At 51.0% G+C, this 141792-nt stretch overlaps 2 protein-coding genes and 1 long non-coding RNA gene across 5 annotated transcripts in view; 2 read left to right on the forward strand and 1 right to left on the reverse strand.

The window, feature by feature from the left end:
• Positions 1-33290: 33290 nt before the first annotated feature.
• Positions 33291-35765, reverse strand: LOC131382223 (uncharacterized). The gene is made up of 2 exons (XR_009211512.1): positions 35456-35765; positions 33291-33508 (listed from the first exon to the last, which is right to left on the reverse strand). It is a non-coding gene; the product is annotated as an uncharacterized LOC131382223 (long non-coding RNA).
• PMEPA1 (prostate transmembrane protein, androgen induced 1) lies at positions 35538-96177 on the forward strand. Its single transcript, XM_032142337.2, has 4 exons — positions 35538-35610; positions 84792-84946; positions 91482-91535; positions 91969-96177. Exons 1-4 carry the CDS (start codon positions 35607-35609, stop codon positions 92512-92514), a joined length of 759 nt encoding a protein of 252 aa, XP_031998228.1. The 5' UTR covers positions 35538-35606; the 3' UTR covers positions 92515-96177.
• A 29231-nt stretch (positions 96178-125408) lies between these two features.
• Positions 125409-141792, forward strand: part of ZBP1 (Z-DNA binding protein 1) — a 16576-nt gene continuing 192 nt past the window's right edge. The window contains exons 1-8 of one of the 3 annotated variants that reach the window (XM_032142305.2): positions 125409-125588; positions 129380-129604; positions 130260-130328; positions 130780-130953; positions 132502-132669; positions 133911-134114; positions 135476-135694; positions 141071-141792. The exon at positions 141071-141792 is cut by the window's right edge and continues 192 nt beyond it. In XM_032142305.2, the coding sequence (XP_031998196.1) occupies positions 125555-125588; positions 129380-129604; positions 130260-130328; positions 130780-130953; positions 132502-132669; positions 133911-134114; positions 135476-135694; positions 141071-141267 (1290 nt within the window). In that variant the 5' untranslated portion in view covers positions 125409-125554 and the 3' untranslated portion in view covers positions 141268-141792. The remainder of the gene's footprint in view (positions 125589-129379; positions 129605-130259; positions 130329-130779; positions 130954-132501; positions 132670-133910; positions 134115-135475; positions 135695-141070) is intronic. The other 2 variants (XM_032142306.1, XM_032142308.2) reach the window with 2 other exon arrangements.

Below are 141792 nucleotides of genomic sequence, written 5' to 3' on the forward strand. Positions count from 1 at the left end.
TGAGCACCCAGAATCCAGCTATTCCAAAATGACCTGTGCTGTCGTTATAAAATATGTGCTGGGTTTCACAAGTTTGGTATTTTTTTAAAAAAAGTAAAAATATTTCATTGATAATTTCCTATTTGATTACATGTTGGAATTACAATATTTTGGATAATATTATGTTAAACATAATTTTAAATTTTAAGTATATTATTAAGATGAATTTCACCTGTCACTTTTTACTTTTTTTTTTTGAGACAGGCTGGAGTGCAGTGGTGCAATCTAAGCTCACTGTGCAGCCTCTGCCTCCCAGGCTCAAGCCATCCTCCTACCTCAGCCTCCTGCGTAACTGGGACTACAAGCACACACCTCTATGCTTGGCTAATTTTTTAATTTTTTGTAGAGACGAGGTCTCACTATATTGCCCAGACTGATCTCGAACCCTTGGGCTCAAGTGATGCTCCCACTTTAGCCTCCCAAAATGCTGAGATTATAGGCATAAGCCACCATGCCTCGTCTCTTTTTACTTTTTTTAATGTGACTACTAAAAAATTTTAAGTTATATATGTGTCTAACTCCATTTTATAGAAGGGGAAACAGGACACAGAGAGGGATCAGCTTTGTGGGTGCCGTCCATACAGTCATGCAGGGCCCCAGGCTCAGAAGGGCTCCACAATTGGTTGAAGGCTCTACTGTTGTCACCTTGAAATTTTTAGTAACTTTTCAACAAAGGGCTGCACAGTTGCATTTTGCACTGGTGCAGTGCACAGAGGGAGGCAAACTGACCACACAGACTAGGCGAGAGCGGGGTAGAGTGAGGTCTACACACAGCAGCCAAGACGCTAAGCCTCGGTTCCATCACTGCAGTCTGGGTTTTGCCACGGAGAGCAGTCACAGGTGAAGCTGTCGGGCACCAGAGCCCCTGCCCCCACCCCCTTCACCACATTCTTGGTGCCTGGATGACCACGGTCCTCTTCCTGGAAAGCCTGAAATGAGCTGTTCTTCAGAGTGCCCCTGAACATTTCCTGACCTTTCTATTTGACTTTCCCAAACTGGGCACAGCTCCTCCTCTGTTCCAGAAGGCTCCATCCAGCCTTCCAGTGGATTCCTGACTCATTCCTGGGGCAAAGAAAAGTAAAGAGGCCTAATTGGGAGCAGTTTATGATAGGTGGGGATATTATTAAGGTACTTAAGAGGTTATTAACACCTTTTATGAACCTCATTGTTTAAAAGCCTGCCATGCTTAATCATTTTAGCACCATTAAATCAGTATTAACAACAACTCCAAGACTTGCGCTCCGAAATGTCACCATTTGATAACACTCATAAAATGCAATGTCTTGGAAAATCTGGGCAGAATAGGTGAGCTCTCAGCTCCCATGCGAATGTGTGTCCTGAGTTTGGCAGGCCTCAAATTAAAAGAGGGTGCCCATCCTACCCCAGGGCTCAGAATCTGTCCCCACCCAGCCTCTCACCTATTATCTAGAGCAGTTCTTGCCCTGTGACCTCTCTGGCAAATCACAATGAGCCCCAACTTGGAAGAATGCCCCTAAGAGATAGGAGAGGGGTGTTGAGAGGGCTTTTGATCCGAATTATGCTAATCAAGTCACGTTTGATCTTTTTCATGCTTATCAAACAATAAAGACAAAAACAAATACACATTTGCCTTTCTCCCTCATAGTCTGGAATCAAAGAGGTCTGGGTTCAAATCCCAGCTTTGCTACTCAAAAGCTGTGTGACCTTGGGCAAGTGACTTCGCCTCTCTGTGCCTTCATTTTCTCACTTGTGAAAAGGGCATCAGTCTTGTAAAATTGAGAGAATCTGTGCCTTCAGCATAGTGTCTGGAATCTAGTTCATGCTCAATAAGGTATATTACCTATTAAATTCCAGAGGTAGCATGATTAGCAGATTGGGGTGTATCCTTCCAGATGTTTGTTCACCTACAAGATACATCTGTGTGCATGTTTCTATGATTTTGTTGCCTTCCATTGTTGTTTACAAAACTGAAGCCATCCTATTGGCATTCCTGTCCCTCCCCTCTCCCCTTCTGGTCTTTTCCCACATAGCAGTCAGTCAAGGGGAACCTTCCACCTTGGTGTTAATTGATGCTGTGCAAGAGTCAGCAAAACTTTTCTGAAAAGGGTCAAAAGTAAATATTTTCGGCTTTGTGGGCCATATGGTCTCTATCGCAGCTATTCATCGCTGTTATTGTAGCTTGAAAGCAGACCTAGACAATGTGTAAACAAATGGGTGTGACTGGGTGCCAATAAAACTTTATGTACGAACACAGGCTGTGGGCTGGACTTGGCCTGAGGACTGTCATTAGTCAGCTCTGCTCTAGCCTCACCCTCATGGATAGCTCCTAGGTATCCGCTGTGACTTGTGCTGTCAACTACTCAGTCCCCACTAAGTGGGCATTTAGGTTTTTTCCAAAGTTTGACTTTTCAAACAATGGTTGTCAATCTCTGATATGGTTTGGCTGTGTCCCCACCCAAATCTCATCTTGAACTGTAGCTCTTACAATTCCCATGTGTTGTGGGAGGAACCTGGTGGGAGGTAATTGAATCATGGGGGCAGGTCTTTCCCATGCTATTCTCGTGATAGTGAATAAGTCTCATGAGATCTGATGGTTTTATAAAGGGGAGTTTCCCTGCACAATCTCTCTTGTCTTGTCTACCACCATGTGAGACCTGCCTTTCACCTTCCACCATGATTGTGAGGCCTCCCCAGCCACGTGGAACTGGGAGTCCATTTAACCTCTTTCTTTCGTAAATTTCCCAGTCTCCGGTATGTCTTTGTCAGCAGTGTGAAAACGGACTAATACTATCTCTTACTCAGATCTCTGGGCATTTGTGCCAGGGAGACATATTTCTCCCACGAGGCTTGCTAGGTAATGGAGGAGGTGCCCCTGAGAGTTTTCTAGTCGGGTTTTAAATGTACAAATCAAAAGCTTCTGCAAAGCAGCGGCTGGGAGGGACATCAAGGGATCAATTGCTGCTACTCTGTCATTTTTGGGACAAAGGCAGAAGCCATTCTAGAAACATGACCTCACCTAGGCTATTGCCAGAGATAGTGGGGAGTGAGGAAATAGGAACCATGTTTCATGAGTGGAACCTCAGCCTTGGGCTGACAGACACAGGCCCCCTCCTGGAGCTCTTGCTCACATAACTCTTAACAGGCTCTGGCAATCCTACGAGGTAGGGACTGGCATCGTGTGCATTCTTAGATAAAGGCACAGAGGTTGTTAGATAAAGGGAGAGAGAGGTGACATCAAAACACACTAGGTCATGGCCCTTGGGTCATATCTCCATAGGATTTATTTTACTTTATGTTTTAAGTGGTTACCAAAATTTAAACATAAGGACATTTCACACAAAAATCAGCATTTCAGCTTCTCTTGAATATTCAGAAGGCCAGTGAGCATGACTCACATGCCTCATGAAGGGCCCAGGCTCAGGCGTCTGACCACCTGCGTCAAAAGCACTGCTCTGCACTTGCCAGCCCCGTGGACTTGGCAAGCCACTTATCTCTCTGTGCCTCAATTTCCCCTGCAATCAAGTGGGTTGCCAAGAGAACAACCTTACTCCTTCCTCCAGTGGCCCCAGAACGGGTCTCCTTCCAGTTTCTCAAACTCACCAAGATCTCACCCACCCCAGGGCCCTTGCACATGCCAGAATGTTCCCCACACCCAGCTCCTCTCCAGAGGGAACTCCTCATTTTGTCTTCCTCATCTTAGCTCAGGGGTCAGGTTCTCAGGCAGGATCGTGCAGACCTGCCAATCCCTCCTTTTGCTCTCTTGTCCATATCCTTCCCAGTAGCACCGAGGTCTGCAGTTATCACACACGTGTTTGCTGTTTATTGCCTATCTCCTCCCCCACCTCCCCTTTCCCTCACAGAATGCTCACTCGGCCACTCAACATCTCATCCTTCTGTGAGGAGGCAGAGCCGGGATTTGAATCCAGTCTCTCCGACCCCACCAGTCCTTTCCTCTCCACCCTTGTCCCCCAGCATCATGGTAGGGATGAAGGCTCTAGAGCTTCACCGTCAGGCTTGGGTCCCAGCTCCACCTCCTCCAAGCCATGACACTGACCTCTCTGTGTTTCATCTTCTTCGTCTGTAAATGAGATGACAGTGCCTAACTCAGGGGCTTACATAAGGATGAGGTGAGTTAGCAAAGGGTTCCGAACAGTGCCTTGTGCAGGAAAAACACACAATTAGCCAGCATTACATTATCCATATTCTCTGCTTTCCAGCAGGTAGCAAGGTCCCCAAGGCACCTTCCCAACTGACCCTCTGGCTTCACCCAGGAGCCGGCTGGCGCCAGTCCTGAGCCCTAAACACTTTTCATCTCATTGGCTCCTCCCAGCAGCTCCAGGAGCGACATCCAATTGTTATTCCCATTTTAGAGAGGAAGAGACTGAGGCACCAGGAGGTTAAGGAACGTGCCCCAGATAAAAAACAGTTGTAGAAACAGAGGGGCAGGGCCCAGACTCACCCCCAAACCCTTGGCTCCAGAACCCACCCTTAGAATCGTTATGAAGACAGCCACCTGTGCACAACCTTTGAAGCAGCGATTCCACACTCAGGAATTGATCCCAAGGCGAGGATCAGGCAAGTACCCAGCGGGTAAGGTACAGTGGAGCATTGTCCTCAGTAGCACTGTTTACACAGTCATGAACATCCAGAAACAGCCTAAATGTCCATCCACAGGGGATTGCTCAAATAACGTAGGCTGTATTCAAACTCAAATGCTCTGTTGCCATGAAAGATGATGATAAATCTATATTCATTAGCATGGAAAGCTGTGATAGTTAAGTGGAAAAAAAGCAATCTACTAAACAGCATTCGTAGTGTGATTCTATTTTTGCTTCAATATAAATTTAAATATATATATATATATATACTTATACATATATATATATACACACCCATGTGTGCAAATATGCATAGAAATGAGACTGGAAGAAAATGCATCAAAACGTTAAAAGTAGTGTTTCTGGGCAGTAAGATTCTGGATCCTTTCCACTTTCTTTCTCCTTATACTTTTCTGTTTTCTCTATTTTTTGCCATGAGCATGTATTGCTTTTATAATTGGGGGCGGGTGGAGATGTAAAAAACAATTTAGCTATTTTCATTTTGAAAAATGTGCAACTTGCTTTCTGTACTTCAAGATAAATCATGGGTGCCTCTCTAGATCCACAGATAGAAACCAAACCCTTTTTTATTACTGCTGCACAATATTCTGGAGCTTGGCCGTATTGCTATTTACTCAACCATCTCCCTAGTAATGGAGCATCAAGTTGGCCAAAGTTAGATCAGAAAGGTTTCGGGGATGGTTCCCCCATTTATTGAGACAAAGGGGTGCTTTAGAGGCGAGTGGGGAGTGAGCAGGGAGAGAGAAGATGGGTGGGCAGTAAACCTGGCCCAGTAGGAAGCTACTTATTCAGCGGCAGTCCTCACCCCAGGAATCTGGTGGGTTTTTGTTGTTCTTGTTTGAGACGGAGTCTCTCTCTGTCGCCCAGGCTGGAGTGCAGTGGCGCAATCTCGGCTCACTGCAACCTCCACCTCCAAGGTTCAAGTGATTCTCCTGCCTCAGCCTCCCGAGTAGCTGGGGCTACAGGCGCACGCCACCACACCCAGCTAATTTTTTATATTTTTAGTAGAGACGGGGTTCCACCATATTGGCCAGGCTGGTCTTGAACTCCTGACCTCGTGATCCACCCGCCTCGGCCTCCCAAAATGCTGGGATTACAGGCGTGAGCCACCAAGCCCAGTCGGAATCTGTGTTTTAACAAGCCCTCCAGCTGATTCCGAGGCACACTCAGGCTTAAGAGCCACTGACTTCAATAACTGCTTGACTACTGTCTGTCTCTTCCATTACAACAGTTCTCTTACCCAGCTGCACATTCAGATCACTTGGCATATTAGTCATACCCAAGACTTAGCAGCTTAAACCAACGAGCATTTGTTATCTCACAGCATCTGTGGGTCAGGAAATCAAGAGTGGCTCAGTTTGATAGAGCTGGCTCAGAGTCTCCCCTGACATTGCAGTCAAAATGGCAGCCAAGGCTGTGGCCATTGAAGACTTGACCACATGGAGGATCTGCTTCCAAGAGGACCCACTGTGTGGCTGTTGGCTGAAGGCCTCAGCTCCTCACTGGATGTTGGCAGCAGGCCTTAGGTCCTGCCATGGGCACATTCCCAGCCTTCATTCCTTGCCTCTCTGTAGGCTACCTGAGCGCCCTTGCAAGGTGTCATCTGGTTCCCCCAGAGCAAGTGATCCAAGAGAGAGCAAGATAGAAGCCCCAGTGCCTTTTATGACTTAAGTCTCAGAAGAGACACACCGTCACTTCCACCATATTCTACTCTTCAGAAGTGAGCATGAAGTCCACCTCACACTCCAAGGGGTGGCAGTTGGGGGAGTCAACTTTACCTCTTAAAGAGAGGAGTATCAAAGAACCTATGGATTTATTTCAAGACCATCACTGTTGGGGTAGCCTAATAAATATCAACACCTCCAATTCCACTGTAACTCCCATGGACCAGCAGCATCAGGGAGTTGTTCAGAAATGCAGAACCTCAGGCCCCACCCTAGACCTGCTGAATCCGCATCTGATTTTGAGAAAGATGCCCCCGGTGGTTCACAAGCTCACCAAAGTTGGAAAATGGCTTCTCCAGACCAATGAAGGGCATCTATGAGGCAGGGCCTGGACCTTAGAACATCTCAGAGTTCCACAGGCCAATTCCATGGATCAGCCACGCCAGACTTAGCCCTCGACACCCAGTGTTTACTGCTGTGTCCTTGTGCCGAGGGAGGGCCTGGCACACAGGAAGCTCTTGGCAGGAAGTTACTTTGACTGCCCACCTTCACTGACACCAAAAATAAAACCAAGTTTGAAATGTGTTTATTTCTGTTGTTAAGAAAAATCACCCAGCACATCATCCACCAGTGTTTCCACTTTGCATTGGCTTTGCCTGCTGCTGGGGTCTAATGACAGCCATGAAACTCACTAATGGCGTGACCCTGGGCAGTTCCTGGGCACTGCCTGGGGCAGAGCTCGTGGGGCTCTTGTGTCTACTGAGTGCTCCCTGTCCCTGAGCTGAGCATTCTTCCTGAATTGTCACAACCAACAAACCGTCTTAGGAGATGGGCACTGTTACTCTCCAGCTTCCAGATGGGACAACACAGATGCAGAGAGGCAAAACCTGCCCAAGTGATGCAAAGAAGTCTGGCTCAGAAGCCCAAGCTCTTAAGGGGCCCTTGAAGGATAACATCTGGTGTCCACTCAGAAAAGGAAATTATATCCCTGGCATGAGTAACTGTGTGGGCAAAAGTGAAGTGGTGGGAAACAAAACTGTGTAGGACCGACTTTGAGGTGTCCCTAGGATCCCTAGCTCCCGGTGGCCATACTCATATAATCCCCACCCCTGGATTGTGGGTGGGATTTGAGGCTTGCTGCAAACCTCCAGAACACAGCAAAGCTGATGGGTGTCACTCCCATGATGACGTCATGTCATAAGACCCTCCCCCCCATCCACCAGCACTCACTCTGGAATCTTACTCTCTTTATTATCTTTGAAAAAGCAAACTACCATGAGTCCTCCAGCCATAAAGGAATAAATTCTGGCAACAGCCTGCAAGAGCTTAGAAGCTGATTCCTTTCCAATCCCACACCTTGATTTCAGATAAGACCACAGCCCCAGTCAATACCTTGATTTCAACCTGGGGAAGGCCTGAAGCAGAGAGCTCAGCCACGCTGTGCCCAGACTCCTGGCCCACAGAGGCTGCAGAATAATCCACGTGTGTTGTTTTAAGCTGCTGAGTTTACGGTAATCTGTTACAGGGCAGTAGATAACTAATACAGACTCATTAGTTTGTTCATCCAACTCAGCTCTACCTTCTAGAAATGCACCAGATTTAGCAAATAAAAATACAGGATGCCCAGTTAAGTTTGTTTGTTAGTTAAGCAGTGAATCATCAATCAACAGTATAAGTACGTCCCATGCAATATTTGGCACATATTTATGCTACTAAATTATTCATTGTTTATTAGAAATTCAAATTTAACTTGGTGTCCTGTATTTTATCTGGCCACCGTACATTAGACCTTATGGAAAAAATGTTCTCTGAGGTCAGAAGGCTGAGCATATCCCAACTTTCTGCTGAAAAGATCTTGGGCAGCAAACCCAGGGGGCTCCCTGGAAACAACTTTCCAGGGTCAAGTTGGTAAAGACAAAGCCAATTTCCAAGTACTTCTTTTGCAACCCCTAAGGTTCAGCACCATATCCCTGTCTCTAAATCGAAGCTTTCCAACATCTCAGGTATCCTGGGCCAGAACGTACCCCAAATCCTCCAGGACTCCCAGCAGAGAACAGTGGAGGGCTGGACCCACTTCTTGATGCTCTCCCATCTAATGGGAATAAGCCCACTCCTTTGGAAGAGCTTAGTCGAGGGCCTATGACTCTGCAGTTCTTGGCAACCCATTATAAAGGTAAGTAAGATACAGTCTTATCCCTTAAGGGGATTATGGCCCAGTAGGGGACAAGGAGGCAGAACATAGGCAAAAAGGAAGGAAAAGAAGGAAGGAAGAAAGCATGGAGGGAGGAAAGGAAGGAAGAAGGGAAGGAAGAAGAAAAGGGATTAGACAGAAATGATGCCATCTGCTCAGCACCATGTTAAGGTGAAGTACGAGGGTTTATGGGAGGAGCACACTCACCTAGCCTGGAAGATGAGCAGAAGCTTCCTGGAAGAAGCGATGGGTAAACTGAGGCCTGCAGGATGAGAAGGACTTAGCTAAGTTAGTTATGAGGCAATATTCCATGCAGCAGGGCAACACTCATAAAAGCTTAGAGAAGAGAAAGGGAGAACCAAGAGACAAAGGGACATTCCAGATGTCATTCAGACATCTGTGCCAGACACCTGTTAAGTGCTGCTCTCGTGGGTCAGTGTGGCCAGAGGGCTGACAGCAAGCGCGTTTCGGCTGGATCCGAAATCACCCGGATGCCAGGGCTCAGAACCCATAGCCTGTGTGAAATTTTCTGGACAGGGCTTTGTTCCAAGAGCAGCAGGAAAACATTTTGTTGCATGCTTTGGCGCAGGTGGGACCTGACCTGTGGTTTTGAACAGTTTAAGAAGTAGAACGAATGGGAATGGACAACTAAAAATATTCCCTGGGAGGAGGGTAGAGGGGATCGGCGCAGGCGATCAGGTTTCTGCCGCGAGCAGGAAGACACTGCGTTCGAGGTGCCCATAGGACTTTCAAACAAATGTGGCCAGGAGGGAGTTGGAACTGTGGGTCCGGGGCTCAAGGGTGGGTTTGGGCTGCAGAACAGTTTGGAGGAGTCATCAACCCATAGACATGCCAAGGCTACTGGACCTCTTGCCTACCAGCATCCCTGTCCCTTCCAGTAAGAGCACCTCGATTTTCTTGGGACCTCACCCCACCCCCATCAGCATGCTCAGTCCGTGTGGTCCAGGTGGGTTTGACGGTTTATCCTGCTTCAGGGGCGGAGTGTGACCTAAGCTTGGCTCCAACCCCACAGCCACAGTGATTGGTTCAGGGATGAGCATGTGACACAAGCCCTGCCAATGAGCACCAGCCGTGGTATTTTTGCTGCAATTATTACAAAGAAAGAGGCTTTGTGTGTGTGTCCCTAAGGAGAGGATGTAGTGTGTGTGTGCGTGTGTGTGTCCCTAAGGAGAGGGTGTAGTGGGTGTGTGTGTGTCCCTAAGGAGAGGGTGTAGTGGGGGTGTGTGTGTGTCCCTAAGGAGAGGGTGTAGTGGGTGTGTGTGTGTGTCAATAAGATGGGCTTATTTGTTTACTGCAGGAGGACAGAGCCTCACATGGCCTTGGCTAACACAGCTCTCCCACCTCCTCCCTTGGTGTTCTCAGAACCTGACCTGCGGGTTCCGAATAGTTTAAGAAGTAGAATGAATGAGAATGGACAACCAAAAATATTCCCTGGGAGGAGGGGAGAGGGGATCAGTGCTGGTGCCCGGGTTCACTGTAGAATATGCCACAAATCCAATGTCCTGAGATTAGAAGGAGCGGTCCAGAACAGACTGGGCTGTATATATCCTCATTCCTCCTAGATCAGGGTGTCCCTCGATGCTGGAACTCAGCACAGTGTCACCCAGGGTGTGAAACCTGAGGCAGGGTGCTTTCAGGGTCCCTAGGCTGTAGCCCAAGGTGGGACATGCACAGATGAAACGCCTTCCGCCTTGGGCAGCTTTCCTGAGCCGTGAGCAGCTGGCTTGCTAGGTCCTAGGTTTCTGCCTGTTCTTGCTGCCTATCTGTGAGTGATGTCTGCTCTGCCTGACTTCTTGTGTGAGTGTTCCGTCTTACCAGGCTTCACCCTGTGGTAAAGAACCTTTGCATTTATTTTCTGCTGCTCAAGAATGCCAGCTCTTTGAAGAAAAGGACTTTGGTTGTTTCATTCCATGCTCTATCTCCAGCTTCCAAAACACTGCTCAGCACACGGTAGGTGCTCACTATTTGCTGGATAAATAAATAAACAATGAGATCAGGCTGTGAAGTCAGGGGAATCTAGGCTGGGATTGTGCCCCCCACCCTCCTTCCAGCCACGTGACCTTGGATGACCAAGTGATATGGTTTAGCTGTGTCCCCCACCCAAATCTCATCTAGAATTGTAGCTCTCATAATTCCCACATGTTGTGGGAAGGACACGGCAGGAGATAATTGGATCATGTGGACGGTTTCCCCCATACTGTTCTCGTGCTAGTGAAGAAGTCTTATGAGATGTGATGGTTTTATAAGGGGAAACCCCTTTCGCTTGCTCATTTTCTCTCTTGACACCGCCATGTAAGGAGTGCCTTTTGCCTTCCACCATGATTGTGAGGCCTCCCCAGACACCTGGCCCCGTGAGTCCATTAAATCTTTTTTTCTTTATAAATTACCCAGTCTTGGGAATGTCTTTATTGGCAGTGTGAAAATGGACTCATCCACCAAGTTAATGGCACTTCGACTTTGTGTTTGCATCTGACTTTGGGGCAATATGGAGACCCACCCACAGGCTATTCAGGTAACACAGGAGCCTGAGAGGGAGGGGAGGAGACCTGGTGTTCAGCTGAGTGGGAGGGGGTTGGAGGATGTAGGAGGGAGTTGAGTGGGCTGGGGAGGGGGCCCCCAGCCCAGAGCAGGCCTCCTTGTCTGATGAAAAGCTACCTTCCTGCAGGACTGCCGGGGAGGAGGAGAAGCACACGGGGCTTTAGCTGAGACCTTGAAAAGTCCATTTTAGGAGTGTCAGGTGGCTCCTTAAGAGGCCCGGGCTCACCATAGGGCAGACCCAGGGGGACTTCCCTCAGAGGAGCTTTCATTATGCGTAAGTCAAGCACAGACCCTGTTCTGGAGTGGACACATCCCAAAGGGCATGACTGTCTGGGCTCAAAGGGATGAGGTTGCCTTTGCTGTGAACAGAAGAACAGCTACAAGGAGACAAAGCCCTGCCCGCAAGGCGGCCCAAGACCCTCGAGCCCTCTGGAGCCCACCTGCCTGGGCATGAATCCTGGTTTTGCCACTTAAAAGCTGTGTGACCTCAGACAAGTCACTTCACCTGTTTATGCTGTGGTTTCTTCACCTGCAAATTCATGCCTGTTACTGGCACTTACAGCAGAGGGTTGCTGTTAAGAGTTGACCCAGGAAGCATGAGTAGAGTGCTCGGCACTGTGAGAGGACCTAGGCAGGCAACGCATGTGGACCTTCCATGAGTCACGAAATGCCTAGGAGCCAGAGCTACAGCGGGGAATCAGCCAAGGCCCCTGCTTCAGGGACCGATGGGGGTAGGGAGGGAGTAGGATGGGGATGCAGAAATGTTCGAACAGGTAAGTGAACAAGGTCATGCTGGACAATGCAGTGGCAGACAAGTGACGATGCACTGGCAGACAAGTGGAAAACATGAACAGAGGGAGACCAGGTGTGCAAAAGCCAGGGCCATCTGCCAAAGCTGAAGGGGAAGAAGGCTTGTTCCTTGAGATGGGGCAGCAGGGAGGCCAGTGTATCCAGAGAAGGATGAGAGGGCCGTGGGCAGAGAGGCAGTGGCTCCCCCATGTCCACGTCCTAATCTGCAGAACCTGTGAATATGCAACTTTACAAGGCAAAAGGACCAGGCAGATGTAATGAAGTGAAGGACCTGGAGGTAGGAAATTATCCTGGACTAGCTAGGGCCCCAGTGCAAGCACAGGGGTCCTTATAAGAGAGCTGAAGGAGAGCCACTGTGAGAGAGGAGATTGGAGGATGGAAGCCACAGAGGAAGGGGCCTGCAGCTGAGGAATGCAGGTGACCTCTAGAGCCTGAAAAAGGGCAAGGACACAGATTATCCCCTAGAGCCCCTCAAAGGGATGGGTCCTGCTGCCTGTTATAGGCGTCTGAGCTCCTGAACTTAGGATAATGTGTGCTGCTTTAAACCATGGAGTTCATGGCAATCTGTCACAGCAGCCAGAAGAAACTCATGCAGGCAGTCAGGGGTGGAATGAGGCAGGGCCTCATGGGCTTCAGGCCCATGAGAAGACAGGGCAACAACATAACCCAAATTGCCATTTCGAACGCTCACTCTGACTTCCGTGTGGAGAGTGGATTGGGGAGGGGTAAACAGGGACCTGTTCAAAGGCTGTTGAAGTCACCCGGGTGCAAATGGCAGCATCTGGGGCTAGGATGGTGGTGGACAGCTGGAGAGTGAATGGTCTTACGAGGAATTTAAGAGGAAGACTATCTAGTGAAGCTGACCCTATGCACACCCTAGGACCCGGCACCTCCACTCCTGGGCACAGCCTAACAGAAATGAAAACACAGGCACAAAAGCTATGGCAGCAATGTCCACAGGCGCATTATCTGAAATGGCCAACTACTGGAAACAGCCCAGATGTCCCACAGCAGAGGACTGGAGAAACAAACTGTGGTGTATTCACACGGTGGAATATTACTCGGCTATAAAAAGGAACACACTACCGGTATACATAACACCAAGAATGAATCTCACAGTCATAACGTAAAGTGGAGGAAGCCAGGCACCAAAGAATAACGTATTGTGTGATCCATTCAGATGAAGTTCAAGAACCTTCAGTGTGATCTATGTGTCAGAACACAGAGGGGAATGGAATGCAGGGACAGGGAGGGGCTCAGCGGGGATTCTGGGGTCTAGCCATGTCTTGTTTCTTAATCTGGGTGCTATAGTTACATCGATGAGGGTGTGCACTTCATGAAAATTCACTCATCTGGTCACATATCATTTTTTTCAGTACATATAATTTAATACATTCGTATCATTAGTCAAGATTAAATCAGTCTGCTTACAATATCTGTCACCTTAAATATTTGTCTTTTCTTTATGCTAGAAACATTCAAATTATTCTCTTCTAGCTGTTTTGAAATACACAATAGAGTATTGTGAACTCCAGTCCCCTTCTGATCCATCAAACACTAGATCTTATTTTTCTATCAAACTATCATGAATGTTTTATGCACTTTGCTGTATGCATGTTATACTTCAATGCATAATTGCATCGTAAAAAAGAGGTAGATTTATCAACAAGTGAATGGATAAACAAACCGGGGTATATCCATGCCACAGACTACTACTCAGAAATAAAAAGCTATGAACTGCTGATACACACAACAACGTGCACACATCTCAAAATAATTATGTGAAGGAAAGAAGCCAGACCCAAAAAAGTACATACTGTATGATTCCATTTATATATAAAACTCGAGGAAATACAAAGTCATTTATAGTGACTGAGAAGATCAGTGGTTGCTTGGGGGAGAGGGGGCGGGAGAGAGAGCTCACCGGGAGCGACAGAGATATTCAGCATGTGGACGGTGTTGAGGGTTCACGGTGCGTACATAGATCAAAAGTTACCAAATGGTACAGTTGATTATATGCCAAAGATGCCTCAATAGAGCTATTTTTAAAACAGAGGTAGAGCTCCAGGATTTGCCAATGGATGAGATGTGAGGGGTGTGGGGAAGGAGGGAGGCATCAGAGGGACCCAGGAACCAGGGAGCTCGTGGAAGGCAGGGCCTGGATCTGTGTTTTAACAGCACTGTTCCCAGTTCTTAGCACAGAACTAGGCACAAGGAATTCTGTACAGTAGATGCTGGTTCCCTGATATGGTTTGGCTCTGTGTCCCCACCCAAATCCCATGTTGAATTGTGATCCGAGTGTTGGAAGCGGGACCTGGTGGGAGGTGACTGGATCATGGGGATGCCTTTCCCCTTTGCTGTTCTCATGATAGTGAGTTCTCACAAGATCTGGTTGTTTGAAAGTGTGTGGCACTGCCCCCTTCACACCTGTGCTCTCTCTCCTGCTGCCATGTGAAAAAGGTGCTTGCTTCCCCTTCGCCCTCCCACCACGACTGTGTTTCCTGAGACCTCTCCAGCTATGCATCCTGTACAGCCTGCAGAACTGTGAGCCAATTAAATCTCTTTTCTTCATAAATTACCCAGTCTCAGGTAGTTCTTTATAGCAATGCGAGAAAGGGCTAATACACTCCCTGTGAGAAAGGGTTTCTTTCTAAACTTGTACTTGGATTGCAGGGCCTGTCCTCTGCTGCCCATTCTTAGGGTGGTGTCTGTGTTTCCTTGGTCAAGTCACCCACGGAAGATCCAGGACAAAGAGCAGAAGAAAGTAGAGAGAAGAACAGGGAGGCGGAAAGAGGCCCAGGTACATCACTGAGGCCCCCACAGCATGTCCTGGCCTTCACTGAGCATGCCACATGCCTCCCCTCCCGTCTCGGCTGTGTTAGAGCCTGGACATGCTGACAAGTTCGGAACTAATACCATACCCATTGTACAGGTGAGGAAACTGAGGCATTGTGGTGAAGAACCCAGGCTCTAGCGCAGTGCTTCCCAACTGGGAACAATGTCGCCCCCTAGTTAGGATTGGCAGATTTAGCAAATAAAATACAGCACATCCAGTTAAACTTAAATTTCAATAAACGATCAATATTTTTTAGTACAAGTATGTCCCAAATATTGCATAGGACATTCTTATGCTATACTTATGTGTATGTTTGGGACATACTTATACTAAAAAATAATTCCCTGTTTATCTGCAGTTCAGATTTAACTGGGTGTCCTGTATTTTATCAGGCAACTCAAACCCCAGCAGACACGTGGTGATGCCTGGAGACATTTTTGATTGTCGCAACAGGGGGTGAGGGGTAAGGTATGGGGGATGGGGGGGACTGCCACTAGGACCCAGGAGGTAGAGGTCAGAGACACTGCTGCAGGTCTGATTTCGGACAGCCCCACAGGACAGTGTTCCCTGGCTCCAAATGCCAATAGGGCCAACATTGAGAAGCCATGACCCAGAGCTAGACCTCAGGGCTTGACATTTGGGATGTGCCACTGAAGGGTGAGAAAGAGGCAGGAGGGGGAGGCCTGGGCAGATCCTGCCTCACCCGCAAGCCCCGGGAGGCTCACCAGTGAGAGGAACGGTGAGCGCGTGCACACAGGAACAGGCACATGGTCCAATGCCCTGCGTGCGTGTGCCTGACGCTTGCATTTGTCAAGAAAGTGTGTAAAATGATACACAGGCATCTAAAAATAATTAAATAAATAACTAGAGAGGCCCAAATTAGCCATCTGATGGTTTTAGCATGGAGATTTGGTACAGCTTGCTCCAAGCATCCTGGTTTCCTAGGATACGTTGGCCACGCATTAGCTGTCTCAGGCCAAAAATAAAAGATTTGTGAGAAAGAAGCCACAGGACGGTGCCGCCGCCACTGCTGCAGTGCTCGTCACTTAAGAAACCAGATGCCCCAGCCTCCCAGGAGAGAGACGGCTTAGCTCTCTCTTCCTCCTGTTGGCAGGAGCGCACGGGGACTCAGAGAGTAGCCTCTGGAGCCCGATGGGTCTGACTTCAAACCCTGGCCTGGCAGTAACTAGGCAGCTGTGGGAATGTGATTTACCCTCCTCAAGCCCCAGAAAAGTTCCTCAGCAAAAGGAAAGACACTCCTCCCATCATAGGGTGGCACAGAGTTGTTGGGCGCAGAGGAAGCATTCAATCAATACGTGGGAGCAGCTTCTACCACCACCAACATAGATGGGCATGATGGCCAGTGCTCAGCACATGGTACCAGGCGCCACGAAGCATGCAGAGATGCTGCTGGCCCGTAGAGGAGATGCAGCCCTGCATCTACCCCCTCCTGAACCCACCTGCTGGGAGCAGAGGGAGACAGAGAACCTGAGACGGGCCACGCTCAGTTACCTGCCCGCTCCCCCATGTTTGTTCCTGCCTGGCCCCACAGGCCTGAGAGTCTGCAAGTTTGGGCTAGGGATCCCTGGAAGGAGCCTGGTGCTGCTCTCGCCATGGTGCTCTGATGCCCTGTTCATGCTTGGGAGGTACTGAAAACCAAAAAGAGGAGTCCTAATTAACAGCCAGCACTTAGGGAGTGTTCTCAGCCCGGGCTGCCCATTAGAATGTTCTGTCCCAGCTGCACTCTTGACCAGTTAAGTCGGAATCTCTGAGGCTGAGGCCTGTGCATCGGGAATTTTAAAGCTCTCAGGTGATTCCAACACGTTGACAAGGTTGAGACAAATTGGTCTAGATCAGGGGTTGGCAAACCTTTTCCTTTTTTTTTCGAGACAGGGACTTGCTCTGTTGCCCAGGCTGGAGTGCCGTGGTATAACCATAGCTCATTGCAGCCTCAAACTCCTGAACTTAAGCAGTCCTCCCACCTCAGCCTCCCAAGTAGTTGAGACTACAGGTGTGTACCACCACACCTGGCTAATTTATTTTATTTTATTTTTTTGTAAAGATGGACTCTGGCTTTGTTGCCCAGGCTGGTCTTGAACTTCTGGCTTCAAGCGATCCTCCCATCTCGGCTTGCCAAAGCATTGAGATGACAGGTGTGAGCCACTGTTCCCAGCCGCAAATTTTTTCTTAAAGGGCTAGAGAGTAAATATCTTAGGCTGGGTGGGCTGAAAGGTCTCTGTCACAACTAGTCACCTTTACCCTTGTAGCTCAAAAGCCACTATAGACAATATGTGAACAAATGAGCCTGTTTGCATTCCCCAAAATAATTTATTTATGGGCACAGAACTTTGAATTGCATAATAGTTTTCATGTACCACAGAATATTATTCTTTTGCCTTTTTCCAACCATTTAAAAATGTAAAGGCCACTTGTAGCTGGCAGGTAGTACAAAGACAGGCACCAGGCTGGATGTGGCCCACAGGCTGTACTTTGCCACCCTTGAGAACCATATTCAATTTTTGACTCAAGTTATGTTAATTAAGCATCTGCTATGCACCAGGCACAGTGCATAGTGCTGTGTATCCTGGGGATACAGCCAGAAGCATATCAAAATCTCTTGACTCACAAAGCATGTGCGTGCACTGTTGGGACTGTATTATTTCATCTCTCAACACCAGCAATTCTGTTATTTGCCTTTCCCGGAAGTGCCTGGCAGCTGCCAACCCAAGACTGAACCCAGAGGAGAACTCAGATTTTAGAAATTGCTGTCTGAAGTTCCCCTCACCTTCCAGGATGGTCCCGTCTCTCCCCACTGACTGCCCAACCCTGTGCGCAGGTGCTGGGGAGGGACTCACAGGGACTGGGGTTTTGCCTCCTTCCTACAAGGGACAGCAGGCAGAGCTGAGTGGCTGCCTGGTGCCTTGCACTGCTCCGAGGGCTTTACTCCATGACAGCATTTGTATGTTTCCACCCACTTTACAGAGGAGCCAACTGAGCCCAGAGAGGTGAAGCGATTTGCCCAATTACCTCTGCTAAGTGGTCCTGGCTTTCAGGAAACCAGACCTACTGAGGCAGCTGAGATCAAGTTTCAAGAGTGAAGCTGTGGTCAGACCCAAGGATCCTCCAAGCAACCTCCCCCACCTCCCGACCTTGGCTGGACTTGCCTCTTCCACCTTTGCAAGCCACTGGATCACTTTCCCCAGCCTGGAGGTATTTTCCCCGGTGCCAATCCCAGTGTTCCCTTACATTCCTACTTACTTTCAGCATTGGTACATTCCACTGACAAACTGTGCGTGTACATCAACATTTTCTTTAGTTTTTGTTGTTGTTACCAGAAATCAAAGTCCTCTGCTTCTTCATTTATCACCGTAGTCTTCCACCCCGCAGGCATTTTTTTTCCCCCACAAACATGCTTGCCTCTCCCTCTTCATTTCTCTTCTCTGGGTTGATTTATGACATTTCTAAGCCTGCCCTCAGGCATGGGGGATCCTGGGGTTGCATTAGGGCAAAACCTGCATCTACCGTGTGCCAGGAAATGGGATTGAAATCCTCACTTCATCCTGGTTTCTCAGTAATGTGCCAGGGCGGGTTCTTGTAATGCCTTGCTTTCCTGATAAGGCTAAGAAAGGTGAAACCCCCCACCTTTAGTTTATGGAGCTGAGCAGGTGGCATAGCTGTGCGATCACCCAGACCTGGGCTCAAGTTCCAGGTACCTGGATGCTGTGACCTTGAGAAGTGGCTCCCACATGTCCAGAATTCACCAACTGGCATGACTTTTCAGAAGGGGATGGCAAGAGACCACCATAGGTTAGTAATAACATTTTAAAGTTACTTTCTGCAATCAAAATAATTTCATAGGAGAATCTTTAACATCAACATAACAGAAATAATACTTCTTTTTGCAAACGGTTCACAACATCTTCCGCTTGGCCTAATTTCACAGCTGCCTGATGGAAACATCATTCCCAGACCAGAAGTGGTCCTCAGCGCTGAGCGGGGCAGTCACCAGGCAAATTGGCTCCTTTGAATCTCAGTGCTCTCCTCTGCAAAATGCGATAAAATTAACGGCCGCCTAGAGTTGTTCAGTGATTGAGTCAACAAATATGCAAGTAACACTTCCCAAGCACCCGTGACGTGCTGGCTGTGGGAAGTTGCTGGGAGCGTGGAATGAAGTACATGAAGCTCTTTATCCAGGGCCCGGCTCCGGGCCAGGCTCATAAGCAGCTGCTCCCACGGCCAGGCTATTAGCGTCCCTGAGGTTGTTACTGTGGGCATTGCTGGTGTTGCTCCAGTCAATTCTCCTCCCACCCCAGGTCGGTCTTCCGGGAAACTCCCAAATCTGGGTTCTTCCATTAATGGAGAGGAGCTTCAGTTTCAAACTCCAACAGCCTGAATTAGAATCCTGACTTCACCAAGTGAGCAACTGACAGCTGGCTGAGGTGGCTCACGCCTGTAATCCCAGCACTTTGGGAGGCCGAGGCGGGCGGATCACTTGAGGTCAGGAATTCGCGACCAGCCTGGCCAACACGGCAAAACCCTGTCTCTACTAAAAATACAGAAATTAGCCGGGCATGGTGGTGCACACCTATAGTCCCAGCTACTCGGCAGGCTGAGGCACGAGAATCGCTTGAACCTGGGAGGCAGAGGCTACAGTGAGCAGAGATCATGCCACTGCACTCCAGCCTGGGCAACAGAGCCAGACTCTGTCTCAAAAAAAATAAGAAAAAAGAAAAAAAAAAAGGGAGCAAATGACCCTCTCTGGGCATCCACTTCCGTGTCTGTAAAAAGGGACAGTAATGAGACCTACCTCATAGGGTTCTCATGAGAACTGTGTGAAGTAATTTAGGTGAATGCCTGAGCAGTGCTCAGCGTGTAGGAGGAACACAAGATGAACTCAGTATTTAGAATTATTTTGAGACAGGGTCTCACGTTGTCTCCCAGGCCGGAGTGTGGTAGTACAAACATGGCTCACTGCAGCCTCCACCTCCTGGGCTCAAGCAATCCTCCTGTCTCAGCCTCCCAAGTAGCTGGGATTACAGGCACATGCCAACATGCCAGCTAATTTTTGTATTTTGTGTAGGGACGGAGTTTCACCATGTTGCCCAGGCTGGTCTCAAACTCCTGGGCTCAAGCGATCTGCCCATCTCAGTCTCCCAAAGTTCTAGGATTACAGGCAGGAACCACCGGGCCTGCCCTGAATTCCGTATTATTGTGTTGTTGCTGCTGCTGAGATATGCCAGCCCATCAGACTGCAGATCCCATTCTCTTTCCATTCTCTGTGACAGTCTCCATGGATGCTGTCTGCCCTTCTCTCTCTCTCCTTCCCAAGTCCACTTGACCAAATGACTTCAAGACCCGCAGAACAAAGTAACAGCCTGTCCTTGGCCATGAGCACAGGGATGTCAGCTGGCCACGTGGGCTGACTCAGTGCTGTTTCTCCACTGGCCAACTGAGAACTTCCCCAAAAGGAACCAGACCCTCCAGGAAGCAAAGGCAGCCCTGTCCACCTGCCCTTATGGTACCAAAAAAAGCCCTCATATATAAAACCAAGAAAGCAATTTGGCTGTTGGCTGCATCCTAAATGCTGAAACCTGGCTTCTGATGGCCGAGGCTGTTCCCTGCCGGAGAGGCACATACAGACCCCCTGACCTCGGACAGCTGTGTCCTATCTCCCCACACTAGCTGCCTGGTCACTTTGAACCCTGGGATGCCACCAAAAGGGGCCAAAGCAAATGGCGCTATAAACCAACGGCGTAATGACCCACCCTGGCCAGAGACCACTGCACCGTGGGATGCGCCTCCTTGGAGGCCAGCTTCCCTCCTCCTTGTGGGGAGGTCTGCAGTCATCTGACAGTCAGTGTCTCCACGGAGCCTTCTCTGTGCTAGGCTGGAAGCTGGGGTTACACGTCAAACAAACCAGACAGATCCCTATTGTCAAAGGGTTTACAGTTTAGTGAGGCAAAGACAATGAGATGGCTGCACACGCTCAACCCAGGTTCTTACTGGTTGAGCTTCTTACTGGAAAGAAATAGGGTGATGGGGTAGGACATAACGAGATGAGGGGAAGGCTTCCAGGAGGAGGTGACATTCAGGCTGAGCCCTGAATGACGAGACCGTGCCAGGCAGGGGAACAGCAAAGGTAAAGGCCCTGGCGTGGGAAGCAGTGGCCAGGTGCAAGACTGCTACTAGGGGCACGAAGCAAGAGAACAGGAGGAAATGAGGCTGGCCAGGGGGCAGGGCCGGTCAGCCAGCCTGAGTGCCCTGGGCCAGGGGTGTGGACTCAGTGGGGAGGCCTCCAAGGGTTGCAGCTGTCTCTGGAGGGCCGATACTTGGCCTGGTTCCCCTGGAGGCACGATGTTGAAAGGAGGCCTTGTCTGTCTCCCAGACTTGGCCTGAGCCTACGCTGATCTGCTTCTCAGTGGGAGAAAGGTGATCTTGTCCAGTGGCCACAGGTTTGGAATTTCAAATTGCTTCGTTGGGCTTTGGGTGAGGAGAAAGGGATAAGATTTATAATTCAGTCCAGAGTTGGCATTTTTTGTTTCTGTCTGTTTTCCTGACAACTTCTGCTGTCAGAAGGATAAGCAAAGAGTCAGGGGGACCTCAGGGTCAGTTCTTGCACCACAGCACATGCTCCCTGAGGTCAGCGATTGTGTCTGCTTTGGTTATAACCAAATCATCAGCGACTGAACACTGAATGAATGAATGAATGAATGAGTGAATGAATAGGATTCTAGGGGGCACTGTGGCCATACTAGCATTGTTTGAAGAAAACTTACAGAGTATTTCCTAGATTGCTGAAGCAATCAATGTGCATTGATTCAACAACTTTTCCAAGACAGGGAGCCCCAAGTGCTCGTTTCCATTGTAACATGTGTCCCCATTTCAGAAACCAAAGAGGGTGACTCCTGCAAAAAGGGATGGTGCTGGGCCAGGCACGGTGGCTCACGCCTGTAATCCCAGCACTTTGGGAGGCCAAGGAGGGTGGATCACGAGGTCAGGAGATCGAGACAATCCTGGCTAACATGGTGAAACCCCGTCTCTACTAAAAATACAAAAAATTAGCCAGGCGCAGTGGCGGGCGCCTGTAGTCCCAGCTACTCGGGAGGCCGAGGCAGGAGAATGGCATGAACCCGGGAGGCGGAGGTTGCAGTGAGCCAAAATCGCGCCGCTGCACTCCAGCCTGGGTGACAGAGCGAGACTCTGTCTCAAAAAAAAAAAAAAGGGATGGTACTGGGTTGCACAGTGTCCCCCAAATTTCATATCCACCTGGGACCTCAGATGTGACCATATTTGGAAAAAGGGTCTTTTCAAATGTCGTAAGTTCGGATGGGTCATACTGGATTTGAGTGCATCCTAAATCCAGTGACTGGTGTCCCTGTGAGAAGCCCAAGTGAAGACACAGAGAGTCACACACGGAGAGGAAGACCATGCACAGACAGAGGCAGAGATCTGCCTGCCGATCTCTGTGACGCATCCACATGCCACACATTGCCAAAGGAGCCAGCGGCCACCAGGCCAGGAGAGAAACACTGAAGATTTTCCCTGGAGCCCCTAGAGGGGCCGGCCCTACTGGCATCATGATTCTGGACTTCTGGCCTCTTGGACTGTGACAGAATGAGCTGCTGTTGTTTTAAGTCCCCCCAAAGACAGGGACCATGTATTTTTGGCTCACCTTCACATTTCCCTCACCATTGCCCAAGTCATTGTGGCCCAAATGTGCCACTGAGGGCAGAGAGTGTTGAAATGGGCATCATGCACCCTGGACATCGGAAAGACCTATCTCCAAACCTTCCTCATGTGTTTCCTGGGCTGCTGTGACAAATTCCCAGAAACTGATGGCTTCAAGCAGCGCTGATCCTCCCACAGTTCTAGAGGACGAAAGTTCACAATCAGTTATTGCAGGACCAAAATTAAAGTGTCAGCAGGGCCAGGCTCCCTCCAGAGCCCCACCGGGGTCCTACCTGCCTCTGCCAGCTCCTGATGGCTGCCTGTGTGCCCGTGTCCCTTGGCTCATGGCTGTATCACTCCAGTCTCTGCCTCCTCTGGGTCTCTGCCTCTAGTCTCTGCCTCCTCCCAGGTTTCTTTCTCCCCCTGCCTGGTCTCTGCTTCCAGTCTCTGCCTCCAGTTTCTGCCTCCCCTCTACCCTGGTCTCTCCCTCTCCCTCTCCATCCTGGTTTCTGTCTCTGCCTCCCTCTGCCTGCTCTCTGCCTCTACCCCGTCTCTGCTTCTGTCTTCCCATGGCCTTCTCCTCTGTGTATGTTTAATCTCTCTGCACATGTTGAATCTCCCTCTGCCTCCCTCTCATTTTACAGATAAGGAAACTGAGGCTTGGAGGTCGTAGCTTATCTGTAAAATGGTGTGATAACACCAACCTCCAAGGGTTGCTGAGGAGTTGACATGGAGCCGCTCCAGCTCCAAAGCCCCCAGCACAGCGCCTCCCTGTAGTGAGTGCACCACAGGGGCTGGGGTTGTTATTGTTGTGTTTCTGAGATGCATTTTTTTCATATTTTAATCTTTCAGGCAGGAGGCTGCAACCTACAATCACTGTGTAAATTTAACATGGCCAAACATCTGTTCTGCTCCCTCCTCTCCTCCCAAAAGTTGTTTTTAAATAGAGCATGTGACGCTGTGAAGAGCAGATACTTTCCTGTTCCACGCTTTTGTTGAGAGAGGACGTGAGTGAAAGACGCGATGACTGGGAGGGGCTTGTCTAAGAGGAAGCCCCGGCTTTCTCTGCAGTGGGTCTGTCCTCTTCTGGGAGCTCATCAGTCACTCAGATGAAGTCACAGAACCCATGCTTGTCAGATTTGCAAGTATCTCCAAGGGTAAGGGGCACCCAGGGGCTGAGGGTGAAGGCCACAGGCTGAGAAGCTCTTGCCGGTGGTCAGTGAGGAGCAGCAAATTCGGGTCATGGCACTCAGCCTCCTTAGGTCAGCTGCAAAATCCAAGGGTGATGCTGATCAGAATGGCTACATTAATAAGAGCGGCAAACCAAGTGCTGGGGAGGATGTGGAACACCAGGAATTCTCTGTCCACTGCGGGGGACAATGAATGGGCGTCGGTACGGCCACCTTGGAAGACTGATCAGGAATATCTACTAAAGCTAAACACAAGCCCACCCTCTGCCAGCGTTACCACTCCCGGCAAAGGACCCAAGAGAAAGGAGAACAAGTGCGCAGGGAGCAAGCCAAGAGACAATGGTAAGAGTGTCCACAGCGGCCCCACCTGCAAGAGCCAACAGCTGGGAACAACCCACGACCATGACAAGAGAAGGGACAAATCACGGTGTCTGCACACAAAGGAAAGCTGCAAAGCCATGAAAAAGAACAAAGCAGCAAGGGTGAACCTAGCACGCCTGTGAGTGAAGAAGTCAGACCCAAAAGAACACATACCGCAGGATTCTGTTTACAGAATGTCAAGCCCGGGTGCCTTGATTCATGCCTATAATCCCAGCACTTGGAAGGACATGGTGGGAGCTTGAACCCAGGAGTTCAAGACCAGCCTGGGCAACATAGCAAGACCTCGTCTCTACAAAAAATTAAAACATTAGTTGGGCATGGTGGCACGCACCTGTAGTCCCAGCTACTTGAGAGGCTGGGGTGGGAGGATCACTTGAGCCTAGGGGAGATGGAGGCTGAAGTAAGCCATGATCACACCACTGCATTCCAGCCTGGGTGACAAAGTGAGACCCTGTCTCTAAAAATACAAAAACAAAAATAAAACAATAGAAAGTCAAGAATGAACTAAAGAAATCTACCGTCAAAGAAGTCAGAATCATGGTTATCTCTTTAACAGGGACACGGGTGGGCAGTAACTAGAAACGAGGTGGGCAGTAACTAGAAATGAGGTGGGCAGTAACTAGAAACGAGGTGGGCAGTAACTAGAAATGAGGTGGGCAGTAACTGGAAAAAAGGTGGGCAGTAACTGGAAACTTTCTGGAGTGATGGGAATGCTCTCGATCTTGATCCAGGAGGTGGTGACCCAGGTGTATTCAACGCGAAAAGTCATCAAACAATCGACTTTGGATTTGTGTGCTTTGCTCTCAATATATGTGCTGTCAGCAACAACAACAAAGCGCTACTCTGCCCAAGCATTCAACCTACATCAACGCACTTACCCCTCACCATAGCCGGATGAAGAGGGAGCTGTTATCCCCATTTCGCAGAGGAGAAATCCCGCAATCTCCACGCCTCCCTGGAGGGTGGCAGGCTGGGTCCTGTGAGCCAGATTCCCACGGGGAGCTGCAGAGATAGAGTCCACACCTGCAGGTGGCCTTCCCTGGGTCCAGCTAGAACCTGTCCTTGCCCTGCTCAGCTCCAGAAAGACCCCGTCTTGTGGTACTGGAGGATGCTGCCAGACCATGGACCCCCAGTGAGAACAGAGCCAGCTTCAAGGGATGTAACGTGCAGCCACATGGGGCTCTGCCCTCAGAAGGGGCTCTGAGTTCTGCTGTCACCATCCTGAAGTTCTTGCTGATTTTTTGAACATGGAGCCTGGCATTTTTAGTTTGCACTGGGCTCCACAAATGATGTAGGAGAGCTTGAATAGAAGACTGTGATGTTTAGCATGGCCCTCAGTTACTGAAGGGCCGTTCTGTGGAAAGAGAAGCACGTTTATGCTGCTAGGAAAATGAATTACGGAAGTTACAAAGCAGGCAGACCTCAGCCTGATGTATGGAAGGACTTTCTGCCAGTGACAATGGCTCTAAATGAGCTGCCTCCAAAGAAAGAGTGTTACTCTGTGCCAGGTGTTCAGCCTGCATCAACACACTTACCCTTCACCATGACCGGACGAAGAGGGAGCTATTATCCCCATTTTGCAGAGGAGAAAAACTGAGACTCCACAGATTTTATTAGCTTGCCCCGTGTCACTCATCTGGTTAGCAGTGATGCTGGGACTTGAAACCAAGTCTGACTTACTTGGAGTTGGCATCCACCACCAGAGTCCTCAGAGATTCCAGCTGCATGCCGCACATCTGGGGCCGGTGGAGAGGCTTGCAGCCTCAGAGCCGCAGGGCTTCAGAGCGCAAGGTGCTGATTCTGGGATTTCAAACACAGACAGGAGGCAAAGCAAAGAAAGCCAGGGCAATCACTGTGTGCCAGCCACAGAGGGCCCCCTTGCGGGCTGCTGGCCTGGGGAGACCAGGGAACAAAGCTGCTCAGGGCATTCAGGAGCTGGTGGGACACGTGAGTAAAGCTGACATGTGTGACACTAGGGAGGGGTGGGGACCGAGGCAATTCATGTTTAAAAAATGTTTAAATATCATGCAGGCAAAACCAAAACCCCTCCTGCAGGCTGCACTCAGGTCACCATTAGTGGTAGCTGGTTTAGACTGACAGCCCCATGAGGGCAGGGAGGGTGTGTCATGCCCAGCACTGCCCCCCACCAGCCCAGCACAGGGCCTGGCAAGCAGGTAGCCTGTTTACAGGACATGTGGCCCCAGTGGCTGTCTGTCTCACTGTCCCTCTTCCTGCCCAATGCCACCCCATAGGGCTGGGCCATGCCATAGGGGGCAGGACCCCAGCTCGCCTGGCTCTGCCTCACCCACCTGATTCCTATGCCCTCCTCTCCCACTTCCCACTAGCACAGGCCTAACTTAGAACATTCTTGGGAAAAAAAGGCTGAGTACTAGACAAGTACTGGGATAGCGCAGCGGTTAAGAACAAGGGCCCCAGGAGTAGACAGACCTGGATTTGAATCAAGCCCCACCACCTCCTAGCCACGCGACCTTAGAAAAGTTACCTCGCCTCTCTCTGCCTTGATTTCCACATCTGCAAAATAGGAATAATAATGTGCCTAATTTAGTTTTATTTTGGGGAATATTGTTATATAAGACTTGTAATTTTGTTAATATTAAATTGCATGTAATACATGTGAAATGCCCAGAACACCACATTACACATAATAGGCATTTCATCAGTGCTATCTGTTCTTCTTTGCTGTTGTTGCTGTTGGAGACAGGGTCTCGTTCTGTTGCCCAGGCTGGAGTGCAGTGGCACAATCATAGCTCACTGCAGCCTCAAACTCCTGGGCTCAAGCCATCCTCCTGCCTCAGCCTCCCAATTAACTGGGACTACTGGCATGCACCAAGACACCTGCCTAATATATTTCTGTCTTTCTTTCTTTTTCTTTTATTTTTTTCTTTTTCTTTTTAAGAGATGAGGTCCCACTACCGTTGCCCAGGGGTCTCAAACTCCTGGGCTCAAGCAATAATCCTGCCTCAGACTCCCAAAGTGCTAAGATTACAGGTGTGAGCCACCGCACCTCGCCTGCTATTGTTCTTTATTGCATGAACAATTGCCATTTATCAAACACCTCCTATGTGTTAAGCTCTGTGCTGAGAACTAGTCTTTGCAATAATTATTCAAAAAGTACCTATTGACTATAAACTGGGGCAGACCTTCCTCAAGGCACAGAGGTACGTCCCCGTGGAACTCACACCCTTTTAGAGGAGATACAATAAAAGCTAGGATGACGCAGAGCAGTGGGGAAGAAGGGGAGGTAATGTTGGGCCACCTACCCGTGGTTACAGAGGCAGCAGGCCTGGGACTCCCGACGCTTCCCTCCTGCCTTACACCTGATCTAAGAAGGCCCTGCCGGGCACACAGTAGATGCTCAGCAAATGTCTGCTGAAGGGCTGCAGCCTCACAAAACCCTACTGATGCAAACAGGCTCAGCGAGGCTGAGTGACTGGCCCGAGATCCTAAAAGGTGGTGGAGGAATCGCCTTTCACAGAAAAGAACAAGCGCTTCGGGGCCGCAGCTGCAGCCCCGGCAGACCCAAAGCCTTTAAACACCGAGGCCCCGCGCCCCGCCCCGCAGCCACCACGTGGATTTAAAACCCACGCAGCCGCCGGGCTCCAGCACCTCTCCCACCATTGGCCGAGGCCGCCAGCACTTGTATCCAATAGATCGTGCCTCTCCCGGAATCCAAACTTGGGATTGGCCCGTTCGCTGTGTCATTTCGGGCTGCCCATGATGTCAGCCTGTCTGGCACCCCCGCCTCTTCGGTGTCTTGACTGCTGTTAAAGGAGCCGCAGGAGGTAGGACTTGAGAGTTGCTTCAGAGGCACTGTTAAGTACAAATTTTTTTAAATTTTTCTAAATGAATGCTCATCGTAGAAAATATAGCAAATAGTAGGAGAAATATATTGCATTTAATCCATTACACAAAGCTGCCCACTGTTAATATTTTGGCAAATATCATTTTAATCCTTTTTCTAATAATATTTTTGTACAAAGTTGAGATCGGTTCTGCAGCCTATTTTTAAACTTAGTTTATACGGGACTTTATATCATCAGATAATTTTTGAAAACATGGTTTTGAACAGTTTTATGATCACTGGCTTTTATTACGCATCTTCTATTTGTTTTTAATTTCATTGCACTTTTGCTTTTACAAATGAACATAGGATCAACGTTCTTCTCCTTAAAACTCTGTTCACTTCTCTGATTATTTCCTTGAGATATGTGGTAGAAATGGACCTACCGGTTGCAGATACACATACTTTAAGGGACTAGTTGCAAATTGTTTTGCGTTCATTCATTCAGCAAATATTTATTGGGCATGACCACATGCCAGTCACTGCTAGGGGCTGTCGACACGGAGAATAAGACAGATGTAGCCTGTGCTGCCTTCAAAGATGCAATGCCAGTTTCATTGCCTTCGAAGCCAGCTCTTGGACACCGATTCCCAAGCCCCAAACTGACAACAGATTTACCCGGCCTGAGGGCTCCCTGTGCAGATGGGACAGGACCCTGTCTCCAACCCTGGCACAGAGATGTAGGCGAAGGGCACAGAGTGTTTTCCTGGGGACTGTTGGGCACCGTCGTGCCCTGTTCCTCTGGGTTCCCACAGTGCCTGCCTGGCATTCTGGATGCCTTGCAGACATCTCAGCATTTGTCCCTAGACCAGACACTGGGGACACACAGGACACCGTCTAGCTGGGGAGAGACTGAACGAAGCCACTCACAAATTCACGCACACAAAATTATAATTTGGGATAAGTTCTCCAAGGGGAAGAAGAGGGATTTAGTAGGGTCTGTTTGTATTTTGTCCAGGATGGGGAGCCGTGGAATGCACAGCACGCAGTGTTAATCAGTCTCCCCTCCTATCCATGGGGGTATGTTCTGACACTCCCAGTGGAGTCTCACGTAGCACCGAACCCTGTATACTCTATTTTTTCATACACATGGATACTACAATAAGGTTTAATTTATAAATTAGGCCTAGTAACAGATTGACAACAACAGTTAACAATAAAATAGAACAATTATAACAATATAGTGTAATAAAAATTGTGTGGATGTGGTCCCTCCCTCTCTCTCTCTCACACTCTCAAAATATCTTACTGTACTGTACCCACTATTTTTGGACCTCGGCTGACCATGGGTAACTGAAACCTTGGAAAGGGAAGCCATGCATGGGGTGGGTGGGGCGGGGGGGACTACTGTAATTAACTTTTTCAAGAGCTTGCTCCAAGCCAGGCCCTGTGCTGAGTGCCCTGCATGAGTTCCCCATGTAATCTTCCAGTGGCCCTATGAGTGGATACCTGTCAGATCTCCACTTTTACGATGAAGAAACTAAGGCCAGAGTAGTTCAGTCACTGTCTCCAGCAGGGTCACACAGAAGTGGTAACATATACTTGCCTGACCCCACAGTTTTCAGCATGCAGAATTCAGGTTTTGGGGAAATGGGCAGATGAGTGGGTAAGCCCATCAGAGGGGATACCGTGGAGGCAGAGCTGGCCTGCGCTAGTCACTGTGCAGCCCCACAGCTTGTTGCAGCGCCTGGCACGAGGTATGGAACTGTTTCTGTGCCAGGTGAGGTGTCCGGCATTAGCACTGCACAGAGCCTGGCAGATGCCGTCATATCCGAGTCCTCTGCGATCAGCATGGCCTTTGCTGTCACACCCAGACCACTCTACCTGCTTCCCCTCAAACCCAGCAGCAGAACACCAAGGGCCAGCCTCCCCTAAATCGCCCTGGTGTCATTGAGAAGCACAGTTTTATATTATTAATTACTCCTAACAACAGTACAATGTGTCATTCATGACAAGAGAGACTCAGAACACTTTTGGTTGGGTATTTCTGGCCCATGAAATCAGCTCGAATGACTAATAGTTCTTTCTGAAAGTGTTTCAGACATGAGTTAAACATCTGGAATCTTCCATTCCCCTCTCAAGCTCAACCTGTGGTAGAAAAGTCTGTGTATTAAGCTATTTAAGGTAACCAAAGATCCTGCGGGGCCTGGGCCGCTGTCAGGCACTGGATGGATCCTAGCTCAGCTCTGCCTTTCACTGGCACCTTGAATCTTCTCCAAGTCATGGCCCTCTCTGGGCCTCAGTTTACCCATCTGTCAGAAGACAAAATTGGCTCTAATGTTCCCTTCTGTCCTCTCCTTCTGCTCACCCTTGTCTCCCTGCCTGGCTTCCAAAGCCCTCTCTTCTCGGGGAAGAATCCAGTTCCCTGCTGGAATTGAAAAATTGGACAGCAGAGAATGGGATGGCACCCCGGGGTGGAGGTGGGGGTGTTATCTGCGGCCAATTTAGCTAAGCATCTTTGGATTGCTGTTGGAGAACTCAACCATCTGACATTTGTCCAGCAGCGAAGCTCCTGTATCAGCGCCTAAACACACACAACGCAACCAAGAAAATGCGCACACACGCGCGTAGACGCACGCACAACGCACACATACCCTCATAGCACAAATACCCCACACATATGTACAATACAACATGCACCCTCAAACCCTCAACACAGACGACACACACCACACACACACACCCCACAGCCTGAATATGCACATGTACGTCCCGCATATACATGCGACACACACCCACAAGCTCACAGTGGAGACCGTACATGCACAACACGTCTTTCTGGCTGAGACTTCTGGTTCTGGTCGATACCATGCAAACACTCCTTGCTCTTCTCGGTAGGTGCTAGCCCAGGTGACTGGCTTCTGGATACTCAGCTGCAAGAGGATACTTGGAGGTGGAGAGGGTGAGTGAGCGGGGAGACTTGTTAGCCAGTCATGAAGGCAGCCAAAAATGGGATTTGGATGTGTTTGTGCGTAGGTGTCCCTCCCGCATTTAATCCACAGAGGTTTGCCAAGAACCCACTGCAGGCCAGACCCCAATCAAGGCACTGGATGCCAGACTGGCCTGCCCCCTGGAGCAGTGGAGGGGATGGTGAACTCACAGACACCGAGTCCAGGGGCCGCTGGGCCCTGTGCTGAGGCCTCCCCACACTGCCTCTCCCTCACTGTGAAATCCCGCTCCTCTCCGTTCAGTGGTGGAGGGAACGCAGGTTCAGTGAGCTGAAGCAGCCTGCCAAGGCTGCCCACGCCAGACCCAGAGCAGGTGCTAGAGTGGCCTCTGTCACCAACCCAGCCGCTCCAGCCTCACTCCGCTGCAGAGTCAGCTGCCCCTCATGGTTGGAGTTGAGGTTTTATGAACAAACACCACCAGCGGTGAGGCAAATGGTGGATCCCTGGGGGCCTCCATGGAGCCAAGGGGGACAGTGCCAACCGAGTCCAGAGGGACGGCCAGGGAGGACCCAGTCAGAGGCAGTGAGGAGGGAGACGGGGTGCAGAAGGCATCATTTGCTGAGGCCAGCCCATGGGCTTTGGGGCCCAAGTACCTGATTCACATCCCAGCTCCACCTCATCCTTGGGTCCCTGAGCCTCAGTGTCCCCATCTGTCCAATGGGAATAATATTAGCTTGGACCTCAGAGGGTTGTTGTGGGGATCCAGTGAGCTCATTCCTGGCTCACCTTAGGATCCCAATGCATATTTGTTGAATGACTAAGTGGAAGAATGTGAAGTGGTTAGAACAGGGCCTGGCACGGCACATGGGCAGTGCCCAGTAAACATTGGCTCTTACTAGTGTTTAAAAGTAAAACAAGACAAAAAAAAATGAAATCCAAAGTTGCTAACCTGTGAAAGTTGCCCCAATTAACCCCAACCTGAGGAACAAAATGACCCTGCTGGACGGGGTTTCCAAAGGTGCTAAGTTGGGAGGGGAGGTCATTAAGCTACTTAAGGTTTCCCAAGACTAATTCTGCAGAGGCAGCTCCATCCAGGCAGGCCAGGGGGTGGCAGGCAGACAGAGGCACAGCTGGCCCTGAGGAGGGGCTCTGCCTCGTCCCCTCAACCGGCTCCCCAAGCAGGACTTTTGTTGGCACAGCCAGGCACTTTCCACAGTGGCCAGCCACCCTTGGCCAGCGGGCACAGTCAGAACACTGCCAGCCACTCTCGGCTGTGGCCAAAACCCACACTGACTTCCACAGGGTCCCAACTGGCTGCCAGTGTGGGCCTGGCATCTGAGCAGGACTGGTTACAGATTTGCAGGCCCCCATGTTCATAAACTGTTAACTATCAGGAATTTCAAGATGTCAACAGTAGATAATTAAACTAAACCAAAAAATAAAATAAAATAATACAATAAACCCCCGACCCTTCAGAGCATGGGGCCCTGGCAAGTGCAGGGGGGTCGCACTCCCACAAAGCTGGCTCTGCACACAAGCCTGGCATAGCACAGATGCGCAGCGCCGCTGGGAGCAAAGCCCCTTAACCTGCTGAAACAGGATGTTTCCTCTGGAAAATCCCCCCTGCCGCGGATTCAACCCACGGGCAGGGCAGATGGTGGCACACGCTGTCTGGAGTCCCAGAAAGGCCTGTGTCTGCAGTCACCTCTTTCACAATCCATTTGCTTCACACACCCATTTCATAACCCCATGGCCACAGCCAGGCTGGGAAATGTGTCCCAAACTCCAAACCTGCTGGGACCTTGAGAGTCTCCCAGTTCCTGATGCCCCCACTGGCCTGGTACCCCCTCTCCACTGTCCCCTATATGCCCAGCCCACATCTCCCCATAGAGAAGGCCCAACCCTTTGGGCTCAAGTCGCCTCCAAACCCTCTCCCTTTATATTCTTCCCAGGTCTCGTCCCTCTCTGAAATTATCACCTGGACTCATCTTTTTACACATGTGATGTCAGCCTCACCTGTGAGCCTCAGTATGGCTGGGGCTGCACCTGTGGGTGGTTGGTAACTACAGGTGGAATGAGATGCCACCTCCTCAGGGAGGGTTTCCTTGATCTCACCCCAACTCTGGCCTTTGGCCTGTCATCACCATGTCTGAAATGACCTCCTGACCTCGTTGAGCTATGAGTTTGCATGTGTGTCTTTAGTCCCTTTGTCCCCCACAATGTCACACGAGGTCAGGGAGTTTGTTTTCTTCCCAGCCCTGTGCCCAATACCCAGCACAGAGCTTCACACTGAATAGGAGCAGAATGTTTGTTGAATGAGTGAACAAAACCTTTTTTTTTTTTTGCCTCTGACTTGTGGCCTTCTTCCCAGGGACTCAGGCCTGCCCAATCATGGTGCCCCCTCGCCACTCCCACTCCCAGCAGTGAGCCCTCCCTCCTCAGCCCATTAACACCTTGGTTCTGCCCGTTTCTCCTGGGTAGAATCAGGGAGTTGTGACCTTCTCTGCCTGTGCCTGACAGTGGGCTCTGCCCTTCATGCCCAAATTGCCAACATCACAGTCCCTGGCACATCTAGGGTTATCACACAAAGAAAAATACAAGCTATCCAGTTAAATTGAGATATACTTATACTAAACATTATTCATAGTTTATCTGAAATTCAAACTGAACTGGGTGTTTTGTATTTAATTTTCACAGTCCTGGGCACACATGAAGCCTCCTATGAGTGCTGGCAGTCCAGCCTATGCTCCTTCCAAAGCAATTCTCCTTTCCTACTGCCCCGTCACGGGCCCTGTCTGTGTTAGAATCATCATTCTCCTCATCTGTAAAATGGAAAATAAAATGATAGTGGTTCCTCCCTCCCAGGGTTGCCAAGATGATTAAATAACATGACAACTAAGATGTATCCGGCCCCTTCTCCTCTACTTGCATCCCTTCATTCCTCACAATCACACCACGTGAAGGTGCCATGAAGCCACCCCATTTTGCAGAAAAGGAAACTGAGGTTGGAGAGGTGAAAGCACTCAGCTGAGGTCACACAGCTATGTCCCACTCATCTTTGAGTGACCCTCAGGTTTGGACCCTAAGGTCTGAACACTGCATTAAGCTCTCCAGACAGAATCAACTTTGGAACTAGTGCCAGAGACCACTAAGTCAATCCCAGGTGACACCATCAGCAATCAATAAATGGTAGCCACTGCCGGTGTCGCAGACGGATCAATGGGAGGTCAAGCGTTGTGGGTAGGTTTGGTTTCTTTAAGCCACTGAGTTAACTGGTTATTTTTGCCTGCTGGCAGTGCAGCCTCCATTGTGTAAATGCCATCTCACTTCCAAGACAATCAACGTGTGACTTCTCCCAGCCAGACTAGCCAGGTCTCCCGAGACTTCCCGGAGGGCAGGGGCTGTGTCTGGCGTGGCTGAATTCCCCGGCTCAGGGTTGCAGCTCAGCCAGAGTTTGTTGATTGAATGAATGAAGAAATAGCTGAAAGCAGGGGTGGTAATGATGACCTCCTTCACCCTAGGAAGTGAGTGGGACCCAGGGCATCTCCAGGCCCAGCCAGTATTTGCAGTGGTACCCCAAGGGACGCTTGGGGACCCCTCAGCTTTTCTCTTAAGTTGCAGGGGCCAAACTGCAGCAATATCTTCCCTGAGAAAAGACACGCTGGTGGTATTGCCCCTTCCTCAAGGCAGGGGCTGAGGGCGCCCAGTTCACAGCAGGGTGCCATCTGGGGTAGACCCTGGGCATTGCCCCACTCCTGGGCCGGGGCCTGGGTCCTGACCTAGTGCTGGCTGTGGCTCCAAGAGTGAGCTTCTCCTCCCAAACAGAAGACAGTCAGTGCCTCTGAACCGCCCTCTGGGCTGGGCACTCTTGGACTCCTCCAAAGAGCCTGGACCAGCCTGAGCCACATCCCTGGGCTTGACTTCTCCAGAACAAGCCTCCTGGACTTTCTGGGGGAGCTCTGGCGGCACCACTGTGCCTGTGCAGGGAGAGCAGGAACCCACTTCCCGCACCGGCTTTCTCTGAGTTCTTCAGGATGAATTCGCTCTGGTCTAGGTAAGTTCTCCCCCGAGGCCACCTTCACTTCCCAAATGCCAGCTTTTCCTTCTCTATCCAAACTGTTACAAACATAGTAACAATAATTTTTAAAAGCTTTTTTTTTCTCTGAACACACACTAAGTCCCTCCTAATTACTAAAACTCCAGGCATTACAGGAATATGTGGATATTTAAAGAATCAGGACTATGTGGGAGAGGGGGAGGCAGCTACCCCGGAGTCCTGGGTTGGAACACAGGCTCCACCACCACTGTGTGACTTTCAACAAGCGACTTCCTTGACCAGCTTCCCGCTCTGTAAAATGGGGACAATAATATTCGGCCACACTGAGTCGGTGTCAGGTTGAGTTAATATTTGGAGAGTTTCTGGCACAGGTAGGTGCTCCTTAAGTGCTTGTTAAATAAGTGAAGCTTTGAGAAAGTGTCTAAAAGGCGACACACTAAATTCTTAAGAGGCTGGAGGTGGGCCAGGGAGGGGAGGTCTCTTACGTAATATTTTAATATCTTTTTAAACCAGAAGAATGTGTTCTTGTAGCACTCCTGTAATTAAAACTTAATGAAATAAAAGTACACCCCTCCCGCTCATACCCCTTTTGAACTCCGGAGCCGCGCCCCCCAGCCGGTGGCCCCTCGGGCAGCAGACAATGGGTGTGGATTCGCCCCAGGTCCCGCCGGCTGGGGCGGCGACAATACACCAGTCCCCGACAGCTATTTACATGACAAGGGCTTCCGGGCGTGTCTACGCGAGTTCCCGTCTTTCCTGGTCGTCCTCCTTGGGTTCGGGTGAAAGCGCTTGGGGGTTCAGTGGGCCATGATCCCCGAGCTGCTGGAGAACTGAAGGCGAACAGTCTCCTGCGAAATCAGGCAATGGGTGATCCATCTTGGGGGCTTCCTTCCCCTTTCTCCAATTCCTCTTCCCTGAGCCCCCAGGGACCTTGTGCTCCTCAGAAGATAGGCTAGCCCCAAGAGCCTGGGTCAAGGACCCCAGGGACGGGGGCGAGGGGAGGGCGCACCAGCAACCCGCCCGGGTGCGGCTGGCACCGATTTCGGCTCCCTGGCCCCGGGCGTGCGCCGGGCAGGCGTTCCAAGCTGACCGCCGTTGGGGAGAGGGCACAGCGCCCCTCCTCCGTTGAGCGGGTGCCGGGTCTACGTGGGCCGCCTAGCTCTGGCCCTTTAAGAGCCCGCCCCGTTTCCCGTCACCCCGCCCCCCGGCTCGGGGAGGGGGTGCGGGGGAACCTCGGCGGGGATTGGCGCAGCGCGCGCCCCCTCCCCGGCCCCCGCGCGGTGGGAACCGGCAGCCCCGTCTAGCGCTGACGTCAGACCGTCTGCCTGCCTCCGACCGCGGTCTCGGAGCGAAACCCGATCTCCTTGGACTTGAATGAGGAGGAGGCGGCGGCGGCGGCGGCGGCGGAGGCGCTCGGCTGGGGAAAGCTAGCGGCAGAGGCTCAGCCCCGGCGGCAGCGCGCGCCCCGCTGCCAGCCCATTTTGCGGACGCCACCCGCGGGCACTGCCGACGCCCCCGGGGCTGCCGAGGGGCGGCCGGGGGGGCGCAGAGGAGCGCGGTCCCGCGCACTGAGCCCCGCGGCGCCCCGGGAACTTGGCGGCGACCCGAGCCCGGCGAGCCGGGGCGCGCCTCCCCCGCCGCGCGCCTCCTGCATGCGGGGCCCCAGCCCCCGGCCCCCCCCCCCCCCCCCCCCCCCCCCCCCCCTCCATCACCCTTGATGGGGTCAAAACCCCACCCCCCCCGGGCACCCAATGTCTCTGCACTCAATGCAAACCTCTTTGTTCAGACATGGAGATCATGGTGACCCCACCCCCCCCGAGACTCGGGCTCGGACCCTATGTCGGGGCACACTGCGGCGGCCCGGCCCTCCCCCCTGGACCGAACCCCGCCCCCGGCACCCCCCCCCGGCCCCTTCCGGCTCCGGCACTGGCGGCCGGCCGGCTTTTCCCCCGGCGTGCCCCGCGCCCCGCCCGCCCGGACTCGGACCCGGGGCTCAGCGGCGGCGCACGGCGCGGGAGGGCTGGGGCGGGCGGATCCGTGAAGTTTCCATTTTATTTCCCTAAGGGCAGTCGCGATGGAGCAATTAGGCCGGCTCTTTATCAACTTTGGGCGGGGGTGGAGGGGCGTGTGAGACACTGTCTGGTCTGCGAGGTGTCTGGGGCTCGGGGCGTGTGTCTGGAGTGTTCGCGGCGCTGTGTCTCGGGCTCTGAGTGGATGTCCGTGCGTCTGTGGAGTGTGCGTGGCTGCGTGGCTCTGTCTGGGTCTTCGGCGTCTCTCGGGGTGTCTGGGGATCTGAGTCGCGGTCTTGCCCGAGAGTGCGTGTCACCGAGTCTTCCTGCCTCTCTCCGTGTGTCTTTCCCGTGTCCGGGCGGGGGTGCCTTTCTTGAGCGTGTGCGTCTTTCTGGGGGTCTGGTCTGGTTGGGCCGGATCTGGGGACCATGTGTGTCCAGGTGTCTGAATCCAGGGCTCAGCGCTGGCGCGTCTGGCCCAGCGTGGATCTCGAATGTGTGTGTGTCATTGTGCCAGTGTCTGTGTCCCCGACGCACCTATAAATAGCCTCTGTCTGGACAGCTTGGTTCAGTCTGGCTGAGACCATGGTTACAAAGGAGTCAAAGTTTGGGGCTGTTTGTGTTTGGGACTGCCTGGCCCTAAAAGGGGTCAGTGGACCAACGGTGGGGAGTGGGGTTTTGAACCTTGTGGCTAACGCAGCCGCCTGGGCACGCAAAAGTTCAGATAAGTAAGTCTCTACCTTCTGCACACACAGCCCACCTAGGCGGACATTTGGTTGAGTGGAGAATTGAACCACTACCTCCCGGGTTCTGGCTTCTAGCTTCTAGCCTACACCTTGTCCCCCAGCCCACCTTTTCGGGGACCTTTTGCTTCCCTGAGCTTTAGTTTCCCATCCCCACCCTGAAGAAGCACCCCAGGTGAAGGGGCACACAGCCCTTCCCTGCCGGGGCCAGGCTGCCCCTAGCTGGGGCCCGGAGCTGAGAAGCAGCCGCCGTGGAATGAAGGCAGTGTCTGGGCGGTTCATAAGCAAGTGTCCGCAGGCGGCTGCCAGTTTGTGGCCCCTGAGCCTATACAGTGAGCTTCAAGTGGTAAAAATAACCAGGCTGTCCGGGCTTTGGTGGTGGGTCCTTCCATCCATCCACCTCTCCACACTCCCTCCCAGCCTGGAATGGAAAGCTCTCCCCCTACCCCACCCTAGCTGGCCTGCGCCAGACCAGCGAGGTGCCAGGAGGACCTGCCCAGAGCCAGCGTTTGCGGAACCGACTTGCCTTCCCAGAGGCCCTTTGTGAACTCAGGAGGCTAATGAAATGCACGAGGATGTTATTAAAATACGTTCGCACACGTTTGGAGAGTCTTGCCTTAGATGGATTGCTGCTTCAGTGCCCTCGTTGCCTCACTTTTTGCCTTTCGCTCTGTAAAGCTGCCTTGAGGACCTCCTGCTCGAGGGGCACACATCCTTGTGTCACCCTTATTCCAAGGGCTGGGCACAGTGCAGCATTTTGCTCTTGTCTCTCTTTATGGTTCAGGACTTTAAAAAAAAAAAGGCATTGTTCTTATTTCTGTCCTTTCTTAGGCTCATCAGTCCATGATGTTTTTGACCTGACATCAAGGCCTCTTGTTAAATGCCTTGCCGCCGCCCTCTGCACTTTGCCCCGCCGCCCCCAGCAGCCTTTGAGTGATTGGGACCCTTGGGGTTAATACCTGGAACCTAGCCTGTTCCAGCTGGCCCCTGGGTGCCCCAGTTAGTCCTGTGTTCTGTGTATACACAGCCCCCTACTTATTGGAAGAAAGCTGCAAGGCACGGAGGGAACCAACCAGTCTTTAAAATGCAGGTATACTGTAACACTTTGTTTTCATCAGATTTCCCCGAGAGACTAGGGTGAGGAGGGGGTAAGGCCTGGTGTCTCCTGGAGTTTCTTTACACCAAAAGATAGGAAGGAAGGAGGGAAGGAAAAAAGAAAGGAAAGAAGCTAGTACTTGGTTTTTCTTTTAACTAGTAGTGGCTGCTGTTTTTCATCTAGTACATGCTGGGAGTTGTTTGCAACTAGAACTTGATGGATGGTTTGGAGTTGGGCTTTGAGGCCCACGTGGGCTCCTATCCTGTAAGATACCTTCTGGTAGAAGGAAATGGACCTTGCTAGGTCCTTAAGCCACGATGGGCCTCACTGTCTTCATCTGAAGAATGAGACCGTGACGGATGAAATCTAGAATTCTATAGTCTTTCAAGATAGGGTCTCTCCCCTGCTGAGCCTGGCTGGAGGTCTCCAGGCTAGACCGGGCTTCCCACCCACTGCCAGTTCCCCTGGGTGGTCTTCAGCTACCCCAAATTTCAGACCTGAGAGGAGCCTACGCAGGCTCGGTGTTCACATCCTTGGCTTATAGATGAGGAGAGTCCACTGTGGAAAGTTTTGCCCGAGGTCCAAAACCCACACCAGCCCCAGGCCGGGGTGGTTTCTCTTGGACTGCACCCCCCCACGCCACTTGAATTTGGAACTTGGGCCCCAGAGCAGGTCCTCCTTGAAATTGGGGGCTGGAGGAAATTATCAGAGCCCCTTTGTACCCCGGGAGCCGTGTCTGCTCTCAGGATGCTGAATGGAGTGGGCTTGACTGTAACAGGACACTCCTGGGGCTCCATTTTTTCTGAGAGTCGAGGGATGAGGCTGCTGTCTGGTGGGAGGGAATTCAGTGTTCCCAAAACATACCCGTGGGAAAACTCTTTCTTTTAAAAAGCCAAGGGTCCTGGGATTAAAAGCAGGCAGCACGAGTGACAGCCTCGCAGATGACAGCCTAGAGCTTGACGCGGCTACTTTTGAGGAAAGGACTCCTGGCACCTGGTTTTCCTGGCAACCTCATCTGCCTCATTTCAGTTCTGCTGCGTCTGAGAGATTACCCCCGGTCTTTCTTATCTGGCTATTGCCTCAAACTTCCGGGGCCCAGATGGATGCTAAGTTCGCACTCGGGAAAGACTGAACCCGGGGCCATCCAGTGTCGGCTCACACGGGAGGCGTTTCCCGAGGGTCCTGGGAGGTGCCCCTGCCCTGGGCCCATCTCTGGTGGTATCTACGGTGGCAGCTGTCTTTTTAACATCACCCGCTGGCCAGAGTCACCGAGCATCTGATTCTTCTTCTCCAACCTGTTCCAAACAAATATGAGAAAATATCAGAAACTCACAGGACACCCAGGTTTCCCTGGGCTTGCCTGGCACGTGCTGTTTGACACTTGCTTGAATCAAGTGAGGGTGTAGAGACAGTGCCTTGGCACTGTGACATTCTGAGCCCGGTAATTCTTTGTTGGGAGGCAGGAAAGGCCGTCCTGTGCTGTGTAAGGTGTTAGCAGCACCGCTGGCCTACACCCACTAGATACCTGCACCCCTCTCCTAGGTTTGACAGCCAGAAATGTCTCCAGACATGGTCAAATGTCCCTTACTGAGACCACTGTTTAATCAGTTAGTGGTTTCTCCTAAGGGGCTTGAGGGCCAGAGGGCAGCATCTGCGTTGCCAGGAGACCCTTAATTCCCATCAGACGTCCGTCCCTGTGAAGGCCTGTGGCCACTCCGCAGCCACTCATCCACTCAGCTTTTACTGAGGGCCTGTTGTGTGCCATGAAGGAAAGATAGGGGCTTCCTCTTGAGATGAAGTTTTCCCGTTTTCATCTTGGATTTGCATTTCTAAGGAGAGACCCTGGCATTAGTGAAAGCTGATGTTTTGGATTGGGGTTAAAATATAGATGTCTAACGCCAGCTGTTCTCCCCTGTGGGCCCGCTAAACCCTGGGACTTTTCACCCACAGGTTTTCTGACTGTCTGGGTTTTAGGTTGTGGTGCAATAAGGGAGTTATTAAGGGAGTTGAGTTCTGTGACCCGAATCTTAGGTCAGACAGTTGGCCACAGCTTCCCAGGAGGTCTGGGTTAAGCCCGCTGCACTGCCCAGTGTGACCCAGGATTGACGTGAGTTTAGCATTTGTCAAAGCCAAAATAACTAATTGTTCCTGTACAAACACACACGCGCCTGTGAGTGGGTGCTTGCGTGCGCACACGTGCAGACACACACACGTGCGCACACACATTCATACACAGGCACACACAGCTTCTACCCCATCTGTCTTTCCTGCCCTCTTCTCTTTGGGTTGGGAATGGTTAAAACTTCTGGGCATGTAAGAAGAAAAGGAGGAAGAGCGCACGTTCTCCCCTGTAAGAGGTGCGATGGTATGCACTCTCTCCATAAAAGAAGGAAGGTGGACCCACGTGTGCCGCTGCCCAGGAGAAGGGAGGCCGTCGGGAGGTCTGTGGAGGCTGGAAGGGTCTACAGCAGAGTTGCCTCCCTCAGGAGCCCCAAGGCAGCCTCCATGCTGCAAGATTCACCTGCCACCAAATTGCCCCAGAGCCCCGGGGTCAGATGTGCCCACGTGCCTGCCGCCACCATCTCCACTCCCATCTTGGCCCAGGGCCAGGGGGTTTAAACGTTTATAGTCTGGTCAATAGTTTAAAAGCCAGAAAATGTTCGGAGGAGGGTGCTGGTGGCAGGGTCCAAACCTGAGGATCAGCGTGGCCTTCTCTCAGGCAGTGACCAAGTTTGCAGGCACCCTGGTGTCTGGGACCCTGCCGAAAGAGAAGGAACTCTTAGACGGTGAATTGCGGAGGCTGTGCTGCTGCCAGCCTCGGGCTCTGTACGGTGCACATGCTGAGAGAAGGAGATGGAAGCCGAGGGCCCATTTTTTGCTTTTTGCAAAGTGTTGCGTAACGCACGCATGGTTGGGGCACGTGCGGGAGCTGTGCGGGAGGCGGACCTGCTCTTCATGCACCCTCTGGAGTGACAAGGATGGTACCATGCTGTGCCAGGGGCTCCCCGAGGCTGGGGGAGCATGGTTGAGGGGAGCAAACTCAGTTGTCTTTGGGGTGGGCTCCAGGGAACTAGGGGCAAGAGTCCAGTTTAAAGGCACTGTGGCCGCTGCTCAGCCCACCATTGCCACATGGGCCCTGAGTGGCCAGATCTTTCCATTCCAGGGCAGCCAAGTGGTTAGATTTTGACATAAAACTCCTGGGTTTTAAGTGCTGGCAGTTCCTTTTGTCTCCCCTGTCACCAAGAAGCCCCACAGAACGTGCTGGCAGACCCTATCTGTCCCATCAAGTGACCTGCCCTGCTGTGGGTGGGTTAGGAGTGAGACCGAGGGCCAGAGGGATGGAGGCGTCAAAACTTGCTGGCCGCATCCCCTTTGTGTCCCCCTTCACTGTCACCTGATGGGTCTGTAAAGTGGGGTGATAATAGCCCCTGTGCTGAGGGTGCTGAGAGATTCTGGCTGTGTGTGGCCTGGTGTCTAGAGCAGCTGTGTGTTCGTAGAGGTGAGCGATGATGGTGGGGCAGATTGGACTCGATGGTCCATTCTGCCTGGTTCCCTGGCGGTCACTGTCTAACAGAGTGCCTAGTGATGAGAAGGCCTTCACCAGAAAAAGGTTGCCCATCCTCGGACTGGCTGGGAAGGTTGGAATCAACAGGCCCATCTGGGGCCCATGGCCTTGAACATGGAGGTAATTGACTATCTGTGTAATACTCCTTGTCCTTGCCAGGCCCACTGCAGACCTGCCTGGCAATGACGCCAGCATGCCCGTTGCTGGCCCAGGAGGCCCCAGACGGTCTCTTCGGGTCTGCCAGCAGGGTTCCCTTAATCCACTGCCAGGCTTGGTGGACAGAGGCTGGAAGACGGGGTACAAGGCAAAGCACAAAAATGGGGCCGTGAGGTCAACACCGCCCTGATGTCCAGATGCCCCACTGGCTCCAATTCCTAAGACAGCCTAACCCGGGAGCAGAAAGCCCAGAAGCTTCTGATGGTTTGGGGCTCCCCTTTTTGAGAATCAATTGAAATTTTTAACAGGTGAGCATATATGGGGGCAAACCATTAAAATAAAGGCCCTGATGTCCCCCACCCCCATCAACGGGTGCAGCGGGGGGAGGGCTGGGGAGGGGCCGGTCTTCAGTTTCACTTCTGCTCCAAGCACTCCTTCCTGCCTTCTCCCCAGGGTGGGCTGCACACCTCTGTGAAGCTGTGACAGTGCCAAGTACTGACAGTCAACCTCATTTTCCCATTGGATGACACTACAAAGCCAAACCTTGACACCTCAGGGGTCTCGCCAGGGTCTTGTCAGGTGGGCACTGGCAGAACTGTTTGTCACCGAACCAGGAAAAATCCCAGAATGACTTACGAGCCAGGGCAGGGGCTTCAGTACCCTGGGGTGGGCCTGAAAGAGCTTGGGGCATCCCCAGACTATCCGAGAGCCACAGAATGGCTTCTCTTTTCTGTTCCTGGGTGACTGATGGATTTTTTTGCTTCTGCTCTTTTTCCTAGTTGAATATGAAAAGATTATTATGTGCCAGGTATTAGTGACGCATTTTTCTCAGTGTTCAAAACAACCCTGAGAGAGCTATTGCACCAATTTGCGGATACAAAAATGGGATCAGAGAGTGTAAGATACTTGCTCAAGGTCACACAGCCAGGAACTGATGCTCCATTGGGATTCAAACCCAAGCTCCCTGACCTTGCAGTCCACACTCCCAGGCTTTCTTTTCCACCACACTGACCTCCTGAGCTCCAGGGCTTTCTTTGCAAGATTGGCCATTGCAGTGGTATTTTAGGCTCCCAAGACTGCAAGCCCATATTGGACCATTTGTTAAGGAAGAACACATACGAACTGGCCACCTCTCAGAGCAATTGGGTCCATTCTACTCTGGCAAGACACTGGCTGACATTCATTGGAAATGTCTCCCCAAAACACACGTGCCTTGTCAGGCTGCGTGAGGAGCTGGTGTCTCTGTCTCCAGCTCTCTGTGCATCTCTGACATACCAGCACCAACAGATGTCATGGCAGGGGTTTGGGGAGTAGCTGGGGAATGTTCCCAGGGAATCAAATGTAGACTTGTTAGGGGAACATCAGTGGACACAGGCTCCGCAGGGGCTCAGTGTTCAGCACCATTTGCCACGCACCTCTGACCTGTGCTGTTCCCAGGGCCGCAGAACGTCAGGGAACGACACAGACAAATTCCTGCCCTCTGCGAGCTGCCGCTCTTGTAGGGAGACAGGTGAAAGAACACGAGTCACTTCAGAAGGGAAGCTGAGAGGCCACACTCAGAGGCACCTTCAGGGCCTTGCCTAGGAAGACCCCCAGCCTGGTGTCCTGTTTGGGGCCCAGGAGCACCCCGGCCTTCCTCCTGTCGCACCTTTCATGGCAGTAATTGAATCTTTGTGTCATTAGCTGTGCCATGTCCGCTTTCCCTCCAGGCACCAAGCACCGAGGGGTTGTTGTTGGTTGTGTCCCCGAACCTGGTAGGAGTCTCATGTGCGTTGGATGAAGGGAGGAAGTGGGCAGGTGAGCTTTCAAGAGATTCCAGATTCTTGTGATCAAGATACAGGCTTTGAAGACCTTCATTCTGGGGATGAGCGTGGTATCCTCCCGAGTCTCCCGTTGACCCTCTGTGAAGTGGAAGGAAGAATGACATCTGTTCTGTGGGGTTGTCAAGACCGTAACCATTGCTGGCTTTGGGAGCATGAAAGTGACAAATCCAGCCATGAATTTGCCTGAGTGTCAGTGGTTAAGAATATAAAAAGGTGTGTTTTTATATTCAGAGCCACGTATCTTCAAGTATATACAATATACATTTGCATTTTATGTATGATATATGTAAAACATGGACTGTCGAAACATGTGAGTTCCAACCGCCGAGGCCGGGAGGCTTCTCTGAGGGCCCTTGTTGGGGTCCACCATGGGCGTCCCACCTCCCACAGGTGTGTCACAGGGTGAGCTCAGACGAGCCTGACCTTCTCTCAGCTTTGCCCTGGGTTCCCCCAGGCAGGTGAAATCAGATTTTCCAGGCTGTGTCCTCAGCAGCAAGAGAAGTGGGAAGCTGAATCAGTTTTTCAGAAATTTTGAGCAATGCAAACTACTCTTTCCCCCAGGAGGTTTTCAGCACCAGTGGTCTCAGTTGCCTAGTTACCCCTCTGCTCATCTAGACGAAACCCCGAGACACTGCCCTGCACCCCATATGCCTTGCTTGGCCTGTGGGGCAGTGCTGGCACCTGGTAGTTGCGCAGGGAGAGAGACTGTGGAGGGGTCCTGGGGCTCTTTAACATAGCTCAGCCTCTTTCTAGATGTGGCTCCTTACTCTCCCTGATCTTGGCTGCCTCGTTTATAAACTAGGATTTATAATTACTGCACGGAGGTGATTAAATACATTGTCTTTTAAGCACCTATCACAGAGCTAATTCCTAGTAGATGCTCAATAAATGGCCACGAGGGTGTTGGTGCCGATGGTAAGTAGGGATTGGTGGTAAGCGGGACGGCTGCCTGAGAGTGTGAGCTGGGCGGAGCTCAGGTTGGCTCCCTCTTGCATCAAGCTGCCCACTAGGCTTGCACATCCTTGATGTGGGCAACACCCACAGACTGCACAAGCTGTCCCATAAGATTCAGATGCCCAGACAACAAGATTCAGTTCAAGCCCTGTGGGGTGATTCATCACAGAGACCACACTTCCCTTAGGGAGGCTCAGCATTTGCATGGGGCCACAGCAAACGCCTTTCTTCATTCCCCTGAGTTATACAGCAGGTAACAGAGCTTCGATCTGAAAGACCTCATGGATGTCAGTTGAGAGATGGCATGAGAGTTTGGTCGTGGTCAGTGATGTGCTTCAGACTCCCAGAGAAGGGAGAATCTCGATGTCCTCTTATGGCTGCTACACTTAAGGAATAAAAAATAAAAGTTAGTGCAGAGTCTTGCCAAGACTGTGTGTGTGTGTATCTATATGTACGTGCTGACTTCTTAGGATTTCTGGAAGGTCTGGAACAGCTTTCCAGAAGAAGGTGGAAAGTGAAGCTGGGGAGCTTTGCACAGGTCTGGGAACCCTGCATGAACTTGGTGCCCACCCCGCCAATTCCGCAGATTCCCCTCACCGGGCTGAGCTGATGTCTGTAGCTGGCCAGGACTCTAATTGCCTTCCTAAAAACAATTTAGTCGGTAATAATTCTATAAACCTCTGAATCAACTTTGCGCAAACACCCTGAGTAATTTCTTTGTTCTTTTCTTTCTACTTTGTAATTGGTGTCTGTAAAAGCCAAAGGTTTGGTCTTGCGGAATGCGTGATTCATTTATTGGTGTCTGTGCCTCCTCGTTATTGAGTCATTTCAGATGCCATCGCAGTGAGCCAGGGCTGATTCATATGAGGCTGAGCTTGGAAGCCAATAGGGTCACAGCCATAGGAGGAAACTGGTTTTCTAATCTATTTATGATATGGGAGAAAGAGGTGGGTGTATTGAGATGATGGAGAGGGTGTCAATTACATGGGTGAATATAACCAATGAAATAACACCAACCAGCCTTTAAACACCACTCCATTTGCTGCTGTTGATGGTTAGGCTGGATTGCAGCTCAATGCACTCCTGTCTCGGGTGTATCTCTCCCTGTGTTTATGGATCTTGCTCTCTGAGCAGGCTGACACGGGAGGGATGCCCCCACCCCAGGCCTGGAGGGACATTTCAAGTCGTAAGCCACAGATGCAGAGAATGTTGCCTTTTTAAAAAATGTATCAGCTGGACCTACCATGAAACAAATGTTTAAATGTTTAGGCTCACGTGTAAGGGAGCCTCTGCCCCATTCCCCACTCATTTCTCTAACAATGACAATTATTAGATGTTTGCAGTTATTAGTTCCTTGCATTATTCTCCAAACTGTGTGAACTTACACACGGTGCCACTTATTTTGCCTAATTTTATTAGTTGCTTTGGCCCTAAATTGTCACTGTCCTCCTGTCTAGAGGGTAATCAGAGTTGCTTGCCACGTGGCCCGGAGGTGTAATTATGAGTCCAAATTCCAACTGTCCGTATAAATCTAGGCTCTGCCTGCAAGGGGAATATTTCTTCCTGCAGTGCTTTCCTCTGGTTGGTTCCCCAACTGCATAGTTGCACTGCATCCTCCACTCTGCATCGGGGAACAAGGGTCTGTCTCAGGTAGTTTTGAATCTCCAGCTCCTAGCTTAGGGCCAAGTGCAAAGCATGTCATTGGTGTCTGTCTGGCTGCTGGTTGGATGGCTATGAGAAAAATCACTGGAGGAGAAATTTGCCAGTAACCCTGTAGAATCTAGTCAGTATTTATTGAGCTGCCTAGTGACTTTCAAAGTATAGATGAGGGATGTTGAATGCATGGCATTCGATCCAGCATCCCCCACTTGCTGCCCATAACAGACATTGCTAATCAATTGCACCCTCCATCCTTGCTGGGCTCAGATCCTCACCGAGGTAGTACTCCAAGTGTCTGCTCCCAGTCGGGATTCAGAGAGGGCTTGAGTGATGACACCTGTTGGTCATTGGTTGTGGATGATCCTTATGGGGAAAACTGGAAGTTGTGCAGACAAATGGCTGACTGAAAGACTAGTGGGGCTGCAGAAATCCTGGTGCATGCAGCCAGGCACCAGGACCAACTCCCATCTGCTCCTCCTTGTCACCCTGTGTGAGTCCCAAGGAGTTCATTCCATGAGTTCCAAGGATGTTCCCCATCTGTGGATGGCCCAGCCCCACACTGCAGCTACCATGTAGCGGGACCTCCCACACTTCAGTGAAGCAGCATCCAAGGGTGACTCCAAGAGCGAGGGTCCCCGAAGAGCATGACTCCCTGGAGTAAGCATTACTCCTTGGTTCCTTGACAATATGTCATTTTTCTTTTTTAAAAATCAGGGGTGTAAACGGAAATGTGCACAGAGGCCTCCATTTTCTCTTGCCAGCCTCTCTCCACGAAAGTCTTGAGCTCTGCTCACAGCACTTCACAGCATTCCCCTTCACTCTAGTGAGAATGAGCTCTGGATCCTTTTCCCAGAATAGACTCTGAGCAGAGTGGAGGGTGGGGTTCAGGAACAAAGACAAGAAAGGGGAGAATCTGGGAGGCAGTCAGTATTTAGGGAATGAACCCAACACCCAACAGCTTTGTCTCCTTGATTGTTTTTCTGGGTTCTTGCCTGTGACATCGTGGCTTTTTGAACCCTAGCGATTCCTACTGACAGTGGCAGGTGCTCACTGAGCACTTTGCACACCCTGTCTCATTAATCTTCATGGCAACCCCATCGTGTGGAGGAGGCAGAGCTAAGTCACCTGCCAGGGATTGCCCAGCACACCGCAGAGCAGCATTTGAACTTGGGCTGCAGTGTCTTGGCACAGGGTGGAAGGGAGAGTCACAGAGAAGCGGGACCCTTGGCCACCACATGGTCGAAGGGGAAAGTTCTATACACAAGGTTTTCCTGGCATTCCTGGAGCCCCAGGGGCGCCCAGGCTCATACCTCTTTCTTCCTGAAGCCTGTGCCTCTCGTCTAGGCAGGGACGAGCCCACCTTCCCCTGAGCCTAGAACAGCCTGTCACTTGGTTTAAGGGATGGGCTGATTGGGGGCCTCTGCCCCTTCCTCCTCTCCTCCCATCCTCCACACACTTCCCTCCTTGGAAGGGTGCCAGCAGCGATCCCTGGGGCTCAGAGCAGGAGGGAGCAGAAACCGTCGGTAACAGGTTGCAGCTGAAGGGAGAAAGTGGTCCCTGTGACCAGTAGCGTGCTTGCTCAGGATCTGAGCTCCCCAGGAAGGGTGAGGGGAGAGTCCAGAGAACATCTGGACTGGAGGGACCCTCTCTAGCCTTCTTCAAAATGCAGTGGTTCTCAGTCCTGGCCACACATTAACACCACCTGAGGGGCTGTGGCGGCACCCCAGACCCACTACCTCTGGGATGGGGCCGGGCCATCTGGGTTTCCTAAAACTCCCCAGGTAATTCCAGGGTGTGGCAGAGTTAAGCCTGCTAAGCTGCCCTCAGCCCCAAGCTTGCAGATGGGTAAGTTGAGGTCTGGTGAGGGGGAGGAGGAAACTCAAGCCACTTTTCAGCCACAAAATCCTTCTGGTGCTAATGAGAGGAGTATTGCTAGGCCAGGCACAGTGGCTCACGCCTGTAATTCTAGTACTTTGGGAGATGGGTTTTCACCATGTTGGCCAGGCTGGTCTCGAACTTCTGACCTCAAGTGATCTTCCCGCTTCAGCCTCCCAAAGATTACAGGCGTGAGCCACTGCGCCCGGCCAGGCCTGCAGTTTTAAGCAGGGCAGACGGATTGTGAAAGGGCCAACCTGGGCTGGAGGTCCGATTCTCTAGCGGTGAAATGCCAGGTGCCTCAGTGGGGAAAACATTTTGTAACCTGAATCTGGGCCCATAACGGGTACCAGAGACCTGGGCGTCTGTCCCAACCCCAGCCAGGGGGCCCAGGGTGGTGGCAGAGCCTTGGAGACTGGACAGACTCCAGCAGCTCTGGGGCTGGGTCGGCCCATCAGCCGCTGATGCCAGCCCCGCTGGGCTCCAGCCCAGAGCCACCGCCTGCCCGCCTCACCTGGCCTGCATTCCTTTGCAGGGAACGAGGATGTGGGTGACCCCAGACAGGTATGAATCATGTCTTGGGGAGGTGGTTACTCAGAGGCGGCGAACGCCGAGGCTGCCTTCCTCCCAGACAGCATGGACCTCAGTGTGGAGCTTCATGTCCTGGGCTTGGGGCATGGCTGCTGAGGTGGGTGTTTGAAGGGCCTCATTGGAGTGAGATGGGCTGACAGGCAGTGATCCCTCTACCCGTGACTCTAGCATGCTGTGAAGAAGAAGAAGAAAAGAGCAGTGTGGCTGTGGCACCGGGATGCCAGGTCACAGTCACGGCAGCCTCACTTACCAGCTTTGTGGCTCTCAGGCCTGTTTTTCATCTAGAGATAGAAGTGCTGGGAAGCAGTCCTGACTTCCTCCTGTTGTGAAGGCAACATGGACCCCCCTACCCTTATTTCCTGAGTGCCTACCATGTGCCAGGCACAGCGCCACATGCAACCCTGCGAGAGCACTAGACCTGTCTTACACGGAGCTACATGCAACCCTCCAAGGGCTACTAGACCTGTTTTACAGATAAGGAGACTGAGGCTCAGAGGGCAGAAGTCAATTGCCCAAGAGTGCATGACTCGTAACTGGCTCCGCTGGATGTCCAGCCCATTGCACCCACCTGTGTCCTAGCCACCCTCCCATGTCAGTTCCAAGAAATCTATAAACCCAAAGCAAACGGAGCCCATGAGAAAATTAGAGATGGCACGTGGATGGGCATTTAAAATTTAATAGTTCCATACTCCTGTGAATGTGTATTAAGAAAAATATAACAAGCACATTGTTGATTTCATGAGTATTATTGCTTAAGATTGGGTTGAGTAATAAGTAAACCAATTGAATATTTTATTTCAGTTGGAAAGAAAAATACTGAAGAATTTTAATTCCTTTAATGGGGTACGTGAGTATGGCAAAAATCGGGGAGGCTGAGAGTGTCATTTGGGAGCTGTATCCCAAGCCCCTCGTGGGTCTTTAATCAGCAGTTACAGATCCACAGCTCCTCCTCCAGCATGGAAGCACTTTGCTCTTTGGCCTTTTGAGGTCACCCAGCTATTTGAAGGTCAGGGTCAACTCGATTCTAATGAGATCAAGGTCACAGGGTCATGTTGCCCTCAGGAAAGTGGGACATGGAGTTCTGTGACCCAGGCTGTGGCCCTGCTGTAGGGCTGGGAGGTGGAGAGGTGTGGACAGAGAAGGACCTCCCGTCCTCACCTGCAGAGAAAGCTCAGAGATGCTCCCAGCTGGTGATGGGGCTGCAGCCTAAATCTCAGCCTGCTGCTGATGATGGAGAAGCCAGCACTTCACTGAGTACTTCCTTGGTGCCCCGTCACCACCCAGCCCCTCCTCACAAGGCTTGCAGAAGAGCCTGGAGTGTCTGTATCCTGCCCCAGGTCGCAGCTGTGTGGCATCCTGATCTCTGTGTATTTTAACCAAGATCTCGATGTTCTCGTTTTGTAATGGAAAAAAAAAAACGTCTCCTTAATTTAATTGTTCTATGATGTCTGAAATGGGTGGATATTCTGCAGAATAGGTCTGTGACTTATTATTTAGCCTCCTCATGTACCTTTTTAGCTCTGGGGAGAGGGAAAGACAATTGGAAGCAAGTGAAGAAAAGGGCTCAGGTGTGTCCCAGCCCCAGGCGTTGCAGTTACACCTGCCATCTGCTGGCCCCCACCTTCGACTTTTACCGCTAGGAAAAGTCCCGGGGCGGGGAGGTGTTGGGGAGGTTCTGCTGCCTGTCTGGCTTGCGGTTTGGCAAACCTTCCTGGACGCAGGTCTCGGATCCTGGGCTTGGGTCTCATCCTACAAGAACTAGGGGGAAAGGTCGAGGAGGCAGCTCCTGAGCCCACTGGCTCTGACTTGTGTGGGGCAGGGAGGGCACCTGGCACTCTGGGCCTGGTCTCTCTGCTCATCCTGTGGGCCTGCCTCCTACCTGACTACCTGTCTAGGAATTTTTATTGCAGCCCGCAGAGGTACTGCAGGTCGGCTGGAATGTGAGATCCTGGCCCTGGGAGGCGTGGGGTAGGCGGGCTTCAGACCCAGCTCCTGACTGCTGAGCAGGAACACCGAGCGAGGCGGCCACCCCCGGCCTGCTCACAACATAAGCGTGAACATCGTGGTTTTGCGCTTCGGGACTTGTCTGGGTTTTGCCATGTTTCCTTATGCCCTGATTCTGCCACGTTAATTCTGATTAGGTTTCGGTTTGACCACTGCCTGGGACAACTTGACCCACAGCAGGGATTGAGATAAACAGTTGATTATGATGAGTTGTGAAAGCCGGAAAATAGTCCTAATACCAGCAGCACTTAGGCAGCCCCCCTGCTTCCTGAGACATTGCTGAGTGCTGTCCTGTAGAACAGAACCCTCCCACCTAGCCTGGCCTGGATCTCTGCCTTTTCTCTCCACAATAAAGAGTATCCAGGCAAGAGGAGGTGGACGGAGGTTCCTCAGGCTCCAGGTGACCATGGCTTCCACAAGCCGCCCTGCCAGTGGCACCCGGCTGGCATGGGGTGGGACAGCCACTTGGCCTCTTCTGCATCTGGCAGCCTCAGTCCTCGAGGAATTAAATCCTCCTGAGGCCAAAAGTGGCCGTGCTCGTGACCTGCCAGCCGCAGGCCAGGTACAGACCTGGGTCCTTGGAAGGAGCAGTGGCCTGGCAGGGAGGGGCTTCAGGGGGACCGGGCTCAGGAGTACTGGGCACCCTGGTCATGAGATGGGAGCTTCGCTCCCCTGTCCGGGCCGCCCTGTTGAGTTCCTGCCACCAGCCCTGACAGCCCATTGCTCACCTGCCCCCATGACTCTTCCCACACCTGGTGGGCTGTGCTTTGGTGCTTGCAGCTGCCCAAGTCCAGGGGAGGCCACACGTTGTCCATAGGGAGTGGGTGGTCACCACATAAGAGTGTCCTCTGGGTTGCGTCTCCTCTGTGAGCCTCTGTTTCTTCATCTGTAAAATAGGGATTGTAATAAGCACCCACTACACAGGGGGCATTGTAAGAATTAAATGAGACAGTTTGTGGCAAGGGCTCAGCTCAGTCCTGGGTGCTTTGTAAATGCTCGAGAAACGCAGCCTGTTCTGTTAGTAAGATGTAGCCAGTACTGGGGGGGTGGTGGCTCCGTAAGCCCCGGGACCTGCCTGTGAAAAGGGAGAAGAGGGTGGTGGGATGTGAAAAGTTGGGAGGCTCATCGGGGAAGGAGATGTGAGAATGAGGCCTGCAGTGTGAGTAGGAGTTGTGCCCAGGGGGAGGTTTCAGGAACCAGCCCCTCCCAGGCACACCCAGGGTTCTGTTCCCCCACTCTGCAGATAGAGGTAGTTGTTCAAGACCACACAGCAGGGGTGGCTTTGGAACGAGGGCTGCGGGCACCAGTGAGGTGGGTCTGAGCTCCTCTGTGAGTATGAAATGGACACAGTCTGGAACGAGAGATGATGCACCCGGCCCTAGCTTGCAGCTTCTTCCTCTGAGAGGGGTGAGAGTGAGGGTGAGGGTCCTGCCTCCCCTGTCCTATTCCCACCTCTGCTGTGACCTGTGTAACCCTCAACAGCAGAGTAATGATTTTCTTCCGGGGAAAACGTTCGCCCTACCCCATCCATGAGGAAGCAGGAAAGGAGTTTTGGGGAGTAGGAGCTGGCATCAGCTCAGGGGAGAGGAGTGGTGCCAGTGGTGCCTGTCCCTGGGGCTGCTGTAGCCTGGGCACCTTCGCCCTCCTAGACCGGCCCAGAGACTGTGATTGGACTCTCAGTCAGGCTGGGGCCTTGACTGGTCCCCGGTCTGTTCCTCCTCCTTCGGAGCCTGCACAAGAACCCCTAGCTCAGCCCTTCCGCTGGAGGGACCTTCGGAAGAGTTGGGGAGAAGGAGGCTACCCTCATGCCATGTTAATGGGAGGGGACATCTGAAGGCTGGGTGGCATTTGCCATTTTGCACAATTAGGAACCTCACTAATGGGTAATTTTACTCAATATTTCATGCCATTCATGAACTCATCTGACACATTTATTGAGCACCTACTATGTGGTGGGCCTAGTGTTTTGGACGTGCACAACTGTGAAAAAGACAGGCCAGCTCTAGCGTGGCAGACCGGAAATTGGCCAGAAAACCAATGACTGTAGAACAGCTTTTCAGAAGTCCCGTAGGAAAAGACTGAGGGGCCGATAGGGACAAAGAGGAGGCACCAGGACCAGCTTTCTCTAACCCCGCTGCTCTGGTAGCCTTGTAAGTGGGATCCCCAGGCCTCGGGGTGTAGAGGCATCAGCTTTTATCAGGTGCAGTAGTTCTTCCCTCGGATGTGAGCTGAAACAGGGCGAGTGCAGGAACCTGCATGCTCACACATTTTCTCCCAGGAGGTGCAAGTTCCAGAACCCCCGGCCCCTGGATCCTCGCCAACTGGTGGGTGAGCAGTGGATGGCCGGGTTCCACCCCGGAGTTCCAGCAGGTGGGGGTCGGCCGGGTGTATCACTTACAAAACTCAGAAGAAGCCAGATCTTCATCCCCACCAAGTGTTTCCCAGGACAGAGCCTAAGCAGGAAAAGCGCAGGCTGGGGTGCGCGCCTGCTCTGCAGGCCCCTGCCACCTGTTTGCACATGACCCTCTACACCCGACATAGCAATGGAGACCCTGCCTCCTGCTACAGTTAATTCATCCTTCTTTTTTCCTTCACAATAAAAATAGCATGGCTCTTCTGATTGTAAAAAGTGATATACACTCCTTATTTTATGAAAAATTCAAAGAATTGGGTAAATGACAGGCGAAAAGTCAAAATGCCTGCAATTCCAGCACATGGAGGTAAGTTTCTTCTCTGGGGGATATTCTCAGGAGCATTTGCATGTGTAGCACTGATGCAAGGCGGGTGGCAGTGGTGGGGGTGGGTGCAGGCACTGGGCCCAGCCCCCCTGGGTGGTCTGTGCCCCCGAGCCGCTGCCCAGTGTCTCTTCCCTAGGAGGTGAGGTCAGAGGCTCGCTTGGGGACCTCTCTGGACTCCCTGGCAGCCCAGCTGGCAAAGGCAGGGAGGGTTCCACATGGAGGCCCCCGGGCTGAAAGCCAGGCAGGTGGGAGGGTTAGATCTGGCTGGCTGTGCCTTCACCCAAGAGCCTCGTCCTCCTTATCCATGAAATGGGGTGACACCAACAGTTCCTACCTCGCGGAGCTGAGGTGAGGGGTGCATCGGGTGTTGGGAGAAGCTCAGCAAACACCCAGCACACAGTAAGTGCCCCATGGACTTCGGCTGCTGCCGGCCGATGCAGCCACTGGGCCCTGGGACCCACATCAGCCCGAGCAGCGCTGCATCTGCATCCCTCCGATATATAGAGCTGCGGAATCAGACTTTGATTCACAATCAAAGGCTTCCGTGGTCACACACGTCGGAAAGGCCACAGCCTCTCCTTTTACAGCAGGTCCCTGAGACCCAGAGAGGGTGAGTAGGAGGCAGGAGCATCTCCCCGTGGTCTTGGGAGGCAGATGCAGGGTGGCCCCTGGGTCCCCTTGTCCCCCGAGCCGGGAATGTACTGGAAGCTTCTAAGCTGATCATCATGAGAAGCAGCTATTTATGTGGGCACATTTGTGAGGACTCTCCTTGAACAAGTTCCTTTAGCGACGGGCAGAGAGGATTCCCTGAGTTTCATCTGGAGACTGTCCCGCCTTGGCACTGACCTAGGTCTGATTCCCGGTGCTGCGTCTGATGCTGGACTCCCCAGGAGGAACGGGGCGGTGTCTGGTGCCACAGAGGTGGACCAGGCCAGAGTCACCCCTCACCTCGCCCCACTCCCCAGCCGACCTTTCTGCCTGGGAAGGCCAGGCCTCTGTCCTGGTCACACAATACCCCCTTCTCACATTCAGACTGGCGGTCTAGACACTCATGCTCCCTTTGTTCCGAAGGGTCAGGGGTTGGGGGAGGGCCCCAGAAAGTGGGATTTGGGCCGAGACAGAAGAGAGGGGGTGGGTAGTGGGTGAGGGGAAACTGGCTTCAAAGGAGGCAGCCGGTTCTCCCTCCGCCTGCCCAGCGAGTGACCAGCCCTACCAACAAAACGTGCACCAATTTCTAATGATAGAGGCAGCTCCCAAACAGAAACGCGTTTTGAAACCCAATCAAGCTGACGCCCACTTGGGCCCATGCGCCCAGAGCTGTTTAGCTGACACCGTCTAAATAAAACCCCACAGCCTGTGCCAATAAGTCTGGGGCGGGCTGCCAGCGGGGATCGAAGGCCCGGAGGCAGCGCTCAGCCACGTCTGAGCCAAAGAAACCCCTGGGGAAAGACGCAGAATTCCCACCCCACCCACTCAGGGCATGCTCACCATGCCTGGGTGCCCCGTAAAGGGGAGGGCAGGCGGGAACATCCCCGAAGCCGCCTTGTCCTCACGGCCGTTAGTGACAAGAAGCTCCAAGTGCTGACCCAGGAGAGAGGCAGAATCTCCAGTTTGATTCCCTGGCTCTAGGCTGAGTGTTTGCCTATTCAAGGCCTGTACCTCTTTTAGCCTCAGTCGCCTCATCTGTCAAATGGGAATGTGAGCATTTGCTGTGATTCCTTAGGGAGAATGAATGTGAGGCTCTGCCTGGCACAAAGTTCCCTGCCTGGCAGAGTGAGGTCGACCACTGGGTGCTGAGGATGATGATGTGGTGGTCATTCAGCCCTTGCTGCCTGCCGTTCTTTGTGGCTTCCTGATACTCTAACTTTGCGGTTCTCAACTGCCCCCTAGGGACATTGGCAGTGTCTGGAGGCTTTTTGGTTGTCACAACCTGGGGCATGGAGGAAGTGCCTACTCCATAGGCGTCTAGTAGGTAGAGGCCAGGGATGCAGCTCAACAGCCTGCCATGCCCAGAACAGCTCACCCCACTCCACCCCACAAAGAAGTGTCTCCTTCCTAAGGTCAGGCAGGTGGAGGTTGAGGAACCCTGATTCAACTTAATCCAGGCCCCAGACACCCCCTCTCCAACTTGCTCCCTGCATAATTACTCACATGACTTGAGGAGGAAAATGGAGAAATCTTGGAATGGGGAGAAACACCCAGGTGCCTGCTCCCCTGGGGAAGTCAAAGCTAGTGGAGGCTGAGCTGAGGCCATTCTGAGGTGGAGGCTGAGCTGAGGCCGTCCTGAGGTGAGGGCTGAGCTGAGGCCGTACCGAGGTGAGGGCTGAGCTGAGGCCATCCCAAGATAGAGGCTGAGCTGAGGCCGCTGAGCTGAGGCCGTCCCTAGATGGAGGCTGAGCTGAGGCCGTCCCGAGATGGAGGCTGAGCCGAGGCTGTCCCGAGGTGAGGGCTGAGCTGAGGCCGTCCCGAGGTGAGGGCTGAGCTGAGGCCGTCCCTAGATGGAGCCTGAGCTGAGGCCATCCCGAGGTGAGGGCAGAGGCGGCAGAGAGGCCTGAACCACCCAGCCTGACCTTATGGTGCTCACAGTGAGAGGGGAAGAGGGAAAGACACCGAACCCAATGTCAGGGCCCGATCTAGATGCAGGGTCAGACTTACTTCCCTGGATAGGGAACCCATAGACTAGAGAGAGCTCATGGCTCAGGAGCCCTGCTGGGGGCCCTTGTGGGCTGGAAATGAGTTTGGGCAAGCTTGGGTCAGCTTGGAGTTGAGAAGGGCAGGCCAAGCAGGGCCCTGTGGCACAGGTGCAGAGGCCAGACATTGCTATGGATATTTCTGGTGACTCCTGGAGCCCAGCTGTGTCAGTTGCTCCCCAAATGCCCCTGATCTTGTCCTGCTGGATTTCTCATCTTGCCTCTGAATATTTTATCCTTTCTTTTCAGGTCAACCACCCCGTGATTATGTTTGGGGAAGAGTTGGCCAAAAAAGTTATGTCCCTGATGGATAGAGCCTTCCTGGTGCAGTGGGGAGAGGAAGATCCTGGAGGCAGGGCTGGGCTCTTTGAGAAGGAGTGTGGCAATTGATTAGTAATGTCTGCCGTGGTTGCCAGACCAGGGAGTGGCTGTAGGTATGTGTAGGGGAAGTCACACATGCAAAAAGCACCTGGGTTCTTTCCTGACCTGGTTGGGTTGCTCTGGGCAAGTCATGTCCCCTCTGGCCTTGGGGTCCCTCTGTTAAATGGCAGGACTGAGTTAGTGGCTTCTGGGTCACTTCACTGATGTGCTATCTTGTGGAGCCTTGGACCAGCCCCAGGCGCAGGTGCCCCAGGCACAGGAGATCGCCTGGAGAAGAAGGAAGTCACTCAGTTGAACCCCTTAACGGAAAAAGAACATTGCTCCACGTCTTGAACTCATTCCTCCGTGTCGGCAGATCCCTTCTAGAACCTATACATCCATGTCTGGGGCAGAACCAGAGGCTGTGCCCACAGACGGCAGAGCTCGTGGGCTGCTTGCTGCAAGAGGAGCGAAGATTAGGAACAGTCGTTTAAAAGCAATTATTAAAAATGAGAGTGTGGAAACCAAAAACAGAAATGGGGGAAAACTCTGCAGTCCTCTGACATAGCCCATCACCCTTTTGGGGGGCTGCTGTAAGGACCAGCTGGAGAAGTCCTCTGGGTGTATCTCCCTGGTGCACTGTCCTCCCCACGGGATTAGTGTAAACAGCTGTTTTTGGTGGGGATCCTAAGCCTGACTGTGGTTTTGTTTGTAGGGTGCTCGCCGCGGGTCCAGCACTGAGCTCCACTCTTTGGTGTGCACTGTCATCTCCTCCGCATTGCATGGGATTGAGGCAGGTACTTCTGGTCACCCCACCTCACAGGTGAGGGCCTTGAGGCCCAGAGAGGGGTTAGGGGCCTGCCCAGGGCCTCGCTGTTGAAAGAGACCAGTGGATGCCATGTTAGTGGCTGGTTAGTGGGTTAAATGCACCAGGGCATTTAATCCTCACAACAGCTCTTTAGGACAGGTGGTTGAGACCCCATTTCACAGCTGGGAAACTGAGGCTCAGGGAGGTGACTTCCCTTGGACCACATAGCCTGAAGGTGGTGGAGATGGGCTTTGTCTGGTTCCAGCATCTGGGCTTTACAACATTTGAGAGAGAAGAAGGAAGGAAGGGAGGGCAGGAAGGAGAGACAGAGGAAGGAGAGCAGACCAGTCTCATATAGAAGCTGCCATGAGCAGGGCAGGCATCGAAAGGAAGTGACCGTTTGGCCGGCACCCCATCAGAAAAAGGTCGGTGGAGTGAATGAGCCCTCACTGGGCATCTGGCAGGCAGCAGGTCTTTCTCTAGATTGGAAGCTGACAGTCCCAGGGGAAGAAACTAGTTCCCCCATTTAGGACAGCCACCCCTGTCCGGCTGCCCCGGGGTGTAACCTGGAGGAGAGGTCAGCGCACGGTCTGTGTTGAGGCTCTGGGAGTTCCTGGATGCGGTTCTTCCGCCCTTGGAACCCACCCTCGGAACCTTGGCTGCATGGATGCCCACTCCCCAATTTAGAGGGTGTTTGGGTGTCACCCTGAGCGTGTCCCCGGGCCACACCCTTGCAGCCAGCCCACCTCCAACCCTGTCTGTCTTTCCTGGGAAGGGAGAGTGACTCATTTTACAGCGACCTTTTGTATAACAAGGGCTAAAATGCAAAGTTGGAGGTGAGACCAGATTCCTCTCCTCTTGGTTCTGGTCCACCCGGAGCAGGTGGAAACAAGTTCTCCCCCATGCATTTTTATGTAACCTTTTTTTGCCACACACCCCCCTTTAAGTGAACAGTGCTACAACAGAATTGCTGCTACTAGGTGTTAGAGACATCTTAGCAGGCGCCTTCCTAGAACAAGAAGAGCCAGAATTATTTGCTGGGCGGCCACGTACAGTGCTATTTTAAGAGCGACCTGGAGGGCAGCCCAATCACAGATGATGGTTTCTAGTTCTCTGGAGCAGCCAGCCCCCTCCCCCCAGCCAGTCCACCAGCAGACCCCAAACCAGACCGATAACTTAGCATTTTCATTTAAGTCCATCTGACAAATCGTTTTAGGCCGAGAAAGCAATACTGCATCTTTAAATGGCTACTTTGTCAGCGCGTCTCTGCGCGCTGTAAAAAGTCCTTTGTTATCTGTGTCTAGACAGCACGCCAGCGGAATATTTGGTCTGCGTGAGGGGAGAGAGATCTGACAAGGTTGAATTCATTTACCGGCTTATTTAAAGCGGGATTTCAAAACACTTGCTCATAAACTGTTTTCGGCCCAGACTCCCTGGCCTCCTCCTAGCCCACACTGGCTTTTCTTGCTTTTATAATTTTTCACCTGCTCGGGCAGTTAGCTGGAGGTTGCAGCCGGGTGGGTACCCTGGCGAGGAGAGTGACTGCGGCTTGCAGCTTTTTTCTTTTTTTAATTGTCCTCTTTATGACTGTCTAGACGTTCTGCAGATGCACGTTCTCGGGGGAAATGGCTTTTCCCTCTGGTTACAGTACTCGGGAGGGTTGCAGACGGCACCCCCTCCAACCATTTGACCACCCAACCCCCTTTCTAAAACCCCTCAGCCGTTCTTCCTCTCCTTAAATTAAGGCACTTTGCCTCCTGGCAGCATCTTTGTGTTTATAACACATTTACTTGACTGTGCTAATTTTATACCATCATCAAAAAAGGAAAAGTGACATTCCAGGTTTTCTTCTCTCTGAGGGGTGGGCAGAGACCCCCCTCCCAGCTCCTCCCCACAACTTCCCCCGTTTCTTCTTACAGCCCCTCCTTTTGTGGCAATGTTTTGTTTTGAGGCATGCCTACATGCCTAGACAAATACAACACCAGAGGTTGGCTTCTTAAGGATGAAAATATCAGGCCTACTTGAATGCGTCCGAGGTTTTAGTTCGCCAAATAGATGCATTAATTAACCTCATTGCCATAGCGACTAGGTCATTGTTACCGAAGTGAAAAAGGGGCAAGCTGTGGGGTTGGAGGGTCTCCCGGGCCCCCCAATCACCCATCACCCGCCCCACAGGAACCGGTGCAGAGGCCAAATAGGCATTGTCCTGCCAGCAACCAGAAAGTGGGCCCACTTTGGCTCCCTCAGACTCTGCAGTGGGTGGTGGGGGCGGTTCTCAGAGCTCCCCTCCTTCTTAGGCAGCTACAAAGCCCAGTGGACTTGGGAAATTCAGTTGACTTCCAGGCCCGCTACATATTCAGGCCAGGAGGGAAGCAGGCTTCCGAGTCCCCCTCTGGAGCGAGGGCTGCAGGGTGGAGAGAAGTCACCCTGCCCCCCTCCCAGCTAGACCCCTAACTCCGCCACCCCCACCCCTGAAAACTATTGTCATTACCATTGACCTGCTGCAAAGCCATAAATTTCCACCGCCTCCCCTCCCGCAGTCATCAATCTGCCCTCTGGTTTTTACTTGGTAGGGGGCACAAAAGGTGGGGAGGGGGAGTCAGGCGTGGGCAGCTGACCAGATGTCTCCTGGGATGCCTAAACTGCATCTCATTTCTGCCAGATGAAGCGAGTCTAACCTATCAGCCTACTTTACTGCGGTGCTGCAGGGCGGGGGGTGGGATGCGGTGGGACATTTCGTCTGCAGGAGATAGAGAAGGACGTCCCATAACACTCCGGGTTTCTTGGCCAGATCTTTTTATTTCTACCCCCAAAACAGACAGCCTACAGGCAGGAGTGGTCTGTTGAGCAGCTACTCCCATTGTGCCCCGCATGGGTTTATGATGGGCTTTGTGCAGGTGGCTGGACAATGTGCTTCGGAGGCCGAGAACTCCGAGAGCTGCTGGGCTCTAGTCCTTCCCTCTTCGTGGCAGCCTGGAAGCCTGTAAATTTCCCCGCGGAGTGGGGAAGTGGGGTGACTGAGCTTGTAATATTTCAAGTTATACAGTCATTCAGGGGGTTCTTTCTGCTCTCTCATAATTACGGCATCTTTAAGAAGAAATATCAACATGAAGTATTTTCAAGGGAAGAGACTTGTAAAAGAAACGCACGTGCGCGCGCGCACACACACACACACGCACACACACACACACACACACTGGCCAGAACACCACCACCGAGTTAGTATAGTAATGCAAGTTCGTAATGCATGCAGGGCTGCTTGCTCCAGGAAGCTCCCAAGCAGGAATGTACCTGAAGGATGGGCTATTAAATATTGGATCCTCAGGCTGGCAGATGCGTCTGCGCTGTAATTGGGTCTGTCCTGGAGTAATTAAAGGAAAATGATTATATTAACACAGTCACCAGGCCAGCATGGCATAGAGAACTGAATGGCAGCAGTATTGATGTTTCCCTCCAAAAACTGGCCTTTCTCAGCACATTAAAAACGCACCCTTGGCTTAAGTTTAGGGAGCTTTTCTTTCTTTGCACTTTCTATAATTGATCGCGTGTCTCCTGGCCTTCTTTTTCTTTTTAAAAAGCAGTGGGGGATATCCGTGCCCTCTAACGTGAGCAGCCTCTACCTGCTCAGGGAGATCTGAGCTTAAGGACGGCGTGGCGTAAATGCCCCAGGAGATTGCGGCGTGAGAGACAACGTTGGAAAAGGTCTGGCTTTTAGAGCTCAAACCTGGGAGGTGTGGACTCTCTTTTTTTTCTTCTTCTTCTCCTTTTCTGAAGAGTTGGAGAAGCCAGAGTTTCAAGATCGTCTTGGTGTGCTGCCTTATTTAGGAGGCGAGCTGCTGCTCATTTGTCAGGCAAAACAGATGTGGTGGGGAGACAACATCTATTTTCATAATTCGAAACAAATCTGGCGAGCCGCCTTCCTTTTCAGCGGGGCCTGCTCATGCAGAAAGCCCAGCTCCCAGGCAGCATCTAGCAGAAATATTTATAGCTCATCCATTGAACTTTCCTTCCTCCAGGAGGAGTTGGTTTCTGCTGGCGATGGGGACACAGACTTGATAGGGAGTGGGTGCTGTTTCAGGGATTTTTTTTTTTTAAATCAAAAACTGGAGGAGTGTGGGTCACAGCCAGCGACGCAGCTGTGCCTCTCCTTCTCGTGTCCTTTCGTCTTCCAGGTGTGGGGCGGTGGCCACGGGAGCCTGCTCTGTAGCATTCAGCAGCCTCTTTACTGGGAAGGCAGTTAAAGGCTGACTTTGAAACTCCTCTGGGCCAGCGCCTAGGACCCCGACACTCCAGGGAGACCCAGGACCTGGGCCCCTAGTTACCAGTGACTTTGTGCTTAGGTATGCAAGGGCAGCAGGCTGTCATTTCCCCATTTTATGGATGAAACCACCGAAGCTCAGAGAACAGCTTGCCCAAGGTCACACAGGGAAGCGCTGGTGGAGCTGGTCCCCTGCTCTGAGCACCATTCACACTCAGCTCAAGCCTTCATTCCTACTGGGAGCCTTTGCTACGCCGTCACCTCCCATCAAAGGTAGCTGTGTTTGTCTGTGTGTAATAGTGACCTAAGGAAGGAGGACAGACGCGGTATTTGGGCGAATCACCCATCGCCTGTTCATTTATCCAGCTCCTTCCCTGTGCCACTGGAGATGGGAAGACCTGGTGAATGGAACAGGCCTGAGCCTGCCCTCAGGGAGCTACTAGTCTGGTGCAGATGGGAAACAGAGTCAGATACTGAACGGAGGAGGAGATTCCACAGCATCACATGACTGTGCCTGGGGGCTGCTTTATTGGTCTGAGAGGGTCTCTCAGCAGGGCTGACCTGGTGCTGAGAATTGAGGGATGAGAAGGAGTCAGCAGTGGGAAGACCTTGGGGAGAGTACCTCAGGCAGAGAGGAGAAGCTGGGAGGGTGGGGTCTGCTAAGCTAGGTGTGGTGGCCAAGTCCAGTTCGCAGCTGGCCGTGTCACCTTGAGGAGGGACTAACCAGGTTTCAGTTCCTTCTGTAAAATGAGGGGGTGACAAAAAAGTACACAAGTTCTGATTCTGGGAAAACCACAGAGAATCGAGTTTTGTAAGGTGCTGCCAGTAGGGGAAGCGGTGGAGGGTATATGGAGAGCTCTATTATTGCTTACAAAATTGAATGTGAAATGACAATGGTTGCTAAATTAAAAAGTTGGTTATTTTAAGCAGTGAAAGGTCTGGGAGGGCCGTTCCCTTCTCGATGCTGGGACCACCCTTGTACGAGGCAGCGCCGTACCATCCTCACGGTCGTCTCAGGCGGGGGACACCCTAGAGAGGTCTCTCGCTGTCACCTGCAGATGGTAGAAGTGGGACTGGCTTCGGGGCAACCCCTGGTTGCCTCACGCAAGGCTCCCTCCCCGACAGGAAGGAGGCCTATGCAGGGTGAGGGTGCCCTCAGGAGCTCAGGCAGGCGGCAGGTTTGGAGGGACGGGGGTTCCCAGTGGCAGTGGTGGAGGGGTGCTTCTCATTCCCCACTGCCGTGATTCCACACAAGTGGATGGAGCGTGCTGGAGAGGTCAGGAAGGAACATGGGCGCCTTCCTCACACCTGCCCCACCAGCACTCAGCCAGGCCTCACGAGTCACAATGGGTCCTGTCCCCGGTAACACCCAGGGTTGATGAATGGGGACTCCCAGGCCCTGGGGCGCCTGGAAATCCCATCACCTGAACAACCAGCAATAGAGATCACCGTTGGGAGCTTCCAGCCAGTCAGAGCACAGCTCTGCAATTCGGAGGCCACCCAGGGCCATTCCAGGTCTTCATAAAGACTGAATGAAGGCCCTTGGTTTCTTAGAGGCCCTTTAGCTTAGGGTTTCGTATGCATTTGGGTAAAAAGACGCTCAGTGACTGCCGTTCGTGCAAAAGGTGGAAACTAGAAGTTGTCTGAGACTCCAATTTTCCTGCAGATCGACATTCTCAGAACTCCTTCCCTCCCTTTCTCACTGACCCGGCCCCAACCCGTGGGGTGATTTTCATTCTCCTGCCTCCAGAGAAGGACCTGTGAAGCAGTGCTTACGTCCTCACGCAGACTGCTCTCCGCCACTTTCCCTCACCCATGTATTCATTTCACAAGCATTTACGAAGCGCCTCCTGTGTGTCTGGCATGGTGGTTGGTGCCAATGTGCGTTGATCGGTGATCAAGGTAGTTGCGACTCCAACCTTCAGAAACGTACAATCCAAGTATGAAATGAACAAATGCCCTTTCCTAAGCGTTTGCTTTCAAAGCAGATTTTTTTAGACTAAGTTGTTGTTATTCTTTAAACCGGTTGTGTGTGATTTAAGTCCCTGCTGCTGTCTTCACATTGAGGCCTAATTAGGAATCAGCTGTTGCCTAGCTAATGTTTATTGAGCAAGCACTATGCACCCGGCACTGTGCCTTAGATATTCACTATCATCTGATTTAATCCAGAGTTTCTTGACCTTGGCGCTGACATTTGGGCTCAGTAATTCTTTTCTGTGGGGGACTTTCCTGTGCGTAGCAGGGTGGATGTTTAGCTACTTCCCCTCACCCACTGGATGCCAGTAACACCCCCTCCAAGTTGTGGCAACCACAAATGTTTCCAGACATGGCCAGATGTCCCCTGGGGCAAAATCATCTCCGGTATAAGAACCACACCTTAGCCCTAGCAGCTGCCCTTGAGGTCCCAGTCCCTTCATCTGCGGAATGCGGGTGATGATGGGCCTCCTCAAAGCAGCTCCTTGGGAGCTTTGAATGATATAATGCACTTAAAGCTCTTAGCACGACCCAGCTAAAGCTGGAGTGGCTGCAGCTCTCCCCGCTGGTGTGTCTGAGTGTCTGACGGGCGGAAGTCGTTTTTACCATCCACTCATCCCCTCCATGGTTCCCTGGGGCTTGCAGTGCAAGCCAGACTCCATGCCACAAGCTAGGCTCACCTTGTAAAGATGGTCAAGGTCACAGCCACTGTGACCCTCACTCCCACCAGGGATGTCTGCGTGGACAGCCTGTACCCAAGGAACTGGAAGGCGCAGGCTCTGGCTCTAGCCAACTTTGCACAGTTGCTCTGTGTCTCTGGGCAACTCCCTCCCCCTCTCTGGCCCCATCCTTTTCTCATCTGACCCATTTTAGGGGCTTCTAAGCCACTATCCTCCCTAGAAACTCAGTATCTAAGAGGGTGAGTTTTTTCCCAAAGTTTTCCCCTGGGTCGTTCACAATTTTGATCACTTAGGGATCTCTGAGCCACTCACAGTGCCAGGTGACCACCCCCTTCCACCATAACAAATTCACCTATGTGGCTCCAGCAGTTGCTTTTACATCCTGGGCTTCATAATTGAACAAGTGGTTCCTCCACTAAGGAAGCGAGCGCCTGGTTGGAATCTGTTCATCCGTAGTGGGCGCTCGTAAGTCCATTCCCTGCAGGTCCCGGAACCCACCACTGAACGATGTCGATTTCAGCCCGTTGGACACGGCTCCCCCATTGTCTGAAAGGGGCTTCCCCAGCAGTTCTGATGTGTGCCATCTTTGGAAAATCACACGGGAAAATGATACCTGAATCGTTTCAAGTTCACGTTGTCTATGCTGCCTTTGCCCCAATACACACACACAGCCACCTGCAGGAAGTCTCAGTGCAGCTTTGCCAAGCCCCAAAGCAGCTAGCTCTTCATTGCATCTTCACCCTATGCCCCAGGAGGTAGGGTTTCTTGCCCTTGAATGAGACAAAGATTCCTACCTCAGGGCATTTGCACTTGCCATTGTTCAGCCAGGAGTGTTTTTTCCCCAGCTCTCCTCATATTTAAGGTCTCTGCTGAAAAGCCACCTCCTCTGAAAGGCTGTCCCTAACCAGATCATTTAAGGAGGTCCCCCCTCCTAGGTGCTCATTATCACAAACCTGCTCTAGTTCTGTTCCATGTTCTGGAGAAGACAGAGGAGGACCCTTCTTCAAAGACACTTCTGTTGTTCAGAAATCCCTGCAGTTCCTGGCTCTTCTGTACCTGACGTGCTCACTGGCAGAGAAGTTTGCAGTTCTTCCTGAGCAATACATGGATACTTTACAGTGATACTTTCTCTTGGGGATATAGTGGTAGTTTGGGACATCCTTTTGGGAGTATTTGATTGTATTGGGGAGGCAGTGACACTTTACATCAGGGAATCCCAAGCTGCCCTCCCTCCCCTGGCTCTTGTCACCTTTAAGACAGAGGTTGGAGGTTCCGTGCTTGTTACTTGGGGCAGACAATAGGAGCCAATGCTTCCAGGTTACTTAAAATCTCCTTTCCTCGTTTCTAAATTTTAAATGACGTGTTTAGAATTTAATCTTCAAACCTGGGAGCCAGACCTGCAAGTGGAGAGATGACAGCCGAGAGATGGTTTCGTGTGGCTGCAGCAGCCAGATGGCAGATGCTGTGAGCGGGAGGCGAGGGAGGCTGCGAGAGAGGGAAGCAGCTTCTGTTTCGGCTCTTACCCTCCCTTTGCAGGAAACTAACCCCCTCCCCCAGTGCCAGGCCTGGGCCAGGCCCTAAGGACCGCTTAAGGCTGCTGGCCTCAGCCTCTGCCAGGGCGATTCTAGTGATGCCAAGGAACAGGGCACTCCCAGACCATTCACTTGTTTTCAGAAAACTTTTTATTTTGAGACAATTGTTTGTTAGCATGCGGCTGTAAAAAATAATACAGAGAGGTTCTATGTAGATATCCTCCAGCTTCCCCCAATGGTACCGTCTTACATAACTGTAGTACAGTGCCAAAGCCAGCAGTTGACATTTGTCACAAACCATCAACCTTACAGTTCCCCAGTTTTACACGCACTCATTCGAGTGTGTGTGTGTCTGTGTGTGTGTTTCATTCAATGCTATTTTATCGTATGCATAGATTTGTGTAACCACCAGTCAAGACACAACAGTCCCATCACAAGAACTTCTCATTCTACCCTTTTCTAACTGTATCCACCCCCTTATCCATGAAACCACTAATCTCTTCTCCATTTCTATAATATTGTCATTTTAAGCGTGTTATAGAAATGGAGTCATACACTGTGTAGCCTTTTGAGATTGGCTTTTTTCACTTAACGTAATTCTCTGAAGACGTCTCCACGTTGCCGTAGGTATCAATAGTTCATTCCTTCTTGGTGCTGCGTAGTGTTCCTAGGTATGAATGCACCATGGTTACTTTCACCATTCACCTGTTGAGGGACATCTGGATTGCTTCCAGTTGTGTTGTTGTTGTTGTTGTTTTGTTTTTTGCTATGAAAAGTAAAGCTGCTGTGAACACTCATGCACAGGTTTTTGTGTGAACATTAAGTCTTCATTTCTCTGGGATAAATGCCCAGGAGTGCAAATGCTGGGTCGGATGGTAGTTGCAGGTTTAGTTTTTGAAAGACCCTTCAGTTTCCATTCACATCCATGCCCTCCTCTGGTCTCTGGCTTTGGTGGAAAGATGTGAGTGCTGGGGAATGGACACTGTGCATAGATTCCTTCCTCTTTCACATGTTAATCGAGGGCCACTTACTGTGTCAGGTATGGTGTTAGCCCTCGTGGATACAGCTCCAGGATAAATAAGGGTCATCAAGGCACTTTCTTGCTGGTGAGGTGCACTTGACAATGAGCAAGCAAGCACTTAGAAAGAAGATGGTTTCTCATAGCAGCCAACACGTACTCAGTGCTTCCGACACACCAGGTGCTTTCTGGGTTCTTTATGATCCTCAAACAACCCAATGAGACGGGGCCATATTTCACTCCATGGTACAGACAAGGAAGTGGAGACACACAGCTGCTCCCACAGCCAGAATAATCCATGCTCCTGACCATACCCTGCACTGCCCCTCGTGACCAAGACAGGCCACCAGGCGATGCAGAGTAAGAGAAGAGGTGAGAGCGCATGTGGGATGACAGACCCAGGGCAAGTCTTCCCACAGACAAAACTGCATATGCAAAGGCCTTGGAGTGGGAGCGGGCAAAAGGCCAGGCTGGCTGGTGCATGGTGAGCGAGGAAAGAGATGGGAAGTGCAGTGGTGAGGTGGGGTGGGCCTTGCAGGGTTTTAACCTGAGCATAGTGTGGGAAGTCAGAGACTTGATTTTTTTTAAAGATTGCTCTGGCTGCAGGGTGCAGAATAGACTGGGGGTGTGTTTGCAAAAGAGGAAGTAGGGAGACGAGGCCACGTGGACAAACCTTCTGCTCTTGCGGGATGAGCGCCAAGGTTCTCTCTCCTCCTCCTTGGACCACAGGGTCCCTGTGTGGGTGCTCAGCAGTGCAGGGAGGCCCTCTCGTGGGGGGTCCAGCCCCGAGTGGCTCTCCCGCAGCTCCACCCCTCGAGGGCAGGAGAGCTGATCCCCAGCCAGTCGGCCCCTTGAGCCTCTGCAGCTGGACCATGAGCTCCCATCTAGGTCTGTCTGCTGATGGATGTTTCTGGTTTCTTGAGTTTTCTCACCATTTCTCTTTCTTCCTCTTTCCGTACCAGTTACGATTCTATAAATTGAATTTACCTGCTCAGTATCAGCCACTCCAGATCATTAATAAACGTGCGCCTGACGTCCTTGATGTATTCACCATGCTTGCCCGGTCAGCATGCATGCTTTGCCATGTCATGATGCTCACCATTTGTTATGCACTTGCTGCGTATCAGCTAGCGTTCAGAGAGCTAGTACCTATGTCCCTGTTGAGTTCACCCTTAAGCAGTCCTGTGAGGCCGGTACTGTTGTTGATTCGTGCCTTACTGTGAAGAAGCTGAAGCAAGGGGCCAGGTCACCACAGACACCACACATACAGCAGGTGGCTGCATGTGGATTCGAATCCAGAACCAGGCTGCCTGCCTTCCACAGCTTTGCTGTGTCCCCATCTCGACGCTCAGAGAAAAGACACCTCCGGAAGCTTCCCCTGCTCCCTTCACAGAACAGTTGGTCAGAACCTCGTCTTCCCAGAATTTGGGATTTTCTGCTTCTGGAAGATGCTGCTTCGAAAGGAAGTGATAGCAAGGGCTGGAATAGCCTCGCCCGTGGGGCGGGGACAGGGAGAGGCGGCTGATGTCTGGGAGGCTTAGAACTTCCTTCTTGGAATCTGTTTTTCATGTTGCCTGAAAAAGAAAGAGGAAGAGACTCATACAGATGGAGACACACGGAAAGACTCAACGGATTTAGACCCCAGACAGTCACACACCGGAGACAGACAGACAGATGCCCCAGAGGAAAAGACACATGCCCAAACAATCAAAGGTGGGAGGCAGACACACAGACGCCCTTGGACACACGTTTGCTGCCCTGGAGCCCCCTCTCTAGCGAGGTCGCCCTTCCCACCTCAGCTCCTTCCCTCCTCGGGCTGCCGCTGGGCCCAGCGATCCATTCAGGGGCTGACTCTCAGTGTGGCCAGCAGCATTTCCTAGACCCTCCTCCCCCAAACCGGAAAACACTCGTAGCAAGGAATGCCCCACCTGCGGGCCAGGGGTCTTCCTGGGCCTCTGAGCCCCCACATGAAGGTGATGAGCCAAGCGCCAGGCCAAGGTCAGCAAGTTGGCATGTTCGGGGGACATGTGGGTCATGATGGCAGTGACCTTCCAGCTCAGCCGGGCTCCTGACACACTCAGGCCTTTGCCTTTTGCTGCTTCCAAGAGGTCGGAGGAGGTGAAGGCATGGCTGCCGGTGGAGGGGTCGGGGCTGCTGGAGGCTGCTTTTCGGGGTGGGTACTTTGTTTTGAGTTTGTTGTCCACTCTTGTGACTAGTGAGAACAGCTATCACAGCACCAGGCTCCGTGTCCCAGGCACAGGGAAAGTGTGGCCCTGCCGCCTGAACTTCTGTGACTTTTCTGGGCGGGGTGGGTGGGGGGTGGGCGGTGACATTGTTGCACCTCTCTGAGCCTCAGATTCCTTATCCCAAAAATGGGATGATAATAAGACAAGCGTACTTCCTGGGCAGCTGCTGAGAAAGTTAAATGAGATGACAGAAATCCCTTCATACGGGGCATGAAACACAGCAGGAGCTCACTGTACCTACTACACATTTACTGTGGTCAGAACTGCTTTAGAAGATTCCAAGCTATTCCTCATATGTCCACATTAGTCTGTCCAGATATAAGTCCAGCCTGATTTCTGGGGTACAGGATCAAATTGCTCTGCTCCAGAGAGGACAGATCACAGTAGGATTTGCGTGCCCTCTTTCCTGGGCCTGGCCTCAATCGTCGTGAATTCTCAGCACTGGTGCAGGGCCTGGCATATAGCAGGGGCATGATAAATATATGCACTGCCGCGGTGAGGGACTAGGAAGGGAAAGGGCCTGAGGATAGATTTAGATGACAGAAGAAAATGTCTTTCATGGAAAATAAAATCAGACCCCCCCACAAGGCGTCCCTGCAGGGAAACAGAGGGCAGGTTGCTGATATTCTGTACCAAAGGGGTGCAGCTGGGATTCTGCAAGTCCATCATCCAGGGCAGGGGTCCTGCCTCCTCACCTTGCAGCTCATTTCCCTCCATTCAGCCCCCTCTGTCTGTCTAAACAAGGTGTATTATTCTGCTCAGGCCGCTGTAATAAAATAACCCGGGACTGTGTGGCTTAGACAGTAGACATTTGTTTTCCTGCGGTTCTGGAGGTCGGGAAGTCCAAGATCAAGGGGCCGGGAAGTTTGAGTTCTGGTGAGAACTGCTTTGTGGCTTGTAGATGGCCACCTCCTGGCTGCGTCCTCACATGGCCGTTCCTTGGTGCCAGCACATGGAGGGAGGGGGGAGAGAACGAGCTCTATGCTATCTCTTCTTATCAGGTCACTAATCCTGTTGGATCAGGGCCCCACCCTTATGACCTCTTTTAACCTTAATTACTTCCCTAGAGGCTCCATCTTCAAATGCAGCCACACCAGGGGTCAGGGCTGCAACATACGTTGGAGGGGCACAGAGGTCTATAACACGAGGTCCTTTGCTTTCTGCTCCAAACAGAGGGTTTGGGAAGGGAGGCAGGAATGGCCACCTCTGTAATGTTACTATTAGCAACAACCCAATAGTGGCCACCACTTGTCAGGCTTTGGGAGAGGCATTTACTATGGAACTCCCATGTTGGTTGCATGAGTGAGGCCCCATTTACTTATAGGGTCTGAAGGTTGGAAAACAAGCCCAGAGAGGGGAGGGTAGCACTCAGGTGTCAGGTAGCAGAGTCCAGACTAGGGTGCAGGTGTGTGCCACATCCAGGTTCACACCATGAGCCTCTGTACTGTTCTGGAGGTAGTAGCTTGGCTGATCATATGTTGACTGGCTGTGGGTCTCTTTGCTGCCTGCGGACCAGGTGCCAGGGACACTGGTGAAGGGACACTCATGATGGGACACTCTATTCCTTGTAGCTGGGAGTCCCACGTGGTGGTGGCCTGCGCTTGACACCACAGTAGTTACTACTACTATGCAGGATTGTGGCAGTTCTCAGGCGACCAGCCCTGGGCTTTAAGGGTTAAAGAGGAGTCTACCAGTTAGAGACGGGACCGGAGGGCTCCTGCATGCCGGGCTCATGCCGGCTTTGAGGAGGCTGCAGGACGAGGCGATTGCATCTGACAGAGTGGCCAGACCAACGATGGCAGCAAGACATAGACCGAGGAAAGGCTAAGTCGTGACTTAGACATTTTCTTAGAAGTCATAGCAGATGTCTTGGGTGGTATTTACAAAATTAACCACCACATGGGAGAGCTTAAAACTGCTAGAGACAGCCAGAGAAGGAAGTGGCTGCAGGGGCTGGGCCATTGGAAATGGGGTAGACGCAGACCACCGAGAATGGGCAGCAGGAGGAGGGCAGGCACCCCAGGCAGGTGGGCCAGCCCGGGCAAAGGTGTGGCCCCAAGAAGGCAGGCCTTCTGCTCCCAGGGCGGCCAGAGTGCTGGCGGCCGAGAGGCATGGACCACAGTCAGGGGCAATTGGTGATGAAGTCGGGGCGGGGGCCCAGGAGAACCGGCATGTTGGGCCCAGCAAGCAGCCCTCTTACCTTCAGCTGATACTTACTGCCCACCTAAGTATGCACTAGGTGCCGTTCATTGTACTTAATGGCTCTTCACTCCACTGCATCCACACAGCAACCCATGCGTGGGTGCTAGTGGTATTCCGCTTTTCCAGATGTGGAAACCGAGGCACACAGAGTGAATGAATCACTTCCTGATGTCCCGTGTTTGGCCATGGGGAGAGCTGGGGGTTGGATCCAGGCAGGCCAGTGCCAGGGTTCCTGTTAACCACTAAGCTACCCTGCTCTGAGTGTTTACTGAATTGGATTCAACTTTGGGAGCCTGATGGTGCAACGGGCCTTCCCAGACCCTCACCGCCTCCTCCAGCCTCTCTGACGTCTGACTTTGCCCATCCGCCCGCCTCCCTGCCTCTGTCCCAGGGGAGACCAAGAATAGCTGGGCCCCTCTTGCTCCCGAAAGGCAGAGCCACCCCGGGTTAGCGCCGAGACCCCTCCAGACGGTGCCCGTCGCCGGCTGACCCTCGGAGGCTCTCCAGCACGCGGCGGACATCAATGAGGCCCCGGGGATTGAATGAGGCACTATTGAGAAGCGGCTAAATACCGGCCGCATTGTGCTTCCTGATCCAGGGCTTCGCTTTTTGTCCAAGAGGCTTGGAAACGGAGCCCTGGTTCACTTCCCCTCCCCCGGGCGCCGCCCGCCATCCTGGCTCATGTCAGGAAACACCAGGCTCTTGAAAATCAGTAATTGAGAGAAACATCTGCTGGTTACCAAGGAGCACGAGGTGCTTGCCGAGTGGCGAGGGCATACGTGCGTCACTGTCGGCCGGTTGGAAACACACATATGAGTGCATGCAGGCACACACGTGTGCGCGCGAGAGTCTTTCTGGTATGTTATTAAGATTTAAAAATTAAAAGTGTTATGCCTGTTATAAAAATGCAAACAATTTACGAATACAAAAAAGTAAAAGGGATAGCCCCCTCATCTAGAAGAAGTCATCATGAACAATTTAATTTTTTATCTTCAATTTTGCTATAAAAATGGATCCATATTTTATTTACCGCTCCAGTTTCATTATTTCTGCCCCACAATAATTGCCAGCATCCAGCCATTATCAGACTGAATTGGATTCAATTCCTGGGAGCCAGACAGTGGACCAGCAGTTCTTAGCCAGGGGGTGACTTGCCCCACAGGGGGTGTTTGGCAATCCCTGGAGACATTTTTGAATGTCGCATTGGGGAGGCGATGGTGCTTCTAGCCTCTAGTGGATAGAGCCCAGGTTGCTGCTGAACACCCTGCTGCTTAGGACGGCCCCACAATAGAGATGATCCAGCTCCAAGCTCAGTTTCCCCTGCTCAGAGCTCAGCGTAGATTTATGTCATCTGTTTTAATGGCCTCATTATCCCATAATGTGATGCGCCAAGGTGTGTTTGGTGGCATTTAGATGGTCTCTGGTTGATCATTTAAAAAAACACCCCATGCAATATATATGTATGAACGAGGATATATATGTGTGTGTATATATGTATTTGTTTTGTGTATATCTAGATATACGTTTTGGGCCCTTCTGTGAATCTTTCCAATGGATATGATTCTGGAAGTTGAACTTGCAGGGTTGAAAGGTCAAGTGCATGTGTAACGTTGACAGGCACCGCTCAATATCCTCCAAGAAGGCTGTGGCCATCGACACTACCACGGACTCACTCACCCACGCCCACCCGTTCCCCATTTGTCATCCACTCTCCTCAATTAACAGACGCATTTGGTTTATTTTAAATAACTTTCGCATGTTATGCACCTCCGACATGTCCACTGACTGCTCGCTCACTGTGAGTTCACTCCGTTCTGCCAATAACTCAAATGGTGATTGATATTTTGCTGACAGTGGATGTTTAAAGGTGTTCGATGTCGGTGACAATAGAAACAAAAATCCCATTAGTTCTTTTCATTTGGATAATAGCAAGAAGGATGAAAGGCACAGCTTTGTCTTTTCTTATTGGAGGAGTATTCTAAAATCATCAGGTTCTAAAATGATTCTAGAGACCGTTTACTTTCCTGTTCCCCCGAATGCACTTTCAGACCCAGGGCTCACCCACGGCCGCAGCTGCATCCTCCTCCAGGTCCACCTCCTGCATGATGACTCGGGACACTGGTTGGGGGTTGGGGGGGCGGTGGGGAAGAACGTGTTTCTCTGTGTTGCTCAGGAACTCCCGAAGCTTCAGAAATGAATGGGGTTCTGCACAGTTCTCTCTGGGTGGTATAAAAAGGCAGCCCACCCCTAACCTGAGTGGCCCTTTGCAAACTAGAACAGGGTACCAGTGAAAAGAGAAGCACACAGAGGCCAGGTATGTGCCGTTCATTGATCTCTGAAATCTCTTGGGTCTGTGCTGGCTGGGGACGGAATACGACGCTGAGTCAGGCACACCCAGCCTGAGAGGCTCAGGCAATAGGGCAGGGGGCCGAGTGGGAGTTAGTGCGGGAGCCTGGAAGGGGAAGACCAAGGCCAACAGGGCACTGCAGGTGTGCATGCGACCTGAGGGTGGAGGCTTGTCGGGCTTGTCAGCTTTGATCCTGGCACCTAGGAGGGAGGGAGGTTGGAAGGAGGGAGGAAAGATTGTGGTGAGTCGGCCAGGTGAAGAAAAGGTGGAAGTGGTCTCTAGACAGCGGGCATGAGTGCGGATCCTGGGGCTTGGGGCCGGGTGGTGAGACAGCACCCTCAGAACCATCATCTGCCAGCCCATGTGCTGTGCCACACCACGGAGGCCCAGAGAAGACACCTTCCTCCCTGGAGTGGCCCAGTGAAGGAGAGACAGTGGACCAGTGGGTGTCACAGGGCAGCCTGCATGGCTGGCTCCATGTACTGCCTCCCCCACCGACCCCACCCCTACCTCCAGGCCAGGAGAGGGAAGGCCCAGGAAGCTGAGATGTCTGTCTGGTGCCTGGATGCCACCTTGGGGCCCTCAGCCAGGGCACGTGGAGGGGTGGTCAGGTACCCCTCCCTGCCCCACCCATTCCCAGTGCAGTATCTGTGCTCCTAGGGTCAGGCAGAGACTGTCCGGCCTTCCCACCCTAATTCCGAGCCCTTCCCCCAGCAGCCCTTGTCAGCCCAGGGTGACAGCACCTCCGCAGAGACCACCTGGGAAACCTCATTATGGGAACAGCTGTCTGTTTTGGATACTGACAGATGCTTCTCAATTCTTTTTTTTTCCTTCTTTTACTATAAATATGATTATATGTGCCCCAAAATGCTGAGATTGCAGAAGTGTATTACACGGAAGGGGATGTCCCCTGCTGTCTGTGGTTCCTCTCGAGGGACCCACAGCTGGCAGTTTCACGCATGCCCTGCTGGTCCCTGGTCTGTGCAGACATGGACAGTCACTCATAAATATAGGTGTGTGTCAGAAGATTTCACCTGTATTTTTGAAAATATATTTGTTGTTCTTTTCTAACCCAGTTTGGGCTCCTCCTGTGAGGACACAGACTGACCGGTGGCTGTGCTTCCCAGGGTGGTGTCATCCCTGCCAGGGACATTTCAGTGGTTCCCAGTTGATTGTGACCTTTTGTGCAAACCTGCAGGGGGCCTTCTTGCACACTCATCTGTGTACACCAGAATAAATGTGCTTCGGCTGGGTGCGGCAGCTCACGCCTGTAAACCCAGCACTTTTGGAGGCCGAGGTGGGTGGATCCCTTGAGGTCAGGAGTTCGAGACCAGCCTGTCCAACATGGGGAAACCCCGTCTGTACTAAAAATACAAAAATTAGCTGGGCGTGCTGGCGGGTGCCTGTAGTCCCAGCTACTTGGGAGGCTGAGGCACAAGAATTGCTTGACCAGGAGGTGGAGGTTGCAGTGAGTCGAGATTGCGCCACTGCACTCCAGCCTGGGCGACAGAGTGAGACTCTGTCTCAAAAATAAATAAATAAACAAATAAATAAATGTGCTTTTTTATTCAGTGTAGTCATTGCGTGCCTGCCTTGGGGAAGGCACCATTCTAGGTACTGAGGACACCATGGAGAATGAGTTCGCTCTTCGCCACTGATATTCCAGGGGAGAGAGGTGGAGAGTGCAGTGTTGGGTGGGTCATATACAGCTTCCAGAACAGGGCTGCAGAGATCAGTAAAGCAGGCACAGGGATGGGGGTCCTGGAGGCTGGAGGGCAGAGGGCTGTTTTAGTCCGAGGCAGGGACCTGGGGGCCGGGATCAAGGCAATGAAGGGAGCAAGCCTTGAAGATATTGAGGAAAAATCATTCCAGGCAGGAGGAACGGCACGTGCTGGGGTCCTGAGGTGGGTCATGCATGGTGCTTTTATAGAACAGAAAACAAGTGACTGGAACAGAGCACATGGGGGAGGAGCCCAGGGGAACTGGAAACAGGTGATCAGCACCCAGCTGTCGATATGCTGGAGCAAAGGTTCACACCTGAAAATGTCCAGCGTTTGCTGTTTCACTCTGCAGAGGTGCCCCAGCCTACACTGCACATAAGTGATGGTGCTGGACCAGGGACTGCTTAAGGGAACCTTCTCCACCCACTGTGAGTTTGGATGCCTGCAGCTCATGTCTTGTGGGGAGAGGGGACAGGCGTAGGAGGAGCCTAGCCCAGAGCTTGGAGTTCTTGACTCAAGAGGTTCCATCAGGGAAGTTAACTCGGGTAGTTCTTGCTACAACCTTGTGTACAGGGGACTTAGTTATCTCTCCGTTTTCTTCTCAGATGTGGGTACTGGGAGATTTACTTCAGGTCACAGCAAATGGCAATGCAAGGACTTGAGCCCAGGACCACTGGGTGCAAGCTGCATGCTGTTAACCTCTATCCTAAGATTCTACCAAGAACAGCAGGGCAGGGAGCCAGTGCAGGCCCTGATGTGGGCCCCAGTCCCCACCCTTGCTGACCACATGACTTGTCCCCTCTCAGCGTCTCTCCCCGACATGGGACAGTGTCCCAGGTTCACCTGTCCAGGTGCCAGGTGCTCAGCCGTGCGCTTGCCACAAAGCAAGCCCTCTGAAAGCAGTGCAATCTGGTTTTACAAACGAGAGAAAACCGGCCTAGATTTGCCGCCCGCCCCCCAAAGCTCAAGAGAAAGACAGAGCAAATTTTTTTACCCATAAAAGGTCTTACCCTAAGAAATAGACATGCCATCGGGGGTGTTTGAAATGGCACCAGGAGTGATCAGAAAGTTATTCCTTTGACGGCTGGTTTGATCGTACTTAAAATTCGGGGGGCTGGTGTGGGGGGGCAGGGAGCTGGGTTCCTATTCAAATGTAGTGGGAGTGGGTGGGGGAGGGGACAGTAAATGAAGTGGCTGGAACCCCAGGGCCGCTGGGGCTCTGCAGAATGACAATGAGGCCCCACCAGGCGGGTCTCATCCAGGCAGGCCTAACAAGATTAGATTTTCATAAATTTCAGACAGCGCCAATTCCTAATTCCTCGGTGTGCGGCCAGGAGGCCAGACAGGGCCCCATGCACTGGCTGCTTGTTAACCAGGAAGGACGCCAGCTGCCCCTCCCCTGGGACAGACTGTGGGGGTGGCGGTGGAGGGGGGTCGTCGGGTCTGGAAACCTCCATGGGGCCGACAGGAGCCAGGTGGACTCTGCTCCCAGATCCCCAGCTGAAGAGAGAGAAATGAGCCCCAGCACCCCATTGTCGCCCCCGTTATTTCTGAGAAACTCAGTTGCCGCTGCACCGCCCCCCCCCCCCGCCCCAACGCCCAGTGCCCCTGTGGGCTGGGTGGGTTCTTCTTGCACATTAACAAATTCTCCAGCCACCGTCTCCCCATTTACAGCCACGGAATGTCCGAACAGGGATCCGAACCCTGGGGCCCCTGCTCTGCCCTCAGTTCAGGTCCAAGCTCTGCCCCCAAGAACAGAGGTCCAGAAACTTGGATGGGAAAGAATTGTGTCTTTGCACTACCTGAGCTCTAACTGAAAGGTGGGGTCCCCTTGGATCCCAAATGCAGGCACCTGACCATCGTCTCCTTGACGGCACCAAAGACACAGCTGGAGGTGGGAGCCACCGGCTTCACTCCACAGGCCCGTGTCCCTTATAGGCCTTCCAGCTCTGGACCCTGTGGGTGTCCACCGCGAGGTCATTTAATGCGATTGTATTTCTGTGTCCCACACGTGCCATCCTGTGTATCATTCCCGTGTCACAAATCTGCTTCGGAGTTTGGCAACTATTTCCAGGCCTGTCCCCTCGCCTGTGATTGGGGCCAATGCTGCCCCTCGGGGCTTGTCATGAAAAACTCAGAGACTGGGTGAAGTCTTTCATGGCGAGGGGCTTGGCACACAGGAAGTGGCAGAGGAGAGGGCAGCTGTCAGTGTCTGTGTTATGCCATGGCAGGTGCCCAGAACTCCTGGCACCCACTTCCTTCCTCACGGTCCGGATTTTGCTCTGCACTGGCTCGGAGGTGGGCACCACAGTCCATAAATACCAGCTTCATGGATTGCGTTTGGGGTGACACACCAGGCACTTGTTGTTGACCCCAAGATCAGTCACATTCAACACAAGGCCTTGGCTCGATCTCCCGCTGTTTCTGACATTCTGGGATAATCACACTCAGGACTGCTGGGGGTCGGGCAAACGGTCAGGCTTTGGGGTCAGAGGAACTCAACTCTGAGCCCTGGACTGTGTGGTCTTTGGTGATCGCCTCACCTCTCCCAGCCTCAGCCTCCTCATCTGCAAAGTGGAGGTCCTATGAGTACTGACCTCACAGAATGACGGTGAGAATTCAATCAGACGATGTGCATAAAGGGTTTGACCCCCCTGCCTGGCATCTAGGGAGCGGCCAGCTCACGGTTCCTCTTTTGCCAGTGTAGGACGAACCAGGACAGGGCAGAGCTGTGCCCGCACCTCCCAGAGGGACTGTGCCTGTCTCTGGAGGAGACCACGAAAAGGAGGATGGGGCCTCTCCAACGAGGTGCACGAACCTGTTAATGTGAAATTATTCACAAGGAAAGAGGACACTAAATTAAATTAGAGTGACATTTTGCGTTTGGAAGATGGGTTTGGTCACCCCGGAGAGCCTGCTGCATTTATCACCCTACCCAAGGGAAAAATTACGAAGAAAAATGGCAGGAGCCCCCCAGCCCTCCAAGTGACGAGCACAGGCTTGATGCCCAGAATGAAATGAGAGCGAGGAGATGTTTCTCCTTCCCAGCAGCTTGTGTTCCCACGGCGGGCCCTTGGGGGAGAGAGAGGTGCCTCCCCGCAAGGGCCTCAGAGTCAAGTTCAAAACGTGATGTGTTCATGAAGCGGCACCAATATAAACGTGGGATCCAGCGCATGTTAGCCCCTGGGGGGCCTTGGGTCCAGCCACCATCCTGGGTGACCTTTGGGACTGACTTGAGCTCAAATCTCCCACCTTGGGGACAGAAGCCAGTCAGGGAACACCTGGCTCAGCAGGCTTGTACTCTGCAGCCCGGCAAACCTCAGCATTTCCAAGGAGCATCATGGGAATGAGGGATGCTTTTTGTCCCCAGAGGAGTGTCAGTAATTGTGACAATGGTGACAGTTGGGTGTGCTGTGTTCTGTCCCGTTCTGAGCTCTCACATCCATTATTTCACCCCTGCCCCTGGTTGGTTCTTTTTTTTTTTTTTTACAGATGAGGTAACTTCCTCTCAAAGAGATAGATGCGCACAGCGTCACACAGACAGTGGATGCACGAGGACCGGACCAGAACGTCAGAACCACAACCTCAGATTCCCGGGGCAGGGGGCAGGTGGACTAACGCTGTGGGCGAGCTAGGAAGATTTAGCAGGAGAATGAAACCCTTCCCCCTTTTGAGTTCCTATATGGCGGCTCTGGGTTCAAGTCTCAACCCTGCTCCTAGTTGCATCATCTAGGGCTACTTCTCCCTAAGCCTCAGTGTCTCCATCTGCAAAATGGGCATGGTGATGTTACCTAAATTGGGGAGGCTCAGCTCAGTGGCCCCGGGTCATGTGTTAGAATCATGACAATACTTAAAGTGACTACAGTGAGTTTGGGTGTACCCTATCCTGCTGTGTCCCCTGTGGTCTGTGACTGCTTGGCAATGAGTCCTGTGGTCAGGGACAGTGGCAGGACCCACCCCTGCAGGTGTCGTACTGGGCATTTGACCTGGGACATCTTTGCTTATGCCTTGGCAAAGGGACAGTCTGTCAGATTAGGGAAACTGAGGCAGGATTGGTGTGGCTCCATATCTGCCAGTAGTCACTAAGTGACCTGGGGCCCAACTCTTGGCCAGAAGTCCTGAAGCCGCCCGCCCTGCAGATGCCTTGGGTGTGGCCTGCTTTGCCCTTTTAAAACTCTTAAATGAGGTTCCAGCCTTAAAGGACCACAGCTTCACAGCCAGCTCCAGGGTCCTCTGGAGAGACGGAGGGATGTGGCCGCGCTGGACCTCCTCTCCTTCCACCTCGCGTTGGCAGTCCTGCTGGGATTCCTTCCCTTGCCCGCGAGCCATCTGATCCTGAGAGTCCGGCTCTCAAACTGCGACTGGGAATGGGCCCCAGCAGCCTCCCTGCGCTCCTCGGAACAAATACAGGCGCGCCAGAGGATTCTGTGAGCTGCCGCAGGTGGCGAGCCATGTTTATATTGGTGCCACTTCATACACACATCATGTTTTGAACTTGACTCCGAGGCCCTTGCGGGGAGGCACCTTTCTCTCCCCCAAGGGGTCTTTGCTGGTGGATTCACGGTGCCTGCCCAGAGGGATGTGTGGGACTTAGTGGGGGGAGGGAGCCCATGCTCGATGAACTTGGCCTCAGCGGGCCCTGAAGTGCGCCGTAGAGACCCGCACGCTGAGTCTCAGGCATCCCCGGGGTGGTGTGGGGTGGGGACCGACAGTGTCAGGGCGTGGCTGCCCCAGGCTGGGTGGGTCCCAGGACCAGGCCTGTGGAGAAGGTGGCTGCCCACAGCCCTGCTCCTGTGATGCCAGGTGAGAACACGGCGGGGGCCAGGGATGGTCGGTGCACATGCCCTTGGGTCCCTGGTTTGCGACTGACCTCACCAGCAGGCACTGCATGGTCCATTCCCCGGAGAATGCGTTCCTGTCCCCTAAAGCTGAGCGTCTCCTGGAAGCAGCACCATGGGTGTGAAAGTGCGTGGAAGGGTGCGTGGAAAGTGCCCAAGGGTGGTCTTCGTTGGACCTGTTTGTGGGCCCCGATGCTGCTGTGCCCGACCAGCCTTCCTCCCGCACAGCATCCGGGCTGGTGGGGCTTGACTGGAGCTGGATGGAGATTTCAGGGCCTCCTTGGCCAGAATACTCAGCCCAGGGTGTTGCCTTCCTGATGGGTGGGGGTGACCCAGCTGCTGGGGCACCTCTCTTGCCCCCCTCAACACCTCCAGGTCTGGGCATGTCCAGAGGCATCCAGGAGGGTCTGGCTTCTGGCCTCTGCTCACCTACACCCTCTGCCTGTGCCCCCCTCTGCCCGTGCCCCCCTCTGCCCGTGCCCCCCTCTGCCCCTCCCTCCGTGCCCTGCACCAAAGGCCTCAGTGCCCACCTTACAGGGAGCCCTGCAGGGTCTTCCGTTAGATGCTCCCTCTGCGATTCCAGAGCAGGTCACGTCTCTTCGAGGGTGGAGGGGTTTGGGCCACCCTTGTTCTGGTGGAGCCAGGATGGAAGTGAGCATCCCGTGTCTGGGTCCACCTCCAGGGAGCACTACACGCTGAGCACATGTCCCCCTCACATCCTGCTGCCCACTGTCCCCCCGCTGACACAGGGAGACTGTGATGGACTCAGAGAGGGCCCCCCAGAGCCAGGCTGGGACCCGGGCCCTCTGAGGGAGCCACTGTGCTTCCCTGCCACCACCCTGCCCCTCTCCAGGGTGCTCCTGAGCTGTAGTCTCGGCAACCCTTGCAAATCTCCCCTCCCTAAGCCTGGACCCAGGCCCTTGGCTCACCAAGTCCAGCCAGCGGTCAGTTGTAGTTCTCTTTTCTGGAGAGTTTTTCCCTCCCCTCCCCCGTGTGAATTTTCCTGGGCCTGTGACCCAATGGGGGTTGGTGGCCCGGGGACCAGGGTGACGCTTTTATGCCCTACTGAGCCCGGTGCTCATTTCTGGGAGCGTTTTTCTCACTCTGTGGATATAGACATCCAAAAGTCAGATCCTCCTGCCCCTGGGGCTGAGCCTGGAGGGGGCAGGAGAGCCGTGAGGGTTTGTCCACACCCATTCAGTCTGCAGGGGCCTCCGCCATTGCCCCTGCATCCCGCCGGCCCTGCAGCCCCAGCTACTGTCTCGCTGCTGTCTGGGTCCTGCGGGCTGCCAGGGCCCGGGACGGGGACAAAGACAGCCACACACCTCCCTCCCTCCAGGGCTGGTGTGGGCTGGGCCCCTGGAGACAGCTGGGGAGGGGGGGACTGGGGTGAAGAGTGCACAGGGTTGGGGGGCAGGGAATTGCAGGCCCCGGGGGTGGGGGGGCGTGGGTGTTACACAAAGCCAGCCCTGTGTGTACCCTGAATGCGGCTTTATCCTGAGTGCTAACAGACGGACCTGGGCCCTACAGAATCAGGCCAGGCTGCCCCGGCCCTGGACCTGCCTGTCTGGGGAGACAGGAGGTGTGGCCACAGCGACCTGGGTCTGAAGCCTGATCTCTCCTGGCCAAGAACGTGCGGGTGTCCCACAGGCGGCTCAGGGCTTGGGGCCTGAGTTCCCAGCAGGCAGGGCCCCAGCCTTCTCGGAGCTTGGGAAAGCCCCATCAAGGCCCTTGGTTAGTTCATCCTCTTCCTCCTGGCCCCACTAGGGTGAGATGGGGACGCATCTCACCCAGGAACCCAGCCCAGGCCTAGGCTCAGATTGAATTTCCTGGTGCAGAAGCCGGCCACCTAGTGGGAGGACCCGCCAGCTCTAGGGTCTTGGCCTTCTTGAGGCAGTCACTTTCCCTCTGAGCCTGTGTCTCCTCGTCCGTGAAATGGGGATAATAATAAAAATGCCTGTTCTTAGGTGTGCTCAGCCCACAGCATGACCAACTGGATCGGATCACTGTTTGTCATGGGGGACAGTCCTGTCGGTGCAGGACGGTTACCACAGCCCCTGGCCTCCACCCACTCCATGCCAGGAGCACTCCCCAGTTGTGACAACCAAAAGTGGCTCCAGACATCGCCACATGTTCCCTGGGTGCAGACGCGGCCCCAGCTGAGAAACACTGTCAATAGCGGTGTAGACAGTGGCGCACTGAGCGGTTGCGCAGATGCATAAAGTGCCCGAGATGGGGAAGTTCTGGAAAACCTGGTGGGGAAGAAGGGGTGGCAGTGGACACAGATGTGGGAGTGCTTCTGTGTGGAGAGGCGTCTGCCGCTTCACAGACAGTGACATTCCCATCTAGGATGGGCTGCTTTTCTGCCTTGGGGAGATCGAGGCTGGTGGCAGGAGACGGCTGGCCCCCCCGGGTTTGGAGTGTGCTTGCCTGGGCCATCTGATGGCCCGAGCGCCGGGCATCGGCTCTGCAAGGCCTGTTGTTTCTCCAGGTCCCACCTGACACCTGCCCACCCCGATCCCTCTCCCCCGGCTTTGGTTCCTCGGTCCTGGGAGGAGGAGGAACGGAGTCAGTGACACTGGGCTTGAACCGGGGCCCCCAGGGAGCCTGGCTAATTGCTTGTTAGTGCCAGGGAGCCCTGGGGAGTCCTCCTTGCCCCCATGCCAGCCGGGGTCTGGGGAGTCACATTCCTGCACACCTTGGGCAGGGCGAAGCTGGAGGAGCCTTGGCCCCGGACGCTGCCAGCTGGTGCCTACTCTGCCGTGTCACCTCCAAGGGACCCGGCGTCTTGCCCATTGCTGGGGGCTCTGCTGGCACCGTGCTCGGCCAGCTGCTGAGGCCGCTTCGGCACAGACCCGCTTGAGTCAGCAGAAACTGCCCGGCTCAGGCAGGATCAAAATAACCTTCTTCCTATTCCAGCACTTGAGGGTTTTTCCGCCTTCTAGGGGAAAAACAAATCAAAAACCAAAAAAAACCCCACCTTAGAAAATGCGAATCGCAACATCTGCAGCCATCTGGAATGTGGGTTTTCTGAGGCCTTTTCACCAAGAAGAGGGTCCCGACACCCCCGTCCTGTTGAGTGTGGCGTGTGTTTGTGAGTCGTGGGATAGATGTGTGCGTGTGGGTACGTGTGGTGCGCTGTGTCTGTGTGTGTTTGTGTCTGTTGGGAAGTGTGTGTTGGGATGTTGACCTGGGTGTGGGACTGTTGAGGGGTGTGTGTTGGGGTGTTGATATGTGTGTGGGAGTGTTGGGTCGTCTGTGTAGGAGTGTTGGGCCATGTGTTGGTGTTGACATGTGTGTAGGGGTGTTGGAGTATGTAGTGTTGTTGACGTGTGTGTAGGAGTGTTGGGGTGTTGTGTATGTAGGAGTGTTGGGGTGTTATATGTAGGAGTGTTAGGGGTACGTGTTGGGGTATTTGTGTAGGAGTGTTGGGTGTGTGTTGGTGTTGACATGTACGTAGGAGTGTTGCGCGTGTAGGAGTGTTGGGGCATTTGTGTTGGTGTGTGTGTAGGAGTGTTGGGGTGTGTGTGTTGGGGTGTTGACATATGTGTAGGAGTGTCAGGTGTGCATAGGTTTGTGTACACACATTCACATGTAGCTCCTCTGTTTAATTCCACAAAGCTCCACTCCCAAACTCGGTGCCAACTTCCTCTCTCCACACTCAGGGGTCCCCTTCTCCTCCCAATTGCTCCCTCCCTGGGCCCCCAAGACAGCTGAAGAGACGGTCTGTGACTGTCTGCCTGAGCCTTTGCCCAGCGACAGGAGCCAGTGCGCAGGGCTCCCTTTCTGCCGGTCAGATCACACTGTGCATCCGCAGAACGGCTCCAGGAGGCTCTGAGAGCAGAGAGCAGGGCCTTCCTCCTGCCTGTCCTGTTACCTCCTTCCGGTCAGTCCCTACAGAAGAGGTGTCTGGGTCCCAGGACACCTTTGAGGTGCTCCCCCAGCCAGCAGTACCCCCTCCTCCCCCATGAGAGCAGCTTCCCTGCACGTACCCCAGCCCTAGGCATCGCCTGTGACCTTGCTGGGAGAGTGGCGGGGGCTTCCTGAGTCTGGGTTGCACTCTCGTCCCCCTGGGCGGTGAAAAAGCTCAGAAGGGCTGAGCCCTGAGCACAGCGGCCTGCGGGTGTCCAGGGTCTCACGTGTCCCTCTTTGTCTCCACAGCGGAGCTGGAGTTTGTTCAGATCATCATCATCGTGGTGGTGATGATGGTGATGGTGGTGGTGATCACGTGCCTGCTGAGCCACTACAAGCTGTCTGCACGGTCCTTCATCAGCCGGCACAGCCAGGGGCGGAGGAGAGAAGATGCCCTGTCCTCAGTAAGTGCCCCGCCATCCTGTCTGTGGCCTGAGGGTGCGGCAGTGGGACACCCCTTGTAAAAACTCAGACGGGATCCAATGGCAGCGTTTGCAGGAAACAGATTCAGGGCAGGAAGACAGGGGCTGAGGAGCCCACCTGATACCAGCTTCCTCCCCTGAAATGGGAGGAAAGCACCCGCCAGGTGGGCCTCAGAGATGCTGGAGGAACGTGGGGAATGAAGAGCTGGGCTGGGAAGAGGCTTCGTGATCCACTCACGCACTCAGCTGACGCTCAAGCACCCTCGGGTCACAGGCTCTGTGCGGGGCCCGGGGAGAGGGCAGCACACAGGTCCTTGCTGTCATGGAGCTGACGTTCCAGGAGGGAGATGAGGAGACGCCCGGTGGTGATAGCACCATGCAGGAGATGCGACCACTGGGGCCTGGGGGAGCCTCTGCGAGGAACCCTCGGCTGGGGAGGCAGGGCTGGGCTCACAAGCAGCGCAAGCTGACCTCTCCGTCTTGACCCACGTCTCTCGGGGCTGAGTGGAGACAGACGTAGAGGGATGAGGCTGAAAGCAGGGAGGCACCTGGGGCAGGCAGCACAGGAGGGCATTCTCATTCTACACAGAGGCCTGATGCAACAGGATGGTGGAGATGAGGGGCCGGCATTTGGCTCTTACCCACCTGGGTAGTGGTGGGAAAGGTGCCTGCCCTCCTGCAGCCCTGACCCAGACGAAAGGGAGGTGGCGGCCCTGTCCTCGTGCTATGCTGACATCTGGTCATATGGTCACAATGCCGTGGACAGCCATAGAGGCAACAGGACACCAGGTCCCGGGGCCTGAGTTTAATCCCATCTCCACCAGTACTGGCCACGTGCCCTCAGACCTGTCCCTGATCCCCACAATGGGGCTTCAGATCCCCCATGTGTAAAATGGGCTGGCAGTCGCGTCCAACTCCCCAGAGATTCAGGGCTTCAGCACAGAGCACGGGTCTGGCCACTGCTGGCTGTAAAAGCATATCCATCCATCCATCCATCCATCCATCCATCCACCCATCCACCCATCCACCCACCCACCCATCCATCCATCCACCCACCCACTCATCCATCCATCCATCCATCCATCCATCCATCCATCCATCCATCCACCCACCGACAGATCTCTACCCAGCACACACACGGGGTACGCAAAACTCCCCCTGCGTTTGGGAAGTGGCTGTGAGCCAGTCCCAGGGGGTGCTGCTGGTGAGTTGGATGGGCGCAGACAGAAGCAGGTGCATGGATGAAGGAAGGCGAGGGCCGTGGCCGGGAAGTTGGGGCGAGCTGCTCTTGAGGCCGAGCTGTGCAGGACCAGGTGAAGTGGGCGTGGGAGTGTGAGGAGGACAGAGCCCTGCAGGAGGGACCCTGCTCTCCATTACAATCCTGGGTGTTGATCTCTCAGAGTTATGAGCATTGGTGGGTGTTCTGGAAACCCCAAGAATTTCCCCTTCGAGTCTCCACAAAGTCAGGGGCAAACAGGGCAGATCCGGGTCGGTGGGAACTTGCCCACCTCTGACGGTGAACTCCCGGCTCCACGTCGGCCGCCTGAAGCCCTGCCATTCGGTATCCTTCAGCAGGTGGACCAAAGGGCGGCGCAGAGTTAATCTCTTAATGGCTTCCATCTCTGCACCCAGGATGTGTAACTCAACAACGTGGGGCAGGAAGCGGCTGTTTAAAGAGCAGGCTGGGAACTGCGGGGAGGAGGTGGCACGTGGCCAGCCCTGGGGCTGCGGCGCGTCTCTGAGCCGGGGCTCACCAGGTGTGGGGAGGACCCACAGAACAGGCAGCACTGGATGTGGCCTCCCCACTTCTGGGGACGCCTGGGGTTGGTGGTGGTGCCCAGAGTCCCTGGGCTGAGCCAAGTCAGCTGAGAAGCCTGTTGGCCATGGTCCCTAGCCGGCAGGCCTGTCCCTGGCAGGTCTGGACACCTCTGCTTGCATCAGGCCCCAGCCTCAGTGCGTCACCAGGTTGCCAGGGCAAGGAGCATCAGCCCTGGGACCTCTGATGGGAATGCTGGGCTCCCCAGACCCGGGGCCCGCTGTGCGTCCTAGCGTGCTGTCCGGAGGGCGTGCTGCAGACCTGCTCTCAAGCCCCGACATGTTTATTCGCTGTTGCTACCACTGGTTACATCTGCCCAGGGATGCCGTCAGGGACTTCAGGGGTTCACCCCACTTTCCAGAGGAGAAACTGGGGATGAGAGAGGTGGAACATTTGCCGGAGGCCACACTGCTTGTCACTGCTGGTGTGAAGAGCCCACAGCCTATTCTGTCCTCCCTCAGATGCTGGGGAGAGTGACGGTGCCTGGACATTCCAGAAGGCACCAGCCTTGGAGGGGCACACACTCCAGGCTGGGCTCACCTTGCCCCTCGGAGCCACAGTGGGTTGAAGCTAGGCCTGTGCGGCCCGTGGTCATGGGGAGGATGCAGTTAGTGAAGAGTGTACGGTACCCAGAGGCCGACTGCAGGGGCTTCACTGTTGTGGAGCGGGAGACGGCACCTGGGAACCTGCTGCCAGGAAGGGGTAGGATTCCGTCACACCTGCGGCCAATAGAAAGTCTCCTCCCACTGTCTACCCAGCCGCCTGCCCAGCCACCCGGGATGCCTGGCTGGGTAAACGTGGAGCCTCACTAGGCCTAAAGCAGAATGTGGCAGCTCCCCTGGGGACCCCCTGCCAGACAGGAGTCCCTGGGCCCCGTGGCCTTCCACAGAGATCCACACACAGCTCCTGTCTGTCCCGGGCCCAGTTCACATCCCCCCAGGCTACCTATGCTCTGCCCCTGGCGTGGCTATCCGACCATGGCCCCTTTTCAGGGTGACCCTGGGGGTCCCCTCTTGCCTGTATGGAGACAAGAGCTCGTGCCTCACCCACCTGCCTCACCATCTCAGGTAAGACCCTGAGCTCTGAGGTCTGGTCCTGGCCTTGTCACCTCCTTGTTGTGTGACACTGGGCAAGGATCTGCCCTCTGAGAGTGAGGCTCCAGTGTAGGCAGGCCCCTCGGCCAGGGATGGCACTTCCACCCTGGCGCTGCTCTGAGGGTATTCGGGACATGATGCAGAACGTCACTGCAGTGACCACCCAGCCACCGAGTGGCACAGACCTCAGATTTACCCAGAAAGGCAATCCCAGTCTTTGTGCCCAAGGCCTGCCCAGACTAGGAACTCAGGCCTTGGATGGGGTGACCCTTTGTCATCTTTATCCCCAAATCAGTCCTCAGTGTGGGTCTCCTGCTCCCGTGAGAACCCAGCCCACCAAGGGCCCATTTCCCAGGGGTAGGGACAAGACTGTGGCCAGGCCAGTGTGCGACACTCTGCCAGCAGCAGGAGCCAAAGACCTAGCGTCCACTCCCATGGCCTCAGAAGATACCGAATTCCCCCAGGCCCCTTGTGCTGGGCGGTGTCCTGGCCAGAATCATCTTTTATTCTTTAGAAACATCTCTGAGTCCTCGCAGTTTGATAGAAGGCCATCCCGTCCCCTGGGATGGGAAGATTGTGCCTGGGGACTCCAGGGGAAGAATGGGGAGCTGCGTTCTGGCCTCGTGGTGTTAAAACTGGAGGGGTCTGGGAGGAGCTGCCTGAGCGTCAGCTCACTGTGGCTGCCTGGTTTTGTCAATGAGGGCTTCTCCGAGTGTGAATGAAGTCTTTTCGAGTGCGTTTTGCCCATAGCTGCGCTTGGCTGTAGCAGCAGGGTTCAGTGGTATGACAGAGACCTGCCGGCCCACAAAGCAGAAAATATTTTACTCTCTGGCTCTTTATGGAAACAGTTTTCAGACCCTTGGTCTAGAAGCGTCTAAATGGGGAAGGCGCAGGCAGACTGGGTGTGCCCACTTCAAAGAAGAGGAGTCCACCCCGAGCCCTGGGAGCCTGGGAGTGGTTGGAGGCTGCTGGGAGCAGGGGGCTGGTCAGCAGTGGCTGTAGGATCGGAACCTTCCTTGTCCTCCACCTGGGGGTGACTGCCAGACATAGCCAGAGGCTGGGGAAGGTTCCAGACAATTCGGAAGCTGGGCCCCCTCCCCCCACTTCTCAGGTCACTTTGGGACCTAATTCCACAAAGGTGACTTGCACGGGTCACTCAGCAACTTTCACACTTGAGTAGCAACCTGAGCACTCCCTGATTGCATAGCACGCCGGCGCCTGGCACTGGGGAAACGGTAGCAGCTCCTGCAGGGCGAGTGAGACCCATGAATAGGCCACCAGGGGCAGAGGGACAAAGGCTGTGGTGCAGGAGGGGACTGGAGGAGATGGGAGGAGGTGCCTGACCCACCTGGGGGGCTAACGGAGAGCTCCGGGGTTAGCACGCCTTGGCAGAGGCTTGAGGGGCAGGTCAAAGTTATTCAGGAAAGGGAGGAAAGAGGGGCCATTGGTCCAGGCCCAGGATGGGCTCACATCCAAAGGCAAGACGTGAGAGTGTGTGTTCACTGGGCACCTTGCAGAACACACTGTATGGTGCATTGCAGGCGCTGTCATCAGCCCGCTATACAGATAGGAAAACTTGTTAAAGGAAACAGCTATACTACGGCCGTGGACATCTACAGGGGCATGGGCTTTGGTAAGGGGTTGGAACTTTCTCTCCTGGAGGCAGCGGGGGGCCCAGAGAGTTTAAGCAGAGGAGTGGCAGGGTGTGGGTGGGGGGTGTGAGGGAGATGTTCCCACTTCTGTGAGGAGGAAGGACCCTGGGGAAGGGCAAGAGTGGAGGAGACCCTGGGAGACCCCTCAGGGACCTCAAAGACCAGCGGCACTCGCAGCCTCTGGGAGATTGTGAGACACGCAGCCTCGCCAGCCCTCCTGCTACAGAATCTGCATTTTTGCAGGCTGCAGATGGACTGTCTGCACGTGGAGGCCCTGGTTCCATAGGACTTTGCTGTCCGCTAGGCACAGATGCTGGGGAGAGAGGTGGATAGAACTGTCTAATAGAGGGAGAAGTGAGAGGGGATCAAGGGTGGGTGGAACAAGGGTGATGGGGAGAGGAGCTGTTAGGAATGATCCCGTGGATCTGACTTTGCAACTTGAAGAATGTCAGAGCCATTCGCTAAATCAGGAGACAAGGCAGGATAAGACCTCCTTAAGGGGTAGGAGCGGTCCTGATGGGACAGTTTTGAGGGCCACAGAGCCTCCTAGTGGCCATATGGGAAATTACTGCCCTCTGGCTGTTTCTACCCAGGCTGCAGGTGAGCGGTATCCTACCTGGGAACCCTCGAAAAACCTTCCCCAAGGGAACTTTTGAGGTGATGGACATACTCATTATCTTGATTGTGGTGAGAGGTTCTTGGTATAAATATATGCCCGAACTTACCAAATTGTATGCTTTGAATATGTCCATTTATTTGCATATCAGCTGTATTTCAATGAAGCTATAAAAGTAACAGACATCCCTTTCCCTGGGCCCAGGGCTTACCGTCATGGCATTTGGGGAAACTCGGAGGAACTGGTCCTGGCATGGGGTCTCATTTTCCTGGGAGGAGGTCCAGGCCCCTGCTGTAATCTCAGAGCAGATGGCATAAGCTTCATGAAGTGGCAGCTGTGTCCCTGCACCCAGACCAGAGCTTGGCTCCGCAGTGGAACCACACACCTCCTTTGCCAGAGATTGAATCGCTGTTTTATGGCAGAGCAGCCGCCTTGGGCACTTTCCTCAACTCTCCTGTTTTTCACCTGTGAACTGGGACATCAGTAATGATGAGCTCACCAGATCAAGGGAGAGAAAGACTGTAAAGAAATAAATGCATAGAAGCAATGATTAAGGTAGGACAGGTGCTGGAAGGGGAATCAACAGATGACAAGGTTCACGGGAGAGGCCCTTTAGATGCTGGTCTCCAAGGGTCTGCAGGGGACGCTGGAACTGAAAGCGGACAGGAGCCGGCCGTGCAGCCTGGCCTGCCGTGCGAAAGACCTGGGGCTCTGGCTGAGCTTGTTGAGGCCCCATGGGGCCGGTCAGCGTGGCTGGTGGGAGTGTGGAGGTGACACCCAGCACATTCACATGCTACCTGAGTGCCACATGGGCTCCGGGTGGTTTTTACGTTCAAATTCAGCAAGTGCTTGAACAACTCAGTGAGGCAAGCACTGTAATCGCAAGAACTATAATTCAGGTACAGAAACTGCAGCATTGAAATTAAGTAACTTGCCGCAGGTCACACAGCCAGCAGGGGGCCCAGGCCCAGGGGAGTGGGGCCAGGGGTGAGGGGGTGAGGCTACACTCAGCCTGGTGAGAAGCCACTAAGCCCCACGGGAAACTACGGCCAGCTTTGAGAAGGGGGCCTCACGAGTGGGTGTATGTTTTAGAAAGTGTCAGGCTGGATTTTCAGGGGACAGCAGTGGGCACCTCAAGGATCAGTGAGGAGGTGATTGTGGTCACGTCCTGGAAAAGCGTCCAGGGCCAGGGGCTGGGGAAGCTGGTGCGGATGCAGAGAGGTGGGTGGGTTCAAGAGCTGATTCCAGGGTAAAGGCCTAAGAGTCGAATCTGGGTTGAGCCTTTGCTGTCCCTCCTGCCCACCCCACTGACCCTGCTTGTACGTTTCCTCCTATGCAGGAAGGATGCCTGTGGCCCTCGGAGAGCACAGTGTCAGGCAACGGAATCCCAGAGGTGAGACCTCCCTGGGCCTCCCCTCCAACACCCCCACCCCACGCTGGGTTGCTCCCGCTGCGGCTGGAAGAGTGTGGGCTGCTAAAGGCTCACCCCTCCGCCCTTCTCTGCAGTGCCCTTGCTGCTGGGAACCTCCTTGCTGGAGATCATCTGCTCCCTGCCCCTGAGGGAGCAGCCCAGCTCTCTGCTCTCTGCACACGGGAGCACGGACGCTGCCACTGTTTCGAGGAGGGCGGTGCAGCTCTGCAGTGCTGCCCCCAGGCCAGGGCCCCCGCAGGATCAGGCTCTGGGCTCCTGCCCCCGCCAGCCCTGCCGCCCTCTCCCTTTCCCCAGAGAGCCAGGTCCCATGCAGCAGAACTCCAGTCTCAGGATCGCTTCTGGACGACCCACCTGAGACAGCCGCCCTCCCTCACTCCCGCTCTGCTTCCTCCAGCCGCAGGTCTACGCCCCGCCTCGGCCCACCGACCGTCTGGCCGTGCCGCCCTTCGCCCAGCGGGACCGCTTCCACCGCTTCCAGCCCACCTATCCGTACCTGCAGCACGAGATCGACCTGCCCCCCACCATCTCGCTGTCGGACGGGGAGGAGCCCCCACCCTACCAGGGCCCCTGCACCCTCCAGCTTCGGGACCCCGAGCAGCAGCTGGAACTGAACCGGGAGTCGGTGCGCGCACCCCCAAACAGAACCATCTTCGACAGTGACCTGATGGATAGTGCCAGGCTGGGCGGCCCCTGCCCCCCCAGCAGTAACTCGGGCATCAGCGCCACGTGCTACGGCAGCGGCGGGCGCATGGAGGGGCCGCCGCCCACCTACAGCGAGGTCATCGGCCACTACCCGGGGTCCTCCTTCCAGCACCAGCAGAGCAGTGGGCCGCCCTCCTTGCTGGAGGGGACCCGGCTCCACCACACACACATCGCGCCCCTAGAGAGTGCAGCCATCTGGAGCAAAGAGAAGGATAAACAGAAAGGACACCCTCTCTAGGGTCCCCAGCGGGGCCGGGCTAGGGCTGCGTAGGTGAAAAGGCAGAACACTCCGCGCTTCTTAGAAGAGGAGTGAGAGGAAGGCGGGGGGCGCAGCAACGCATCGTGTGGCCCTCCCCTCCCACCTCCCTGTGTATAAATATTTACATGTGATGTCTGGTCTGAATGCACAAGCTAAGAGAGCTTGCAAAAAAAAAAAAAAAGAAAAAAGAAAAAAAAACCACGTTTCTTTGTTGAGCTGTGTCTTGAAGGCAAAAGAGAAAAAAAATTTCTACAGTAGTCTTTCTTGTTTCTAGTTGAGCTGCGTGCGTGAATGCTTATTTTCTTTTGTTTATGATAATTTCACTTAACTTTAAAGACATATTTGCACAAAACCTTTGTTTAAAGATCTGCAATATTATATATATAAATATATATAAGATAAGAGAAACTGTATGTGCGAGGGCAGGAGTATTTTTGTATTAGAAGAGGCCTATTAAAAAAAAAGTTGTTTTCTGAACTAGAAGAGGAAAAAATGGCAATTTTTGAGTGCCAAGTCAGAAAGTGTGTATTACCTTGTAAAGAAAAAAATTACAAAGCAGGGGTTTAGAGTTATTTATATAAATGTTGAGATTTTGCACTATTTTTTAATATAAATATGTCAGTGCTTGCTTGATGGAAACTTCTCTTGTGTCTGTTGAGACTTTAAGGGAGAAATGTCGGAATTTAAGAGTCGCCTGACGGCAGAGGGTGAGCCCCCGTGGAGTCTGCAGAGAGGCCTTGGCCGGGAGCGGCGGCCTTTCCTGAGGGGCCACTGTCCCTGCAGAGTGGATGCTTCTGCCTAGTGACAGGTTATCCCCACGTTATACATTCCCTACCGAAGGAGACACATTTTTCCCCCCGACCCAGAAGAGCCTTTAAATCACAAGCAAAATAGGAAAGTTAACCACGGAGGCACCGAGTTCCAGGTAGTGGTTTTGCCTTTCCCAAAAATGAAAATAAACTGTTACCGAAGGAATTAGTTTTTCCTCTTCTTTTTTCCAACTGTGAAGGTCCCCGTGGGGTGGAGCATGATGCCCCTCACAAGCCGCAGCGGCTGGTGCACGGGCTACCAGGGACACGCCAGAGGGCTCGATGACTTGTCTCTGCAGGGCGCTTTGGTGGTTGTTCAGCTGGCTAAAGGTTCACCGGTGAAGGCAGGTGCGGTAGCTGCCGCACTGGACCCTAGGAAGGCCCAGGTATTCGCAATCTGACCTCCTCCTGTCTGTTTCCCTTCACGGATCAGTTCTCACTTGAGAGGCCAATAAACAGACAACCCAACATGATAAGGTGGTTTCTGCCAGGATAGGTGAAAGGGTTAAAATGAGTAAAGCAGTGGAGCAAACACCAACCCGAGCTTCGGGCGCAGAATTCTTCACCTTCTCTGTTCCCCTTTCCATCTCCTTTCCCCGCAGAAACAACGCTTCAGTTCTGGTGTGTCTGTTGATCTGTGTTTTCATTTACATCTCTGTTAGACTCCGCTCTTGTTCTCCAGGTTTTCACCAGATAGATCTGGGGTTGGCGGGACCTGCTGGTGACGTGCAGGTGAAGGGCAGGAAGGGGCACGTGAGTGTAAATAGAGGTGACCAGAGGAGAGCATGAGGGGTGGGGCTTTGGGACCCACCGAGGCCAGTGGCTGGAGCTCGACGTGTTTCCTCCCCATGGGGGTGGGAGGGCCCCCAGCTGGAAGGGCAGACTCCCAGCTGCTACCCCCTCCCTTCCCACGGGAGTGGCTTTCCGTTTTGGGCAGAAAGCTGACTAGTAGACTAACATAAAAGAAAGATATAAAAGGCAATAACTATTGTTTGTGAGCAACTTTTTTATAACTTCCAAAACAAAAACCTGAGCGCAGTTTTGAAATGTTAGCCACTCGAGCTCCATGCATGTGAAACGTGTGCTTTAAGAAGGTGGCAGCTGACAGACGTGGGCTCTGCGTGCCGCCAGCCTAGTAGAAAGTTCTTGTTCGTTGGCAGCAGCAGAACCTGCCTCTCTGTGAAGTCGTCAGCCTAAAATTTGTTTCTCTCTTGAAGAGGATTCTTTGAAAAGGTCCTGCAGAGAAATCAATACAGGTTATCCCGAAAGGTGCAAGGACGCACTTGTAAAGATGATTGAAACGTATCTTTCCTTTATGTGACGCGTCTCTAGTGCCTTACTGAAGAAGCAGTGACACTCCTGTCGCTCGGTGAGGACGTTCCCGGACAGTGCCTCACTCACCTGGGACTGGTATCCCCTCCCAGGGTCCACCAAGGGCTCCTGCTTTTCAGACACCCCATCATCCTCGCGCGTCCTCACCCTCTCTCCACCGGGGAGGTGCCTAGCTTGGTGAGGTTACTCCTCCTGCTCCTCCAACCTTTTTTGCCAAGGTTTGTGCACGACTCCCATCTAGGCTGAAAACCTAGAAGTGGACCTTGTGTGTGTGCATGGTGTCAGCCCAAAGCCAGGCTGAGACGGTCCTCATATCCTCTTGAGCCAGACTGTTTGGGTCTCGTTGCTTCATGGTATGGTCTGGATTTGTGGGAATGGCTTTGCGTGAGAAAAGGGAGGAGAGCGGTCGCTGCCCTCAGCCGGCTTGAGGGCAGAGCCTGTCCCTCTCATGACAACCCAGTGTTGAAGCCCAGTGTCCTCGGCTTCATGCCCAGTGGATGGCAGAAGTTCATGGGGTAGTGGCCTCTCAAAGGCTGGGCACATCCCATGACAGCCAGCAGGTTGTCTCTGGAAACGACCAGAGTTAAGCTCTCGGCTTCTCTGCTGAGGGTGCACCCTTTCCTCTAGATGGTAGTTGTCACGTTATCTTTGAAAACTCTTGGACTGCCCCTGAGGAGGCCCTCTTTTCCAGCAGGAAGTTAGATGGGGGTTCTCAGAAGTGGCTGGTTGGAGGGGGACAAGCTTCGTTTCAGGGGTCTGCCGTTCCATCCCGGTTCAGAGAAGGCCGAGCGTGGCTTTCTCTAGCCTTGTCACTGTCTCCCTGCCTGTCAATCACCACCTTTCCTCCAGAGGAGGAAAATTATCTCCCCTGCAAAGCCCGGTTCTACGCAGACAGATTTCGCGAATTGTGCTAAGAACCGTCCGTGTTCTCAAAAAGCCCAGTGTTTTTGCAAAGAATGAAAAAGGACCCCATATGTAGCAAAAATCAGGGCTGGGGGAGAGCCTGGTTCATTCCCTGTCCTCATTGGTCGTCCCTATGAATTGTACGTTTCAGAGAAATTTTTTTTCCTATGTGCAACACGAAGCTTCCAGAACCATAAAATATCCCAACGATAAGGAAAAAAAATGTTGTTGTTGTTTTTCTGGAAACTGCTTGAAATCTTGCTGTACTATAGAGCTCAGAAGGACACAGCCCGTCCTCCCCTGCCTGCCTGATTCCATGGCTGTTGTGCTGATTCCAATGCTTTCACGTTGGTTCCTGGCGTGGGAACTGCTCTCCTTTGCAGCCCCATTTCCCAAGCTCTGTTCAAGTTAAACTTATGTAAGCTTTCCGTGGCATGCGGGGCGCGCACCCACGTCCCCGCTGTGTAAGACTCTGTGTTTGGATGCCAATCCGCAGGCCTGAAGAAACTGCTTGTTGTGTATCAGTAATCATTAGTGGCAATGATGACATTCTGAAAAGCTGCAATACTTATACAATAAATTTTACAATTCTTTGGAACGAGGCTTTTTCACTTCTTTGGCCAAATGTGGCTCTTCTCACTTCCCACCCCTTTCTACAACAACCCCGGGTGCATTCAGTGGAGGTGAAGCAATCCCTCAGAGCTGCTGGGCAACCTTGAACAATTCGTTCAACCTTTCTGTTAGTTCAGACAATATTCAGGGAGCCCGGTGAAAACACTAGCTTAGGCAGGTTCTGGTAAAGGGGGTGGTCGTTGTTAAACAATTTTGCAAAACACTGCATACTTTTCCTCCCTCGGGAAATCATTATTCACCATAGCATGACGAAAGCTCTGATAAGGTCTGCAAGAAAAGAAAACTGTCTTAGGTAGGGTTCTTCCAGAAGTAACCCTGAGACGTGGCCTTGTGTGCAAGGGATTAAGGACGTTTTAAGGATGTGCTCCCAGGGAGCTTCCGCTAAGGGAGTCAGGGAAGAGGATCAAGGAGGGGGAGAACCTGAGCAAGGGAGACACTTGTGGACAACGTTGCAGCCTCAACTTGATCCCAAGGGGACCTGCGGGGGTTCTGGACCCTGGAAAGGTAGAGTCCCAGACCCTTCTGGCTCTTGGTGCACGAGATGGAGGAGTGAGTCTCAGAAGCTGCAGAACTGTCCTCCCAGAAGCCAGCAACTAGCAATGCTCATGGAGACAGGGGGAGGGCTGTACAGACTCCCTAAAGGGTTCCAGCGGGACCTGGGGGCACCTGCAGTACCCACTACAGAAACTGTCTCATTTATTTTTCTACAGTTGGCCCTTGAACAACAAGGGGTTCAAGGCACACTGAACCCCCTTGCTGTCAAAAATCCACGCGTTACTTGTAAAAAACTTCTTTTTAGGGATGGGGATCTCACCTTGTCACCTAGGCTGGAGTGCAGTGGTATGATCATAGCTCACTGCAGCCTCGACCTCCCAGGATCAAGCAGTCCTCCTGCCTCAGTCTTCTGAGTAGCTGGGACTAGGTGTGTGTGCATCACCACGCCTGACTAATTTTTTATTAGTCTATTATTTGTAGAGATGAGTTCTCCCTACGTTGCCCAGGCTGGTCTTGAACTTCGGGGCTCAAGAGATCCACCCCCCTCAGCCTCCTCAAAGTGCTGGCCTTATAGGCATGAGCCACTACGCCAGCCTCATGCATTATTTTTGCCTCCTCCAAAACTTAACTACTAATAGCCCTACTGTTCACAGGGAGCCTTACTGATTGATAAACAGTCGATTGCCACATGAATAGACTAGTATCTATATATATATTTCATGCATTCATGACATACCTTTTTAACATTTTCTAATATTTTAGGCTACATGTTCATCTTTGAGTTTTTTCCCACTGCTGTAAACCTCCAAAATATTTTCCAATCCATTAATTGAAACAATCTACATATAAGTGGACCTGCACAGTGTCAACTGAATCATCTTTAATGTCTGATTAAGATTATGTTTAATCAGCCAATATAAAGAGGCAAAGACCCCACCACCATGAGGGATTGGACACCATTTGGCCTCAGCCCCAGGGTTTCCTAAGCATCTGGACCTCAGGGCCCTAGAAACATCTCACTGCTTTGAGGAATGCTGCCCAAGACAGCAGCCCACATGATCAGGACAGAACTCAGCACCCCCTGCCTTCCCGGGGCCCTTTCTGGTGGAGAAAAACCTCAGATATTATGAAGAATTGGAGAGAAAACAAAAGAGCCTGTAACTCTTCCGTGGTGAGAGCAGAGGACCAAACATGGTGACTCAGCTGCCTCCTGCTAGGGGTCATTCCCCTGCCGACCCTCAGCCTCCCGGTCCCTAGCATGGGGTTGATGCCGGCACCATGAGATGCTGGCACTTGGTGTCTCTGATGAGATAATGCCTGTAACATCATCCCAGCAGGGTGCCTGGCACCCACAAGGATTAGTCACTCTTCATACTAACATGGACATCTACATGGGGCTTTCATATTACAATTGAATCCCTTGAACCTTCGGATCAGCTTGCAGGTCCTGGGCTGGACCTGGAGACAGAACTGTGTCCCTCAGGTGGTCAGGACAGAATAGAGGGCCTTCCCCAGCTGGAGAGAGCAGTCGGGTTCTAATCAAGAAGGAGACCCCCCCACCGCAATCCTTGAGCGTAGCTTAAGTAGACACAGATCAAAATCAGAGCAGTCCACGCTTACTCAGCACCTACTAAGTGCCAAGCTCAATGCTAAGTTCTCTGAAGGCAACAGCTTGTCACCTGGAAGGTCTCATCTTTCACTCCATCCACTACGTTTCTTTTATCACAACTGGGTGCCAGGCTGAGATAGCTGCTGGGAGGTACCAGCACTCAGATGCAATCCCTGACCTCTGAGGACTCACCTTCAGGTTTTAGAGACAGACTCACAAACTGGAACCACAGCACAGTGAGGTGAGGGGCAGGAGAGTGGGATTTTTGGAGGAAGGGGGTGGTTTATAGAAGACTGGATCTTCAGCTTAGAGATCAAGAGATCACCTTCCATACAGGGAAAGGAGGCAAGAGGGTGAACTGGGCAGTACATGAGCCCAGGCTGGGAGGGGACTTAGCACAGCTGCTGCTTGATATGACAAAGTGACCCCGGCAAGGGGAGGCAGGCCCCCCTACTCTCCAGCACACCAGCCCGGAAGGGTGATGAGTATGGGCTGACAAGCAGCCCCAGCATAATCACAAATGTCACTTCCTGTGGCTTCAGAGCACCACGCAGTTACCACAGAGCATAACAAGAAGGGACCTGGGCTTGGGCACCTTTAGGTCCATCTGATGAGCGGGCAGTGTGCACCCACTGTGTGCCAGGGGCCACTGACAGGGACATAGGGTTGACCGGGCAGATGCGTCCTTGCCTGGACACCTGAGGGCTGGCACTGGCTGCAGGTGGCAGGCAGAGACCCCTACTTCCCCCTCACAGGCCTGATGTCAATGAGGCGGCCCTGGGGATGGCCTCGGGGCCTCTTCGTGGGTACGTGAGCCACCCTGGCATGTCCAATCCTTGCTCGTCCTGACCAGAAGTTACCTGAAAACCAGCAAGTCACCTGGTCTGGCCGCCTCCGTGTCTGTCATTGAGCACCAGACATAGCAGTGGGCACCTCCTGAGAAACGTCTGGAATCCATCAGAGGCAACAGGGAATTTCCTGAGCTTGCTCTTGGTGGCGACCGTGGTCTGCCTGACCAGAGCCTCCTGTTGCCCACCCGCTGCTCCTCCCAGATGCCCCTTCTCCCTCCCCTCCATGCCACCCACCTGCTGCAGGGCAGAGAGCACCCCTAACTAGCTTGTGCCCGTCCCTCCCCACATCCCCACTGTGTGGTCTGGGCCAGGCTCCCACACCACCCAGATGCCCACCATTGCCTCCTGTCTTCCTCCCTCCCTCCTGGGGGAGCCCCAAATCTGGGGAAGCTTAGGATCCTCTGTGGCCCCCATGGCCTCAAGAGGAAGCCCAGATGCCCTCGAGGCTCTCAAGGCCCTGCAGAGCCTTCCCATTCTCTCTGGCGTCTCCCAGATGCTCCAGCAACACTCACTGTTTTCTCCCTGTGGCTGTGCTCACTGCTGCCTCTTCTGCCTGGGATCCCCTTCTCCCAAACCCCACATTGCCCTGACGTCATTCAGACCCAGACCCAGTTCAGACAGCACCTTCTCCAGGAAGCCTTCCAGGATGCCCCCAGCTTCTCTGTGCTGGCTCTACTGAGGCAGTCACTGCACTGCTTGTGGCGTTCATGGCTCCTCCCCAAGGTCACTGCACTGCCTGAGGTCAGGGCCCGACTCACGTCCATTGTCCATGGGGGATAAACACATGCTCCCAGGAGGGACCAGGCCTGCACTCCACAACTGCTTCCATTCTCACAACACCGCATTCTTCAGACATGGAAACCAAGGCAGAGAACTCAGCCTGCCTTCTGTGTCACCGGCTTGGAAGTGTTGGGATGCTCTCTCCCACCCACACTGTTTCCTCATCCAATTTCCTCAAAATCTTCCCATGGACAGGCAGTCAGACATGGGCAGACAGATGTGCACCATCCAGCTGCCTGTCCACCCCTGGCCTCCCCCACTCACCCCAGTGCAGCCAGTAGGAAACAGGGGAGGAGTGGGCACAGGAGCTGGCACACTTGTATCTGTCTGGGGGCTTCTGGCTTCAAGTAACAAAAAATAAGCAAACAGGGATTTCAGTGACTAGGAAATGCATTATTTCCATAGCAAGATGCTCTAAGGAGTGTCAGGGCCCTGCTGGGCTCTTGGACTGTTTGTGTCGTCTCTCTAGACCAGGGGTCACCAAACATTGGCCCATACACCAAATCCCCAGCTGCCTGTTTTTGTAAATAAAGTTTTATTGGAAAACAGCCACACCAGTTTAGTTACAGGTCACCTATGGCTGCTTTTGTGCTGCAATGGTAGATTTGAGTAATTGCCACAGAGGCCATATGACGTACAAAGCCTAAAATATTTACAATCTGACCTTTGCCAATCTCTTCTGTATTCGTTTGTTTTCACACTGCTGGTAAAGACATACCAGAGACTCGGCAATTTACAAAAGAAAGAGGTTTATTGGACTTACAGTCCCATGGGACTGGGGAGGCCTCATAATCATGGCAGAAGGTGAAAGGCACATCTCACATGGCAGCAGACAAGAGAAGAGAGCTTGTGCAGCAAAACTTCCGTTTTTAAAACCATCAGATTTTGTAAGACTTACTCACTATCACAAGAACAGCATGGGAAAGACCCACCTCCATGATTCAATTTCCTCCCACCAGATTCCTCCCATGACATGTAGTAATTGTGGGAGATACAATTCAAGATGAGATTTGGGTGGGTACACAGACAAACCATACCATTCTGCCCCTGACCCCTCCCAAATCTCATATCCTTTTTTACATTTCAAAACAAATCATGCCTTCCCAACAGTCCCCCAAATTCTTAACTCATTTCAGCATTAACTCAAAAGTCCACAGTCCAAAGTCTCACCAAAGACAAGGCAAGTCCCTTCTGCCTATGAGCCTATAACGTCAGAGGCAAGTTAGTTACTTCCTAGATACAATGGGGGTACAGGCATTGGATAAATACAGCTGTTCCAAATGGGAGAAACTGATCTAAACAAAGGGGCTACAGGCCTCATGCAAGTACAAAATCCAGTGGAGCAATCAAATCTTAAAGCTCCAAAATGATCTCCTTTGATTCCATGTCTCACATCCAGGTCACGCTGATGCAAGAGGTGGGCTCCCACAGCCTTGGGCAGCTCCACCCCTGTGGCTTTGCAGGGTATAGCCTCCTTCCCAGCTGCTTTCATGGGCAGGCTGGTGTTGAGTGTCTGTGGCTTTTCTAGGTGCACAGTGCAAGCTGTCAGTGGATTGACCATTCTCAGTTCTGGAGGATGGTGGCCCTCTTCTCACAGCTCCACTAGGCAGTACCCTAATAGGAACACTGTGTGAGGGCTCTGACCCCGCCTTTCCCTTCTGCACTGCCCTAGCAGAGGCTCTCCATGAGCACCCCACCCCTGCAGCAAACTTCTGCCTGGACATCCAGGCATTTCCATAAATCTTCTGAAATCTCAATTCTTGACTTCTGTACACCCACAGGCTCAACACCATGTGGAAGCTGCCAAGGCTTGGGACTTCTGCCTTTTGAAGCAACAGCCCGACCTGTACCTTGTCCCCTTTTAGTCACAGCTGGAGCAGATGGGATGCAGGGCACCAAGTCCCTAGACTGGACCCAACAGAGGGACCCTGGGACTGGTCTGCTAAACCATTTTTTCCTCCTAAGCCTCTGGGCCTATGATGGGAAGGGCTGCCATCACCACTGCCTTGGTGATTAACATTCAGCTCCTCATTACTTATGCAAATTCTGTGGCCAGCTTGAATTTGTCCTCAGAAAATGGGATTTTCTTTTATATCGCATTGTCAGGCTGCAAATTTTCCAAACTTTTATGTTTTGTTTCCCTTTTAAAACTGAATGCCTTTAAGAGCACCCAAGTCACCTCTTGACTGCTTTGCTACTTAGAAATTTCTTCTGCCAGATACCCTAAATCATCTCTCTTAAGTTCAAAGTTCTACAAATCTGTAGGGCAGGGGCAAAATGCTGCCAGTCTCTTTGCTAAAGCATAACAAGAGTCACCTTTGCTTCACCTCCCAACAAGTTCCTCACCTCCATCTGTGACCACCTCAGCCTGGACTTTATTGTCCATATCGCTATCAGCATTTTGGACAAAGCCATTCAACCAGTCTCTAGGACATTCCAAACTCTAGGTGTTCATGCTTAGAGGGTTCCATTGTTTCTAGGCCCTTTCAGCTGACTTAGCAAGGAAATATATGTGTGTATAGTAGCCCATGTATATATGTATATTTATAAATATTTGTATATGTAACCATCTGTATTTAAATTAAACTAAACATGAATTCATACTGCTGTATCCAATCCTAATCTGTCACCACATGAATTATTCTAGCCTTCTCCCCTTACTTATCTGCAATCTCTCACCCCAGCAGTGAGAAACATGGGTCCCATCACTCATCATCCATTTATTTAATTATCCAGTTCCAGTGTACTTAGGTAGCAGTATCAGAATTGTTAACTGGTATCCTCATAGGAAATAATTTTATCAACTAGCATCCAGTTTTTATGTATGGTTCCTTTCATCTTTAGTCTTAGAGACTCCACTCATTTCCAAAGTTACTTGGGTTAGCACCCTTTCCCTTTCAGTGAGGTTGTTTCCTACATTTGTAATGCAGTTAGATTGTTTGGTCACATTGTACATTTCATCCTGAGATTCCCTCAATCTCCTAATCTTTAAAAAAATTACATACATCAAGATTCATTCCTTGTTCTGTAAAGTTCTATGGATTTTGACAAATGCATAGAGTCATAAATCTACCATTACGGTATCATTGATGTAGGGCAGGCAAACCCCAAAGTGGGGCTTAGCCTGCAAGGGTTCTTGGCTTCACCCAGGAAAGAATTCAAAGGTGAGTCAGTGGTAGGGTAGATGAAAACAGCTTTGTTGAAGCAGCATTGTTAGAGCTCTAAAAGTGTTACAGCCCCATGACTGCTCCTGCAGAGCAGGGCCACCCTGTAGGCAGTGTGCTGATAGTAGAAGCTCAGGGCAGTTCTGCAGTTGTACTTATACCTACTTTTAGTTACGTGTAGACTAAGGGGTGGTTTACACAGAAATCTCTAGGAAAAGGGTGGTTACTTTTGGGTTGTTAGGTCATTGTCATGGAAAGGGGCAGTAACTCCCAGGTGTTGCCATGGTGATGGTAAACTGACATGGCACACTGGTGGTGTGTCTCATGGAAAGCTGCTTCCACCCCATCCCTGTTTTAGCTAGTCCTCAGGTTGGCCTAGTGTCTCAGCCCCACTTCTGGAGTCAAGTCCTGCCTCCTACCTCATCGTTATGGAATAGTTTCACTGGCCTAAACATCTCCCATTTTTCACCTAATGCATCTCTTCTCCCCTTTACCATCCTCCTAATCCCCTGGCAACCATTTATCTTTGTACTATCACTGTAATTTTGCCTTTTACAGAATGTCATGTAATTGAATCATACAATATGCAACATTTTCAGACTAGCTTCTTTCACTTAGCAATATTCATTTACGATTCATCCATGTCTTTTTGTGCCTTGATAGCTCATTTGCTTTCATTGCTGATAGTATTCTATTGTATCAATATACCATGTTCTGTTTATCCATTCCCCTATTGAACGACATTTTTGTTGTTTCATATTCACTAGTTTGCAATTCCAAACAGAGTTGCTACAATGTTCACATGCAGGCTTTTTTGTGGTCATAAGTTTCAAATCCTCTGGGTAAATACCTAGTACCACAATTGCTGGATTACACAGTAAGACTATGTTTAGCCTTGTCAGAAGCTACCAAACTATCTTCCAAAGTAGCTGTACCATTTTGCATTCTCACCAGCAAGAATGAGAATGCTTGTTGCTCCATATTTTTGCCAGCCTTGGTATTGTCAGGTTTTCTTTTTATTTTAATTATTTTAATAGATGTGTGATGGTAACTTATTGTTGTTTTAATTTGAAATTCCCTAGTGGCAAATGATTTTGAGCATCTTTTCAAATGCTTATTTGCCATCTGTATATCTTCTGTGTTGAGGTATCTGTTCAGATCTTTGGCCCATTTTTAAATTGGGTTGTTTGTTTCCTTGTTGTTGAGTTTCACAAGTTCTTTGTATATTTTTGATACAAGTCCTTTATCTGATGTGTATTTTGCAGATATTTTCTCCCAATCTGTGGCTTGTCTTTTTATTCTCTTAACATTGTCTTTCACAGATCAGGATTTTTTTTTATTCTAATAAAGTCCAATTTATCAATAATTATCCATTTTTTCTTTCATGGATCATGCTTTTTGGGTTATATCTGATAGCTCACCACCAAGCCAAAGGTCACCTAGATTTTTTCCCATGTTTCCTTCTCAAGGTTTTATGGTTTTGTGTTTTAGGTCCAGGATCCATTTTGAGTGAATTTTTGGGAAAGCCCAAGTGTTGTGTCCAGGTTGATGTTTTTGCACATGATATCCAAGAGTTCCAATTGTTAAAATTGTTAAAAGGACCAATTGTTTAAAAGGGCTTTCCTCTCTACATTGAATTTCCTTTGCTCCTTCATCAAAGATCAGTTGACTATATTTGTGTAGTCTCTTTCTGGGCCTCTATTCTATTCCACTAATCAATTTGTCCACTTTCTTGCCAATACCATGCTATCTTGATTGATACAGCTTTATAGTAAGTCTTCAGATAAGTTAGTGTGAGCCCTTCAACTTTTTTCTTTTCTTCATTATTGTTTTGGCTATTTTAGATATTTTGCCTTTCAATATAAAATTTTGAATCAGTTTGTCAATATCTACAAAACAGTTTGCTGGGATTTTCATTGCGATTGTATTGACTCTATGAATCAGGTTGGGAAAAATTGACTCATTAATAATATTGAATCTTCCAATTCATGAGCACAGACTATCCATTTATTTAGATCTGTTATTTCTTTTATTAGGATTTTGTAGTTTTAGACATAGAGATCTTATATATTGCTAGATTTATACCTAAGTATTTCATTTTTGGTTGGTGCTGTTTTGAGTGATATTAATTTTTAACTTCAAATTTTAATTGTTCATTGCTGGTATATAGGAAAATAATTAACTTCTGTATTAACCTGATACCCTAAAACATTGGTATTATTACTTATTAGTTTCAGACACTTTTTGTTGTTGTTGTTGATTCTTCAGGATTTTCTATGTAGACAATAATGTCATCTATGAACAAAAACAGTTTTATTTATTTCTTCTGTATCTGTACACATATTTCCTTTTATTGTCTTATTGTCCTAGGTAGTTACCTAGGCCTTTCAGTACAATGTTGAACAATACTGAACAGAACTAGTGAGAAGGCTATCCTTGCCTTCTTCCTAATTTTAGCAGGGAAGTTATCCAGCTTCTCACCATTATGTATACTGTTAACGGTAAGTTCTTTGTATAGCTGCTCTTTATTAAGCTGAAGCAGTTCTCCTCTTGTCTCAGTTGACTTGGGCTGCTATGACATTAATGCCATAGACTAGGTGGCTTATAAACAACACAACTGTATTTCTTACAGTTCTGGAGGCTGGATAGCCCAAGATCGAAGCCATGGTAGATTCAGTGTCTGGGGAGGGCTTCCCGGTGCATAGACAGCTGTCATTTTGCTGGGAACTCATATGGTGGAAGGAGTGAGAGATCTCTCTGAAATCGTTTTTTATAAGGGCACTAATCCCAATCATGAAAACTCTTTCCTCCTGCGCCCATCTTATGCCATCACCTTAAGAGTTAAGATTTCTACATACACATTTGGGGATACACAGTCCGTCTATGGCATCTTTATTCCTACTGCCTTTTATCAAGAATGGATAATGGATTTTGTCGAATACTTTTTCTGTATCACTGATATGATCATATGATTTTTCCTCTTTAGCCTGTTAGTGTGGATGATGTTGGGTTTTCTGAGTGTTAAACCCGTCTTGCATACCACTGGGTCATGGTGTATAATTCTTTTTATACATGGTTGGATTCAATTTGCCATCCTTTAGTTAAGGATTTTTGCCCTATTTCAAAAAAGATATTGTTTCATAGTTTTTATTTCTTGTGAAGTTTTCATAAACTTTTGTTAATAGAGTAATTCTAGCCTCATAGGATGATTTATATAACGTTTCCTGTTTCTATTTTCTGGAAGAGATTGTAGAAAATTTGTATCATTTCTTCTTTAAATGTTTGGCAAAATTCACCAAAGAAAATCATCTGAGCTTTATGCTTTCTTTATTGGAAGGTTATTAATTATAAATTAGTTTATTTGTTGACATAGGTATTCAGATTACTTATTCTTTTGTGAGTTTTTTGCAGTTTCTATCTTTCAAGGAATTGATCTGTTTCACCTAAGTCACCAAATTTGTAGGTTTAGAATTTGTTTTTGTTTTGTTTTTTTAAATTTGTTCGTTTGTTTGTCTGAGACAGAGTCTTGCTCTGTTGCCCAGGCTGGAGTAGAGTGGCACAATCTCAGCTCACTGCAACCTCCACTTCCCGGGTTCCAGCGAGTCTTGGGTCTCAGCCTCCCTCTTAGCTGGGACTACAGGCATGCACCACCACAGCTGGCTAATTTTTGTATTTTTAGTAAAGATGGGGTTTCATCATGTTGGCCAGGCTGGTTTCAAACTCCTGGCTTCCAGTGATCCACCTGTCGCAGCCTCTCAAAGTGCTGAGATTGCAGGCGTGAGCCACCACGCCCAGCAATTTTTGATATTTTTTATTATCATTTCAATGTCCATGGAATCAGTAATGACGACTCCTCTTTTATTTCAGATACTGGTAGTTTATGTCTTCTCTCTTTTTTCTTGATTAGCCTAGCTAGAGGTTTATGAACTTTATTGATTTTTTTTAATGAAACAGGGTTTGGTTTTGTTGATTTTTTAAAAGTTGTTTTACGATTTTTATTTTCACATCTATTTGCTTTAGGCTTAAATTACTCTCCTTTTTCTAGTTTCTTCAGGTGTTGACTTGGGTTGTTCATTTGAGATCTTTCTTCTTTGCTGATCTTTACATTTTAGTGCTAAAAGTTTTCTCTAAGTGCTGCTTTAGCTGCATCTTACAAGTTTTGGTATGTTTCATGCTTTCATTTATCTCAAAGTATTTTCTAATTTTCCTTGTCATTTCTTCTTTGACTCATTGGTTATTTAGGAATGTGTTGTTTGAGAGCCAATCATAATGCCAAAGACACAGTCCCGAATGTTGAAATCTTAAAAGATAAAAGTCGCCAAAGTCTGAAATCCCAAAATTTATAATCCCAAAAGATCAAAATTTCAAAAATATAATTCTGAAAAAAAATTTATTTAAAAGACATTTTAAAGAAGAAATTTTAAAGAGGAAATTGAGAAACATAAAAACGTAACAGAACACTTCAGAGGCCACTTTACACAATAAAATAGACAATAATAACACATATTTTTGCAAGCAGGTATACTAAAGACAGCCACATAGGTATAACAGTTATGAGCAGACAAACTGCGTAAAGAAATAGGGCAAAAAGGGAACATATAAACGTGTATCACTATGGTTGCTAATTGTACACAACCGGCTTTCTAACTGTGGTTGTCTGCAATACTGTGACAAACAATCTAAGTCTGACGAGACTGTTAAAACCCACAATTGATTACCATTGCATATAGTTTCCCAAAGAGCCAAGATCTCAAGAAATGTTATCTTTCACAAATGCAGATGTACAAAAAGGACATCTCTTCGTTTATTGAGACAGTTTCAACATTTTTCCATACATGCACAATGCTTACACACAAAGTCAACATTGCGATAGTGCACTTTCATGGAGTCAAATTTGTAAAAAATGCATAAAATGAATTAGAGCTCCCTAAAAGTCTCTATAAAATTTATATTTTCAGTATTGGAAATGATTCAAACGTGAAATACATAGCATAATGAATTGTAAAAACGAATGCTGACAATTTAAAATAATGAAAAAAAACTTGAAAAAAAGAAAATGCTGGGCACAGTGGCTCATGCCTGTAATCCCAGCACTTTAAGAAGTGGAGGTGGGAGGAGTGCTTGAGCCCAGGAGATCAAGACCAGCCTGGGCAACATAGGGAGACTCCATCTCTACAAACAAAAATTTAAAAATCAACCAGGCATAGTGGTGTGTGGCTGTATTCCCAGCTACTCTGGAGGCTGAGGTAGGAGAATTGCTTGAGCCAGGAAGTCAAGGCTGCAGTGGAGTCACACCACTGCACACCAGCCTGGGTGGCAGAGTGAGACCCTATCTCAAAAAAAAAAAAAAAAAAAAAGAAAAGAAAAGAAAAAGAAAAAAAGGAGAAAAACCGAAAAACCTAAAAAAATTTATGTAAGTAAAAGGTATTTCAGGTATAGATTATGGGTAGTTCCATAAGGATAGTCCATAAGAACTGGCTGGCTTTCATGGTCATTAACTATGTTTTGAAGTCTTGCATCATGATGAATAGCTGCTTTTTTCCTTTTATCACATGACTGTCCTCAAAGAGATGTTCACATTCACTTTCTATATGGTGACACTTTTTTTGAAATTCTATGACTTAATAGACACTGACATGAGCATTCCCGATGATATTTTCCTATCTTCCGTGCCATACTTCTGTGTTGTTTTGGGCATGCAAAAGCCCGTTTCACATGCACCTACATACAGACCCCAGATTTGGCAGAAACAATACTGGAAATCAAACAGCAACGCCCAAAATAATGCTTTACTAGGATTCTAGTAAATCTACTATTTCTCAATCCAGTCAAATCAACACCTAAAATTAAGTCTAAAAGTTCACCTCTGGTCAATTTGGCTCCCATATACACATCTCCCTAAGCCATGATTAATTTTTAAATAAAGACAATAACAAGGTAACGGTTCTGCCTAACATGATGCAACCATCATCCTGTGATTGGGATTTTTGGGATTTGAGACTTTAGAGATTTTTATCTTTGGGGATTTCAACATTTGGGATTATGGCATTCAGGCTTGTGTCTTTTGGAATTATTATCCAAATCTATGTTGTTTACATCCAGATATTGATAACTATTGATATAGTTTAAATCCGTTGTGGTCTGAGAACATACTATGTATGATTCCTATATTATTTTAAATGTGTTAAAATGTGTTTTATGGCCCAGAATTTGGTCCATTTTGGTGAAAGTTTTATGTAAGCTTGAGAAGAATGCTGTAATTTGCTGTCAGATGGAGTATTATATAAATGTCAATTACATCATGTTGATTGACACTGCTGTTCAGATCATTTCTTTTTTTTTTTTTTTTTTTTTTTTTGAGACGGAGTCTTGCTCTGTCCCCCAGGCTGCTGGAGTGCAGTGGCGCGATCTCGGCTCACTGCAAGCTCCGCCTCCCGGGTTCACGCCATTCTCCTGCCTCAGCCTCCCGAGTAGCTGGGACTACAGGCGCCTGCCAACACGCCCGGCTAATTTTTTGTATTTTTAGTAGAGACGGGGTTTCACCGTGTTCGCCAGGATGGTCTCGATCTCCTGACCTCGTGATCCGCCCGCCACGGCCTCCCAAAGTGCTGGGATTACAGGCTTGAGCCACCGTGCCCGGCTGTTCAGATCATTTCTATTCCTACCGATTTTCTGCCTTCTTGATCCATCAATTACTAAAGAGAGGTGTTGAAGAGTCCAACTGTAGGAGTAGGTTTTTCTACTTCTTATTTCATTTCTATCAGTTTTTGTCCTGAATATTTTTATGTTCTGTGTTGGGTTCATACATGTTTAGGATTGTTGTATCTCCTTGGAAAACTACCCCTTTATTATTACGTAACATCCCTCTTTATTCCTGATAACTTTCCTTGTTTTGAAGTCTGCCTTTGTGAAATTAACATAGCTACTCCAACTTTCTTTTGATTTGTGTTAGTATAGTGTATCTCTGTCTATTCTTTTACTCTTAACCTGTTCAAGTTTTTTATTTAAAGTGGGTTCCTGCAGACAATATATAAAAGGATATTGTTTTTTAAAAATTTATTCTGGCACTCTGTCTTTTAACAGGTATATTTAGCCCAATTCACATTTAAAGTGATTATTGATATATTTGGATGAATATCTTCCATCTTTGTAGCTGTTTCTCTTTGTTGTACTTATTCCTTATTTCATTTTTTATCTTCCCATTTTTCTAATGTCTTTGGCTTTAGTGGAGCATTATACGATTCCATTTTTCTCCCCTCTCTTAACAAATCAATATTTCACTTTTAAAAATCTAGTGGTTGCTCTAGAGTTTTCAATATATATTTACAATTATTCTTAGTCCAATTTCTAAAAATGGACTGCTTCATGTAGAGTGCATGTATTTTGTAACAGAGTGTCTTTATAACCGTCTGCTCAGACTGCCATAACAAAATGCCATAGACTCGCTGGCTGAAGCAACAGAAATTTATTTTCTCACAGTTCTGGAAGTTAGGAAGTTTAAGATCAAAATGCCAGCTGATTGGGTTCCTGGTGAGGGCTTTCTCTTTGTGTTGCAGATACTTACCTTCTTGTTGTGGCCTCACATGGACTTTTCTCAGTGCATGTGTGTGGGGAGGTAGGGAGTGACAGAGGGACGAAGAAAGAGAGAGAGAGAGGAGAGAGAGAGAGAGAGAGAAAGAGAGAGAGATCTTCCTCTTTTTATAAGGCCACTAATCTCATTATGAGAGTCCCACCCTCGTGACCTAGTCTAACTCTTAATTACTTCCCAAAAGTCTCATCTTTAAATATTATCACATTATGAATTAGCAATTCAACATAAGAATTTTAGGGGAACATAAACATTCGGTCCACAACACAGACTTCCAATTCCTCCCTCCTGTTCTTTACAACATTTCTGTAATTCATTTCACTTTTCCATAAGTTATTATCAATGAATAAATTGTTTCTATTGTTCTTTTGAACAATTATCTATTAAATCATCAAAATAAGAAACATAAAATTTAATTTTATCTCCACTTATACTTTATTGAGTGCCCTTCCATTTTTTTATGTAAATCTGAGTTTCTGACCTACATCATTTTTTTCTCCCTGAAGAACTTAATATTTTTTTGCAAAGCAGGTCTATTGGCGATAATTTCTCCAGTTTTTGTTTATATGGAAATGTCTTTATTTCGCTTAATTTTGAAGGATATTTTAACTGAATATAGAATTCTAAGTTGGTAGTTGCTTTCTTTTGACACTTTAACTATTTTAGTTCACTCATTTTTGTTTTGTTTTGTTTTGTTTTGTTCTTGTTTTTGTTTTTGCTTGAATGGTTTCTGAAAAGAAGTCTGATGTAATTATTTTTTTTGTTCCTCTATAGGTAAGATGGGGCTTTTTTCCCTTTTGGCTTCTTTCATTGTTTTCTCTTTATCTTTGTTTTTTGTCACTTTGAATATATCTAGGTAGATGTTTTGGTGATTATCCTGCTTGATGTTCTGTGAACTCCCAAGATCAAATAGTTGGTGTCTGTCATTAATTTTGGAGAATTCCCAGCCATTATTGCTTCAAGTATCTCCTCTGGTCTGTTTTCTCTTTCATCTCCTTCTGGTATTCCAGTTACCCATATATTAAATCTTTTGAAATTGTCCCACAGTTATTGGATTTTCTATTCTGTTTTCTTCCATTCTTTTTGCTCTTTGCTATTCCAATTGGGAAGTTTCTCTTGATGTATTTCCAAGCTCTTCCTTTCCTTTGCTGGATTCATTCTATTGATGAGCCCATCAAAGACATTCATTATTTCAGTTAATGGTGTTTTTTATTTCCAGTATTTCCTTTTGCATCTTTCTTAGCATTTTTATTCTCTGCTTACATTGCCCAACTACTTTTTTTTCCCATTAGAACCCTTACCATATTAATCATAGTTATTTTAATTTTCTGCCTGATAATTCCAAAATCTGTGTCATTGCTGAGTCTCGTTCTGATGCTTGTTTTGTCTCTTCAGATTATGTTTTTTTCTTGCGTTTCAGCATGTGTGGTAATTTTTTATTGAAAACCAGACATCAAGTATTGGGTAATAAGAATCGAGGCATAGAGGCCTTAAGTGTGAGGTTTTATGTTATTCTGTCCAGGAGTTGGGCTGTATTTAATGTTTTCTGTAGCTGTAGTGCCAGAGACTTCAAATTCCTCTAGTGTCCTTGTTTTCATTATCCCTGTTCGCTTAGGGCTCTCCTAAGTATTCCTTCTCAAAGGCAGCCTGTGTCTTCCTGCTCTTCCGGGTGAACTCTCCTATTTTCCTGAAGCCCTATTGGTGTGGTGGTAGAGTATGAAGAAGATAAGTATTTTATAATCTTATAATTGAATCTGAGTTACTTAGTGTGCTGCTGTTCCTGGGCCATGACCTTCACAAGTGTTGCTTAGCTTTTTCTCTCCCTGCTTAGGTAAGACAGGAAGGCTGAGGGCTCCGGTGGAGTCTTTTTCCCTGGAGAGCAGGACATTTTTGTGGAGGACACCATGGGTGAATTGCAATGGCTACTCTTTCCCTTCCATTGCCAGCCTAGCTGGGGATCTTTCTCACTTCTTTACTGTAAAAACCTGAAGGGATTCCTAGAATCCCATGAAAATGTGGGGGCCCCGTAAGACTGCAGCTGCCAGGACTAACTTTCATGCTAGCACACACTCATCCTCTGACGATTCACCAAAATTACCAGTTAAGTGTTTCTACCAATTTATTCCAAAATCTTCTTCCTTAGGTAAACAGATATCAGCTGGGAGTCACTGGATTGAGTCATCTCTGCATATTTTAGGGTGGCTGTTTGCCCTCTGACCTCAGTTCTCTGAGGAGTCAAAGAAAAGTTATGGAGTTTCAGAGTGTTCAGATTTTCTTGTTGTAAGGGTTAAGAGTGATGACTTCTAAGTTGTTAGCATGTCAGAGCTGAAAATGGAAGTTCTCCTGCAACACTCACTTTCTTTTTTCTTTCTTTCTTTTTTGAGACAGGATCTGCAGGTGTAGTGGTAATCCACTGTGGTTTTTGAACCTCATCAAAGACGTCAGTTGTTTGTCACAGTATTTCAGATGACCACAGTTATGAAGCTGGGTGCACACAATTACCGGGTTGCCCACGCTGGAGCGCAGTGGTGCGATCATAGCTCACTGCAGCCTCAACTCCTGGGCACAAGCAATCTTCCCACATCCACCTCCCAAGTAGCTGGGACTGCAGACGTGCACCACCACACCTGCCTATTTTTTAGTTTTTATTTTTAGTAAAGACAGGGTCTCACTATATTGCCCAGGATAGTCCTGAACTCCTGACCTCAAGTGATCCTCCTGCCTTGGCCTCCTAATGTGCTGGGATTACAAGCATGAGCCAGCCAGCATGCCTGGCCATCTTTCTTTCTTTTTTTTATAAATTTAAAAAATTGAGACACAATTCACATTCCATAACATTTACCTTTGTGAAATGTACAATTCAGAGTTCTTTTAACATACTCACAAAATTGTGCAACCATTATCATTATCTAATTCCAGAACATTTTCATTGCTCCAAAGTGAAATTCTATTCCCATTAGTAGTTGTTCCCTCATTTCCCTCTTTTACCATCCCCTGGAAACCCCTAATCGATTCTCCATCTCCGTAGATTTGCCTGTCTGGACAGTTCATCTAAGTGGCGTCATATGATATGTGGTCTTTTGTGTTTGGCTTCACTCACTCAGCATATTTTCAAGGTTCATCCATGCTGTAGCGTGAATCAGTACTTCATCCCTTTTTGTTGTTATTGAATAATATTCCATTGTATAGATGTACAATATTTTGTTTATCCACTAGTTGATTGACATTTGGGTAGTTTCTACTTTTCGGCTGCTACAAATCATACCACTATGAATATTTGTGTGCAAGTTTTTGTGTGGCCATATGTTTTCATTCCTCTTGGATATAGACCTGGGAGTGGAATTAATTGCTGGGTCATATTGTAGTTTTATGTTTAACTCTTGGAGGAAGAAACAAACTGTTTTCCTCAGTGGCTGCACCATTTTATATCCCACTGGCAATTTATAAAGGTTGCAATTTCTCCATTTCCTCACCAACATTTGTTATTTTCCTTTTTCTTTCTTAATGGCCACCTTAGTGGGTATAGAGTGGTAGCTCACTGAGGTTTTGATTTGCATTTCCCTAATGATGAATGATGTTCTGAATCCTTTTGTGTGCTTATTTATCATTCGTACATCTTCTTTGGAGAAATGTCTTTCAATGCTTTGCCCATGTTTTACTTGGGCAATTTGTCTTTTCAGCGTTAAGTTGTAATACCTATTTATATACTCTAGATAGTGTATCTCCATCCGATATATGGTTTGCAAAATTTTTCTCCCATTCCTTATGTTGTTTTTCACCTTTTTGATAATGTTCTTTAAAAGTAAAAAAGTTTTTCATTTTCATGAAGTCCAATTTAGCTATTTTTTTCCTTTGGTCCCTTTTAAAATTTCAGTGTCATGTTAAAGAAATAATTGCCATATATGGTCTATCTTGAAGAATTTTTCGCTTGCCCTGGAGAAGGATGAACATTTCTTGTTGCTAGAATGGGTTTCCTAAACATGCCTGTTATTAAAGGAAATCAAAAATATTTCACCCCAAAATATATCTGTCTGACATATTTCTAGATGGCTATTCAGAGGTCCTGTGAACCTAAGGCTAGCCCTGCAAAGATGTCTTTTGTAGGGGAGATCTGCATCTGCAGAGGAAATACAGTGAAGTAAACAACAGATGTGAACAGGCTCTGTCTAAGCCCATCTTGTCCAGATCTAAAAAAGAATTAACTGAGAGTTTGACACCTTTAAAGTTCTGACAGAGAAACATTCCCACCAGCTACCATCTATTCTTTCTGAGGTGGGGTTTCATCTGCGAAACAAGATTGTCTTTGCTCAATGCCTTTCCTCCCCTTCTCTCCTTCTCATAACCTGCATTGCCTCCATAACATGTGTTCCATGCGCCAAACTATTCTTTCTGTAAGCTCACGATGCTATAAAAGCATCAGCCATCTGGACATTTCTTTGAGTTTTCATATTTTGTACGACTCCTGTGCACACAGTGCACCTAACACATTTGTATTCCTTTTTTCCAGTTAATCTGTCTACTCTCAGTTTGTTTTATAGTCTCCATTTTCCAAAACTTCAGGGGAAAAATTTCACTTCCCTGCCTCATCTATACTCTATTTCTTGTACCACATAAGGGGATGTGGCTCTACACTCCCCACGGTGCCAGTGCAGAATCCGGAACCCCACCCTGGCCTCCAGCTCACTGCCTCCTCTGGCCTCTTCATTGTTATGTCCAACTCTTCAACACCAGTGACATCTGGATTCTGCCCTGCAGCATAATGAAATCATCTGTGCTTTATCCATGAGATGTTTCTAAATCTGAAACTCAGTAAATGGCGTTTACATTGTGACTATGCCGATATTGTTCATTGCATTGCAAAGTGCCACCCAATGTAAATAATTGATTTTTGCTATTATTTTTATTACACAGTGCTATGGACTGAGTTGTGTCCTCTCCAAATTGGTAAGTAGATGCCCTAGCGCCAGTGGGATGGTAGCTGCAGATATGGCCTTTGGAAGGTGATTAGGTTTAGACATGATTATAAGGATGTGGCCATCATGTTCCCTGAGATCAGTGCCCTAAGACACCAGAGAGCTTATTTGGTCTCTCTCTCTCTGTCTCTCAACGACACAATGAGAAGGCAGCCATTTGCAAGCCAGGAAGAGAGCTCTCACTGGAACCTGACCATGGTGACTCCCTGCTCCTGAATTCCTAGCCTCCAGAACTGTGAGAAAAGAAACTTCTATTATTGAAACCATCAGGCCATGGTATTTGTTATGACAGCCCAAGCTGACTAAGAAACACAGGTAATCCATTTTTATTATAGAAAGAAAGGAAGTCTAGAATACACATCACCTATGTGTCTTGGAGACATATTCCATACTCTCAGTATTTTTCTGGGTTATGGATAATCACAGACATTTAAAAATGGAATCATACAATTTATAAACATTTTTTCCCAACACACTGTGAACACTCTTCCATATCAATAAATACAATTCTAGATCCCATTTTTCATAGCTTCAGAGCATTTCACTGTACAGACTTCCTAATTCATGTAATTGATCTCTTTTGTTTGGATATCTAGGCTGTTTGTGCCTCCTTCGCCTTTGTAAACAATCCTGTGATGAACATCTCATGTGTACATCTTTGAACAATGTAATATTATCTCTAGGATAAAAGAAAGGAACTCTGATTATTAGCACTGCTACACACACAGCGAATGGCCCATCACTGAGGATGAACAAGCAGGGACCACATGGCAAGGTTGGGACACAGGCATTCTCTGGACTGACTACACTCTCTCAAAAATGCTTTTCATCCCTAGACCTTCACCCAGTGATCTTGAACCAGTTGATTCAACATTTTGGTTTTCTGTTAAAACAAAATTAAAATAAGTTTATGTATCAGTTAAATCTTTCTATAGTAAGTGACCTACACCTAAATTAGACCTTTTAGCAGAAAAGGACATTGTTGGTGCAGATAATTGAAAAGCCACAGTCTAGAGCTGGGCTAGATCATACACTACCGGATCTAGACACACTCACGGTGGTGTTAGGGAGCAGTTTGTCTCCACTATCAAACTGCTGTTGTCTCTACTGATTTCTGTTCAAATTCTCCCCTCCTGGCACTATCTTTTCTCTAGGCTCATTTCCTTACACTTCTAAATCCACTCCAAAGAAATTAGTCCCCAGTCCTTCCTGCAAAAGTCTCAGAATTGAAGCTCATTGGCTTGGCTTAGGTCACATGCCCATCTCTGGACCAGTCACTGCAGCCACAAAAAATGGAATGCTCTAATTGGCCAGGCTTGAGTCCCACGCCCTGCCCTGAACCTTGGAGGCAGAGTCAGCTCCACATGGATTGAGATGGGGAGAGGAGGTTTTCAAAGGAAAATTGAGGTGATTTTCCCAGAAGAAGGGGTTGGGTGCTGGGCAGCTAGCAAGAACAGATTTCACTACATTGGACAAGTAAATGGATTAGTCATGAAAAGCCGGAAGACTTTTCTAGCTATGGCAACACTCTTGCATTGTGTAGACAGTGCAGTTTCCTGTGCATGAAGCTGGGGAAGGCAGCCGTGTCTGAACCAGTCCGTCCATTTCCAACGACTTCAGGTTGGGTTTAAGTTGATATTTGTTGAAATTAGTTCAGCATGTGTGTCTGGCTTCCTGTCTCAGTCGCAGGCCTAGACGGAACGTTCAGTGTGAGGAAGAATGTGTGAGCCAGCGAGGAGACAGAACACACAGCAAACCCGTGCCAAGTCAGCGATGCATTTTCTTTAGCACTTTGTACAGTTGTTCTGAAGTAAAAGAACTGTTTCTAAAAATAAAACAAAATATTATAAAAGCTTCACAATCAAACAATTTGAAACAAACCATCGATTTAAATGTGCAAATGAATTTTAAAAAGAAACATACATCTGTGTGTGTGCCTGTTTGTGTGTGTTAGCCCACTTCCTCTAACTTCCCCTTCTCACCCTCACCCCCCACTTCCCTTCCTGCCCCTCCCCTCCCCCCACCATCTTGCCTAATAATTCTGTGAGCAGAGGGCTGAAATCATGACGTTCAACTTATTAAAAGGCTTTTATTGAGTTCAAACTTATTAAATTTGTCTTTAAAAGCTTCTAACTTAATTGAGTGAGTGAGTTTAAAAATGAATTTTTTTAATTCACAGAGTTAGAGTCCTGCCTGCCCTTCATAGGAGTCAGCAAAGGCAGAGGAAGCTGCAAAGCCTGAGGCCAGGGACTCCAGCTCTGTGGTCATACAATCTGAATTCAAATCCTCTCCACTGCCCCTTTCCAGCTATTCAACCCCAGCATGCTACTTAACCACTCCAGGCCTCAGCAGCCATAAGGAGTAACTTACGCAGAAATCTGTTGCAGGTGTGGTTGGTATCCCACTCACATCCACTTGGCCCTTTGCATTTCTGTCCACATGGGTCCAGCTTCCAGGTGAAGGCATCTGTGCCTTGCCTGGAGTTTCTTCTGGCCCCCATGTGGCAGGCCAAGAGTGCCACGGAATTAACCCCCCCGCCAGGGGCAACCTCACTGAGTGATGATGGGAGTGGGTGGATCAATACCCCAGCTCCCTCGCCCAATGGGTAGATCACCCTGAGGCACATGCTCTCCCAGCATTGTCCAGCAGGATTGAGCTCCAGCTGCCCGCAGAAGTCATCAGCAGATGGCACATCCTCGACTGCTCTCCATCCTTCCTGGGCTCACCTCCACACCCACCTTCCAGAATTTCCTGAGACCACCTCTCAAATAACCAACTTGCACTCAAAGCTCTCCTTTGGAGTGTGCTTCTGGGAGTGCTCAGCCTCAGCCAAACTAGAAAGCAGTGGTCAGTAAAGTGAGAAAGTCAGAGAACCTTGGAGGAGAAGGGCTTAGGGAGGAGAAAGCACAGAGAGGCTATGTATGTGTCTGGGGCTGCATGTATGAGATCAGTGTGCACATATAGTCACCTTGTTCTATTTTTAAAAATTTTAATGATTTTTTAACCCGATATATCAAATATTGTTCCAACATGTAGTCAATATTTTAAAAATCATAATGAGGAAAAAATCTTAAATATTAGACTCTCTTCTAGCTAGTCAGCTTTCTATGCCCCTGAGTACTTGGCACAATGTCCTGTTCCCTTGGGCGCATTCAGTCAAAGAAAGCTTAGGAAACGATGACACTGCAACTTATTTTTTCTGACAGGCCTCAAAAGCCATGCTAGATAGCAGAGTTGTCTGGCATAGAAAGCATTTCTTCTTATCTTTGCAGAATTATAAGAACAGATTTGTTCCTAGCAATATGAGAATTGCTAAGTGCTTGGGTTCTAGGGTCTCATAGCAATCCCATCTTTAATGCTCACTAGCTCTATGATCTTGGCCAGTCAACTTGGTAATTTCTCCATGTCTCAGTTTCCTTGTCTGTGAAATGCAGATTTAATCTTAATTACCTACCATATAGCATTGCTATAAGAAGTCAATGAAATAGTGTAAGGCACTGGAAATTGAGTACACAGTAAGCTCCAAATAAATGTAAGTTGCTGTTGGGTTACCAAGTCTTTTAGGGGCCGTCTTTGGGTCAAATTTCAAAGGAGGATACCCATTTTAAATGAAAAGAAGTTGCACATTAACATGTAAATGCATCTCCCCTTGCCCTGTCTTCTGTCCCACACTCAGCAACACCCAATGCCACCATCAATTCACACCCTGTCCACTATTCTGGGAGGCCAGGGACCCTGTCCCTTGGATGTGTGTCCCTCCATTTCCCCATCTTACCTTTTAAGTGTGAAAGTCTTAGAACATCAACCCGACAGACGTTTCAAGAGCCTCTGAAAATGTTTGTGCCCAAAAATATGGAAGAAAAAAAAACCCCACTGCAAAATTAAAATCAATAAATGTTTAATTAAACATCTAGAAAACTAACATTATGGCAAGTTCACTAATTGTTCCATTTAGTTGTCATAAAAATTTCATGACACTGCATTATATTTGAAAATAATTTACAGGTTGTGAAATTTTCCTCATTTTGCAAGAATTCCCAAGAATAATGCTTGGTAAATTGTGGCCAATTGTAATTAAGTGAATTTTTTGTAGACAAATAATTTTGGAAGCAAAATGATTTTTTAAATCTTTTGATTATAATAAAAGTTAAATATGAAGTGGCCGCCTTCCCTCTCCCCTTGCCCACTTCCTGTCACCTGTTCTCCCAGCAACCAGGGCCACCTTTCCAAATCTTCCACTTGCTTTTGATGAAAGTCTTCCCCTGGCCCTTCCCTTACCTCCTGGGTAAAAATCTGTTTTCTACCAGGACTGTCCGTGCCCTGGCCATGCCCACTTCCCTGACCTCATATGCACTTGAGAGCAGGTGCTGTTGCCCCCATCTCAGGTCGCCTTTACCAGTCAGTGCTGGGGCCCTAGGACTTGGTCTGAGCTACCCCGTTCATCCCAGGACCAGGCAGTGTGGCCTGTTCTGCATCCAGAGTGGGAAATGGAGGCAGGAATCAGCAAATGGAACTGCTATTGTTAGAATGTCCCCTGCAAAACTCATGTGGAAATTCAATTGCCATTGTGATGGTATTAAAAAGGTAAGACCTTTAAGAAGTGATTAGGTCAGGAGGGCTCTGCCCTCATGAATGGACAAATGCTAATTTTTGCCAGTGTAGTTTGGTTATCTTGGGAGTTCAGCTCCTTTCCCCTCTGTCTCATATGCTTGTATGCCCTTCTGCCTTCTGTCTTCTGCCTTCCACCATGAGATAATACACCATGAAGTCCCTTGCCAGAGGCTGGTGTCATGCTCTTGGACTTCCCAGCCTCCAGAAGCATGAGCCAAATAAAATCCTATTGTTTATAAATTACCTAGGCTGTGATGTTCTGTTATAGCAGCAGAAAACAGATGAAGACAGAGATGTTTCTCCCACGCCCTGCAGGGCCCAGCATGTGGCCCGATAAAAGGAAGGCATGAGAAAGTATTTGGCAAATGATCAGATGAGTGAATAGGATTGCTTTATTACCAGAGAGAGGGACAGCTGAGCATTACACGGTGATAACATGACTAGCTCCTGTTTATTGAGCACACACTATGTGCCCAGTGCTCTACTAGGACCTACAGGTACACGATCCCATTTAACCTGTGCAACAACCCCACAAGGTAAGTACTTCTATGACCCCCTTTACAAAGACATAAACTGAGGCTCAGACAGAGCAGTAACTTGCTCAAGGCACAGAGTTAAAAAGGTGGGTGCCAGGACCGGAACCCCAGGTCCCTTCAACTCCAATGGACGCAGATAAACAATGGAGGCCCCATCAACAGCTCTGCTTTGAAGAGCAGAGAACAGGGCCAGGGCAGACTCCTCTAGGGACTGCAATGAAAGCCTGCTTTCCTGGACACACCAGTTTTACTCAGTCTTCATTCCGCCCCAGGAGGATGACTTTGTGACCTTGGGCAATCTCCATTCCCCTCTTCAGCCACCCCTGGTTCTCTGACCCTTGTCCCTGACCAAAGACATGTTATTATTCACATTCAGTACCTTTCCACCTCCTCCCTCTGCATGAATTCACAGAGGAAATCTGAAAATAAAATCCAGGCTGCCTGGTAGAAAGGAGACTTGGGTTTTGTCAACACAATGTGCAGTAAAAATATCTCTCTTTTAAAAGAGAGAGCGAGAAAAATTTAAAGACTCAAGATCGGTAACATGTAATTATCATCCGGTTTGGGCGGAGAGCTCTAATAGTTTCCAGAAAAACACAAGCCATGAACAGGGAGTGCACCTTCCAAGGCAAAAGGAGATGTGGACTCCAGCAGGCAGTGGTGCCATCTTGGAAGTCTTGCGGCCTTTGAGGCCCTTTCCAGGCAGAGTAAGGAGGCACAGCAACTGCTGAATAAATAAACTCCGTGAATGGACACACCTGAAGACACAGAGGAGGTATCTTTGCTCCTTCCTTGGGGACACAATGGAACCTTGAAATGTCAGAGATAGCTAGGTCTCTGCCAATATCTACTGTCCCCCATTTTGAAGTCATAGAACCCCAATTTTAGCTAAGCACATGGTGACCCACAATACAGACCATCTTTCCAGGCCTCCCTTACAGATAAGAGCCACAAGACTGACCAATGGGGTGTTAGTGGAATGTGTGTGCAACTTGTAAGATGTGTGCTTAAAGGGAGATATCTGCCCTTGTTCCCTTTCCTACTTCTTGCTGGAAGGAATTCAGATGTAATGGCTGGAGCTTGAGCAGCCATTCTAAAATGTAAGGCAAACTTGAGAATGAAGGCCACAAATGGCAGACCAACAATGTAGAAGGACCCCGGGTTACCACACTAAACCTGGAATGCCTACAACTGTATCAAGAAAAAGACACAACTTTATTGTTTTAGCCACTGGTATTTAGGCTTAAAGATAATCCTTAGGGTCAAACTCAACTTAAACAGCTCTTAAATAGAGAAGAGAAATAAAGGCAATCCAAGTATTTAAAAGTAAGACTCCCACTCAGTGGGTGACAAGCACATAGCAGATTCCTGGCTTCATCTCCAGATGTGCCATGGAATGCAAAGAAAGGTGGAAAGGTGGAACCCACCCGCGTGAACTGTTTTCTTCTTTCTCTTTGTCTATTGCTCCCTTTTGTTTGGTGTCTAAAGAGATACTGTGGAGATGCATCACATTTTCTAACTTACACAAATTTTGTGAGCACATACTAAGTGTCAAAAATGCTTTTTCTTAGTATCTCTGCTTTATAGTTAAAGAAACCACGGCTCACAGCTGGGAAGGAGAGCCTGCCCTGGAGAAGAGACAAGACAGAATCCTTGTCCAGGGAACTTCCCGAGGCTCTTGGTCTCCGCTGGCAAAGTGGTCCCTGCTACAGACTCCTAAGAATGGCTCGGGCCCGGAGGGGCTCCATGTGGCTTCAGGATGTGGCCACGGGGACAGAAAGGGGTCATCCAAGAACAGTCTGGATGGAGACCAGCCATGAGGGGCACCAGCCTCCTCCCTGCAGCAGAAGCCATCTTCCTAGAAGCAAGACTGGCACCCAAGACCAAGCTAACATCCCTCAACCTGACCTGCAAGCCCTCCAGCGACCTGGGGTCAAGGCCTGAGCTGCAGAAGCCAGGGAAGGAAGGGGAGAAGCTAGCATGGGCCCTGGAGACAGGGGGAGAGATGATTTCCCCACTGGGGAGTGGTGGGCTGTGTCAAGACCAACATTGGGAGGCCAGGCTGGAGGAGCACAAAGAACTGCCTGGAGGCTTCACAGAGAAACAGCTAGAATCTGACTCCTTCCAGGAAAGATGAGTGAAGAAACCACGATGAGTGATTGAAGAGACAGGAAGAATAAAGGATGATGCAGGACAAGGCAGGGGAGGGGTGGGCATGTCTTGGAGCCGTGAGCCGTCAAGTCTGGAGTCCAACCATGGGTTGGGGTGGGAGCTCCCCCCTGCAGATCAGAGGGAACTTGAAGCCAAGGGGGGCCCAAGCCCAGGTTGGTGAGTGGCATCACCTGGTGGCCAGTTCGGGCATGGCACCCCAGACACCCAAGGGACTCAGCCTTGCAGGGCTCAGCCGGTGCCCCTCCCGGAGGGCACCTTCATCATCTCCCTCAGCACCCCACCTACCCCCCATTTAAAGAGCACTATTGTTATTTCATAGGGTGATACACGCAGTTTTCGCTTTTACGTAAGAGGAGAATAAAAGCATCCTGCAGTTTGCTGTTACTGACTTGTCCCAGACTTACTGGTTCTCCACCTGGAAGCAGGAAAAGTCACCCAGGAGCATAAAAAATCTCGCCCTCGGGCCCCAGCCCAGATGCTGGAGTTGATTAGTCTGGGCTGGCCTGGGCATTGAGACTTTTTTTTTTCTTCAAATCCTTAACATGCAGGCAGGGCCGAGGACCTGGGTTCCAGGTGCTCGCTCTGCAAAGACAGATCGCTTCAGGATAAACCTCCAGACCCCCTTTCCATTTGTATTTGCTGCTAAGCTGTTCCTTATGCATAAATGGGGTCTGCAAGGAGCCCAGACGTCTCTAGCCCTCCCAGCCCTCTGCAGATGAGACACAAACCCCAAGTCCAGGGACTTTCAGGGCTGAGCTCTCAACCCCCTTGGCTGCCAAGAGCTGGGGGGCCTTGTACACAGCATTCACCTCTGTGGGCCTCAGTTCCTCCTTCTGTGATCTGGAAGAGAACAGTGGCTCTGAGTTTTTCTGAGGTCACTGGTCCTTTTGAGAATGATGTGAGCAATGGGTCCTCTCCCAGAAGCATTCCTGTGAGGTGACCACGGTGTCCATGACTACCGATGGCTCTGGGGCTCTAGCCCGACAGCTGGGCTGGATTAGCCCCTTAAGTCCTCACCTCGACCCCATAAGCTAAGTCCTTTGATTAAGTCCTTTTACACATGGGGAAACTGAGGCACAGGGGGTTAAATAATTTGTCCGAGGTCACACAGCCGGTAAATGGTGGAGCCAGATTTGGACCCAAGCATGCTGACCCCAGGCTTGCATTCCAAACCACTCAGCTGCCGGTTCTCACATGCTGACCCCAGGCGTCTGACTCTGGAATTAATAAGCAAGTTTTACGATGAGGCTGGGAACTCCATGCCGTCTGTGCACTAAGGGTGATTCACCAATGACTTCTGGGTGTTACAGATCAGGAAACACAATTGGGGAATGGACAGGACAAGCTCTGCCATGGACTTTTTGTGGCCTTGGACAAGTGATCTTGCCTTTCTAGCCTCAGTTTCCCCCCTGAGAAGAAGACAGAACTGGCCCCTATCTTGTAGACAGGTTGGAGGAGCACTTGAGATTGGAAAACGCATAGTAGGTGTTCATTAAAGAGGCTCACATGGATACACACAAGAACAATCTCAGGGCATTCACCCACCTAAATTTTCTGCCCCTAGTGTGGGCAAGGGAAATAAACTGGGAAGAAGACAAGAAAAGCCACTGAGAGCTGGGGACGGTGCCTCTGTAGCACCTGTGAGCCCCCGAGGAGGAAGTACCACAGGAACCAGGGGGGCCGGGCATGGGGGCTTGCGCCTGGAATCTCAGCACTGTGGGAGGCCAAGGCAGGCAGATCGCTTGAGCCCAGGAGTTTGAGACCAACCTGGGCAACATGATGAAACCCCATCTCTACAGAAAATACAAAAATTAGCTGGGCATGGTGGTCTAGGCTTGTGGTCCCAGCTACTAGGGAGGCTGAGAGGTGGGACGATCGCTGGAGTCCGGGAGGTGGAGGCTGCCGTGAGCCATGATCACGCCACTGCACTCCAGCCTGGATGACAGAAACCCTGTCTCAAAAACAAACAAAAACATAGAAACCAGGAAACCAGCCCCAGCTCCTGACATCATCAGAGTGATGCCACGCCCTGACATCACCCCTCCAGGTGGTGCATGCTCTTTTTTTTTTATTTTTATTTTTTTCAATTCTCTGATGCTGATTCAGAAAATAAAAATGTTGAGGTCCAGGTGGGCTGTGCCTGGAACGAGGAAGGTGAGGGAAGTCCTCTGTCTCAAAGGCCTCTTCGGAGGACGCTCTGGTCTTGCCAGGTTTACAGCTCCTCCCTGTCAATATCAAGTCAGGGCCCCAACTCTGTCTTGCTCATCCACCCGGCTTCCACTTTTTTTTTCTTTCAAAAGACAAACAGAGAAGTTTCATTTTCTTTTTCTCCTGAAACCTAATCTGGCCGGCCTGGCTAGGCGTCTATTTCCGGGCTGTAAGCAGCTGACACCTGCCCGGTGGAAGCTGGCATCCCTTCCCTTGTGGGTTCAGAGCTGCAAGAAGTACCAGGCTCGGTCACTTGAGAAGCCCCAGACTCGACCTAGCCCACCCTCTCAAGGCCACAGTGCAGAAGCCTGCACCACCTGCCAAGTCTCTCCGGCTCCTTGCAGCTGCCGTCAGCATGGCCCAGGCTCCTGCTGACCCGGACAGAGAAGGTACGGTACTTCTTCCTTCCAAGGACCAGCGGTAGCTCCTGGGATGAGATTTCCATTTCTCTTTCTTCCTGTTTTGCTTGGTCCAGATCATGATGACAATAGCAGTATCCTAAAGAATAGTAGACCAGCTGGGCGTGGTGGCTCACGCCTGTAATCCCAGCACTTTGGGAGGCGAGGTAGGTGGACTGTTTGAGCTCAGGAGTCTGACACTAGCCTGGCCAACATGGCGAAACCCCATCTCTACTAAAAATACAAAAATTAACCGGGCATGGTGGCGCATGCCTGTGATCCCAGCTACTCGAGAGGCTGAGGCTGGAGAATCGCTTGAACCCGGGAGGCGGAGGTTGTAGTGAGCTGAGATGGCGCCATTGCACCCCAGCCTGGGTGACTGAGTGAGATTCCGTCTCAGAAAAAAAAAAAAATAGAAAGGGACAGCATAGCCATCCTCCTTCGACAGCTGACTATGCCCCAGGCACCTCGAAACATGCTTTCCAAGCATTTCCTGATGGCCTGCAGGGACAAGTGCCATGTCATTCCCATTTTATAGATAACTGAGGCCCTGAGAGGTGAAATGACACTCCCGGGGCAGCACAGCTGGCGAGCGCTGGTGCTAGCGTCTGAACACCCACGTCACAGTCATATCGAGAACAAAGTGGTTTGCTTTGATGAGATACGTGTGTGCCTTTGTTCCCCCTTGTTGCATTCTTTCCTCAACTAACACTTCATTCATTCTATTCCTAGAAGAGTTGCAATGAAAGCCAATAGTGTATCGAGTAATTGCTGTTCTCTAGGGTCTCCACTAAGCGCTGTAGACTGTAGGTGAAGTGTGGTTTTGCGGTCTGGGGGATGGGTTTGTTTTGTTTTTAATCCTCACCACAATCTTTGAAGTAGTTATTATTGTCTCCATTTCACAGAAGGGGAACCTGAAGCCGGGAGGAGGTCACATAGCTAGTAGTTGGCAGGGCTGGGAGCTCAACCCAGGAAATCAGCCAGCAGAATTTTAAAAAACCAACCCAGACTGTGCCCCTAGAGGGCTAATATCAGGGTGTGGCCCAGGAGCCGGGCTGGCCACCGAGTTCCTGTGGTGCTTCCTGTTCCGGGACTCACGGGTGCTGACAGAGGTTCCGGACTCAGCCCTCGCTGGCTTTTCTTGTCTTCCTCCCCAGTTGATTTTCCTTTTGTGACCAAATTGTTGCCTATACCTGCTCCATTTTACAATTTCCCATTTTCAGACACAGTAGCCTGGGACTCAGCGGTCGAGGCCAGCCCAGGGCCCGTGCTTGTCCTGCATCCACGCCTCTGACCCCATCTCCTCTGGGGTCCGTGGAGCCAAGGCACTGGCTCCCTAGGGTCAGCCTTCCAGAATCAAAACTCTGCGGCAGGGCGCAGTGGCTCACACCTATAATCCCAGCACTTTGGGAGGCCGAGTTGTGGGGATCACCCAAGGTCAGGAGTTCAACACCAGCCTGGCCAACAAGGGGAAACCCTGTCTCTACTAAAAATACAAAAATCAGCTGGGTGTAGTGGCACGTGCCTGTAATCCCAGCTATTTGAGAGGCTGAGGCAAGAGAATTGCTTGAACCCAGGAGGTGGATGTTGCAGTGAGCCGAGATCACACCACTGCAGCCTCAGCCTGGGCAACAAGAACAAAACTCCATCTCAAAAAAAAAAAAAAAAAAAAAAAACAACTCTGCGAGACAAGGCGAAGCCAGGTGTGAAGTCAGGCACATGGGGGTGCTGCTGGCTGCTGGTGGGGGAGTTCAGTGGGTGCAGGAGTGGGGATTCCCAGGTCTTCTCATTGCTCTTCACCTGCACACGGCAAGCCTGTCAGCTTTGTAACCATCAGGGCGAGGCACAAACTGATTCTTCCCTCCCCTACAAGTGCTGTGACCAAGGAACCCTGGGCAAACCTGGAGAATCCTCTGAACAGGAAAGAAAGCCCAGATGATAAAGGACTGAGTCACTGTCCTGGAAGGGGAACTCAGGTCTTTCCAAGAAGCGCTCTCCAACGCACTGCCCTTGGGTTCCTTGAAGCAGAAGCTTCCTGGTGACAGGTGGGGCCCCCGCCCACAGTGGCTCTCCCAGGCTGCTGGCTGCCAGGCGCTGCCCATACCCTGTGTCTGCCCCAGCCTCATCTCCAGGCAGGGCAGCTGGCTTTGATTTTTTAATTATTGTGTGAGCTAATGGCTTTGATTTTTAAGAGCTGCCTCAGGAGGAGCAGGGGTCATTTGGAGAATTCCTCCTTGAATCTCTTGGGGTCCTGCTTAGTCCTCATTAAACTCAGTCCAGGAAACAGCAGCACATGCCAAATGGCCAAGGAGAAGCTGCCCGGGCCCTGCCCGGGGTCTACTGGGTAAACATCTGTCCCTAGAGACAGACACTCACTCATTCAGTCCTTTTTTTTTTTTTCCCCCCAGAGATGGGGTCTTGCCCAGGCTGGAGTGCAGTGGTGCATTCATAGCTCACTAGCTGCAACCTCCTAGATTCAAGCAATCCTCCCATTTTAGCCTCTTGAGCATCTGGGACTACAGGCACGTGCCATCGTACCTACCTGATTTTTTTCTTTTTTTTGTAGAGATGGGGGTCTCACTATGTTGTCCAGGCTGGTCTAGAACTCCTGGCCTCTAGGGGTCCTCCCATCTCAGCCTCCTGACATGCTAGGATTACAAGTGTGAGCCACCACTCCTGGTCCCATTCATTCATTCATTCACTCAGTCACTCATACATTCAACTGCCATTTCCTGAGCACCTACTCTGTGCCCAGCACTGTGCTAAATGCTGAAGGTACAACAGTGAGCCATGCAAGCACAGCGGGGGACACTAGCGGACGTTCTGCAGGGGACCCACACACAAGCAGTATCCCAGCCACTCTGGGACACAGGAACAGGCTCTCCCAAGGAAGTGGGGCATCTGAGGAGGCCTGGAGGTTGAGTAGACATCATACAGGTTGGGGCGTGAGGGAAGGGTGTTCCTGGCAGCAGGAACGGTGTGCACAAAGGGGCTGGGGTGAGTGGGGCTGAAGGGAGCACAGACAGGCCAGCACTTGGAGGGAAGTTGGGGGCAGGTGCAGGCCAAGCTGGGTGGTTGGCAGAGCCAGATCTGGAGGGTACCCGGCTGGAGCTGGTGGGCCAACGAGAAGCCTATCACTGCACCTAGGAGATGGTGAAGAGGAAGGGGGTGGTGCCGGCAGAAAAGAGAGGAGTGGGGGGATTCCAGAGAATCCAGGAATGGCATTTCCAGGGCTCCATGACTGGGCACTGGGGGAAAGGTCTGTTTCTGATGTCTGGTTGGTCTCTGGCTTGGATGGATATGGCGCCATGGATGGATGGTGAGCCGACAGGAAGGGATTCCCAGGGAGGATGGCGATGGGCATCAGGTACACCCAGGCAGGCGTCCCAGGCAGAACTTGCCTTTGTGCTTCCAGGTCCCCCTGCCTCCCTCTGGCTCCGTCCTTCTGCCCTCTACTCCCCTCTGCCCTGAGGACACCTGAGAGCTGAGGAAACCCACTGCCCTCTGAAACCCACACCCGGGGAGAGCACAGGCAAGGCGGCACCTCCTCTGGCCACCAGGCTGCCCAGCCAAGGCCGTTTCTGATCAGCCTGCATGCCTCTCTCTGGGCAGGGGCAGCTGCCCTGCTCTTAGGGGGCATCTGCTGCGGTCCTTGCCCTTTCCTCTGCCCTGGACCCCTCTCAAAAAGGGGCCTATGTGCCTCCTGGAGCCTTCAGCCTGGGCTCAACTGTGGGGACCCGGCAGACTCAGTTCCTCTCTCTGTCCCCCGCTCGCTCCCCCAGGCCACCTTGAACAGAGGATCCTGCAGGTGCTGACAGAGGCTGGCTCCCCGGTGAAACTTGCCCAGCTGGTGAAGGAATGCCAAGCGCCCAAGAGGGAGCTCAACCAAGTGCTCTACCGAATGAAAAAGCAGCTGAAAGTCTCCCTCACAGCCCCTGCCACCTGGTGCTTGGGCGGGACTGATCCTGAAGGCGAGGGTCCTGCAGAGCTGGCCTTGCGCAGCCCTGGTAACTGCCACCCCGGGGAGGCGGGTCTGACCCAGCAGGGAGCATCCTGGCAATGGACAAGCACAGATTTGAGCCTGGGTTTGAATCTGAGCTCTGCCACCTGGGAGCTCACGGGTTTCCTCTCTGTGCCTTGGTTTCTTTTTCTGGTTGATGGAGCTCACAGCAGGGCTGCTTGGTGGGGGTTGCTGAGAGGAGGCCCTGTGTCAGGCTAAGCCCAGCCCTGCATACAGGAAGTACTAGGCAGAACACTAACAATTATAATAGAAAATCATCATGATGGAAACAGCAATGACGCGATGGTCCTAATCACAGAACACATGCAGTCCCACCAGCCTCCCTTTTCTAGCTTTACAGCCCACAGCCAGAAAGAGCTGCCATTTATCATGCACTTAAGCTGGGCACTGTTTTGGGGTTCACCCAGCCCTCACACAACCCCAGGAGGCAAAGGAGGCTGAGCCCCAGAGAAGTTAATCAGCAGGAAACCGCAGCTGCCAGGGTGCAGGCAGGATTTGAAGTCAAGTGTGTTTAACTCTGGAGTCTGAGTTTGCAATTACCAGCATTGCCACTCACCCCTAGGGAGCTGCCCACCTTTGTGGGTGGGGGCCTGGTGCGGTCTCCTGTCCCCAACCCCTCTGACCCATCTTTCTTTCTCCAGCCAAGAGGACCCAGCAATATTCAGCTACAATTCCAGAGGCCCCTGGCCCTCAGTTCAGCCAACAACGGGGTAAGTCGTTGCATGTCCCTTCAGCTCCCGGGACACAGGATCCCAATCCCCAGGAACCCCAGGCCCTCCTTGAGGGTACAAGATCTCACCAGCGTTCAGGCGCCCTGTCCCACCCACCAGGTGGCTCCCACACAGTATTCAGAGCCAAGACCCAGCCCTCACAGTGGGAGAATCTGAGTGGCTGAGCAGTGATTTCTCCAGTCAGACAATAGCTGACCCTCACCATGCACCCGCCATGTGCCAGGCCCAGTGCAGAGCACTCTGTGCACATCCCCCACCCTCAGAGCACCTCTGCGGTGCGTCATTATGACCCCGTTATCGTGACACCCATTTTACAGATGAGGAAACCAGGCCTCGAGGGGCCGGGTCCAGGGCCACACAGCTAGGAAGCGGTGGGGCAGATGCAAACCCCAGGATTCCTCCCTAACCACCTGGCCATCCTGCCTCCTAGAGGAAGACATCTACAGGTTTCTCAAAGACAATGGTCCCCAGAGGGCCCTGGTCATCGCCCAGGCACTGGGAATGAGGACAGCAAAAGATGTGAACCGAGACTTGTACAGGATGAAGAGCAGGCACCTTCTGGACGTGGATGAGCAGTCCAAAGCATGGACGATTTACCGCCCAGGTAGGTGCCTGGCTGCCTGCACCTGGGCTGCAGAGGGAAACCATGACACTAGCGCTTGGTCTTTGCTGGGTGCTCTGCTGAGCAGCTCACCAGAAACTGCTAGAAGCTTCTGGGGTTCCTACTGACAATTCACTGCAAGGGCTTCCAGGAGGAAGGGGTGTGCTGGCAGGATTAACCAGGGATGGCTTTTTGGAGGCATAGCCCAAGGGCTACAGTTGCAGAAGGCCAGTAAATGGGATGGAGGTGGCCCATTCCCAGTGTTCTCAGCTCTGGGGTGCAGGGATCAGTCTGAGTTTGGGAATAGTTTTCTTTGAGCACTTTGCCCAAGTTGGGTTTAAAAGTTGGCAGAAGAGAAGGCAAGACTAGTTCGGACCCCTACCGGGTGGAGCCCCAGGGTCAGCTTCCCCATGAGATCCAGCAGGCACAGAGGGCCAAGATCCGATAGGTGCATGGCACTCTTAGGGGTCCTTGAAAATGTTTTAATTTTAATTTCATTTAAAATCAGAAGAATGAATACTATAATAATAATGAATATCTAAAAATGGGCCAGGCACGGTCACTCACGCCTGTAATCCTAGCACTTTGGGAGGCTGAGGCAGGCAGATCACCTCAGGTCAGGAGTGACCAGTCTGGCCAACATGGCGAAACCCTTCTCTACTAAAAATACAAAAATTAGCCAGGTGTGGTGGCGGGTGCCTGTAATCCCAGCTACTCGGGAGGCTGAGGTAAGAGAATAGCTTGAACCTAGGAGGCAGAGGTTGCACTGAGCTGAGATTGCGCCATTGCACTCCAGCCTGGGCAACAAAAGCGAAACTCTGTCTCAAAAAAAAAAAAAAAACAAATAAATAAATAAAATTAAATTTAAAAATCCAGTCTGGGTTATCCTTGCCCTACAATGTAATTTAAATATTTGTGTATAGGGGAAGGGCCCACAAAGGCACAGGAGCCGAGACCCCAGAGGGTGCTGATGGGCCCCACACAGTCTGGGCAGGTGCCTGCCTCGACCCCGGCGGGGCTGACTCTCCTACTCACGACGGGTGCCCGAGGGGGTCTCAGCATCCTAGGGCTGCCGTGAGAAAGGAATAACGCGTGACAGCCAAAACACTAGTGACAAATTCAAATATTTAAAATGTCATGAGAGCCCAACACAACCGATCTGGCCCGATGGGCTGCTGTCTCTCAGCCACTACTCAAGGGAGAAGGGCAATGGTGCAGGTGCTCGGGGGTCTGGGCTGTGGCTGTCCCCCAGGGATAGCAGTGTGGGGCCCCTGCGGTCCTCCCAGCCAGCAATCATGGCGGCCCAGCCATGGGGCAGCAAAGGACACAGGTAGGGTGACTCACAGTGGCTATTTTCAAGCAAGGCTCCCTCTGAGGTACCTGTGGTGTCTGTTAAACACCCAGCTCTGGCCTCCCACTTGGCCCTACTGACTCAGAACACCCAGGGTATTTTAACAAGCTCCCCAGGAGAATTTGGTGCTGCCGACTGGCATTGGGAACCCCTGACCCATAGAGAGGGGCGAAGGGATAGAGTTGAATATCATTTTGCAGAAGATTCTGGAAGAAGAGCAGAGTTGGTCTCAATTATTCACCAGCACAATCCAATCAACATGATCTGCCAGAATGGACCGAATAGCCGGATTTCCATTGCAAACTCCAAAGCCATCCAGATTGGACATGGGAACATCATTACAAGACAGACAGTCTCCAGGGAGGACGGTGAGTCACCCGAGAGAGCCCGGGGAGGGGACCTCAGTGGGGGGCCACCTGATCCACTGGGTGGGGGCAAAGGGTAGGGATGGGGAGTGGGGGGATTCAGCCCTCCAAGGGGAAAGGGTTGCTTCCAGATCCCCACAGTCCACCTTTATGGCCGTCCTGAGAATGAGGACACCCGGATCAAAGCTCTCCTGATTTCCCTGTACTCTGATACCTTCTACTTCATTTTTAAATTTAATTTAATTTTTATTTTTCTAATAAAATTTTAAAATTAAGATGGGGTATCTCTGTGTTGCACCTGACCTTATGCCTCATTTTCAATGGGGTCCGGTGTTTTTCATGAGAAACAACTCAATTTCCTCTCCCTCCGTGGAATGCTACAGGGGAGGTTATTGTAGTACGGTATTTGTTCTGAGACACGCTACTTTCCCCCACATTTTAACAGGCTGGAAACTGGGGTGCATCTCACCACCTGTGGCATCCTAGTTTGGATGAAATGCGGTGTTGCACTTAGAGCACTTACCCTGTGCCGGGCACTGTGGCAAGAGGGGACAGAGCCACGTGTCAGCCCAGCCTTGTCACCTGTGAGTGACAGCATCAGCCCCAAAGTCAGGACACTCCTTGTAACCTTGGGAGAACCTTTCCCCACTGTCAGCCTCAGTTTCCCCAGTTGTGAAATGAGGAACTTTGTTCTAGAATCTAGATCATGGTTTCCCTAGCTTTAATTCTCTGAGCCCCACCTTCCTGATTCTGGCCATACCCATGTCTGATTATTTAATTAATGTTGTTGAGTAGTGCACCTTTTTAAAAAGTTATTTTAAAACAATTTTATAGTATTATTTTAAGTGAAAACCATGAAAATCACCATAAAAATAAATGTTGTCCCTGGCAGTTAAAACACTGCGGGAGGCTCTGAGCCTTCGGTGTTAGCACTGAAGGAGACTTTGTCCTCAGGAGGTGGGAAGGCTCGGGAGTGACTGGGAATCAGAACGAGGAGCTCATTGTTTGGGTTTGTGAGTGTCCCTGCAATACCCAGTACCAGCCCCGGTCCTGAGAACCCAGGGAGCCCCAAAATGAGCTATTCCGCCAGGTCCTCTTGCTCTCTAAGCCGGAGCCTGAAGTCTTCGGCCCCCAGTTCGATGGTGTCTAGGAAGAATTCAGAGGACAGGAATGTGTGTGGTGGTGAGGGGAGGGAAGAAGCCTGCAGTAATCTCCAGTCAGGCTGTGCCACTGTTCCCTGCCAGGTTCCACCAGTCCCTGCCACCTCCCTTCAATGGCACCAGGTGATTCCTCAACTTGGAGGATCCCGGTTAATCCCTGGGGCCCCCAGGACATCCACATGGAGCGGTCCATACTCAAACGGGTGCAGCTGGGACACAGCAATGAGATGAGGCTTCACGGCGTCCCGTCCGAGGGCCCTGCCCACAGCCCTCCTGGCAGCCCCCCAGGTAACTGGCATCTAGAGGCCAGACCCAACCCTGCCACCCCGTGGGTCCTCACTGGAAGGAACTGGAGCCAGAATCTTTGTGGGGAGAGAAGCATGATGGGAAATTCCTTTCCTTCCACAGGGCGGCTGAACCAGAGTAGAGCAGGTGGGGCTTTTAAAGCTAGCACTCTAGGCTGGGCACGGGGGCTCACACCTGAAATCTTAGCACTTTGGGAAGCCAAAGTGGGTGGATCACCTGAGGTCAGGAGTTCGAGACCAACCTGACCAATATGGTGAAACCCTGTCTCTACCAAAAATACACACACAAAAAATTAACTGGGCATGGTGGCATGTGCCTGTAGTCCTAGCCACTCGGAAGGCTGAGGTAGGAGAACTGCTTGAACCTGGGAGGCAGAGGTTGCAGTAAACGGAGATCGCACCACTGCACTCCAGTCTGGGTGACAGAGTGAGACTCCATCTCAATAAATAAAATAAAGCTAGCACTCTGGATCCCCTTCCCCTACGACTGACTGCAGGAAACCTCAGTTTCCTCATTTGTAAAATGGACAGAGAAGCAGAGGCTGAGCCAGCTGGAGCAGGGTGGTGGTTTGAGACTGCAATGGTGTTTAGGGAGGATGGAAGACAGGTGCCCTACTAGGTGCTGTGGCTGCAGTGACCAGGGGGCCCCGGGCAGAGGCCTCCCCCGCACTGGGAATGCAGAGATGGGCTGGGGGAGAAGAACCAGCAGAGAAGCCAGAGAGGGAGGAGGAAAGCAGAGGCCCTGGGAAAGGTGTCTCCAGAGAGAGGCCAGGCTGGCGGGGCCAAGGAAGCATCTGTGGGGTTCAGGGACAGGGGTCGTGGTAACATTGCGGGGGTGGTTTCTGGGAACCAGGGAGCAGAAGGGGTCTGGGGAGTGGTGGAGGTGAGACTCAGTGTGGATGATTCTTCAGAAGTTTGGGTAGGAAAGGGCAGAGCCAGATGGCAGGGGCTGGGGCCAGGCTGGGACCCCCCATAAGATTTCAACCAAAAGTAGGGGCCAGTGTTCCAGTGCAGTGGGAAGCAGGAAGCAGAGGAGAGAGGAGCTGAATCCCAGAGGAAGACACTGACGTCCAGATCAGCTGGGCGGGATCAGTGGGGCAGACCCACTGCGGGATCAGTGGGGCAGAAAGACGCTTCCCAGACAGCGCAACAGCACGAGTGGAGGTGTGGCGGGCGGAGGTGTGGCGGGCGCGGGTGTGGCCGGCAGGCACAGGCTGTGCGCCTGGGATGGTGTGGGCCACTGGTGGGAGGTCTGGGGAGGAGGGTGAGCCAGGCTGGGGGTCAGGGTTCCCGGCCACTGTCCAGCTGCTCCTGGCTCCAGGCCTCTCTCCCTTTGACCCACAGTCTCTGCCACTGCTGCCGGCCCAGAAGCTTCGTTTGAAGCAAGAATGCCCAGTCCAGGAACTCACCCCGAGGGGGACGCCGCCCAGAGAATCCACATGAAATCGTGCTTTCTCAAGGATGCCACCATCGGCAACAGCAACAAAATGTCTATCAGCCCAGGGATGGCTGGCCCAGGAGGAGTCGCAGGGTCTGGAGAAGGGGAGCCAGGGGAGGACGCAGGTGAGCTTGGGGGGCAGAGTGGACCCCTGTGTGTTCTCTCTCTCTCCCCACCTTCCACTCATTCATTCATTCATTCTCATCGATCGTTCGCTAATCTCTGGTTTCCCGGGGTCTGGAGGCAGCGCCCACCCATAGCGAGAAGCAGCAGCTCTGGAGTCACAGCTTCGAGGCTCCGTCCTCCTAGTGGAGGGACCCACCCAAGTCACTTCACCCAGGAGCCTCTGTCTCCTTAACTGTCAAGTGGGATGGCAAGAATAGCCTGAAGCAACTCCTACAGTGGTTGCAAGACTGGGGTAAAATCTGAAGGCGGAGCTCAGCCCTGCACCAGCCCTGCCAGCATTCAGGAGATAGGAGTGTTATTGTCTCATCATTGTTGTCATGATTGTTTTGGGCCCAAGAGAGGTGCTGGGTTGCCATGCAAATGAGGTTCTGCATCAGGGCACAGACTGACCTGCCACAGTGGAGATGCCACATGTGGCGGCCCCGCCTACTTGAAGCCCAAGTCTCATGTCCGGGCGAGGGTAGCAGATCAGGGTTTCTTTTACCTCTGTGCTGAGTCGTCCCTTGGGCTCCGTCCTCGTCTGTGGGGTTGAACTTAGCACCAGCAAGCAGAGGGGCAAGAGAGGGTACAGAGAGCAGCTGTTGTCTTTGACCAAGCCCACCCACTGCATGTGTGCTGTTCTGAGGGCCCGCACTTAGCCACGGGGGGTCTGGGAAGTGCCGCCTGTGTCAAGGCAGTCTAAGCCCAGCAGAGACTCAGGGGAGGGGGCTCCACTGCCAACAGGAAGAGGGGAGAGGGGAAACCAGTGCGGTTCACCGTCCCAGCCACAGTTCGGTCCCTGGAAGCTGCACAGGCTGGTTGCAGAGCCTGAGGATCCCAACTCTGCAGAAGGGAGCTCGGGGCCTTGGGCGGGGGCAGCTGGAGAGTCGGGCAGGCCCACGCAAGGTGGGGAGGGCCAGGGCGGGTGTACTTGGTGGGTGGAACCGTGCGGACAATGGCCTGGAGGTGAGGACATGACGGTGTGGGAACCCACAGGGGTTGTGACCTGAGTGTGGAGAGCAGAGCCAGGGCCTGGCTCCAGGCTGCAGCTGATGCTAAGGCAATTGGGAGCCACGGCGGCCCTTGAGCAGGAGAGGGGCAGGATGAGATTTTTGCCTCCCATGTGAAGAAAGAATTAGAAGGAGGATTTCCGCTCCTACCCTTTTGGGATCTGGAATAAGGGATCACACCCAATCCCACCAGTGGGGAGAACATGTGGATTCATGGAATCTGGAGGATTGGCCGGCATCTACCCTCCAGTGCCTGAAGGCCCAGGGCATGCATGTCCTGGAAGTCCAGAGGGCCTCCTCACCCCAAGGGCCGTGTCCCTGCTGTCCCAGCATACTGAGGACACCCTGGCCCCATGTGTCTTCAAACTCTCCCTCCAGGACCCCTAGGAGCCCCATGCACATGTGACACCTGTGGAATGGGGACCGGGAGCGCATTCCTCAGGACCCAGGCCATGAGCATCTGGGAGCACGGACTCCCTTCCAGCAGCAAAGGGTGTCTCTGAAACCTCCAAGGCCACTGGGAACCCCTAGGAGGGCATGTGCCACCAGCCCTCCATCCCCCATCCGGCTTAGGACCCCACAGCATGGGCCATCTGCAGAGCCCTGGGGGTCTCAAGCCAGACCGTTGAAGACTCCTCTTTCTGGAAAGAACACAGCTCTGTGTTTTTAAAAAATGGCCACACTTCTGGGCATGGTGGCTCACGCCTATAATCCCAGCACTTTGGGAGGCCAAGGCGGGTGGATCACAAGGTCAGGAGATCAAGACCATCCTGGCTAACACGGTGAAACCCCGTCTCTACTAAAAAATACAAAAAATTAGCCAGCCATGGTGGTGGGCACCTGTAGTCCCAGCTACTTGGGAGGCTGAGGCAGGAGAATGGCGTGAACCTGGGAGGCGGAGCTTGCAGTGAGCCAAGATCACGCCACTGCACTCCAGCCTGGGTGACAGAACGAGACTCTGTCTCAAAAAAAAAAAAAAAAAATGGCCACACTCCCAGATTTGTCCTGCAACATCCTGACATTCTTCCCTGAGGTTCCAGCAGAGGAGCCAATGACATCTTTGCCTCTTGCCCTGACCCGCCCACCTCTCTTTGTCCCCAAGAGACATCGATAGGCATAGCTCAGAGATATTATGGGTGAGACCACCCCAATAAAGCAAGTCATGCACATTTTTGATTTCCCAGTGCATATACAAGTCATATTCACACGATGCTCTAGTCTATTAGGTGTGCAATCACGTTATATCTAAAAAACGATATACATACCTTAATTTTAAAATACTTTATTGCTAAAAATGCTAACCATCACCTGTCTTCTGCCAGTCATCATCTCTATGCTGGTAGAGGTCTTGCCTAGATGTTGATGGCTGCTGACTGATCAGGGTGGCAGTTGCTGAAGGTGGAGGCAGCTGTGGCAATTTCTTAAAATAAAGCAACAATGAAGTTCGCTGCAGCAATGGATTCTTCTTTCATGAAAGCTTTCTCTGTAGCATGCAATGCTGTTTGATGGCATTTTACTCATACTAGAACTTCTTTCAAAAACGCAACCAAGACTCCCCAACCCTGCTGCTGTTTTACCAACTAGGTTTACATAACAGTCTAAATCCTTTGTTGTCGTTTCAACAATGTTTGCAGTACCTTCACCAGGAATAGCTCCCATCTCAAGAAACCACTTTCTTTGCTCATCCGTAAGAAGCAACTCATCTGTTCAAGCTTTCTCATGAGATTGTAGCAATTCAGTCCCATCTTCATATTCCACTCCTAATTCGAGTTTTCCTGCTATTTCCACCACATCTGCAGTTGCTGCCGTCACTGAAGTCTTAAACCCCTCAAAGTCGTTCATGAAAGTTGGAATCAACTTCTTCCAGACTCCTGTGAATGTTGATAGTTTGACCTCCTCCCATGAATCACAAATGTTCTTAATGGCATGTAGATTGGTGATCTTTTCCAGAAGATTTTCAACTTACTTTGCCCAGATCCATCTGAGGAATCACTCTGCATTGCACTTATGCCCTTATAAAATGTATTTATTGAAGAATAAGAAGTGAATGTTGAAGTTACTCCTTCATCCATGGGCTGCAGAATGGATGCCGTGCTAGCAGGCATGAAAACAATGTTAATCTTTTTTACATCTCCATCAGAGCCCTTGGATGAACATGTGCATTGTCAACGAGCAGAAAAAGAAAACAAAAACAAAAACAAAAAACATTTTTTTTCTGGCCCGCAACCCAGGATCCTGAACACCCAGCTACTGTGGTATGGACAATGAGCAGTAAAATGTTCAAAGGAATTTTTTTCTTCTAAGCAGTAAGTCTCAATGCTAGGCTTAAAATATTCGGTAAACCATGCTATAAACAGGTGCTGTCATCTAGCTTTGTTGCTTCATTCATAGAACACAGGCAGAGTCGATTTAGCATCATTCTTAAGGGCCCTAGAATTTCCAAAATGGTAATTGAGGAGAGGCTTCAGCTGAAAGTCACCAGCTACATTAGTCTCCAACAAGAAAGCCCGTCCCCTTTGAAGCTTTGAAGCCAGGCATTGACATCTCCTTTCGAGCTATGAAAGTTCTAGATGACATCTTTTTTCAATAGAAGGCTGTTTCATCTACATTGAGAACCTGCTTCTCGTGTAGTCACGCTCGTCAATGATCTTGGCTAGAGCTTCCGGGTAACCTGCTGCAGCAGCTTCTCCATCAGCACTTGCTGCTTCACCTTGCACTTGCATGTTATGGGGACGGCTTCTTTCCTTAAACCTCATGAACCAACCTCTGCTCACTTCCAACTTTTCTTCTGCAGCTTCCTCACCTCTCTCAGCCTTTAGAATTGAATAGAGCAAGGGCCTTGCCCTAGACGAGGCTTAGGCTTAAGAGACTGTTGTAGCTGGCTCGATCCTCTATCCAGACCACTAAAACTTTCTCCACACTAGCCACAAGGCTGGTTCACTTTCTCATCACTCATGTGTTTGCTGAAGTAGCACTTTTAATATCCTTCAAGACCTTTTCCTTTGTCTTCACAATTTGGCTAACTTTTGACCTAGCTTTCAACTTGTCTTAGCTTTGGACATGCCTCCCTCACCAAGCTTAATCATTTCTCACTTTTGATTTAAAGTGAGAGACGTGCAACTCTTCCTTTCACTTTAGCACATAGAGTCCATTTGGGGTTATTTATTTATTTTTATTTTTTTTGAGATGGAGTTTTGCTCTTGTTGTCTAGGCTGGAGTGCAATGGCACAATCTAGGCTCACTGCAACCTCCACCTCCCAGGTTCAAGGGATTCTTTTGCCTCAGCCTCCTGGGTAGCTGTGATTACAGACCTGCACCACCACGCCTGGCTAACTTTGTATTTTTAGTAGAGACGGGGTTTCTCCATGTAAGTCAGGCTGGTCTCGAACTTCCAACCTCAGGTGATCCGCCCGCCTCAGCCTCCCAAAGTGTTGGGATTCCAGGCGTGACCCATGGTGCCCAGCCCATTGTAGGGTTATGAATTTTCCTAATTTCAATATTGTTGCGTCTCAAGGAATAGGGAGGCCTGAGGAGAGGGAGAGAGAGGAGGAGAAGGCTGATCAGTGACAGGTCAGAACACATAGATTTATTAATTAACTTCATCATCTTATACAGGTGATATTTGTGGCACCCCAAAGCAAAGCAATTATAACAGCAACATCAAAGATCACTGGTCACAGATCACCATAACACATATAATCAAAATGAAAAAGTGTGAAATATTGTGAGGATTACCAAAACGTGACGCAGAGACAGGAAGTGAGCATATGCTGCTGGAAAAATTGACACTGATAGACGCGCTTCACGCAGGGTGCCACAAACCTTCAACTCGTGAAAAATAAATGCAATATCTATGAAGTGTAATAAACCAAAGTACAATAAGGTAAAGTGCGATAAAATGAGTCTGCCTGTCACTTCCTCCTTGAGTGGCGGGCGGGACCTTATCCTGAGATGTGTAAGGCCTGGAATGGTTTTTTGTTTTGTTTTGTTTGAGGAAATTGCTAACCAGAGACTGTCAGTGTCAGAGCACATAGAGCCGTCTTTTGGGGTCCCTGGGGGGACTGGGAGAGCCCTGGGATGGGGGCTTTCTGGTGTTATTTCTGCTCCTCCATCTCACTGCTGTGAAACTAGGACAGGACTGGCTACATGATCTGGGGGCCCAGTGCAAAGTGAAAAGGTGGGGCTCCCTGTTCAAGACTTAGTACAAATCTCAAGACAGTACAACAAAGGCTCAAGCTGAGCTCGAAATCCTTCCAAGAGTGGGTCCCTGTGGAAATGCCCAGGCCACGTGCCCACGAAGCTCACCCCCCATCTTCTCTTCCCCAGGTCCTCGTCCGGCAGACACACAATCCAGAAGTCACTTTCCTCGAGACATTGGTCAGCCCGTCACTCACAGCCACTCGAAGCTCACCTCCAAGCTGGAAGCTATGACTCTTGGAAACAGGAGTCACAAAGCTGCAGAAGGCAGCCACTATGTGGATGAAGCCTCACGCGAGGGGAGTTGGCGGGGTGGTGGGATTTAGTGCACAGCCTCACGTGGGGCTTGGACACAGGCTGGGAGTGGGCGCATGCTAAGGAAACTAGCCTGCTGCTCTCTGCATTCCTTAGCGTCTTGTTCGACGTGCTTGCTTGCAGACATAACCTGCATGCGTCAGTTTTGGGGGGATGGACCTGGCATGGGGATGGGTTCAGGCCAGGTCTTTTGATGGCCAGGAGCAGATGACAGGGAGTTGCCTTGGGGAACCTTTGGTGTGCCGAGAGGAGGTGGGTAGATGGGAGTGGGGCTCGGTCTCCCAGGCCCAGGGGACTCTCTCCACTCTTTCCTGGGCTCGGGGCATCTGCCTGGAGTTATCCTCCATCATGGCTACCTGCTGTGGTTTGAATGTTGGAGTCCCAACAAAATTCATAACAAAACATAATCCCAGCTGGGGGCAGTGGCTCACGCCTGTAATCCCAGCACTTTGGGAGGCCGAGGGGGGCGGATCAGGAGGTCAGGAGATCAAGACCAGCCTTACCAACATGGTGAAACCCCGGCTCTACTAAAAAAA

The sequence above is a fragment of the Hylobates moloch genome, unplaced genomic scaffold (assembly GCF_009828535.3).
Source record: "Hylobates moloch isolate HMO894 unplaced genomic scaffold, HMol_V3 SCAFFOLD_21, whole genome shotgun sequence".
Taxonomy (NCBI): domain Eukaryota; kingdom Metazoa; phylum Chordata; class Mammalia; order Primates; family Hylobatidae; genus Hylobates; species Hylobates moloch.

What these genes read in the sequence shown, in the direction of transcription:
- PMEPA1 (XM_032142337.2), top strand. An exon ending in GAGAAGATGCCCTGTCCTCA is followed by an intron (nt 84,947 to 91,481) that starts GTAAGTGCCCCG and finishes CCTCCTATGCAG; the next exon opens with GAAGGATGCCTGTGGCCCTC. An exon ending in CAGGCAACGGAATCCCAGAG is followed by an intron (nt 91,536 to 91,968) that starts GTGAGACCTCCC and finishes TGCTTCCTCCAG; the next exon opens with CCGCAGGTCTACGCCCCGCC.